This window comes from Pecten maximus, chromosome 10, assembly GCF_902652985.1.
Source record: "Pecten maximus chromosome 10, xPecMax1.1, whole genome shotgun sequence".
In the NCBI taxonomy this organism is placed as follows: domain Eukaryota; kingdom Metazoa; phylum Mollusca; class Bivalvia; order Pectinida; family Pectinidae; genus Pecten; species Pecten maximus.
In genome coordinates this window covers 23823568-23937153 of record NC_047024.1, presented here as the reverse complement: position 1 = coordinate 23937153, position 113586 = coordinate 23823568, and the positions used below count along the sequence as shown (strand labels likewise).

The following is a 113586-nucleotide window of genomic DNA, read 5'->3' as shown; positions in this document are numbered from 1 at the left end:
TTAATTATCTACAAGTTATTATTGATTCCTTGTCACTGTACATCGTGCCAAATCTGATTTCCAATGTCTGTACTTCTAAAAATAATCAGATTTACTTTTCATTGTGCCCTGTGTCAATCACAGGCACTCAAAAAAACACCGTTCCCAGTATCCGCGCGAGAATGAGGTAGTGCGTCAGTAAGTGGGGCCGTCCTGACAAGCCGTGTCAAGTTGTGAGTAAATACCTTCAATAACAGATTACACCTATACTTAGTCAGCATAGTGAACGCCTGCGGCGATAACTTGGCAGGCGAACAAAGGCCGCGTCCCTGACAGGCCGAGTTACTTGGCAGTCAGCCAACAGTATTGGCAGCTGGTGTTTATCTTAATACGTTACTAAAAATAGATAAGCTCGCCAGTTGTAACTAGGCTAGGTTGTGGAAATTTTCATAGGCGTTTTCTGGGGATTTTCCACTGATTAACAAATACCACGTGATATCCGCGTCGTATAACAAGTCCGTGCAGAAATAAAGGGACATTATATGGAACATCCTCAGGCATGCGGCTGAGAAGAGGCAAGGCGAAGAAGAATGATTAGATTAGTAAACCATCCAGTATAAGATACGTTGTAAGTTGGAAACGATGAAAGATATTGAGATATTCTAATTTTATCACGGGAATACTATACTAGTCTAGAAGTTAAAATGATAAGTAAAACAAAGTTTGTGAATCAAGTTGAATGTCAATATCAGCCGAATCCGGATAAAGGATCAAGAGAATATAATTTGCCAATATACGAGTGATATAACAGCAATGACGTCATTGAAATTATTGATCACAAATGTATACGACTGTGCCTGTGTACATATAGTGTGATGACGTCATGTTTTACTAATGACGTCATATTTCAAGTGTTACAAATGACGTCAGACAAGTTTTGAAATAATTGGGAATTGTGTGTATGTAATGCCTGATGACGTAATAATTCCACTGATTACGTCATATATATTAGTTTACGAATGACGACATCAGACTAAATGGCGTGGGGATATACAAGTGTGTAATGACGTCATGTTTCAACTATAATGGTGTCATATTTCGAGTTTTACAATTGAAGTCATCTGTTTTAAAACTATATGGGAATCAGTGATAGCAACGTGGTGACGTCATGTCTTACTTATATGACGTCATATTTCAAGTTTTACAAATGACGTCATTGGGATTTTAATTGATTATTTCTTTGAGTGTATTAAATATTACTGAGCACAAAGAATACGACTGAACTTTCAGTGACCAGACAATATGCTGACGTCATATTTGATTAATGACGTCATATTTTAAGTTATTATCAGGATTTTATAATATGACATCTTTATTTACTTTACGCAATGATTGGCGTCATTTTTAAGACATATCAAAAATTCTTAAGTATATTTTCGAAGAAATAATTATGCAATAAAGCAGGAGAGATTAGCTATAGAACAAGTGGAGATCATTTCTCTCATTTATAATAACCATGGATCATAAAATCATGTCATCAAGACACAGCTTATGTGACGCTGTCAATATATTTCACTCAGGATGACAGCATGATGTGAGTTAATGTATGTGCTCGAGCATATGCCGCCTCCAGCTCCTTTGTGTTGACACGGACCTTTGTTTACACAAATACCCCGTGGCGGTCCTCAGCTTAACTAACCGGAAGTAACACTGTGAAGCCCAACTCCTCAAAGCGAGACTGCGGTAATGGCGGCATGTTTGTATCGAGCTAAGCTGTTTCGATAATAATGCGATTGCTTCCTATTTTCAGGTATAAAAATGGCAGAAGAGATAGAGTTTACCGAGGATGAAAACCCTTTTAAATTGTGCGTGCTCTGTGCAACTGACTTGAAGGATAAATCTCCAAAATTACTTCCATGTCTACACACATTGTGCAACCCTTGTTATAAGACGCTCTTTCAGGTTCTGAAACCTGAAGACCCTACGCTCGATGGCTCGAAAAATGAAACTGAACCAGAAAAGGACAATTCTGATAAAACAGACACATCTGGAGGGGGAGGCGGTGACCCCACACCGTTAGACGCGGATGCGTGCCTTGTTGTGGATCTTGAAAAGCCGGCAAACGGTGATACCACTAGTAAGTGTTGAAACTTGGACCCGGAGTTGACAGGGGTGTTTGTCAGTCACGACACGTGCTTTGTTATGATAGTTTTTTTTACTGGTTTATGAATAATTGCACATCTATAGAAGATGTCGATTTGCATGTTATACCAGAGCATAGGCGAAACTCGGGCAGTATTTGAGAGACTACAAGTACAATAGGCCTAAATCATCTGAAAAAATAAGGGAATAAGTTATATAAAAAAGTATAGAGTCTACCCTTATTTTGATATTATATATAAAAAAGTATAGAGTCTACCCTTATTTTGATATTATATTGTATCAATTTACTGTCAGAATTTCATATGTCTGTGACCCAAATTGGATTTACAATCCATTGTTTTCATACTGATAATTAAACTGCAGCACAGTATCTTGTGCTTTGATAAAATCGTTGGTCTCCAGTAGTATGTATATAGCTCAAACAGATTTCAAGATTTAAATCTAAAACAGCTTTCAGCGTGATTGAAAAAACAATATACAAAGTATGACATTTAAATATTTCCAAGTATTTTTACTGCTGTTTAGGTCCCCCAGTTACATCTGGCTTATTTGCTGTACTTTTGAACTTTTTCATCTTCACCAAATTGAAAGCAATTAATGCACGAGTGTATTAAACATTAATATGACACACATACAGGCACATGTATGCACAAAGGGTACTGGGGGAAATTTATTGACTTTAGATAGGTATGGATTTGACCCCGATTTGTAATGATATTGATAACAGTAATAAGAGTCAAGATCAATATAAACGTTACATATTTTTGATCCTAACTCAATTTTTTATTATCATTATCATTACAAACCCATGTCTAAGTGTCCTCTGGTTCTCACACCTCAGGCAAATTTTCAAATAGATAAAGGTCAAATTGTTCTGTCCAAAATGTCGGTTTGACTGGTCAACTGCTATACCCCCCCCGATTCATATTTGCATATCAAAATTTTATGGTTAATTTGATTAACAAGTAATCATTATTTATGTGGTTTTGATATTCAAATGAAGAGTGGCGATGCATGTTGACATTGTAGTGATATAGTTGCAAAATACATTTTTTAAATTTATGAAGGTTTAGTTAATCAAGCTGACTATTTCAAGGGGAGTAACTCAAGTTCAGTTTTGATGCAAAATACTGGAAAGACACCGTCCAGTTTTGAGTTATCATTGTGAGATTCTAAATTATTCAAAACAAAAATCAGAATTTTATTTGAACTGATCATGAGTCACAATATCTTTCCTTATTCAGCAATGTATAATTTACTGAGAACAAAAATGCTATTTTTCCTGATTTCAGCAGACACAAACTGTTATGATTATGAATAATCTAATATTATGATTATGAATAATCTAATATTGAAAGCAGAAATAACACTATACAAAATATGCAAACTTGTATACATTATATGAAATTTAGTTGGTGAAAAAATGAGCTTTATTGAAGTATTTCATCTTTGCTGTTTTACAGAAAAAGATGGTGAGAAAAGTATTGACAGTTTTGCTGTGTCCTGTCCTGCATGTAGTGCTGCAGTTGATAAAACCCTGGTCATTGACAATCTGTTCGTGAATCTTGATGCAGACACACCAATAGTTATTGACGAAGATGAGGAAGAGAAGGAAGAAGTTCACAAATGTACAGCATGTGATGAGAATGAGGAAGCGTCATCCTTCTGTCTTGATTGTAGGGAATGGTTGTGTGATCAGTGTGTTTTTGCACACAAGCGTGTACGAATCACTAAAGATCATTCAATCTCTCCGAAAAGTGAACTTAAAAAAGATGATGAACCTCCAGTCACAAAGGGACAGAAAAGTATGTTCTGTCGTACACATAAGCATGAGCCGTTAAAATTATTTTGTGAAACATGTGATAAATTAACTTGTCGAGACTGCCAACTTTTAGAACATAAAGATCATAGGTACCAGTTCATGAATGAGGCTATCTCAAAACAACGTGAAATTCTACAGCATGTGGTTGTCAAAGTTAAACAAAAATTACAAAATTACAATCAAGCGGACAAAATACTCCAAGCTAAAAACCAGGAATTAAAGACAAAGTTGGAAGATGTATGTGACAATATCAGAAATGTGACTGATACACTTGTTAATGAAATAAAATCACATTCAGAAAAGTTAGTGTCTCATTTGGAGAAGTACATTAGTGGTAAGACCTGTGTCATCTCTGATAAACAGAGGTTAGTGAACGACGCTGTGTTCCGAATGAAACATTCTGTACTATTTGTGGAAAACGCCCTGACGTTGGGCGATGACCTATCCATTCTATACACAAAAGGTTCGATGATGAAAGTCCTCGACCAACTATCCCGCACTGGCATTCCATTTCATCCTAGCATTCTCAACTATGCCATCACATTTGAACATGAAAAAGACTTCCTTCTGAAAAACATCATCAAAGTGGGCCATTTGGTAATTGATGGTACTAATTATCCAAATTCGTGGCCAGCAGGTCATGTGACATCACAACCCACCTCTATGCCCCTTCCTAGTGCTGCTTATGCGACCAGCACTCCTCACTCTCATGCTCCAAACATGACTGTACCGCACCGACCAGCAATTCCAGGCTTTGAAAGCGTTGCAGCTCGAGTCCCACCAAATATATACAACCACATTAAAAACCAAGTGAAGAATTATCCACCCGAGAAACAACGAGAAATGTTTCAGAAAATGGTTGAACAGTACCAACTTCGACAACAGCAGAAGGCAATGCAGCAGTTTCGGCAGCAACAGCAGCTACAGCAGCAACACCAGGGGCCACAGGGCATCTACGGTGGGATTCTAGGCGGCTCAAACTACACCCAGGTAGCAGGGCAGGTTCCGGTTATAGAGGCCACGCGTAACCTCAGCAACATCACTAATGGCGGTATGCCAGTGCGTCCTCCTATGTCAAGTGCATCTAACAGATTCCCCGCCAGTGGCGCCATACACAATTTGGCCAGTATGAATGCAACGTTCTATAACCCTGCAGCACCAAGTCGGCCCTCTGCTCCTTCAGTGAATCGCAATCAACCACCACCACCAGCTTACAGCAGACCCATGGTACCCCAAGGTATGAATGCATATGCCATGCAGCAACAAAACTTGCCAAAGCGTAGCACGGCCCCTGACCTGTCTGGATCGGGTGGTTACAGTGCGCCACGATCGGGCATGTGTCAGGAGGCGTCTGGGCCGACGCAGGGTGGGTACCGCCAGAGGCAGCAAGTGTCAACTGAGGGGCAGCACCAGCCATGTAGCCCCACCGGCTCTTGGCATGCAACTATCTGTGATCTTACCAATAAATATCTGCCCTCCACGCAATCAGGCCCCAAATCATTTGAGCAAACCAGATCCCCAGGTAAGGCCTGCCATCTCTTTGTGTTGTGAGTATATATCCCCAGTCAGTTGAAGTAGCTAGCTCGCTTCCCACTCATTAGTTTAACCAAATCACCTGGTTTAGCATGTACAATTAATATTTACTAATTATAATTAAAATGTCTGCACGTTATCTATCCCACTCCTAGTATTGAATTCAGTAGTATTCTGTTGCAAGGGAGACAACTCTTGAGTGACTTTCACTTGAAAACAAAATTGAAAAACAGACAGCATGCTTCATGACACTTGTTATCATCAGATTGACAAGACAAATGACTGAAGTAAATGCACTGATTTGAAGACTATTAATTACGAAGATGAACATTGACTATTAATTTTGAAGATCAACATCTTTGTGACTTTGTGTTGCATGCTTGTAGTAAATTAAAGAGATTAATTACTAACAGCTGATCCAGAACAGACTTACTAATATGGAAATTATTTGGTAATAAATGAAGTTATGATGTGTTATAACAAACAACAATTGTTGTATAATTTATGATGTGCATTAAATCACTTTGATAATTTTTCCATGAAACAGTTCCAAAGTTCCAAATTTCCTTCAGAATTTTTATTCATGAATATATCCTAGCTGTAACACTACAGAATAGATCTGGAGTTACTTGTTATTTTAAAATAAGAAAAAAAGGTTTTACAAAAAAATATTTAAAGGTAATAACATCATGAATGACAGACCGAAATAGATGCAAAATTGCCTTTTAGATAATTATATAAAAACTCGGGATCTTCTCCACTTCCGCAGACCTGTGGGATAGAGGGACATTTTGATATACCTGGCACAATTCACACTTCCGTACTGGTTACACATCATACTGCTTCAATATATGTATTCAATAACAGCAAGATGCACATCGCCCAGTAGGCCAGAAAAATCTACTGACTGCTTTGCATGGAAATTTGCTTTGTCCGTCAATTTATGTTGATTTTACTTGGTTAAACTTATTTGAGGTCTGATTGCGTGAAATTGTGCAGTATTAAATATCCATGGAATGCATACAAAGGTTGCAACAAAAATGTTGTATAAATTTTAAAAAATAAGTTGTGCATGAGTTAAAATTTTTTGTTTTTGGTGTGTGCCAATACCAGAATGCCATGGCACTTTGTCTATTTGGACATATGTGGAAAAATAAACAGAAAGAAAGCAATGCTTTGCTTCAAATTCATTCATACACATAATGACAATAATGTTGCTGGCCTTCCTAATGATAATATGTTGAGTAATTATAGATATGTACATCTAGACAAAGTTCATTATTATTAATATGTCCGTGTTCTTATTAAAGAGGTTTATTTTAGTAAAACCAAAATTGCCAGTTGAATTTTCATGTTGTGGTACTGAAAAAACTCAACAAAACAGCCAGTTCAAATGTAATAACCTAATACATGTATAGCTATATAATTGCAGACTGTTTTTATCTGCATCTTAGCTTTTAATGAGAACACTTTATACCTGTATGAACATGATGTAAACTATATGATATCTTTACTTCAAATTTGGTTAAACTATTTATTGATTACATTTCATTGACACACATCTTATATAGACGATTTTCCTTTTCCCCATGACCACCACAAAGTGGTCTTAGGCCATGGATACCACAAAGTGGTCTTAGGCCATTTCTGTCCTTTGTCCAGTCGTCTACAAAACATCATCAGAAGTCATTCATTTATTTGAAGGTTTTAGGATTCTTTTAGGATAAAACATCACTGCCTGTCAGATTGGAAAGTTTTTACCATATTAGCCTCTGAACTTATTGATTTTGCATACATCATATATGTATATAACTCTAATTAGAATGCAGACTATCAACAATAGATGCACATGTATTCCCATGTAATTAATATAATTAAAGGTGCACAGGCTGCCTCTCATGCCAACCAGACCCCAAGTCCAGCTGGGGCAGGATTTGACCAATCTGGGGGCGCCAGCCAAGGCGGGACCAGAGTCACCCCTGACCTGCCGCCGGCCACCAGTAGTAGTGCTGAATCAGGACAGGCAGTAGGATCGGTCACCAACAGGTAAATTCTCCCAACAATACACAAATACTATTTTAGTTATTTCACTAATAAGATTATAAGCACTATTTAAAATTTGTTATATTTTCATATCCCTCATTAACTGAAGGGGAACATATAGTAGTAATAGTAATCATCTTGTTGTGTGTCTGTCCATGATAAGCTAGAGCACAAGATATCTCATGAAAGTACCCCTGGACATATTGAGCTCAAATATATATTCGCAATAATATCATACCAAGATCTAAACCTGATGAGATTTTAGTTGTTATTGGCTGTGACCACTTATCTCCTGAATCTTTGAAGTTTTATAATGGGACGTGGACGTGGTAACCAGTATTTCCAGTATATTTATTGTGGGAGCCACCCCCCCCCCCTTGCTTTTAGGTTTAATTTATAACTTGTAACTTTTAAGATTATATTGTGTTGACATTTGACTTAAGATGTACACTCATTTCCACTTTTTTTTTTCCAATTTCAGCCATGTAAAACAGGAGTTTACAGAATTTCCCCCTTGTTCCTTTTCACAGCAACAGTCACAGGTAATTTAAAACTGCAAGAACCTTGCACTTACACTTTACAGTTGAACAATCAAAATGGAATATGAAATTTCATTTAATGATTATTGATAATGTTGATTGCAAATCATGCTAGATTTGTGGTTGTATGTTGCATTCAGATCATGCTTAAATGAAATTAATTTAAGAAAAAAATTGGTATTTCAGTCTTCAGGGACAGTACTTCTGCCATCGCAGCCACCTCCGCCCCTTGTACACATGAAACCTCCCGTGGCACCAGTGGGGGGAGGCAAGACGATGCCGGTCCCTAACAATAATGACCCTAATGAGGACTACTGTGCAGTGTGTCAGAACGGGGGCGACCTTTTATGTTGTGACAAGTGCCCTAAGGTGTTTCACTTAAAATGTCATGTCCCCGAGCTGAACACTTACCCAAGGTACGTCCAGTAAGTCCCACGCATAATCATGCATGTTTTTATACTTCCTAATCATTATCATCACATACCATTGATCTTTATCTTTCCTGAAAAATTCTTGCTTCTATTGTTTACATAGCCTTTCATGATTCACTGTTATATATATATATCAAAGTTTTTTATGACCCCACTGACTTCGAGATATGAGGTTTGAAGTATATGGTTAAAATTGAATCTTAATGTAATACTTCATTGACTCATGTCATCCTGAGACATCTTCATTTTCTCTGAAAACTGCTTTTAAATCTAGTTTGATCATCATTTTATAGATGTGTTGGACAGTAGAAATAATAGATTTTGACAGTAGTTGATTTATTTACAGTGGAGAGTGGAGTTGTATCCTGTGTGCTACGGAAGACGACCTGTGTCTGACACAAAAGGAGAACAAGGACTTCACTATTGTACCAGGCACTGGGAAGAGAAAAGCTCCCACTGGGCTCACAGACAATGAAATCAAGGTAGGAAGCTTGTATTATGATGCCTGATTGTTAGAACTGCAAATGATCTGAGAGGCTACTCCGGTAACTATGTATCTACCCAAAGGAGGATTTAGGGAGCTATTGCTGTAAAATAATTACCCAACACAAGGACTTAAGAGCTATTCTGGTGCTTCGGAGCTCTTCTGGTAAAATATCTACAAAATGAGAGGGCTTAGGATCTATTCTGGTAAAATGTCTACACAATTGAAGGACTTTGTGCTATTACTGTAAAATACCCAGCAGAAGGACTTTGTGCTATTACTGTAAAATACCCAGCAGAAGGACTTTGTGCTATTACTGTAAAATACCCAGCAGAGGGACTTAGGAGCTATTCTTGTAAAATACTAACACAGCGGAAGGACTTACAAGCTATTCTGGTAAAATATTTACCCAATAGGAGGATTTTGGCTATTCCTGTAAAATATCTACTAAACAAAAGGACTTGTGGGCTGTTCCTGTAAAATATCTACCAAAAAGAAGCACTTGGTGACTAATCCTGTTAAGATATTTGTCTAATGGGAGAACTTAGGGTCTGCTTCTATAAAAACTTAGGGGCTATTCTGGTAAAATATTTACCCTATGGGAGGATTTAAGGTTTGTCTGACATGAACCACTGAAAGGAGTGATTTCATTCTAACAGTACCATATAACAAGCTGCATTTTCTCCCGCACCGACCATGCATGGAATTCCTTTATTTCTGGAGTACTCCCGTAGAATATTTATTTTCACGGAATATCTCGAAATTATTAAGATATGAATTGATACTTGTGATATATTTCAAACCTCGTACTTTTCCGTGAGAAATTCTAAGGTTATTTTTGTTTCCTCCAATTGTTTTCAGATTGTAGAGAAATTGATATTATTATCAAAAAATTATTCAAGTATGGCATCTTTCTAGCGACATTTAGTCTCTAGAACAATATTTCAAGAATGGTATAAATTCTCCTATGGTACATAACACTGTAATTGCTTTGTGGTGACAATGTTTACTTTATATATGTTTACTAGGCCTGTGAACGTATACTGCTAGAGCTTTACTGTCACCAGAAAAGTACTGTGTTCCATGAACCTGTCAGCAAAGCGGTGAGTTTGAAGGAAAATTTTCATGAAAACATGAAAAGATTTTCAATATTTTTCGTTCTGTATGTATTGATTATTGAGTGTTAAAGTACTTTTCTACCACAATACCCTGTGTTATTCAACTCTCAGACCATCAGTTAATCATTACAGCTGTTGATTAACAATCTGTTTATACCACACGTGGTATAAACTCTGTACGCATTTTGATTGGCTAACACGGTGAACTTTGACCCAAGCTGCAATTGTTATTGACGTCATCAATAATCCAATGACGTCACATCACCGGGTCCCGGACGTCACCGGTACACTTTATTTGCATATGCGAAATTACACTTGGCCACGTTTCCCTTTGATTCAAGCCGATATTATTGTGGTAGAAACAGGTCACACGACTCGAAATTGTTGGATATGGAATTTATTTCACACTCGTAAGTTATTTTTTAAAAGTTGCAAAAAACACTCGTTAAAGCTGGTGTCTTTTGTAACTTTTAAAAAATAACTTACTCGTGTGAAATAAATTCCATATCCAACAACCACTCGTTGTGTAACCTCTATGTATTCAACTTTATATCTAATGAACTATACTCAGTACATAATTCCTCTATTACATTGATTATTTTTCATTGTTTGTATCAGTTATATATATTAATTAGTCACTTTTATCAATGGTTAAAAGATCTGTGACTGGTCAGGGTTTTCAATTGGATTCCATGTTGTGTTGGGGTCATTATCTATTATAATTGATTTACTTAAGGATTGAATCTTGATTTGGTTGATTTCATGGGGTCATGAATTGAGTTGCTCTTGAGACAAATTTGATGAACTGCGAAGCAGTTCATGTTGAATTTGTCTCAAGAGCAACTCAATTCATGACCCCATGAAATTGACCAAATCTAGATTCAATCCTTATATTTCAATTGTTTTTTTTTTCGAATAAAAAAGTCGGTCTAGAAATTAATATCTTTAAATGCGGAAAAGCCCGAGGAGTTCTGGATTGTGCATGTCTAGTCGGTCGAGTAAAATAGTCCGCTATTTTAGGATTGAAAAACAGTATTACTTTGTCAAAATAAAAGTATTTAGCATATCTGGTCTTTCATAAAATACAAGAATACATTATACATTTGATAACTTTAATAATTATTCGATGCTTATAACAGCAATGTAGAAAAAGTGAAATCGTTCCGTGGAAGGATTTTAACCATGAATTCATGATCAAATGAAACAGATTAAGTTTGGTAGTGTCATTGAGTCCAACTTGAGTAGAAATTGAAATATTGATTGGTTTGGCACCCGTAAATGATTATAAATTCCGACATTGATTGTAATTTGTTACTCTCATTAGTGTATACATCAATTGTTTGTATGTTTTAGGAACTTTTGCTATCTTTGTCAAGATCAGGTCAAATTTCCTTTGCAAAAAACGATAACAACATGGAATATATTAATTTGTAAATTCTATAGCTTTTGATATGTATTTGCAGACCATCAAGAAACATTTGCCATGACATAAACTCTATATACATGCAATAAAAATGTAAAATATTTTTTATAATAATGTGTCAAATGTAGCAAAATAAGGAAATATATTGCTATTTTTATATATAAAAAAAAAAAAATGATTTCAATTATGATAGATACTTGCCAACTGGTACTCAACCAATTTAATACTCATTATGAAAATAAATGTATGGTTGGTAATTGGTTCATGATTGCTGATTTTGCATATTGTCTGTATTGTGTTTATAGGTGCCCAACTACTACAAGATCATCACCAACCCAATAGACTTTGGTAAAATCAAATGTAAACTGCAGCGACAGAACTTCAACCACTACAACGCCGTGGATGAATTCATCTCGGATATGCTGCTAGTGTTCAGAAACTGCAGAACTTACAATGATGTAAGTTCCACGGCCCAAGTACATAACATCAAAGTAGGAACTGATTCAAATTCTGGCATGCTTAGCTGGGTAGATTTGCCAACCTCCAGCTTGCACCGATTTTTGTATTTTTCGGAAGATAATTGCGAATATTCAACCAGTGGTTTAGGGACTTTGTTGAATGATTTTCATTTGAATCACTATTTGGACAGAATAAAGCAACATTAATAAGTGTGCTGAGTCACGATATAACAAGAGTTAGGTCCCTTTGCAATTTAAAACAATAACAATAATTAAAAAAAACTACATCTGTAAGTGTTTGGGTAGCTGATATGAAATCAGAATCTTTCGACTTTCTCTGACTTTTGGAATTTGAAACTTTTCCAATTTCTGAAAAATTCTGTATACTCCTGTTTTACATGGCTGAAATTTGGATAAAAAAGTGGAAATGAGTGTACATCTTAAGTCAAATGTCAACACAATATAGTTTTACAGGTCAACACGATTTAGTTACAAGTTACCAAGCGTTTTTAAATCTGGTTAAATTCGTACAGCGTAATCAGTCCGGCGTGGTCATATTGGGAACATCTGAATTTCTTTCACCTTCATTACATAATATTCTTATTCAGGAATTTGGTATGTAACAAGCCTTCTGGTAATATCAGATTGTAAAATAAGTTAAAGGCATTTCAAATTTAATTTTGACACATAAGCGCATTCGTCACTAAAGTGTAAAAATAACGCTAGCCATAAACCTTCCAATGTTCCTCCCTTTCAGATATACAAGTTAGACATCAAACTTTTCACTGCAGAAACTTTAATTCATGCCGTTACAGATAGCTAATTTACATATACATGTACATTGTAATTACTAGTTTACATATACATGTACATTGTAATTACTAGTTTACATGTACATGTACATTGTAAGAATGAGCTGGCAGGCTAATGTTAAAATGTTATTTTTAAGGTGTTCTGTTTTTGGCTATATTATGACAGAATAAAATTACACAACATAAATTTCCCTTAACTTATCTGTGAATTCAGAAATGATTTATGAACTGATGTGATGATATAGATTAAGTTGGAAAACTGGGATGCAATTTGTCTTCCGAAAAATACAGTTTATTTCATAAGCCTTGCAGGACTCAATGTTGTGTTTTTATTTTCATCTGTACCCCACATTGATACTCTGAATGTTGGTGCTCTATGGTTATCACCTAATTTTATATTATTTACATAACTTTTTATTTTTGTTGGGTGTTTGTTTCTTGCGTGTTAGAGTTGATTGTTCCTTGTGAATTACGTTTTCATATTATTAACATGTTTGTTTGATTTGTTTGATTTTAACCGTCCTGCTTTCTGATTTCATTTGAATTTAGATATGTGTTTTGATACAGAAATGGATTTTGTTTACTGAATGATTATTACCATGCTGGTACATTTTGTAAATGTCTCTAACTTACAATTATATTGCTTATTTTAATTATTCATGTTATTGAAATCATTTCTCGGCTTTAATCCAATAAAGTTTAGAAACTTATTGTTTAGTAGGAGGAATTGTTAAAAAAAAAAAAAGTCTGATAAAAATGTGATAAAAATTCAGTTAAAAAAATTTAAACAGGCTCTATGGAAACGATTAGGTTTCATACTTCTTGCTATTGCCGTCTAAAAGAAATGGAAAAAAAATCACCTGATATTTCTTATCAGATTTTGATTCCTTCGTGTCTGTTCATGCAGAAATTTGATGCTTAATGGATTTTTGCCCCTGTCCCCACATTTTCATTGGTTAAAATACTGTTGGGAGTTTCCTTGTTCATTGACCATTGCATGTTTTGAGAAACTAACACTTTAAATGATTGATCAAATTTGATGATAAATGTTGGTGTTGTTGGTGCTATCACTTGTTATAATTACACCCAAGACAATTTGATGTACAAATCATTTCAGCAATTGTAGAAACAATGTGATAAAGCTTGAAAATAACTAACTTCTCATCCATCTTATAAGTCACAAGACACAATTAAAGTCTATTGGCATAAAAACATGTCAGATTTATTGAATTCAAGGGTGTGAACTCGTGTACCAGTGAATTAAGTGTTTTCTTTTTTTTTAATCAACATGCTGTGGAGTTAGTTCAAATTACAAAAATTATTTCATATTAGAGACAAACAGTAGCAAAACAAAATTGTGTTTATTGGCCAAAGAAAGAGTTAGTGACAATTGGAAATGAAAGATTTCTGCAAATTCAGGTGAAAATGCCCTGCTTTTGATTTGTTACTGTACAACTTCTTGGTCAGTGGATATGCAAGTGAAAGCATGGTTGAGTTCGTAGTTTTAAGAGTACTTTGTAGTTTAACCTGTTTGTTTTTATTTTACAATTCCAGTAGGGAAAATGGTTCAAAATAGATTTGTTCAACTTGGCAATAATCTTATTCTGTTTGCCTCGAGATACCTCCTGTTTGTTAATATCAAAAACCCTGAAATGGATGTTTTTAGGTAGAGTGCAGTTCTTGTTAGTAACTTGATAAGATTACTTTGAAAATAATAGCATCTTATATGAGTGTCTGTGTAATATGAAATTCATAAAATGAGTCCATAGGCAAGCTATATTTCATAATTTTCTTTTACAAGTTTAATTCATTATTGCATTGACACAAATGTATGATTATATTGATCACAAAACTCAAATAAATGAGAAAGAAGCGAAAACTCAAAACATTTGACTTGACCTGTATGTTTTTCACTGCCAAAGCAATCATCTGACATTATCACAATCTCGTATACTTATGACGTCCCAATGGTATTATTACATGTGTGTCATACAATGTTTATAACATGGCCATATTCCATGACCGAATACGCCAGTCATGTGAAAAAAAATGTTTGAAAATGAACAAGATAACTGACAAAGTTTTTTAAGACAATACCTTTTTTCTTGCAGGCAACTTCCGAGATTTGGAAGCATGGTAAGATGGTTGAAGAGGAATTTGAGACCTTTGTACATCGCTTCCTACCATGTTATGTGGAAGTTCTTGATGAGGAACGGGAACGACCAGCAATATCAACCTCCCCACAGGATCCTGCATCCAAGAAGAAGCGGTCAGAGGATTCTGCTATTCATTTCTTCTAAAGTTTTCTAGCCAAGATTATCTTCACAGGGATGTATCTGAGGACTTACTAGTGAATGTCTTCATCCAGTCATCACATATTTAAGTTCCTCAGCAAGCTTGTGTCACATCAATGGTTGGCCGATTCTTCGTTGAACATGTTTAGTGCTAACAGTGAAAACTAGTTGTAATTAAAAACTTTTAAAGGCCAGTAGGTGCATGTATAGAATGAAAACCAAAAAATTGCAAGCCAAAATTTGCAGTGTTAAATGTCACTATTTAACAAGTAAGAATACATTTGACATTGTTGTGTTACGCTGTGTTCTACCTTGACTACAGGGGAAAATTATCATATCAAAACGTGTAGAATGTGTTTCTACAAGCAAATCACTTCTTGATGGCTAAGATTAGAACTACAGCAGTAGAGTTATAACTCTGTAAGGAAGTTGAGACTTTTCCGTTTGCCCATTTCTTTCTGTCTGTCTCGGAACTTACTGCATTTTGCCACCTGTCTGTCTATCTGTCTGTCTCGGAACTTACTGTATTTTGCCACTCTTCTGTCTGTCTGTCTAGGAACTTACTGTATTTTCCCTCTCTTCTGTCTGTCTGTCTGTCTCTGAAGTGAATGTTTTTGTCCACTCTTCTGTCTATCTGTCTCTAAACTGAATGGATTTGTCCACTAGTACTTCTCTTTCTGTCCATCTCTGGATGTATTTAATTCCCTCTGTTATCACGGAAGTCCCTTCATTTATATAAATGAGGCAGTTCAAAGTTACATCCAGTTCTTGATAAATGAGGCAGTTCAAAGTTACATCCAGTTCTTGATAAATAAGACAGTTCAAAGTGATATCCAGTTCTCTGAGAATACTATTATAGTGTGTCATATATCTCTTAGAACATGTGTATTACCTACTATACTGGAGCATGTGATACCAGTTATGTGGATGACCTTTGACCTTTTATATATTTATATTTTTCCATCCTCAAAATGGTCATTCAGTCGTCACTGTTGAATTTAAAAGTTGATTACTGTGCTGTTATGCTCCGAATCTCATCATTAATAATTCTTTTGGCAATGGAATCGGTTAGAAGATTGCAATAAACACCGGTTAGGGATGAGGGTTGACTTGAGAACAGTATTAACATAATTTGTAATAAATATTTCTTTGGTATAGATTTCACTTTCTTGCATGCTACTCTATTGGAACACCTTGGTATGTATGAATTAGTTATTTATTTTGTAGGTTGGACAAAAGTGTTTTGACAGAGACATCAGGATTCAGACCTGATACGTGTAATATTTGAGGAAATGGCATGAGTGAATGAGAGTTATTGAGAAATATGCAGTACTTTGAGTATATATACAAAACTAATCTGTATTGTGTTAAATGTTGTGTAGACTAGTACACAATTCACCAACTTACAATTAAACCATGGTGTTTGGTGAAAGAAAATGGCACATTTTCATTCCTACTATTTTATATTGTCAGGCAGTAGCATAAATGAAATTGTTTAAAATTTGAGGTTGTTTTTCACTACAAAGTGGTATTACTGGAAATAATGAGAGCGAAAAAGGCTGTATTTCATTATATTTTGATATTCATCTGATCCAGGGTATGTTGGGCTGCGTTGGCCAAGTGGTTAAGGTGTCCCAACATTTTATCACTAGCCTTCAAAACACACTGGGGCTGTTGCCTGGTACTGACCATAGGTCAGTGGTTTTACTTTGGGTACTCTGGTTTTTCTCCACCTCCAAAACCTGGCACATCCTTAAATGACCCTGGCTGTTAATAGGACGTTTAAAAATACTTACCAAATCATGGGTATACCAGGTATATTATCAGGATGTTTTTTTCTTGAATTTTAATTGGACAAGATGTAAAAAAAAATAAGAATTAAGGAGAAGCATAACACTTGGTATAATGAAATATTTTTTCAGTTTTCATGTACGTGTAACAATTTTGAGGTCACGTTGAAAAATGTACATAAATATTGTAGTTTATGAAACACACCTACAAACTATATAGATCAGTCTTAGTATTAAATGTTTGTTAGTGCTAATTCTGATGTCATAGATATAGACACAGAATATTTTGATACAAAATGAATGTAAAAACCAATTTAAGTTATAGAGTGAGTGTGAATTCCAAACAAGTAACTTGCAAAATGTATAATTTGATATGTATTTTGAATGAATGTTATGTAAATGGAATTATCTGAACACAAATTGCATACACACCTGGCAGGCTATTGGTGTGATCTAGGATCCTTGTTGAAATAATCTTGGAAAACTTCATAAACAAACTAAGGTAGAGAATATAAATTCTATCCATAATACTCCATAGAAAAAGAAAGAAATGATTGATTTATTATTTAAGTTGTGTCGTATGCTATTGTTTGGTACAATTATTCATTGAACAAGTCTTGACTAGAATAATGTAATTTGAGAGAGAAAAAAATTAGCATTCATGCATTTTATACTGTTTGATAAAATGAATTTGTGATATACAACCTGAGAATTGATTGTGGAAAACAATGTCGGTAATGCTGCTTAGTAAATGCATTTGATGATAAAGTTCTTGATTCTACTGCTATTGTATAATGAAAATTTTATTTTTACAAAAAATTAAAATATTGAATGAACTTAAGCAATAAAATTCATAATTTGCAAATGATGTTTATACTGTTCACTGTTGCGTATCATAAAATTACCCTCATTGCAGAGGAAAACAAAGAGTGAAAACTGAGCTATTGGAAATTTTGTTCCCATACAGTATATATCAATTGAATTAAATGTGTATGATTATTTCTAATTCTAAGTGTGATCATCGTTGGAAACCCATTAGTCTGTGTCCTGTCGTTTGCTTTTGTATCACAAACGACAAAGCAGAATCTTGTTTGTTTCTGATGATGAAGTGTGATACGTCTTTCTGTTGATCAAAATCTTGAAATATGTTCTGAATCTGTCACTGTGATGTTAGAAATCTAGTAATCTGTCCTGTATAAGATGATGAAGTGGTCTTACATTGACCCTGTCATTTTGGGCAGATTTGTCCTCTATTACTAGCGATGTACACTTTGTTGATGTACGACATTCTGTGGTAATTTACACAATATTTTGTGTATTATTAGGTATTATTAACAACAAAAAGAGTTTTGTAAATATTGCAATTGTGAAAGGAAATTGTTGTGATTAATTCAATTTTTTCCTTACATTATTTTGATACTTTCATGCAATTACTGTTTGCATGTTCCAAAAACATGATTGATAAAAAAGTACAAGAAGATTTTGTGTGGCGTTATTTTTCATTATACAACTTTCACAGTACCTATATCGATTGAAGGTAATAATTTGGATTATTTAATTCCGGAAAAAATCCGGACAATGGGGAAATATGATGGAATTATATTCTGTGGTGTTTGAAAGAACAGGTTTATCGTGCATTCTTGAATGGAGAACTTTGACACATCGAGTGGAACATGTATTCCATTCGAGAGAAACATTTTGGAACAACTTATTGTCGTGCTATTTTAAAACCCTAAGAAGCTCCGGCTATGCCTTTTATGTACCTGATGACTCCCGACGGTAACTGATATTGTGGAGGTTATTTAGCAGACTAGGCCTATAACACCAATACCTATGGATATTAATGACTTGCAATCTCGCAGAATGTTGATGAACATACTGTATACCGGGAAACTTTCGCAGCCGTTTCGTTGTTGCCATTTAGTGAAAGTCTCTACTCCCTGCTGTAGACATTCAACATCTGGTGCCATCGGTACTTGTAGTGGAAATTAAATACAAAATGTATTGGTGCTTTATCTTTTTAGCACGTAACTGATTTTAGACAGATTATCACAATGCTATATTGGTGCACCCATTACTTGTCATGGAAACCAAAGAATCTGCAATTAGCGTTATCATAATTTAGCAAAATGCCTACAGCACAGAAATCGCTGAAATAAGATTACCGCCAAAACAAAATTACCTTTGAAATAAGATAACCACCATAAAAATATTACCGCTAAAATAAAATTGGCGCCAAAATAGAATACGATTACCGCTAAAATAAGATTGCCACTGAACTATGATTACCGCCAAATCAATATCACCGCTGAAATATGTATTATTACAGTATAGGTAGCACACCACAGTAAGACAGCCTGGCCATGGGCAATTTTTTTGTTAAGCAAATAACTCCTGTATTATGATATGTATAAAAAATGAAAAAATAAATGTACACTATAATTGGTATATCCAGTATGAAGTAGTACATACAGGCTTCACATTTATTAAAACAAAAATCAATAAATTGGTTCCGGATTTTAAATATCCGGATTTTCCGAACGTGTGTTTACACAGGAAATTTAGTTTCGCCTACAGCGCAAAATGGAAGCCCACAGAAAAGGTAAGATAGCGGAAAAACTTAATTTACAACATATGTCCAAACAAGATTAATTCTGTCTTTGGGATAGAGATATCTAATTTTAAATAGGTTTCAGAAAAAAAATTGTGTAGAGAATTGTGCCATTTTGGGTCAAATATCATAATATTTTGCAATTTTTGAGAATTTTTTAAGCTGTTACCATGGTATTCACAGCTCTAAAAATCACAGAAAATATCAGTTTACTTATCCTTCAGAGCTCTATTAAAATTGCAAATGTTGTACAGATTTCAAATATATATACTTTATTAGAGGTTATATGTAAGGTTAACTGGCAATGTTTACATATCTAAAGCATGTGCCATATTTTTCAGAATTTGGCATTTTTACTGTACACTGCTACCTTATAAGGGCTGAAAAATGTTATTTTTTGGAAATTGTGCTTAATTATGCTTGATTAAGCTTCATTTTAGTTCATTATTGCTCAAAAATGCATAAAAACAATTTAAAACTTGTTTATTATCAGGCTTGTCATATTAGAGGAATCAAGGGAGGTAACTCGCATATTTACCCATTTTAAGGGTGGATTAATTAAGCATAATGTTAATGAGTCAGTGTAAATTGAAAAGATATTCTATGTTTTATAACAAACCCAAAATAACTTATTGGGTATCTAACAAACCATATAGACTGAATTCTGGTTTGTTTTACCTGATTTATTACCCCGTATCCATGGAAACTATTACAGTAAGTGTTATTTTTTGAAATATTTGGTGAAACCATTATTTTCAATTTATTTATACATTGGTAAGCATGTAATTTCAATTGATGGAGTGTACGGTTGATACAATATTGTCAATTATTGTCACTTCCTTCGGTAAAGCAGAAAAAATAGCATTTTCCGCATAAAATGGGATCAGCGGACACTTTCATATGATCATTGGTACATATCTGAATTACCGGGGTGGAAACAGATGACTGTGATGTCATAGGCATGACATTTTGAAATCTTGGATGTCATGTCATGATTTATCAGTTAGAATATTGCATGTGTTGCTAAGCTGAGGTTTGGAAAGGAATTTGGTTATTTATTATGACACCATTGAGTATTTATGACGTCATAGATACCATCTGATGATGTCATAGTTACTGATGACGTCATGGTAACTATGACGTCATATTACAAGGCTAAATTTGATAGTTGTATAGTATTTTTTGCTTGATTACATGCACAGAGACTCAAAGTACCACATTCAACTCAAAACACAACTTTATTCAAGAGATATACAGAATTATGGGAGTTTTCATCTTTAAAATTACCTCCCCTTATTACTGGATTGGGAGAAAAAGTTGTCAAAATACACCTCTCAGGGAAATCAGCAATACTCGGTGACTATTAAAGATACACAGTAACCCGATATGTCGTTTTGTTCGTCGGAACATATTCTAGACATTCATGGGGTTTTTAGTAAAATTAGAGTTAACAAAAGTGATGTATAAGGTAGCACACCACAGTAAGACAGCCTGGCCATGGGCAATTTTTTTGTTAAGCAAATAACTCCTGTATTATGATATGTATAAAAAATGAAAAAATAAATGTACACTATAATTGGTATATCCAGTATGAAGTAGTACATACAGGCTTCACATTTATTAAAACAAAAATCAATAAATTGGTTCCGGATTTTAAATATCCGGATTTTCCGAACGTGTGTTTACACAGGAAATTTAGTTTCGCCTACAGCGCAAAATGGAAGCCCACAGAAAAGGTAAGATAGCGGAAAAACTTAATTTACAACATATGTCCAAACAAGATTAATTCTGTCTTTGGGATAGAGATATCTAATTTTAAATAGGTTTCAGAAAAAAAATTGTGTAGAGAATTGTGCCATTTTGGGTCAAATATCATAATATTTTGCAATTTTTGAGAATTTTTTAAGCTGTTACCATGGTATTCACAGCTCTAAAAATCACAGAAAATATCAGTTTACTTATCCTTCAGAGCTCTATTAAAATTGCAAATGTTGTACAGATTTCAAATATATATACTTTATTAGAGGTTATATGTAAGGTTAACTGGCAATGTTTACATATCTAAAGCATGTGCCATATTTTTCAGAATTTGGCATTTTTACTGTACACTGCTACCATATGAAGGATATTACAGAAGAAAAGTGAAAATCGCCTTAAAACTGCACCATGCAGCTGATGCTACTAGGGACCAAGGACCGCTACGGTAGACGATGTCATGATCCCCAACCCTCAAAAACAGACCAACGTTTTGCACACACGTTATTTAGCTTCCCATTTCTGAGTGCCTGGTTATATTAATAAATCTGATCCGACGTACCGGGGCTTCATTATCGAGAGGAAAATGGGATATTTGGTTAACAGAAATGTGAATCGTCTGTTGAATCACGTGAATTGCTGAAAATGATGGATACTGTCACAATACTTTTGAGGTTGATCAATGATTAAAATATGGTTGGTCATATCGAAGACTAGGCCAAAATATGGGTTCTATACTCGAACAAAATATTGGTTTGATGTAGAGGACGAGGCCAAAATATTGGTGTGATTTAGAGGACGAGGCCAAAATATTGGTGTGATAAAGAGGACTAGGCCAAAATATTGGTGTGATTAAGAGGACTAGGCCAAAATATTGGTGTGATTTAGAGGACGAGGCAAAAATATTGGTGTGAGGACGAGGACTAGGCCAAAATATTGGTGTGATAAAGAGGACTAGGCCAAAATATTGGTGTGATAAAGAGGACTAGGCCAAAATATTGGTGTGAGGACGAGGACTAGGCCAAAATATTGGTGTGATAAAGAGGACTAGGCCAAAATATTGGTGTGAGGACGAGGCGAGGTTTTGACTTTTCCATGAACACTATATACCATCATCTGTTACTCCATTGTTGGAACAAACCAGACAGCTCTCCAAACAACAAGAGAGCAGAGTATCGTAGAGTGACACAAAGGGAAGTAACTCGGAGAGACCAGAACGCACTCGATGACATTACATCTTAACTCCAATGTAAGCTTCTATAGGTGTATTTTGATCAAACTTAATATGTTAACGGTAGACTATTAAGAAGCACTACAGTCAGCACACTGGCATACGAAGATGCAAGTATCTTAATAATAAACATGCGCTGCATGCTAACCTATCTCTGTTCAATGAAAGAATGTTAAGCGGGCAATATCATGACGAAGTTGACAGGATAATATTTCTACCGACTTTAATCCTCTCCCCGTGCCAGCAATACATCCAGCCAAACTGTTTGTAATGCCTACAGCGCTTGATTTAAATGCTCATGAAAAAGAAAGATAAAATTCATACCAGACTATTTCAATTCGCAGAGGGATACTTAGGAAACGAGCTAGTCATTCGATAACTTATTGTATATTATGGCTGTGTTATGACTCTCCACAGACCGAAATTTGTAATGTGTAGGAGGGGAATTATGTCTGAGCGATACAATCTCTTCTGCTATGTTTGTTGATGTACAGCTATTCTTGGGATAATGGTACTAAAAGTCCACGACCAGACAATTCATCTCCTGACCAATAGACAATAACTGGCCGTTTTTTTTGTGGTCAGAACGGTTTCAAGATTGCTCGTTTCAGAAATTATGACGGAACTATTTGTTTTTTCTTTTTAATCTGGCGAGACTTTTAGTAGATCCTGTAGGTCCGTCAAGATTGTCTCAAATTTTACATTTAAATAAACAACAAACGCAGCTGTTCCGCAAAGTTCAGTACTTGGTCTTTTTTTAATCAACGATATTACTGACTTGAATATCTCAAAATTATTAATTATATTGTTATCGCTCTGTCCATCCGTTCGTCCGTCCGACTCAACATCCCTGTGGGGTGCATTCACCGATTCATTGAGTCAAAATATCTTCGTCGCCGTAACTTTCTTTTTTATCCATATAATTCGACATTAAATCTCACTGCGCATGTGCTTTTTGAGGAACGGAATGAATGGAAACAAAAACAGATTTTGAAATTCTGATCGACTTGCGGCGTGCACCCCACAAGTTGACAGACAAAACACTACACCCTACTAGTCGTCCTTGGCCGTTCGTCCGTCCATCCGAAACACTTTCGTGTTCGTTTCATAATTTTGTCGCTTATAAATGTAGTCTCTGGAACTTCATACTTGGGTATGGGTTCACCTTGGTGAGCTGGTTTGTCATGTAACGAAAGTAGGTCATTGTGACCTTTGACTAACACCAAAAGGAAAACAAGTCCGGTGTCTATTTCCTACACTAGTCACTGGGACTTCATACTTGGGATGGGGGCACCTTGATGAGGGCGTGTGTTTATGGCAAGCCGTTTGGGTTTTTACCTATTGAAATGAAGATATCTCTATTTAATTAAAGATATCTCTATTTAAAATGAAGATATCTCTATTTAATTAGATATATCTGTAATTTAAATAAAGATATCTCTATTTAAATAAAGATATGTCTAATTTAAATACAGATATCTCTATTTCTACTGAAAATAGAGATATCTTCTTTTAAATTACAGATATCTCTATTTCAAATTCAGATATCTCTATTTGAATTACAGATATCTTTAATTCAAATAGAGATATCTGTATTTAAAATAAAGATATCTGTATTTCTACAACAATTAAAGATATCTTTATTTAAAATAGAGATATCTCTATTTGAATTAAAGATATCCCTATTTTAAATAGAGATATCTTTAATTTTGCTTAAATAGAGATGTCTTCATTTTAAATACAGATAGCTCTAATTCAAATACAGATATCTCTAATTCAATTAAAGATATCTCTATTTTAAATAGAGATGTCTTTAATTGAATTAGAGATATCTGCAATTACTTTGCAATACAGATATCTCTATTTCAAATACAGATATCTCTATTTGAATTAAAGATATCTGTATTTACACGTGTTTGCTCAGTGCGAAGATTAATACTGAAACACAAAGAAAATAATGATTACTCCCTAATCCTGATCAGTGTTAACGAAACGCTTGTATTTAATACGCAGTACCATTGAAAGCAGCACACGGTCTGCATTTCCCGCCATTTTGCGTCACTAGTGCTTTACTTCCGTCATGCGCAAAAGGGAGAATCAAGGGAGCAGTCGTTTTTCCTATTTGATGGTTAAATACAGATATCTCTATTTCATGTCAAATAAAGATATCTTTAATTCAAATAGAGATATCTGTATTTAAAATAAAGATATCTGTATTTCTACAACAATTAGAGATATCTGTATTTGAAATAGATATATCTTTAATTGAATTATTGATATCTGTATTTGAATTAGAGATATCTGTATTTGAATTAAAGATATCCTTATTTTAAATACAGATATCTTTATTTACAATGAAATGCAGATATCTCTAATTAAAATAAAGATATCTTAAATTGAATTAGAGATATCTGTATTTGAATTAGAGATATCTCTATTTCGTGTTTAATTAGAGATATCTGTATTTTAAATAGAGATATCTCTAATTCAAATACAGATATCTCTAATTCAATTAAAGATATCTCTATTTAAATTAAAGATATCTCTATTTGAATTAAAGATATCTTTAATTTTTATATTAATAATGATATCTTTATTTTGAATACAGATATCTGTATTTAATAGGTAAAAACCCAAACGGCTTGCCATATGTGTTATGTATCTAAATAGGCCACTCTTCCAGCATCTTATCACTTCAATTTGATTAACACACAGTAATTAAAATCAGGACCTTTGCTTGTGAAGAAACCTATCACCACTTGTTCAGCTAAGATATGTTCGCAGAACATCGAACACACTATTCTGAAAGCTAAACGACAACATCCCACTCAGTCTACAACTTCTACTAGTTGGAGATCTAGTCTGTCTGACAAAGATAATGAAATCCTTTTTTCATAAACCCAGCAATATATTCACGATGGAAATAAAATTCTGATTTCCACCATTGTCTTTATTCTGCAACGCTTCATTTCAGGTTTGAATCTGAGGCGGTGTTGCTACAATTCAATGAACTATTGATAGTTTATGATAGATTTCAATTCATCCAGCGAATATTTCCATGAGATCGAGAAAGTAAATAAATTCCTTTGTTCCGTGCGTGTGTTTGCATGCAATGGCCCCTTTCAAAGATCGCAAGTTATTAAGAATTTTTGTTACACAACTAACAACATTAGTGTATTGAAGCAGCAACACTGTTAAATAGTTTTTAGTTATTTTATTTTTTCATCAACACAATGTACAATACAAGACATTTTTTACATGTATGCAAATAATGTATTGGAAATGGACTCTTCGTATTGATAAAATACAAATAAAGATACATGCCAAAAATGAAAAGAAGAAAAGAAGTAAAAGAAGTTTATATTATCAAAAGGAATATTTGCTGAAAAATTGTACAGCAGTACGGTTTTTCTGATTTAATTTCTCCACTTGATTGTCATACAAGGTATTTTGTATTCCCTAAGTGCTGTTTTTAATTTTCAATAAAATCTTGTTTGAAAATAATTTATTTTTGAAGGCACGTTATACAGTTTATGACGCATAAACGGCTATAACTACTGACTCAACTTCCGGTCTAACTTATCACACGGTTGAATTAATTGCTTGTTTACTAACAACTTAACCTGGCCCCGGTTTCATCTATGTTACTTAGCTTAGAAAGTTCCACCTTTAAGGATCTTTCCTAAAACTCTGTTATGCTTTCCAATGAAAGATTTGAAGTTATGGAATTTCTTTATAAAGAACTTCGACGAATCTTGGGCTAGAATTCTTATATATTTTAAACATGAATATTATTTAAATATATTTTCTATTTCATTTTCTCTCATATAACAAATAATTAATTTTCCATTGTTTGTACGCAGAATGTGGCTTTCTGATTGGTTCAGATTTTTTTCATACCTCTATGAAAAAAAATCAAAACAATCCGAAAATGCCGCGAAAAATGTGACGTCACAATACGGCCATTGACGTTCCGTATTGATTTGTGAAAAAGAATCATACAGTTTGCGAACAAAATTTGTTTCATACCGAATGAAACTAAAAAAAAAGATTGACATCAATGATGAAGTATTAACTTTCTTTTTGTATGTACACGGATCTATTGATCTAATTAGTTAATGGATTTTAAGGAGTAATACAGTATAAATAAATATGTAAACATTTATTAGTTGTTGTCATTAATAATGTGCATCCGGGTATTTCTTTAAACTGTAACTGCCGGATAAAAATGGCGTCCAATGTAATTCATTATAGATTTAATCACAATTGCGAGCCGAGGTGTATGTACGTTGTTAGGTATTTACGGCAGAAATATACTTTTTTTTTTAATATTTTTTTCTAATACTTACCGAAATTAAAAAAAAAAATTAAAGTTGTTTCCGTTAAAACTGAAAGAAGCCTTCAAGCATGCACAAGTATTTCATGAATGCATAAATTTTACCACTTTTACACCGATACAGACACAGATTAAAATCATCATTTAAAACACAATTTACCAGAAATGTCTACGCTGTTGATTTCCCGATGAGTACTATCACTGACAATTATCACCAGTTTTAACGTCAACAACTTGCTTTTTAACTTTGTCGCTTTGTACACTTATATACATTCAGAAATTAACACAACAGCGTCAACTAAGAAGGCAAACATATTAATTGAAATTTGATATTATGTACAATTACCATGATTAGAACACGTACGTAACACTGGACATAAATCTATCATACCACGTGCGAATCCTTGGATACTGAGGTGGCTTATTATGGTCGTCATAGAAACACGTTTCGGTAGTAACGGTTCTTTTATATCCATCTCAACAATTTATCATAACTTGATTCTTAATTATCTAAGATGCACAATAGATTTATATTGGATATATTTATATTTGGTCAATAAGTTTTTATTAAATACATGGTTATTATCACAGTTGCACTAAACAAAAGAACACTGCATAGCAATTACAAAACTCAAACGGGTGATTTCGATATAATACTATATTTAAAGATAAATGTAATGTGTCGGCAACGAATTTTGACTGTGCCGTGATACTTCATTGTAATTTGAGGCAAGATAAGTACGTTTAAGAGGAAAGTGATATCCTCGTTGTAGTAAAATTAAGATATTGTTATAAACAAGTTAACGAAAATTTGATAGGAAGTTGTGGTTAATTTTAAAGAGCCGTTTCCACCTATGTATTTTCATTAATATTACAATATTTATAAGATATGGGGCTATGATATCATGCTCATGCTCATGTTCATTGCTTTTCTCTAATTGGCATTTTCGAATGAAGCATGTCTGACTCTAATAAGATTATCTGTCATATATCTTGAAATTTCCTCATGAAGGTTTTTCATTTGATACGTAGTCTATGATATTTATTCTAGTTAAAATACATATAAATTAAACAAACTATGAACTGCATTATGGTACATCTTTTTATCTTTTTAGAACGTATATTAGAAGTTGTTATTTATAGTGGGTTCTTATTTTCAAACGTTTGGGAAAGTCGCCAAAATCTAAACCATCGAAAAAAAGTCTTTACATCAGTTTCTTCCCTTACCATGGGACCCTCAACTGCTTACAGCCATTTTAGACAGGCTGCGAAAATGCATAGAATATTCTTACTTGATTGTCTTAATAGTCGTTTTATTATATATTCAACATTATGACATGAAGGTAACGATTGAAGTTACAAAAATCAGTTTTCTAATCTTTAATTGGAGAGAATATAATTATTTTCCCGTGTTTCTATGTCAATATTATGAATAAAATTGTTAATCCTCGTATGTATTGAACAGTTACTAAGGAGTCGGGTCTATTGTCATGTTAGTTAATATGTCACCATGGATTAGACAGTGGTATTAGCTTTGTATATTTTGTATTAATGCATTTCATATTTTGGCTGATGAAAGACAATGAAGCTGCTGACAGAAGAACCCAGAGTTTAGCATTTCCTAAAGAAAGCACATCAACTACAAAAGGCACATGCAAAATAGATGTTTTGCTTACATTTAAATAAAGTAAACGAGTTCGATTTTTGTACACATCCTCACCAAACGAAGACTTATATCTTTAACAAATATTAATATGTCCATTCATGATTATGTGGTACACAATCATTTCGGACGCAATCGTCTAGAACATATATATATGTCGTTGTTTTACATAAAATCAATATATTGTTCTCCAAACTTCATTTTTACGTTTTGACCTTTCTCGCTGTTGTTTGTACACTTTCCTTTTTGTCATGACAACATGTCTCTGAGCTGATGCCACTTTCTTTGCTGTTTTGACTAGTCTGACTCATAACACTGTGTTTCTCGTCCATATTAGTTTCTCTGACGTCACCAGACTGCCGATCGTCCGCGTGAGCGTTACTGGCGTAGGGCATTGAGCTGAGCTGTCGGCATTGTTTTCCAGATTGAGCAATACTTTCTTGGTATTCTAGCATCTCGTCTTCGTCTTCGTAAGCTGAATCTCTGTTGCTATTTTTAAGCAGTATGTAACCCTCATGACGCGATGACAAACTCCGACGTTTGCACGGGGATAATCTGAAGTCTTTTGGTGAACACGGCAGTTCGATTAAGCTGTTCGATTTGTAGGAAGGCATATTTCCTTCTAGATCTAACGAGTTTCGCCAGAGAAATGATAAGTGGGATGACTTTCTCCATTCATTGATGTGCGATGTTTTGTCTTCAGAATCACTCTGTACGGGAAGCCGCAAAGTTGGTTTGGTTTCAAAACTTTGAACATTAGGTGCCGAATTACCATGCTGAAGTTTTCCTGTATCAAAATCCGTAACGGCGTTCTTGAGTTTTTCTTTATTTAGGCGATATCTCGCAAACAGTTCTTGAGCAGTTATGTCTTTTTTTGCTTTATCTTCCTTTTGAAAGGAATGTTCCAGGTCACATTCTCCAGCACTTTCTAGAACTGTCTCTATGTCGAGACCTTCCCCTCCTGTAGCAGACGTCCCACGAGTAGCACTGGCACGACGTCTCGTATACCGCTTTTTATATGTAGCCCTAGGCTCATCACCTAGCGTGGAATCATCTGAACCACTTTTCATATCTTTCCTGTCAAAATGAATGACGATTTGTGATTCTGATCCCGCTAACCCGACTGAAAGCCGCCTTTTCTGATCTCCGTCCACGTTTTCCATCGCATCTTTGCAAGGCGACGAATCACGACGAACGAAGAGCCTTGCTGTTGACGTGACCTTTTCCTCGCTTGATACAGACATGCCACCTAGAAGACTATCACCAGATTGTTTCCGGAAGTATTTCCCATCAATACCATGTGGGCTGAGAAGTCCATCCGGGCTACTAACACCACTGTAAGAATTACTGCAGCTGCTTCTCTTCTCCGTACTCATAGGGCTATGTACCTGTAAATGGCGCCACGATGATCCACAGCCGAGTGACACTCGACGACTATTAAGACTTGAAAGACTTCTTGATATGGATGATTCTTCAATCCGTTTGCATAACTTGACACAATCTCGTTTGAATTGTTTAGTGAATATTGCATACAAGAATGGATTAGCACAACTGTTGAGCGGCAAGACGAATATGGTCAAGACTTTGGCTTCATTCAGGCTAATGAGTTCAGACCCGAAAGCAGCAGTCGCTGAAAACAGTATGATTGGCGACCAGCAAAGGAAGTCTGTGAAGATAAGAATAGCCATTCTCTTGGCGACTCGAAAGTCTTTTGTGTTCCACGCTTGTGATCCCAAAATAGAGATATAGATTTTGATGTAGCAGGCTATGATAGCGACGAAGGACACAGCGTTAAAAATCATTATGAAACAGACGTAAGCTGAAAAAAAAAAAAAAAAATGATGTAGGCAAGCTTGTAGAAAACAAACGGTTCGGATATGTCATAAAGACTTTTTTACTATTCTTGACAGTTTGCTCTAAACTTTCGGCTCAACAGAAAATTAAATTGAAAATGAAATGACAAAATCCATTTAGTTGTTAAATGGAAATTATTTGAACCAAAAGTATCATTGTTCTCATTTTAAGTTTAAAATTATTAGATAGTGAGAAAATCACTTACCCAACGAGACCCTTTCACTTGTTTCAAAAGGAAGACATATAGCAAATTTTCGATAGTCGCTGATCTCAAAGAGCGGAAGACTAGCAACGGCTATACAGAAGATCCATCCTCCAGTCATTACGACCCCTGATAAACATCAAACAATAAAATCATGAAGGATTCCAGGGTATTTAAAAATCGTCAGTCGTGCTTGCGCATTAGGTCTGTCAGTTTAGGGATATAAAGATGGTACAGTATTTTAGATACCCATATATCCACCAAAATCGTGATAGCTATTACTACATGTATAATATTCAAGTGCCCAGAAGGAATGATTTATACAATATGCTGTAAATAAACACATTTTAGCGGTAACATTATCTTCTCGCTTCTTGATTTTGCTCTCGTTTTTAGCATTGCGCTAATTTCACCACTTTCTATCTATAAACTGTTAAAATTTAAGATACTTAAAATGTTTACAGTACCACGTTATCACTGTTTTTTTTCTTTGTTTTTTTCCCCAGATTCTAATAATTGCATTATTGTTAGATATATTAGATTCAATTAAATTGTATTTACCTGCAGATTTAAGTGTAAGTCGCTTGTTGAACTGTAGAGCGTGTGATATGGCGTAGTATCGTTCCACCGTGATTACTGTTAATGTAAATACACTGAGCTCACTAGAGAACACGCCAAGAAAGCCTGCAACCAGACAACCAGGACTCGTCTGCCAGCGGATAGCGTACTGTTGGAACTCTCCTGGAAATATACAGATCAGTTCTTACATGTATTTCAGCTAGAAACTTGAAAGTGATACTCTAGGGTAAGTTTGGAGTCGCCGTTACTGTTTTCTCACAATTTCATAAAGCACGTCTCCTGGAATCTATTATAAGAGTTATCTCCCTTTACTTATAAACCATAGCTAACATATCCTATTTTTTAAACTAATCAGTATTTTACAGTTTTAGACTTTTTTTTACGTTGCATTATCTATCATATAGTATACACTGTATTTCATGTACATTGTAGATTTCATAGGCATTAAAGTGTTGTGTCTGTCGTTCAGCCCCTTAAAAGAAGATCATTAAAACAGCCTGTTCCTTTCAGCTGTCAAGAACTGAGCCGGCTGCAAAACGATGAAAATGTATTTGAAATTGTCACAACATAAGAAATTTGTCTAAAATAATTGAAATTGAAAAATGTAGAGAAATGTTTTCTGTAATCCTTGTTATACCTACGTACATACCACAACATAGATCTACTGACGAGGAGAATAACTGCAATATTACCTATGGTTGAGGCGTCTACAATTGCTAACATTCCAAGGTACACGCCCATGCAGAAATCAGCACACGCCAAGTTGCATATGAGGAATCTTGGAACCTCCATTTTGGATCTGCCGCTGATCGACACGAAGAGAACGATACCATTCCCCGCAACAGCTAGAAGGAAAACCATCCACACCCCACACCGAAGTGACCACCAGCCAAACAGATCATCACAAGGTAGGAAAGGACCTGTAGAATGAAAAGAAAACAACAGATGAATGTTTCTTTTGATTTTGCTGATGTTGCAGAAATGGCCATTTTTAAGAATTTGAAAATGCGACTCAATATTGACATGTTTTGGAATCCGTTAACAGGATGATGTTATTCCCGTCTTTTGTAGGAATTGTCATGCATGATACATACACAAAAATATAAGCATTGAACCGTATTGAACCGTTACACATATTATTTTAGGCAATAAAATGAGAAACACACAAATATAAAAATGAACACTTCAATTTCCATTCCATAAGCCTGTCAAGCTGAGAACGCGGCTGCTATGATTATTTTGATTTCTATCATTACGTTCATCAGAAATATGGTTTGAAAAAATTGCGATTTTATTGGCTTGCTTTGATATTTTCTCAGTTCCTGAATATTGTTTTTATCCCATCGATTCTGTCTTCACTCTTTTTCTTAAGGTTATCTACTGGTAGAGACTTACATCTACATGGAAGAAATGTGATGATCCCACAGCTAAATAGATCATGTAATTTTTCTCTCTCTCTTTAGAAAGGACAAGTCCTTGGGGGTTTTGAGTATATGAGTAGAACGTGCCTTATCAGAAAAATGTAACTTTATCTACCTGTTTTGAAAGAATGTACTCCCAATAGATGCTATCTATTTCACTAGATTCCACGCAGAAATGAAATCTTAGATACCAACCTGGCAAAGGTGTACAGTTCACGGGTTTTCTGACGTGAATGATGGCTTCCATACTGTCAAACGCATCAATATCCGAGGGATTACCAGTAATGTCATCCATATCATTGGGTCCGATAAAAATCGTGTAATGATCATGCGGTCGGTAATCATCTGTGTTTTCAACGAAGGTTGCATTATCTAAATAAGCATACAAAAAACATTCGTTAGCCCATTTCATCGTTTCATATCAGTGATGAAGACTGCTCAATCATCTCATATTTTTGTATCAGTGACGAAGACATCTGAAATTTTTGAAACTGTAATGAAGACTCATTCATCTCAGTTTTTTTTGTATCAGTGATGTAACGATGTTGTTCTATTAATTACAAAGCCCAATCTTATTTTTATGTGTCGAATCATAATTAACGGTTATTTCAGCATCAGTTAAGAGATACGTGATTTCAGCTCGGGCCAAAAGTGGTTTGAAAATGTTTGAACTTTATCTTGATATCTTAACGCACACATTTGAATTTTTAAGAATAGAATTGATCAATAAGATAGCATCTGTATAGCAATGCGTATCATTTGATGCACAATAACTTTTTTCTGATCCCAATACAGTGTATTAGAAAAAAAGTATTTTGTCAACAATGAAAGACTTTGAAAACCAAACCCATCACCACACTGTCGAACACGTACCTAAGGGATCATTTAACCACGTGACATCCTCCCTCAGTCTAGTATCTTGTTCGTCCTGTAAATACATTTTATTTTCCAGATTAGGTGTAACCTGATCAACGATGCAGAGGAAAAAACTTCTAACTCAAGGACGTAGAATCAAATCGCCGGAGTTGGTTTCTTAGTGTCACTAACATTTTGGGAAGTACACCGTTTGTATGTTACCTAAATGTAAGAGCTATCAGAAGGACAAACTATATAGAAAGGACTATTTTTAAATTTCCAACACGATAGAAAAAATATTACAACTGCGCCAGAATTTAAACTGTTCCTAATTACTAATTTATAAGGTCAGCCTTTTCTTTACAATTGAGAATCTGAATCTAGGACCACCAGCGGGTTTACATCATAGAACTTGTTTCTGCTAGCAGGACATAATAGATGAACCTGCTGCCCCCAACCAGGTGTGTGATCGTAAAGCAAGCTTGATTTGAAGTCTTTAATGTATCCATTAATTCTTTCTAACATTTTGTTTATGTTCCACATTGCACGTTTAGTGATTGAGTTTATTACTCTCCCCTGCAGGGAAGGTTATAAGTACTTTTTCAAGGCTGTGAAAGCACTGAATTTGGATTTAAGAGAGCGCAATCAGGTAGGTTTTGCTAAAATGACTTTCATTTATTGTTACGACAATAAACATTATTGTAAGCAATGTCGGCTTCGTATAAAATCACAACCACATTGATAAGAACAGAGTTGTAATTGTCACCGGTAAAAACTATAATTTAAATATTTCGCATCGCAGTTGGAGGTTAATCTATGATTCCACTCACACATCGAAAACAATAAATAATAAAATAGAAAATTATCATTAATAATGGATCTCTTATCTTTTTGAGTATTTTTTTCTAATACAATTGTATCAGGGTACATATTTTTATGTATATATTAGGTATGGCTACTTGTAACAGTTAACATAAAGAGCGAGAAAAGAATGATATGAGTAGAAATAATACCTTTCTACCAGCATATATAAAGTCGCAACAATGATAGGCATATGACAGAACAAGAATTTCGATATTTGGTAGTCTGTCAGAGGGAACAGCCTCCTGCAGATTGGTATTGTGGAATGTCTTTAGAACTTCCAGTTTATTTAAGCCCTCGATAGGCAGGCGTGGAAACTCATTCTCACTTAGGTTTCTGGAAATAAAAAATGACATTTCATATTAGTTATTGCTAACTAAAGGAGTATCTGTGTGGGTTCAAGTTCTCGTTTGGTAGTGAAATGTATATGTATACGTCCGGCCATGCGGGTTTTATTCTTGGTACCCGAGTTTCCTCTCATATTAAGAGTCCTTGTTCGCGGTTCCTCCCGGACTAACAAGATTAATTCTATAGTATAATTTGTAATTCAAATTAATATAATCTGTTTGATAACATATATGAACTATATAAAGTATATAAATTATATATCATAAAATATTTCATATCAACAATTTTGCACTGTTCATTACGGCTTTTTATAGTGAAGTGGAAAGAAATCCGTTCAAAAAATAAGAATTACAACTCTGTATCTCAAAAGTTCAACGAAAACATAACGTGAACATTACCTTTTGATGAGGCTTTCCTTAAAGATAGCTTATTGGACAATCAAATTGTTCAAAATCGAGGCAAATTGAATACCGCATAAATAGTACTTACAATTCTGTCAAGGAGACTAAGTCTATAAAAGCATTGTCATGTATTTCTTCTATGTTGTTTTTGGAGAGATCTCTGCAACAACAAATATGTAAAATAAATACATTATATATAAAACTCAAGTAATGCTACAACTATAAAGAAAGCAACTTTTGACCTTCAGACTATGGAACGAAGGTCATGTGTGATAGCTATGGCGTTCCATATAAGACTTTCTTACAAAAAATCTTTAGGCGTAAAGGAAAATTCTTATCAACTTATGGTTATTTGTAAACATGACATTCAATCTAACACACAGAAGATCATAAAAACAAACATTTCTGATACTATTGGTGTTTTATAATTATCTAAGGTTCATCTATCATATTAATTATATTAAATATTTAGAAATTTTATTTTACCTTGTTGTTTTGGAAAATATATCATTTACATCGCTAATTTATAGAATTTAGATTGTAATTATTGAGCTTGAGGTATCACGGGACTTTTCCCTGCCAAATCTCACAGACCTCGAGTTTAAAAAAATAGTATTCTTACACTTGATGCTGTAATATGACAACCATCATGTATCAATGATTTAGTGAAATATGTACTCATGTGTTATATCATCTTAGTTTCCTTCTATTTTCAGCACCCCACCCTCCCAACACCACCCCTCCGACCCCCTCCCCAACTCCCAACACCTGAATATGAAATAGAAAAAGCTAAACGTATACAGAGAGATTATCGCTCATTAAATTAAAGTGGCCTTGAAGAATGAATGCCCTTGTTCGTGAGGACACTAGAATGTTAGGTGGATGATCCCAGGGCTCCTCCACCCTTGCAGCCCTTCCATTCCTTTTTGCTTAGCGAAATATGATTTTGTTCCCCTATAACATATTACGAATACAGTGGAACTTCGTTAACTCGAACTCGGATAACTCGAATACCCCGCTTAACTCGAAGTACCTCGCCGGTCCCGGCCGAATTCTCTCTTTATCTTAGTAAAAAAAACTCGGATAATTCGAATTCGGATAACTCGAAAAACTCGGATAATACGAAGTAAAAATTTGGTCCCAACAATAAAAATCCTACTTGAAATGTTCGAATAACTCGAAGTATAAATTTCGTCGATCGGTGGCAAACGCCGACATTTTTTAAGAGCTAAATTCCGTTTGTAATACTGAACATATCGGCACTACTAATTACCTACATGCTATTATAAGTGTTTCATAAATTCATAAAAGAAATTGTCGGTTGAATCTTATAACAACAAGTCTTGGTGATAAAAAGTACTGCTTTACTTACATCAGGTAATTTCCCAAGGCGGTCGCCGATATCAGTACACACGATAGTCAACAACTCATCTACCCGTTCGCTCAAGCGGAACTAATCTCTGACACACCGGTAGATCTACCCGGCTAATGTTTTTACAGGTGTAGAAATGACACAGTCACCGGCGCCTATTAAATCTTTAAACTGCTGAAACAATGGCGTAATTACTGCCGAGGTGTTCAGAGTACAACTGTAACGGTCAGTGCTGTCTATTATATCGGATAAAACGCCAACTCAGTTACAGTAACATTTTATACGCACATGCGCAGCCCAACTTCCGGTGCTAATACACATGGAAATGGCGTGGTTATCAATAAAAAGTAAGTAGGCCGATCAAACAGTATTTTATATATGTCCAATAAAAGGTAATGGTTCTGTTACGTTTTGTATGCAGTCTGTGTTAAACTTAAACGGTTATTTGTTTTGACATTAATAACTTGTTATTTTGTCGAATTCCGTTTTATCGTGTACATTTTGCAAACATGACTTGCACATCAGATCGTTCTTGAAGTGACTAAGTGAAAGAAACTTTATCGTGACTGTATATCGGCAAAACTACACCAAATTACAAGTGACATAACGAAACATTACATATATATTTACATGTATTGACCAGTCTTCACACTAAACTGATGAGCGACAGAGCGAAGTTATTATGATTATATAATGTTGACAAATATTGACCAAACGTTTCACCAAAAATGATAACTCGCTTAATTCGAACACTCGGATAACTCGTGGTCCCGTCGACTTCGAGTTAACGAAGTTCCACTGTATAATAAAATGTTCGGAACATTGTACACTAATGCTAATTAAATTTCTTACTTATATGTTTGTTCGAACAAACAAACAAAATAAATACACAAAAATTCAGTACAGTCAAGTAAACAGAGGAAACGCATAACTATATTTTCTTAACCACGTCATCATGAACTAATTGTTAAACATTTGATCATCGACATAGACTAGACGTGTTACTAAATTATTGGTACTTTACTCACAGATACTCGAGGTTAGTTAGACCAGAAAATGCGTTCTCGGGGATGAAGGTGATACCGTTACGTGTGAGGGTGAGGTCCTTCAGATGGGTCAGATTGGCAAAGACATTTCCTTCTAATGATGATATATCATTATTTCCTAAATTTCTGAAAAGTCAAGACATTTCTTGTCAATAAAAAAAAAGCCATTTATGCTGGTATGAATGTAAATTGGATACATCCATTTAGCTTACATCTCCTATTGTGATAAATTTTACATTAAAGCATAAAATCTGTTTTGATAATTCCATGTCTCCTAAATATATTACCTATATATATTTCTATATTACTCAATAATAGACAATATATATCATCCCAACACTGAACAATTCCTGCACGTCATTGGAGTTACATGTTTAGTATTTACCATCGACATGAAATTGGGACATACCCAGCTTTGTTTCATACAGGTTCTGTATAAATGGCTACTGGCTCTGTATATCACAGAATAACAATTAGATTTTATTACCATTACGAGTTTTATTAATTTGTTTTCAAGCTGTGCATCACGTGATCGAGATAGGGAAAACACTTTTTGATGACGTACAGCTTTTTTAATGAACGGACCAAAGTAATGTTCTGTAACAATCTAACAACACAAATAGTTTAACATCCTACATACCCGATCATAGAGATCGAAAACGCTTTGCTCAAATTGCTTCAAAGTCAACGATTTTTACAAAATTAATTACATTCTTCTGTATTGGAATACTAAAAAGGCTTTATCCATTTTTATTACTGTGAGCGTGGAAATTCACGTGAGGGGGGCATGTACGTATACTACGCAACGGTCTTTCGGTCGATAAAAATCACCAAACGTATTGTTTTGCGATGTGTGCAAAAGTGAAAAAGATACATCGATCGCGGAAATAACTCCAACACGTACAGTTTAACTATCGAAACCGCGAAATTAAAACCCAGCGGAAATAAACACGTTTACAGTATAGAAAATTCTTAATATTTTTTAAATCCTCAAAAATGCATATCATCTTCATCCGACGAGGATAATTGATGTTCTTTCTTTTACATAAATAATACTGAGTATGTCTAAGCACAGTAAAGTCGCTTGATTTGTGAGCCAACTTTTTGATTACCAATTTGTTATAGGCTCAGAATATTGATTTTTTCTCTCTCGATCTCCAACATTGAACATAAATCTCTCATTCGTATGTAACCGTCTGACGCTAGCTATATGTACTAATACCCACGAGAATGCCTTTGGGAGCGTACTGGCGCCAACACTATCGCGCTATCGTACTGCATTATCAAGCAACCTTATTGTATGGAGTGATCATTCACACTGATACATATTCTTTTTTCTTACTAAAAATAAAACTCTTTTATTAATTACAAAATATGGTGCTTTTGCAATTATGATCAAATCGTTTTCAAACCTAATTTGACAGGGTGGATATATAAAAATGTATTAAATTACATTCGTGATATCATATCCATCAAATTTACAAAAAGATCAATAAAAACTAAATGGATCACCAAAGTATTGTATCTGAAACTTTAAGTGGCACCCTAATACGATTGCATGTTGGTTAATGTATGGAACCAAACGAATAGTACAATTAGCATATATGGCCGAATCAGCACTTTTCCTTAAACTTACAATAAAGCATCATCTCTGTTCATTTACTCCTCAAACGGTAAATAGATCACAATTTTATGTTTCAGTGATGTCATTATACCAGTTACTCAGACTTTGAGAGAGGATTGTCATTTACGCATTTGTTTAAAACATTTAGATGAACTACCTCATGCAACAAAATGGGGGATGCAATGAACATAGGGGTGCTGGATTAATCTATCCTTCTGAATGATTCTTATGATTAAGTATATATTTATCAAAGCTCAGATGGATTCAAATCTAATTTGCATGTTATAAAATCGATATTGACTCTCGTAAAAAGGATATCGACATTTTGTCAGCGGGAAATATGCATATGGAAATTTCAATGTGAACGCTCTTAAATGCGACGCCATAGCCCCAGTTAAGATTCTCTATCGACATTCCCATTGTTTTGCTTGTATAAAAACAAGCTTATATAAAACCTATTGAATGTCAGAGAATTAGGATATCGTATTGGAAGAGAAAATACTAATATTGTTAGTCCTTTAATTCAACAAATAAAAAAAAAAAAAAAAAAAATAGGGTTCCAGTCAGAGCCTATATATAACGTATGTGATAGTACAGTAAACGATACACATAGTGTGTCTCCATGTTCCCGCTTGACTAGATATACAAAAGTTGTTTTTAATCAATTCGTTTAGTGTTAATAATGTGGGCTGATATTACTCTTACGCTAACCATTTTCAGGTTTTCTTTTAAAGTTTGTTTACGATTACCATGTTGTTTGTGAAGTGATAACCTATGCAGGCACAGTTAGTACGCACTACTTGTGAAACGTAAAATTATTAACGTTGCTATCAGGATAACAGTGGTAAACCGGTTGGCTATTTGAAATCCCTTAAGCAGTGAAATTCGGCTTCCTGTGCATTTCAAATAATACAATGCAAAAAAACTTTCACAGTATGGCGTATCGTGTTAACACTGGTAAAATTAGTAAATATTCAGGGCTATATCAGAAATCCACACGACTGAATGAGTTTTTGTAATTGAGCAAGACGCTACTGGCTAACAGCAGCTGCAATCTAATCTGTTCTTGTAAATGATTTGAGTGCGATCAGAAATATCGACCTAAAATTATTTGAAATGTATTCTAAATGTATGGTGCAGTTCATTTCACAATATATCCAGACTTTCTACCGTCTCATAAACCGGAAGCTAATTTCCGGACGAAGGATGATTTGGTAGGGTCTGAAGTGTTCTCTAGTCTATGTGCAAAAGGCCACCTCTGATAAATTAATGCAAAAATTGTCTGGCTGTGAAAAAAGTCCATTTCCTGAAAGTAATTTAACAAAACCAGACAGACTGTGAACACAAAATATTGATTGTGAAGCTATAGCATACAATACGCTAAAAAGCATAGATGCATATCTTTGGTTTTATCTTTTAAAACTTAATTAACTTTGTACTCACACACTAAATATTAAAGCTAGCACTATTTTTTGAAAATTTGTTGTAACCTTGCATTCTCCGATAAATGACACCAATTCCTTAACATTACTGTACATTGTAACTACTTACACTAATTTCAGCATACGACACTCTTTCAAATCCGGAATCTTTTTGATGTCGTTGGAATGCACATTTCTGTGAAATAACAAACATTCAAATATCGCTGTAAGTAAAACCCTTTCATCGATATTAGTAGATATTAGATATCCAATTTTTTCAACGCTTGTTACCCATTTCAAAGCGACATAATTCTGTTTTGATATACACTGTATGTCAAACACGACCGTCAATGAATATAGTATTTCTAGGACCATGCAGGTTGAAATAAGTTCTTCCCCTCGTTCTAAAGGTATAAAGTAGAATTGGCCTGCTGTATCTCTCTTTACCACCTGGCTGAGTATGTCGTAGTCTCACATAAATCATGGAATCACGTAAAAAATATCAAGATTTCTCAATTTGCAATATGAAAAGCATGGTGAAGCAACCAGAACTCATTTCATAATTTGATTTTTAAAGAATAATCGTACATTTTGAATGAAAAGCTTTCGTAGCATCTATTACACATATTAATAGTATTTAATTCGTTTAACGATAAGATAAACAAAATAATTCTGTAGAGTCAGAAAGTCCCACATATTATCTATGGAACTAGCAACACAAACAAGATTTTAATTCATAAAGAAGTGAATGTTATCAGTAAGTTCACAGAGTTTCATAATAACCGAATAAAATGTTCTCGGCTGAACAATGACTTTGCAAGTTTTAACTATATATTTACAATTACCACTGTTTCTGAATCGAAAATCAGTGTTAGCATGTCTTTTTATTTCTCAATAACTTGAGCGTAGAACGCGACCCAGTCAGCCGCACATGAATATATGTAAATATTGGCGGACTTCTTTCCACTAACCACGTGTCAGTATTAACTAACAAACATCATACCTAATTTTCAATATCAGTCAAAAACAGTTTTTCGCGTATATCTCACAAGGTAAATTTTTTGTATCTGATTTTTGAACGCTGTTATTGTCATATGAAAATATTGTAAATCTAAGTAGTATTTGTTTTTATTTTGTTTTGTTTAAGATATAAATCAAACATAGCAGGCTGTTAATTGCTTGAAAACGCTCCTCGTTTACGCAGTTAACCTCGTGCTCCATCGGATTTATGGTCTCATAAATTAAACAAAATCTAAGGTTTATCCTTAAATAAATAACCAGGAGTCCAAAAATTGATTGAAAGCAAAATATGGAGCTGGTAGCTGGAATACCTTATTGGACTACAGACATTGGACTACATACATCCTTCTCACCGCACAGGTTCGAGACGCAAACACGTGTTTGAAGTGATGACTGTGTTAAATAATCATTAGATAGAAATTATTTCGGCAGAAGCGCCCAGTCAATGCAAGTATGAACGTTCTTACGTACAAACAGAACCATATATTCCCTTGACGTCATTTTGACGTTTAACATCTCATATCTAATGAAGTGTCTAGGAAGATATTCGCCAATTGTTATTCCAGGAACAATGAGCTACATTAAGGTTTTCATTACTTACAATTCCTGTATATTGGGATGGGAGCAACAAAAGTTAGCAGGTATCTCGGTAATAGCAGATCTGTCCAGTTTCAACGTCTGTAGATCAGATGCACCAGACAGGTCGGGGAATTCTCTCATATCCCGTGCCTCCGATATTTGTCTGTAACATTTGTGAAAAGCGAAAGGAATGTGTATGGCATCTTAAGTTTAAAGTAAAAAATTATATATATTGCTTACATGAATACGATTAATACCACCAGACAGCCATTCAATCCCTCCAAGGCTCTCCAAGAACATTCAGAGCCAAAAGCTAATATCAAAATTGACCCAACATACCATAATGATTTAAAACTGCTGTTCTATTTTTATATAAAGCATTGATGTATTGTTATTCCTTATTAGATTAACCATGGTTGTAATCTCAAATCACTTTATGCTAGCGTAAGTCACGAATTTCCAAAAATAATACTTTCCCATATAATGTGATGAAATAAATAAAATTGTGTTCATCGCGAATGAATACTTTATAAAAAAAATCAATAAATAAATTTGTTAATATATGTAAATAATACTTCCATTGTTACAAAAAACATGACAGCGAACAAATATTCCTACGTTTATGTAATGTACCCGATGTCGCGCATATAAACCCAACGAATATATTAACTTCAATACATAATTGGCATTAGTTTATTTGTTGTGACAAATAACCAATCCGCCATTTAGGAAATTATTCGATACCTGATACTTTCTATATCCATTAATTCTATAATGATAACAACCAGCGGAAATAAATCTGATACATACGGAATTAAACTGTTATATCTTTAATTAATCACATTAATTGTTACACAGGGTTTAAATTCATCACAATAGGAAGGATTAATTGAGGAGTAATTATAAGTATGTCCTATACAAATGGAATCCCCTCTTTTCTTGTAATTATGTAGCATACTTTATCTTGTACAAAATTTCCACAGAATAAAATGAATAGTGAAAAATAACGCTGGGCCAAATTATCCGAAATTATCTGAAAATATCTGTAATCAGTGTCGATTACGTACAGGTTTTTCAAAGGTAGGTTACTGAAAGCCAGTTTTCCGTAAGACACAATAGGATTATCCTTGAGAACAAGCATGTGAACCCGGTCATTTCCGGCAAAGGCGTGGTCAGGAATGTACTCTATCTGGTTGTCCTCAATCTGTCTGTTAACGAAAACAAAAAATACGGATACATGAATAATTCAAAATGTCTACACAAGTTTTTTTATCGGCTTGCTATAGAAAACGTTGTTGTTTGTGACGTCACATTTTGATTAGCTAAACTTTTTCCAAGAAACGAGAACGCCAATTAAAAAAATAGCATGGACTGTGGTAGTTTTCATAATAGGGATCAAATGGAATATATGCTTTTATATTCTGGAAGTATGAAACAAAACAAATCTGGAGTTGTCTCACCTTCAACCGCTGCGTTTATTAGTTTTATTTTGTGTTATGACTCCGTAACATGGAAATATTTTCAAGTTAACCCTTAAGTAATGAGTGACGCTATTATTCCATCATAAGTGTTGTTATGGTAACATATACAATATATTTCATCCGAGGACATATCTGAGAAGAAAATGTTTGGCCAACGATAAAACCAAGTGAAGGCGATGGATCGCAAGGTATTTTCATTTTGTTTAAATACGTACAGTTGGTCTCATTTTTATAAGCAAGTGCACATTTTTAGATAACCCAAACAGCATAGATACTCGTCAAACTTGATTTGTCTATATTTACTTGTAACAAATATGATTAACACACCAAAATAGTCTACACTAAAAATGTGATCTAATTCTTTGCATTATTTAACGTAGTAATATGGAATAGTTTCAGATCGTTTAGCGTAGAAAACGTCAGTAACGGATATGTGATAGAAAGGGTTGTAAAAGATAATTTTGTAGTGTGTGAAATCTAATTTGGATAATAACCTTCAATATACTCACATTATTGCCAGGTCAGGCAAAGCTGAAAAAGCTGGTGGAACATGTTTCAGGTGATTCCCGTTGAGTAGTCTGGCAAGATAAGATTTATCAAACAAGAGTTGAACATACAATTGAAATGCATTTCAAATACACGTGTATTTGCACTAGTCATATGTATTTTTTATGAATGTGATGGAATGTAGTCACGCGGGGGTCCAGTAATTTAGTGGTAATGTGGTAATGCGAGCGCCATAGGCGGGAGCCGAATTTTTTTTTGGCGAGGGGTCTGGGGGCCAAAATTTCGCGGGTACTCCCCCTGAAAAAAATAGCAGGTAAATGCAAAATCCTGCATTCTAGTGTATTATGAAACTGAATTAAAATTAGAAAGAAAAGAGAATACTTGAGGGGGGAGTAGTGGTTATTTTGTGTCAACGCCAGAATTTTATAGTATTTTAGGGCTAACGCCAGAATACCCAGAACAACCTCTTATTCTTATCGGTATTGTGTGTGGTATATACATTTTTAACTAGTCATGTAGGGGTCCATTTTTTAAAAATTGAAGATTGGCATAGCCCTAAATAGATGGCAAGTACAATAAAAAATCAAAATATCAAACAACTATCAGCTATTACCCCATCCAAATTTTAACTTCGAAAAATTCCAGCTGATACTGCTTGTTCATGGTATACGTATAATGTCTCGGCCCTGTCTTGAACAAGTTATTGAGCACCGTTATATGCAATGTTTTTGATGGAAAACGAAGTTCAACAACTACCGAAATGATGCAGTTGAAGAAAAGGACGATCTCATCACTGCATGGCATTAAAACATGCTATCTTATTAGTCCGTGATATCGCAAACGACGTCCTGTGCATGCACCTGTAAAATAAAGTATGCCGAGATGACCCCAAAAAGTGCACCTGGTGACAGTCGATTATATAATCGCATGACCTTTGAACCCCGTATGTAAATGAAGAATCTGGACAGGCTCAGGGAGCCGTTTGAGAAATGGCGTTCTGAGCGAGGAATTCGGCGATGTTTTCACGGATTATTGTGTTATGGATGTAACAATTCGTATTGAGTGGCACGGTAGGTTAAAGATGAATGTTTTCTGATGACGGTCGCATATAGTGTGCGCCGTGTCAGTTTAAATAAATGTGTTTTTTAGTCGATTGAAGTGAGATGGGGTGCCGTTTCGCTCGTGGCGTTGTTGCCAACCTTGTACTTAACAGATTACACATACCACTGTCATATCAAACAAAAATTGAAAGTCATATTTTCTATGCAAGCGCCTGTGAGCAAGACCCCCATAGGAATATTCATGCAAAAATTAACACTGTAGCGCTGTTTTCTAATGCACGGTAAGATGTCTTTGAAGGAATATATAAACAAAACCTTTACCTAATGGTTGACGGACGGACGGACGGAGTCAATATCTCAAAATACATCCGTCGAGTTGGGCGTATACTAGTACTCATATACCACATCATAATAGTTCCTTTACTCGCTGATAATTCACTGAATAATGTTTACATGGCAGTGCTCTGTAAATTTTAAGACCAGGAGAGAGTAAGAGCGAAATATAATCACGTGATATTAAACAAACCTTTCAGTATTTTTAGTTTACCAGGAAGAACTGATTGTTTCGGAGACTTCAATAGATTTCATTTCCATGCTACCATATTTGTCCCAAATGCAAATCACAAAAACGGATATGATAATTTCCAAGGTTTTAGCTCTTTGCCCAACGGAAATCTATTGCAATGAAATAGAGAAATGACTACGCTTGTTTTCAACCTAATTAAACCACGGCAACGGAATAAACACGCTCGGAAATAGTGTTAACTACGTCAATCTGGTGACAACTACGTCAATCTGGTGACAGGAATGGTATTACTGTTACAAAAATAACGCTATTTATAGAACTGAAAAAAACAACAAAAACACTTCAGGAATATTGATCGCTCTTTTTATATTGTCGCAAATCACTTGCTTTCGTGAACAAATCCGTGTTTTCTACGTCTAAGAATACATTTGACAACTTCCCATGCAAAATATATTTACAGCAATATTTCCCCGATTTACATGTATGTATAAAAGTAGATTATTGGCTTTCTGTTTCTCTTTGTCTCCAGTTCGTTCATGGAACCGGTGGTTACAGTGTCCGCCGACTGAACCTTCTCCCAGTTTCAGTGACATTAGTATACTTATGGTAATATTAATATCTTATGTTGACATAAGTCTCTTTTAAACAATAAACTAGTTGCGGTGATATTGGATATATGTGTTCCATCGATCCTGTTATGTTGACACACTTGTTACTCTTTCTAGTGGCATTTGATTTATGTATGTTTGTGGTATATTTTTGTTATTGGAGTGTTTTGTGCTACTATTTTTATTTTAGTTATGTTATCAGTCTGTGCGGTTTTATATTCGTAATTACGCTATCTTTATTTAAGTGTTTTAGTAGCGTGCGAATGGTATTGCGGTTTTGAAGTGATACTATATCTTTACAGTGATTTACAAATTGCTATAATGTTATTTTTGATACGCGGTGTTAAAGTGAATTAGCTCATGTGCATTGCCATGGTAATTTGGCTTGTTGTTTGTCTCGTTATATCAATAGCTTGCCCGAGGCGCTATTACGGAGAACAAACAGCCAAGGACATATTTCTATAACATGCATCAGTATAATATTTGATTTAATCACTTGCTGAAATTCGAGAATAATGTAAACTTGGTTTTCGTCTAATACAGATACTAAGTGTCGTTAATATTATACAGCTAGACAAGAGACAATATAATGTATTGATTTTTGATGCTATTAGGAGACTTTTTGATTTGACGCTTCCTGTTAATTTACACAAGCCAAAAAGTTATACCTTCCGCTAAGACGTGAATCCTTCTAACAGTTCATTTAAGAGTAATAAGGTTGACATATACGTAGGACGTTACAGCTACTCGGTAACGAAGGATTAGACTTAATCTTATTGGTGGTACGTCTACATTTTTAATTCGTTTTTTTATTGATACCATTTCACTGATGTTGCTAACTGCAATTCATATTGATACTCTACAACTGAAATAATCCTACTGAGCTAGATAAATAACCATTGGTAAACTTAGTGAAACCTACAGTGAAACCTGTTGTAAGTGACACCTCTATATACCGGACACTTGTCTATAAAGGACAGGCGCATCAGACCCACTCCTTCAAATTTATTACATAATTAACCTCTGTGTAAAGGACACTTTTGGTCTGTCCCTTTGGTGTCCTTTATAGACAGGGTTGACCTATTTCTTTTGATCTATTTTGAGTTGAGTCGATCGCATCCTCTCCTATAGTCACTTTACACACTAAATACCACTGACGGGTCGTAAAAGGACGAAACAGCTGTATGCTTCATTTTGATTCATTTTAGCTCTACGTTTCCTACTCTCAATTGTCTTTGAAAGGATTTAATATCTTGTATGTGTTTTACACAATCCTTTAATACATAGTACTGCATTAAGATTTTACGTGCTGTCTATTTTCGTAATTTCGGTTATGTGTGGGTAACAACTATGCTAACCTAAGACATGCACAAGTAAGATAGCGTTTGACCATAATTGTTTACACTTAATTATGACAGTGACTTAATAAATAGAAAAGCAAAACGAAAAACTAATATAAATACAAATTCAAAATCAACGCTAAAATTCGGATATGTTTCCGACGCAAAAGTGGATATTTCTTTAAGCATTTATTAATGCTATTCAATTCTCTTAACGACACCCCCCCCCCCCCCCTTCCGTGAAAGAGCTGCTTCATGGTGACTTTTACGTTAAATCCGAATTAATGTAATTATTTTTAAGTTGGGGTTAATTGAGGGTAGATGTCCTGCTGGTAATCAACAGTGGGAAGGAAAGAAATGGGCAATTCGATATTGTCAGTTGAGCGTTCGCCCCTGTGAGGAAGGCTTTGGGTTCTGTCCCCTGGCCGAGACATACCAGAGTCTTTAAAAATGGTAGTTGCTACTCCTGCTTAGCGCTCAGCATATTTGGAGTGGGACGACTGGTTCGCCCGTTGTCAGTATAATGGGACCGGGTGGGGTGTGCTGCTGGGTGTGTTCGGCAGTATGCTTCAGTGAGGTAGCACTATAAATCGGCAAAAGTTCCGGCCTATCACAAGGAGACTTAACATGAACATACCGCAGCCTCCCAACACACAAATGCGCACTCACCACACGCATGCATGTCGCACACACGGGAGGCCGTCCTTAAATGACCTTAGGACGTTAAACAAAATAAACCTAACCAAACCAAACATTACTTTTAATAAATACGTCTATTGGAATAAACCCTGTAGCTCTGAAGCAGGATGCTGTTATCGAATCTACTTGGTGAACAAAAAACTTGATTACTTTTCAGCAACGGCGGCATTTCATTCGCGATGAACAAACCGTCACCGCAGGTAAACTGATGATATTTGAGATGCTACAGCTAGATAACATTGTCAAACAAATAAAATAAATGAAAATTTGTTTCTCGGGGAAAATGCTGTTTCTTTAGATGTTGAACCTAAAACCGCAACTGCCTGCTCGTCTCCAGCATCATATGATGGCTATGACAGACAGTATTGTTAACCTTTGCACCAAACTTATCTCAGAAAATCATGATGATTGCTATTTCAAGATGAATATATTTTTTGTTTGTTTCGTCTTCTTCATAAGATATATATCTCGATGATGATATTCTCATAACGTTCTGTCTCCAGCCTAAACTTATTTTTGGCCATCGCTGCTAATCTTTTTCGGATAAAGTGACAACTTAAGATAGCAGAGGATGGGACAAATGACAACTAGTAATGAGATCCGTGATCAACGTAATTATCTCATTGGGAAATACAATTTTTCTTCCTGACGTGAATATATCGACAAACTCTACTCATTAGTAAGTCGAGAAGTTTCTTTGGGACTACATCTTATCAAGTCTCGAAGTATCTTGTCACTTGGTGTGCGACATCCTCATTACAGGGGATTTGACCTAGATTGACGTGAGAACAGTTACCAAGAACACTGTTGTCCTTCCGTCATGTTTATTTTCCTACTAATTGTCCTTTTACGGGTTTTTGCGTCTTTTTTTTGTATAATCATGGTTTCACTGTGTCCACCTTCGCGCTATCTCTAATTTCCCCTAATTAAGCCCCAGTTTCATCCTTAATTTAAATTTTCCATAAGAAATCAAGTTAAGCTATGTGCCTTATCTGACAGTTTTTTTCTTTCTTAAATCCATTATTTTTTTCCTATGAAACTGTCAAAGATGATATTCTTGGTATTCTACCAAAGATGACCCTTGTTTATAACCCATGTGATAAGGCAAGCTACTTACAATTCGGTGAGTACATTTAATCCTTGAAATGCATAGTCCTCGATCTCATTCAGCAGATTATCAGCTATTCGTCTGCAAAATGTTTGAAGATTTTTTTTATTGTTTTAGTATATAGCTATTTGACATATATATAATATCTGTTTGTAGATTTGAGAGCCACACAAAAATAGTTGCACCACATTGGAATATCCTGTCACATACGTCTTACTTCCTTAAAATATAGTTGTAAGAAATATTTGTATCTAATTGGCATATTGTAACAAATAGACACGAAACTTTGTGAAAATTCTACTGTAGTTTCTTCCTGACTTTTTGTGCTTCAACAGCAACAAAAGGAGTATTCAGTATCAAGCAATGAAATATATAAACTTCCAAAGGAAAACTTACTATAAATTACAATGACTTAGCTTATATTTAAGTTCACTGTTAAAAGAAACTGTTTTCATTAATTCTTTGTGTGAATTTGACTTTACACTAGACGTTTTACACTAAGTAATTCGATGTAGTACACGTATATCGTATTTCGTAAGTTAGTAATATGAAGACATATGTTGCTACTCACAAGTAGATCAAATTTGTCATGTTGCTGAAAGCATAATTTTGGAGTCGTTCGATTTTGTTCACAGACAAATCTCTACAAAAAAGGGAAAACCTTTTAGAAGAGATAGAATCATTAAATACGGTTATGGCAGCAGTTCAATCCTGACTTGTAACTACATCACATGCTCTTATTTTCTATGAAATGATCTCAAGACCAGGCAGAATCAAACACGGTATATAATAGAGAGTGAAAGAAACCTTGCTAGCAAATTACATACAAGTTCATTTGTTATAATATGTTTGTATTTCATAAGAAGCCATGTATACGTCTCAGTCTTCAAAACATTTAGAACATTTCAATTTATCTGATTAAGGTTATTTCAAATTAAATTTACAATGAGAATGAATTGAAATTCTTCATCTAAAATCAAAACGTATTGCATTTCACTGTTCACAAATCAGTTCAGACAAGACATGACCTAGTGATCTGATGTTTTAAAATGTATCTGAATAGGTCACTGTATGAGGATATTTTCCTAATTAAGCGGTCGTTCCGATACTAATTTGATTTTGGCCGCTCATAAAAAAACTCATTAGATTCAATAAGGCCATAGGAATCTTCTTACAAAGCTTCCAGAGCCGACAAATATTGAAACGCATCCACAGGAAATGACGTAAGAGCGTTGGCTTCTATATGCAGGGACTTCAGTCGTCTAAAGTTCCTAAAGCTGCCTGCAGGCACTTGGTTGATGTGATTGGCATCCAGATGGCTGAAACAGTTAATTACTGAAGTTATTGAATTATTTTTACAGCATTTACGTTACACTCTAATGGTTCAAGAGTTAATATATAAAACAAATCTCACAACAAAGGTAAATCTAATATCATATTAACCAAACAAAATATTTTTTTATCTTTAACATTGAACAGCCAATGACCTTATGTAGTAAAATTATAAAAGTAATATGATGTATGATAATTCGATCGGATGTGTATAGGTGAATGACTCCGATCAAACAAGTAGGACACGTATGGTTCTACAGTAAGGTTAGTCAAATTAATCATCGTTATATATTGTTTTTTGTTTTTTGTTTTGTTTTTACTAATTTTCTATTGCCAGTTAATATTCATGGGATACCGTGTGTTAATGACTGAAGCAGCCGATAGGATATTAGCCATTACAACCCAAAACCTAATTCACCAATCTTCTTCATAAAATGAAGAATATTGACGTCCGTTTTTTTGCCGTGACATTTTTATATCCAGAACGACATTCAATATTATGCTGTCAAAAGACAATAAAAAGAGTTATTGTATTGGTATAAAAACTACTCATCGATTTGGCATCAAGGATCGCAGTTTCTTCGTCTTATGTGAACTTGCGTTAAATTATACTGATGTATGCTTACATTAGAATTCTCCAGGGAAATCTCAATTATTGTTTGTCAAATGTAACTTAAAATTCCATTTTTTTTTCAAAAATAAACTCACAGGACGTTTCTCATGTGTGCTTTCACACTCGATTAACTCACATTAGTGTTGCCTTAGATAACCATAACTTATCTTTGCCTTACATTAAATCACATTACATTTGAATTATTTTCCTAAGATAATATCAAATAAGATTTTGTACGGACATTTCAAATTAGATTTATCTAAGGTACTTTATGATTTAAGTAACTAAGGTAACATCAAATTCGATGCTCGCAATGACTCTGAAGGACATCTCACAGTAGCCTTATTGTCTTAAAGGCACTCACAGCAACTGGAGGTTTTCTAGCGTGTGAAAGGCCAGTGGTACAATCTCCAGCTTGTTCCCATCCAAGTACCTATTCAACACAAGATGCAAAACAATAACAACACATACTACAAATGATATGCCTTATCATGTCAAGTAATTATTTTATGATATGCCTTATCATGTCAAGTAATTATTTTATGAGAAAGTATCTGAGCTAGCATCTAAACTAGCCTAGCTCAAACGTAGCTAGAAGTGTCAGAAGTCATTGTGGCTAATATGGTTAACAAACAACATCTAATGCAGCCTTGATCTCAATTAAAAAATTCTCTCGAATCGTTGCAGCATCAATATGACTAGTGTTCATTTCAAATAAATCTTCATTCATTAGGATGGTCGGTTGGCACGGGCATAACACACTGATTGGACGTGGAAAGGTGTTGGGTCACCTCCACGACCATGTTGGTTTTAGATGTATAATCTTTATGGCTCTCACAGTATGACCCATAACGCGCTTCCAACCGGGCTAACAGGAGTAATTAATAATACGTTATATATTAATATATAAAACTTGTTTCGGAATCGGTTTGAGATTGATATTTTACGATATCATTTAAAATAACAAAATAAATTTATAGATTGAAATGGTAACCATATTCTTCACATGATAACGTGATGTAATACGTACCAAATTTGCTAACACATTTATATATATGTTTATAATAACAAAAACAAAAACAAAACAAGACTTTGCCGCTCGGGCCTTTATGCCCTCTCAGGCTTCTTCATGCGGTCTGAACATTTGTTTATTTGAACGTTGCTTAGAGATGTATGACGTCAACAATTGTGACGACGTCATAAGTTTACAATAACGTGACGTAAAAAACACAGTCGGGACATAGGCAATACTGTACATTCAATGATTTTATTTTGTACTTGTGTACACCACTGACAACATTCGAGGTGTTCATATCAAATTTTGATTTACATAACAAACGTTTCAAATTGTTAGCCCGTCTTTCACAATTCATGATTTTGTTGTTTTATATATCCCCTTTTCATTCTTTTAGTGTCACTATTTATGGGAATAGTGAAATATATATCATAACGGTACATTGTCCGTTGTATGTACGTTACAAAATGTGTCAGGTTGTAACAAGAAATTTACCTGGCACTGCCTGTCTTAGATTAGTCAAACAGCGATTGGAGGATCCCGCTCAGTCAACCACTTCGACAGAATTAATATATAGTGAAACCTGACCTTGACCTTGGAAGACTATTATTCTTGATTTTCATGACAAATATCCTTGTTAGACCAAATGGTTGACTGTATCTTGATGTCGGAAATAATATCATGTAATAATATATATTCTGAAAACAGTATTTATTTGATCCTTCTCTGAATTCATTAATTAAAACAGAATAAAACAACAATTTTATAAATTTATTTGGCAAAGCAATTCATTCTCATGAAGAAGCGGACTAACTGCATGGAATCCGAATTCAGGAAATTGAGACGAAAAGGCTTACGTTTGAAGCAAGGGAATCAAATTTTAAGCTGTATTTGAATCATGTAAAATCTAATAATTTCGATTTATATCGATTAACTGAGGGGCTTTCTTTTTTTTCATTTTTTTTCCAAGTGTACATGTAAAACAAACCCAAAAGAACTGAACATCCTAGCTTTGATCGGAGATAAACTACTGGTTTGGGAGAAAATTTGGAACACATAAAGTCTAATAACGCCACCAAGAACGAGACCAATATTGGATCTCAAATGCATTAGGAAGTGCAACATCTCCAACAGATGAGACACCGTGATATCTGAGGAAATCATAATTTCCTAACAATGATTTTTATCATTGTACAGATATATGTCAGTAGAGCCCGGCACCAACTCCATGACCTTCACAATACCAAAATGATACAGTCAATATTGGGGTTTTGTGCAAAATGTATTAATCGAAATGCAATATGTTATGTGTGATCCCGTGCAAATTCATCAATCGTATTAGATACTAATCCTCTTCTGTGACAAATCCGACGTGAAGTTAATCAGGTGTGATGACTTATTGCATATTGACATTACAGGCAGTCGTAAATATACAATAATAATTCGATATTGCGGATGAAACACGACAACACGGCGATTTAATGATCGCACCATATCAAGGAAGTATATTTATGGAAATGTATACTAGTAACAATCATTTAGTAAAATATTTTCTTGGTTTCTCAAAAATATCGCATATAAGTGACCTAATTCATCCCTTATCTAATCCGACATCCTCAACAACAACAACAACAACAACAACAACAACAACAACAACAACAACAACAACAACTATACTTACAGTTCTCTGAGTCGTCCAAGACCAAATAAAGCGTTGTCGGACATTTCCACAAGAACATTACTGGTAAGACGCCTACAAAGAGAGAGACACCTTTAAAACCCAGTACCCTATTGTAAAAGTAAAATGTTCATGAGTGAATGTCCATGTGATCTTTGATGTATTAAGAGTTATTTATTTACAATAAAGCAATCATTTGTTTCGAAATTCTAACCTTCAGTTCACCTTCATTAGTATATTCGCTGTATTGTGTTTGATATGCATTATTATTGTATATCGAAGTTCAAAACCTTATGCTAACACCATATCAACAACATGAACCAGATATGTTTTAAACCATGCTGAAACCCCACTGGGATTCTCATCGGAAGCTTAGCTTAAGGGATAACATGTTTCCTGTTCCGTAAGAGGATACAATCAATGTAACAGTGAGAGAACTGGTACAGGAAGAGATAGGACTTGTTGATCAAAGGGAATTCGCTACACAGGAATAAGGATGGATTAGATAACCTAAATGATTATGAAAAAAGCCAATGTAAAATGGCTTGTCATGACATTTCTTCTTAGCGACAGGATGGAGATACTCCCAGTCAGATGTGATCATCCCATGACATGCAACGCACGTCTTGGCAGGGGATGTGTACTACAAATGTCATATTTCCTCGTTAAAACATAAATGGCTCGTTCGTTTGCTCTTTGCTAAACGCGGAATTATTATTATTTGAAAGAACACAGTACTTTATGTTTCTAATTTCACTTTTTGTTATTTTACAAAGAACATCATGTACTACATTTTTATGTGTGTTTTGATCGGTCAGTTTATTAAAATCCTAACATACAACTTTTAAAGTTTCTGAATGAATTTGGAAAACTAAGAACAATTCTTTAGCGCTATTTCACAGATGTTATATTGTCCTAACCACACTGACAACACTTCAGGTCTATCATACTGATAGTGAAATGGTGCTAGATATGTTTCCCAGCGTATAATTTGCAGTTGTGAGCGCCAGCAGGGAAAATCAGAACTATTTTGTGATTTATAGAACATTTCAAGAAAAATAAAGAGAAAACTAATGCAAAATTAGCCATATCTTTTATTTTAGCGCCACGCCAAGGGGACAGCAAGTACAAAGATGTTCATCTGACACAATACGTTTGAAATATTCCATGAAGCAACGAAATGTTTTTGAAATAAATTGATATTGCTGCTAAATAATGTTAAATGCAAGCTATACACAAGCCGTTTTGATTTGGTTATCACATTGACACCTTCTTGAAAATCCTGTTATTTTCCTTAAATCAAATTAATTGGATAATTAATCATAAAGGTTTCATTTAAATTGCCAAAAAAGCTTATTCAATATAATACATCACCATTTGGAATAGTGATATTTAAATCAAGATATCAAAAATATCATGCTACAAATTATTAAATTAACATTATCGTTAATTTGAATTTGTAATAGACTATATTGATATAGCTTTGTTATGTTTTAATATTCTAGTAAAATGTTGCATGCCATTTTTCCTAACATCATGGATTTTACTTCATAACGCAAATGCTACTTACACATTATCTATATACTTACAGGTTTTCAAGGTTCTGGTATCTTTTGAAGACATAGTCAGGAAGAGTAGATATGTTGTTCATTCTCAAATCCCTTGTAAAATAAAAAAAAATTAGACACTTGAAAAATAGCAATGATTTTACATTTAATATCAATGATAAAATTCAAATAATAAGTTTTGATCACTAAAAATTTTAAACGCAGTTCAACAATCATTACCCTTATATTGCCGGAAACACTTAAATAATTTCTGATTTGGAAAATATGAGTAAGGAATTGAAAAATACCAAACACAGGTCTATATTTATGTACCCCCTGCAACCCCCCCCCCCCCCCCCCCCCCCCCCCCCGAAAAAAACTGTTCATGAAAAATTATTGTGGATAAACAAAAAACATAAAAACGCATTAAGAAGCTCTAGAAATAAGAGATCAATACACATTGAGAAGTATATCGCACTAGCGTTTAAGCATAAAAAATCTTTCTCGAAATGGCACCATTCTGCCGAAGGTTTTCATTATAAGAACAGTTTGAATGAACAACAAACATATACATGAAGCCTTATACTGTTCTGTTGAATGGTGGAATTGGAATTTGACGTAAACAACTCGAACGCTATTGAGTTATGTCCTCTGGGCGGTGTGTGGTTGTAATAGAAAAGGAGATAAAGTTCTTTACGCTTGACCAACGTTATGGAAAGTAAAGGTCAATGAAAAAAACCCACTTAGATGACGTCATAATTAAATATTCCAATATCTTGTAGAGAGGCTTTACAAAAATATATGGTGTTGAAAGAAATTACAGTAATTGGACTTTTAGAGATTTAGAAAATATTAATTGATTTATTGAGTAACAAGCGACAGAATGTAAAAAAAAATACAGAACAAAATTTAGCATTTGATGACGTCATCCACAATATCATCAATAATGTGTGGCTAAACTTGCTATACTGATGACGAAAACGTATACTGTTATTGATTAACATTAGATGACTAGATTGTCTGCCAATCTATCACTTCGCATATGCACATCAATAAGCGACATTATGTGTGTCGCACTGCTAGCTCGTGTTGCAATTGCGACTTTCAGATTGTCAGTGTAAAATCTCGTATTGCATAATTAGAATTAATTGAATGGTTACCAGTTGAATGTTGGAAAAGAAAGTCTCAAAAGTATGGACAAAAAACGGTATTACTACTTAAATATTTACACGCAAACATACAAATTAAACATGAGAAAAAATAGTAAAGTGTAATAGGCTTCTGTGATTAATCGACGACGCCCTGCATTAAGATCGAGATCCAAACAAAGTATTCTAATAAAAAGTTCCAAAAATGAGAGCCGGGTAAGTGGGAACGAAATCACGAGTCAAACTAGAGAGCAAACTATGAACTTAATGTAAAGTAAATAGACAACATGTCTGTATCTTGTCCATGTTCCAAGTCATGGCCAATACACCCTTTTAATTCCTTAGATGAATGCACACAAAGCCTTTCGACACATTAACTATCTAGAACATATTAAGTTATGATCCAACATTATCAAATATACTTCTAATAACTTTTCGGAAAGTATGAAAATGAGATTTACACACATGATGGGCGTTGATGTAGCATTTATTGCTTTTAAGCTCTGAAAAGATTTGAATCCAGTGCTTCGGAGTTCTACCGATTGATTTAAAACGAAATTAAGCAAATTAAGTCAGGATTAACAGTGAAACGGTTCAGAATATACACATCTGCGTTCTTTATAAATCAAACGTAGAATTTATGAAATATATTTAATTAATGGATACTGCATCTCCTCATCCAGATTTGGCAACCATTCAATATTTCATTTTAACATTTCGCCAAGATATTAGTATTTTAGGCCCTCAGTGTAATTGACACGTCCCAGATGGACCAGATGACTGCAATGCATCATACAGTTACATTGATTGGCCGTACTTTTCTCATTCTAAATTTGTAATCTAAATGTGCTTTTGAACAATCATTTGACAGAATACGTTTCAACATTTTTTTTCTGTTTCCGCTGCTAATGGTAATTAGTTATTGTTTTCCATGATGACTAATTGTCATTTATTGTAATAGCGGTATTATCAAGAGATCAATAATTAAACGACCCCATAATGCTTAAATGTCAATGCTATTAGCATGTTCGTTACTGTATTTTAAAGATGTTACGAGTTAATATGTTTACACACGCAAAGGCACCAAAACTTGCAATGAAATAATCTGAACTGGCATAAACACGTGCAATAACAGAATACACATATAATATACACGTGCATTAACAAAAACGCTATGTACTTAGCAACATGAGTGAACTAATTAAGCATATGTGTGAATGTATAAACACAAGTACAAAAACGTGTAGCCACAAAATCTAATGCACAGTTTATTTCCAATAGATACATTTGAACACTATCATTGAGGTTTTGAAAACTTTGAATATACCTGTTTAAGTGTCGTGACTTATCTAATAAACGATTCCTGAATCCAGCGTTCAGTTATATCGCTTCTTTTTTCACTTCTGCGATTGCTTTATACATTAAGCTACCAGATGTGACACGCGCAAAGCAAAGTATGTTAACTGATATTTCAACGTGTTGCCTTTACGGGGTTATTTATCAAACATGTTTCGACTCATTTATACATTTCCCTGCAACATATTCTAGTTATGGGGATAAGCTCACTGCTCCAACGGCAGACACTAAAGAGTTCCAAATCAATATGACGTTTAGCTATGCTTATACCTGATTAACTGTCGCCGATACTCCAGAAAAAGAGGGCTACATACTTGCTTAGTTGCTATATATAGATAACTGAAGCGACACAGAGGATAAACGTTGTCTTATTTCAGCTTAGCCTGAAGACATCCGGAAACCGAATTAGGGCAATAAAGTTCGTAAATTGCGAAAATGGCTCAGGGAAAAGCTTATCTGGACGGAATCACGAGAATGGTAAGTATTGATAGCCAATAACATGCAATTTTATCACGATGTCCTTTTATGTTAGATTTATAGTGTCCAATTAAAGACAACGCTGAAGTATTATTGACCACTAATATTCTTCTAATGTGAACATAAAAAATCTGATGACATTAATACTAACGAACAATGAAACGATAATTTCAACTCTATATCGAAATGAAAAGAAATGTATTAAAATATTATCAAAATATACCGTTTTTAAATACTATGTCTAAACAGTCACATTTTCAAAAGAGGAGGGCCTGTATCGCTCACTTGCATATTTCAGTGATTATGACAAAACACCCCCAGTTAAGTAATATTGCAAATAATGTCCAAGTTTTGGATCTTCCACTCAGTTTCATTCTTTGAAATCAACAATTTCCTGTATCTAATATCTAGCTTTCTGTTTCAAACGTTTGACATTGATATTTCGACTGCAAGAACAATCACAATTATACATACAGAGTGTATACTATGATTTGACTCTTGCTGGTCTAACGGAAATATACGTTCCAGTAAAAAAAATCACATGTTAGCTTTGATATGCTTTATTTATACCTTACATACCTCCCCCAGTAACAGACATGGTCGTTGTCAGAGATTACATTGTCCTTGACCTTTGGTCCCAAATGACCTTGACCTTTGTCCCAGTGACCGTTGGCTCTGGTAAGTTACTTCTTGCTAAATTCAGACCAACTTTGCTTCACAATATCATAACAAAATATATATCAGGATAAAGATACAAATTTTTTGACTTCAGTGTATATTTTGCTGAACTAAACATCTTGACCAATTTTCAGATAAATCGGTCAATGAATACTAAAGTTAACAGTCATCAGCTCATTTTGTGGATGGACAGACAACGGAAGGGCGGAGGGGCGTGCAGAGGGATTACTACAGGGCATTCTTATCTCCGATGAAGAAACAATCCAGTTATGTCTACAAAAGAAAGATTTCCCTCTTTGGTCCCCCTCTCTTAAGCCCCAGGGGTCCCAGAATATAATTTTCCTGAACCCAAGGAATTGGGTCAGAATGCTGCCATTCAAACAGAATACGTATTTTGAAGAATTTTGAAATGTTTCCCCTAGCCAATGGGGGTCAGCTTAATAGTTTATACAAAATCCCTTCATTCCTACACTACAAAAGAAGACGGATTTTAAAGAAATTGCAATTTTTCCCTATTGGAATCGTCCTCATCAGGCTCTAGAGATACCTTCAGTCAAATCTGAATTGTATCCGTCACTTAGTTCCAGGGAAGATGTTGTTTATAGCAATATTGCCATGTTGCCCATTTTTTGTCCCACCCATCATCCTCCTGGCGGGCCAGCTCCACTATTTGTACAATTTGGAATTACCACCACCTAGGGATGCTTCCAGTCAAATTTAGTCAAATTCGGAACATTGCTTAAGAAGAAATTGTTGACGGGCGTACAGACGCCATGGATGACATAAGCTGATATTGCTCCTTCAACTTATATTAATCACGCTTGTTGGCCCAAATGGAAGCGCGCGAGAGGTCTTACCGTAGAAGGAAACTCGACTACCCAGGGAAAACCCACGTGGTCAGGCAGTTGATCCAATACCTTTTCACGTCCGATCGGGGAATTGAACCCCGATCGCGTAGGTGAAAGGCAAGTATGTTACCGCTTAGCACTCGACCACCCATTGATTCTTCGGAACAGATGAGCTGAGTTGTCACAAAGAAGTGACTCATAGAGAATATACGGAAAATATAATTATACGACTCAGATAATCTTCCCCAAATTAAAACAAGAACATTGCCGCAGACAAATATTTCGAAAAGAAATTTTACTTATCTTCAAATCCCCGAAAATAACAGGTTTTGTTACGTCGGTGCAGAGGCATAAAAAACAAATGCTTGCGAGGCATTCCAATATAATAATTTATTGGAAATTACGTAACATGAAACTCCATGACGATCAATGAGAATAAGTGTTCAATTTAACAATCGCTGTGATGAAGAAATTAAAGATTGCCATTCGGTATAATGAGCCGCTAGGGAGAAAGATCGCTTCTATTCAGGAGGCATTAGTTTACTCAACAAATTTACACGACGAAAACATTATCACGTGACATCGGAAATACAAGAAGTAATACGTTTGGGATTCCTGTCTCCAATCTAGATGTAACTAAAAGGATTCTTATTCAAGGACATGTTCATTCTTTGATAATTAACAAAAATTGTATTCTGATATTATGAAAATAGCACACTAACGTGGTATTTAGAAATCAATCTATATGATGATGAATATATATGTTGTTGTGTCATGAAATGTACGGATAGGGTACATAGAAAGTAATGATTATCCAAGGTGAATTCGTGAAAATCTATGATCGACAATACCATTGTTTGGTTTAGTGACCAGATATGTCAGCAGATCAAAGGCATGCCCATCAGAACAAATTGTATTCCTGTGTTGGCCGAAATCTAGGACACAACAGTCTAAACATCAGAAGCGTACCCTATATTTACTCAGAACGTTATTATCATGGATAGCTTACAACTAAGCTGTATTTAAAGCGTGATGATGTTATTTTTTTCCCAATTGTTAATGTTCAATGATTAGACAGTAACCGTCCTGCTGCTCCTGCCTACAGTTTTTACATGTCCCAGCTGATTCCATATTCAAGGACTTGTTCCCATTATCTTGGTTCCCGTATATATATGTCGACTAATGAAGAAATAATTAACAACAGAGGCTGGAGGTTTCGAGAGATGCAGGTGGATGAAGACCTTGTTAATTTTTATGGTCGAAATCATGATCTCGTTTCGAAATATTCTATTTCCCTGTTGGATATATGAAATCAGACATGTTTGATGTTGTTGATATGCCAGGTGGTTGAACAACCTTAGTTCTCATTTTGAGAGGGTGACTTAACCCGCATTTGACCTAGATTTATATGGAGTGTGCCGTCGATGAAGCAGAGGACGCTCAACCTTCTGTGTCTCCTTGTCTTATTCTCCTTGTACAAGAGTCACATGCAGATCCATACTTTTTGTTCATATTCTGACCTTGTTTTGTAATTGTTTTGGGTAGAATTACAGTTTCGTTATTATATTGACTATATAAAAACCAGTAACATGTTCCGTATAATTAATCTCATTGCTTTACCTTGCCTTAAAAAACCCTGTTTTGTTAGAAACTGCAACAATTTCTTTTCAAAATATACTTCTTTCGCTAATTTTGTTTTCAAGAAAAATGGAAAGTTACATGTTTGTTTAAAACAGAACCAAATGAATACATCACGGAGTAATGTTGACCCCGGGTGTATGTACATGCAGTGTTTGTTTGTTTGCAAGGTTTAACGACCCTTGAACAGCCAGGGTCATATTTAGGCAGGGTTTTCTTGTAGTAGAAAAATCACCCCCCCCCCCCCCCCCAAAAAAAAAATCCAGGCGCATTTTAATTTTTATCTATTTTTTTCAGTGTTCTATCGAAACCTCTTCTTGATATCAAGTGTGAGATGGTTTCAATATTTTGTAATAATATTTGAATAATACGTATATATGTCGGCCCTAATACGATTCCGTAGTCGGCGGAACAACACTTTTTATCATGTGTGAGATGGTATGGAGAGTGAACGTTTTATCATACCTTTACATGTTTGAATAATGATGCTTGTATATTGAGTATACACGAAATAACTAAAAAAAAAATAAAAAAAAATAAAATAAAATAAAATCAATGTAATGGAAATCTTGTGCAATGGATCTTTATAGGACATGGCACAATACCTATACATTGTATAGTGTTAAAATAAGACTAATTTGTTTTGTAAAAATCTTGATATATTATAGATTTATTCGAATACAGCTATACCCACGGTCCATGCTTAGGCCTAATGGGGTGGAGAGATACTCATAGTGATACACAATGATAGAGGAGGGACATGTTTACACACTATTGTTGTTCTTGCCTCATTGTTTGTACGACAAACACCTTAAGAGTGTACAGGTGTGATAAGCCTTGTTTACTCGTCTTGGCTCTGTTTGTTTACAGACATGGAGTAGTACTGATATATACACTAGGCCAAGGCTCCTGACAAATGCCCGACCTTTGCTTGACACAACCTTACGAACGTATACTATCAGTACCCAAAATGTAGATGTTTCTGTGTGAATGGAAAATACAAATCAAGGATTTGCCTTGTTTACTAAAAGAAGTAAATCATGAACATTTACTTCCAATAAAGAAACTTTCATTTTTGGCATGAGAAACAAGAAAAATACATATTATAAAACAGATAATCTTATATTACTCATTATGAAGCAGTACATCTATAGAACAAGATGTTTACAACGAACTCTATCAGTACAAGCACTGAAACTTACTATTAGAGATAATTACAATATTCAAAAATATGTTTTTATTGGTAAAGATAAGGGAAATATTGAAACATTTCATAATAGATGGACAAAATGGGATAAACTTTAACAGACAACACCCAACTCTTGACAATACTTCTCAACTATTCTTTGTTGTATGTTATTAAGCACATTGCGATAATCTGTAATTATACGAAATGGCACAAATAAAATTGTGAGTTTTATTGATGGTGAATCATGATGATTGATGTTTGATGATGATGATGATGATGATGATGATGATGGCACAATGGGTCGTATCAATATTGAAGCCAAATTCAGTAAATTCGCGTTCTCAAAATGAGAACCGGGGTCGTGACAGTGAAATAAAAATGGCACGGAATAACGGACTTGTCACAGTTGTGATTAAATAGCACAGGGGGTCGTATAAATATGGAAGTCAAATCCACGTAAATGCAAGTTCTCAAAATGAGAGTCGGGGTCGAGACAAAGGCTTCAGGGGCTTATAACAAGGATATATTTAAACAATTTCTTACGAATTGTTCTGAAACGAAAACATAGTAATTATTGAAATGAATGATAAAGTATCAGCGCATAAACGCTATGCTAATTATCATTTAAATGTATTGCATTTTGCTATTATTTAATGATGTACTATGCATTGTGTCCTTTTGCAGAAAGCATATTGAGACAGTTGTGACTTGTAAACAGGTTAATGAAGCAGAAATGCTTCAAAAATAGTATAGCCGTACTTTAGAGTGGTCGAATGGCACATTGGTAACATGCTTTGGTTTTCACCTAGGCGGCCGGGGTTCGATTCCCAGACCAAACGTGAAAAGGTATGATCACCTACCCGCCACGTGGGTTTTCTCCGGGCACTCCAGTTTCCTTTCGCAGTAAGACCCTTCGTGCACTTCCATCCGTCCAATAATAGTGATTATAGACGCAACTTTTAATAAATCTACGTTCTGACGTCATGATAATTTTAATGATGTTTTAGCATTTTCCCCCTTCATTCGCTGTCTAAGTATGACTATCTTTTACTTATGTAGGTCGATTTGCCATTTTGCCAGACATCTTTTGTGGACAACAAAGTGAAAGGGCGAGATGTCATATATAACAGCTTTCATATCTAATCGAATTTGGGCTGGCGATCAGAGATAGACGTGTGGGTGTGATCACTTTAGGTATTACCAAACCTGATTACTATTTTTAACGAGACTGGTAATGAAAGGCAGACCTGAGGTATCATAACAAAGGCAAGCGTGATATATTGCCATAGCAACAGCATGTTTATTGTCATGTATTGATGATTAATAATACAATGTAACTTGCTTTATTTATGTCTGCTTTGTACAAATTCAGAAACAAGGTATACATATTGATATATTTTCTTTCCCATATCGCCATTATGATGTCTTCATTCTTCTAACAGACAATGCCATATATACACCAACGCTAAAAAAGAGTGTTAACATTTCAAAACGAATATAAGAAATATTTTCTCCAACATAAACGAGATTAATGAAATATACCAAGAAATCCCAATGTAGGTATCAACTCAGGACTGTCGAAACAGTAATTCATTCTTGAAATTTGCAGTATGATTTGTTTCTATTTGATCTCTTGATATAACTAAACAGCGCATTTACCCACGATTTTACCTGGGAGTGGCGTTGGAGAGAGAGCACGTTTAGATGTCATACAGTGGTAATACGGTCGTAGAAACCGTCACGAAAAGTAGTCCCGTATGCAGCATTTAGTTTGAAATATTTACCTGCAGTCATTTTACTTCTGTCTTTATCATGATTCAAACTGTCAATTGTGATGGTGACATTTATTCCATTGTTAAATCTGTCTCTGATCAGAATCTTTACGTGTGGTCTACGTAACCATCCTTTCACAAAATACAACAACAAAAAACTAATCCCTGTAATCAGACGAGAAGCAAATATAGTGTAAGTATCTCTTTTAAAATCTTCAAGATTCAAATACATTCAATGTCAAGATTTGATGCCTTATTGCGATTGATCCAGAGATCGTGATGGCAGTTCCAGTTTAAAAGCGACGACAAGTTTAACAGGTTGAACATGACAGGATATCTTCGGCAGTCGTATGACTGTTCGTTTCTACTGAGTTTATCGCCCAGTGAACATGACAGGATATCTTCGGCAGTCGTATGACTGTTTGTTTCTACTGAGTTTATCGCCCAGTGAACATGACAGGATATCTTCGGCAGTCGTATGACTGTTTGTTTCTACTGAGTTTATCGCCCAGTGAACATGACAGGATATCTTCGGCAGTCGTGTGACTGTTTGTTTCTACTGAGTTTATCGCCCAGTGATCAACAAGTGTTATTTGAGGTGGGGTTTCTTTGAAGTAGTTGGTGACTACCTAACTGAACAACACAAGGAAGGCCCCCAGAAGCCCAAGAGACATCTAGAGCAATTAGCGTAAAGTTTTATGCCCAATGACACAACCACGGCAGCACAGACCAGTCCGTTCTCAGATTCCCGAGAAACAAAAAACCTACAAAAATAGGGAGCGTCGAATAAACGCTCTAGCCGACTGACCTGTATAACAGGAATTTTTACCCCCCCCCCCCCCCCCCCCCCCCCCGAGATGCAAACTTGTTATCATGGCTGTTATGAGACATTTTATTTTTCTTTATATACGAAGCCAAAGATGAGTCCTGAATTGAAAAATGGTATTTTTACAGACAAAATCACGATAAACAAATGAAATTTAATGTTTTATCTAAGTAAAAATATAACGCTTACTATACGCTTACTGAATATAGAAAATAAGGCGAAATGGTCACGACGTCTGAAAAAAAAAGTATAACTGAACCATTTTAGTTCGAACATGCAGTTTCCTTGGCCTAGGGCAATGGCATGGAAGTATACGTGCTGTGGTATTTTATCATCAAACATAAAAAACCGCTCCAAAAACAATACTTCTATTGGAACCATTCCCGAGTTACCCAGTGGGAGCTACTGTATGTGTACTGAACCATTCAAAATATCGTTGAAAACACAACCCCTCCTCTAAACAGACAAATATTACGCTTCAACCAGACATGATGGTACTCACATATGAGGATTTGTTTTGTTAACAAAACAGCATAAGAATAGTTCCGACGTATGAATAGATTCTGAAGGTCTTATTAGACAATTCTATAGAAACCCTCTATAATCATGTATCTTTATTGTAACTGGTACATTTTTATGGTTACACGGCTGGTGGGGGCCGCGCTGGCCGAGTGGTTAAGGTGTCCCGGCACTGTACACTAGCCCTCCACCTCTGGGTTGCGAGTTCGAAACCTATGTGGGGCAGTTGCCATGTTCCGACCGTAGGCCGGTGGTGTTTCTCCGGGTACTCCGGCTTTTCTCCACCTCCAAAACCTGGCACGTCCTTAAATGACCCTGGCTGTTAATAGGACGTTAAACAGCAACAAACAAACAAACAAACAAACAAACCAAACCATAGGCTACACGGAGCTATACCATCTGCCATACACTACTACTAATGATACAATTCTCGCAACAGAATTAATTTAATCGGCAATTATGTAAACAAGCTTGACCTGGATACACGAGACTTTGTCTAACCAGGTTAGATAAACACTTCAACGATTAACAACGTGCATAGTTCATTCATATAATATAAAACAATATCCGTTATCTTTAAGCCGAGCTATTATACTGATAGGTTATGTTGACACGATTAGATAGCACGATACAAAGCACGATACAATAAATTATTCAACTTTGTATGAATGAACTAATTTTTCTTAGGAAAATAAAAGCTAATGTTCAATTACTTTAGCAAATATTAAGAATCATAAAAATTTAATGCAATAAGTTTAAGACAATGATTATAAGTCAATATGAACATCTATTTAGAAATCCAACTATGATTTGAAATAGCAACATCTCGGCAAATTTCATTTGAATGTTGCGAGTGCCATGATATGTACACTTCCGCTTGAAACTCCGCAAATATGACTTCCGTCCCATGACTTCGGACGTGATGAGGAAGCTTCCAAATTGTAACTAGGGAACTTTTTTCTCAAAACAACTTTACGTTTTCTGCAGTAAGTGTGTTGACTGTGTTTTGCCTCTTCCCCGAGAATATCGTTCTCAAGCGAACACAATGTTACAATTCTTTATATTGGCATACACCAATAACGTCCGAGAGTTCCGATTGGTACACTTCACGGACTATATATAGCAATGAAAACTTTGGGTATCCGCGACTAACATACATCCCCTATCAAAATGGCCACCATTAACCATTTTCGATTTGGACACAGACAATTTTTTACTGCTTATCCTCATAAATTACAAAAGGGATCGTCTTGAAACTTTGTAGCGAGTTTAATATGGGTCCTTGTAATGCAGGTATCACTTTGAATTTATTTTTATATCCATGATTCACCATTTCACCATATAAAGTTTGTAATCGCCATTTTTCATAAACAATTGATGTTCTTTTCTTTCAACTAAAAACAAATGTTCAAAGAAATGCACAAAAGATACACATGCTATTATCACTTTTCTATACAAATTGCGAGTTAAAAATAGAAGAGGTAATGTCGAATTAGACTGCATCATACGGTATGTCTGTTTTTTCTAGGGCTCGCCATTGATCTCCGGAGGAGGTGATGCTACATCATGTATATCCCAATAATTCAACAATTATCATAATTCTTAATATCGAATTACAAAATCCGAGAAATCCGAGCACATGTTTATATTTGTTACGATGCCACTTTTGAAGTAATTCAAAACATGGTTTGAATGTTTCCACCAGTAATATCTACCACGTGCATGCAAAATGTAGTTTATGTCACGCTTTGATCGATATCAGGTATTCAAGATGGCCACTACCCCGTTTGGGTTTTTTTTGGCATTTGAAGTTTGTTACTGCTATTTCTGAAAAAGTACTGAAGTTACAATCTTAAGGACATGTTTGTAATGGATCAGAAATCCAGCATATTGAACAGTCACTACTGAAGTTGACCACCGGTGACTGATTGTAGTCACTACTGAAGTTGACCACCGGTGACTGATTGTAGTCACTACTGAAGTTGACCACCGGTGACTGATTGTAGTCACTACTGAAGTTGACCAACGGTGACTGATTGTAGTCACTACTGAAGTTGACCACCGGTGACTGATTGTAGTCACTACTGAAGTTGACCACCGGTGACTGATTGTAGTCACTACTGAAGTTGACCACCGGTGACTGATTGTAGTCACTACTGAAGTTGACCACCGGTGACTGATTGTAGTCACTACTGAAGTTGACCACCGGTGACTGATTGTAGTCACTACTGAAGTTGACCACCGGTGACTAATTGTAGTCACAGTCTTGTTACACGTCAACACTAGTCAATACATTGATAAATGCTCTCATTTTAAGGAGCAATTTCATGAACAACCTGATAAATTTTGAACCTTATTTGCAATTAATCAATCATGAGCGCCAATGGCAGTCCAGGTGGATCTCTCCAAAATAATACTTATGTAGCAGTTAGTGGATAAAATGAAGCTAATATACAGTTATAGGTGACTGCCTAACCCTATTCTTAGATGTTATTGCGTATCAAAAGGGATTTTTTATAAGCAATTAGGCGCTAGAGGCATTGATAATAAATCATATTCTGGCCGCTTTTTAAGAACTGCAATAATCTTTCTTTTAGAGTGGTAATCAGACGCAATGTACGCCGAGTCTACAAAGGTAAACAGTGATAAATGTCAACAATATAATAGTCTACAGACTTTAAAGTCATTAATCTAAAAATAAAATCAACCTTTTCAGAGGAGAAGGAAAAGTGTCATTATTCCGTCTGAAATTATCAATCACGTGAAGTACGTTCATCCCGGAAGGCGTCACCATGTCACATCCCGGAAGGCGTCACCATGTCACATTTTTTTTGTATCAGTTTAGATTTTGGTAGTGGATTATTAACTAAAATGTCGGTTTTATTAGTATTAATCAGCAAGGTTGTTTTACGTTACATAAAATAGACTTCTGACGAATAAATTGCTAACCCAGGGTTTCCAGAGATGAAGGTTGATGAAAACTACGGGACAGTACCGTGATCTCATTTGGAAACATTCCTTTTCCTTATGAGATATAAGGTCAGACCTGTCCATGCTTGTTGATACGCCTAGGGGTTCCATTGTAGCCACCCAAGTTCTCATTTTGCAGGATGCGACATGGCCCGGTTTTGACCTAGATTAATAGGGCGTGTGTCGTCGATAAATCAGAAGCACATGGCTTTATTTAGTCCACCAAACGAAGATGGGGACTTATTGTTTTTGTTTAGTTTCTTCTTAGGAGAGCTGCAAGAGCTCTTTTTTTCGAAATCGAGTAAACAAAATGGCCACCACAGCGAGGCTTCTGTTTGGCTGAAATGTATATATTGTCCGATTTTGGCGAAAATTGGTATATAGGGGTTTTGAGGGAAGGCGAACACAATGGTACCTCTTTCGAAAACCTGTATTGCCATGGAAACGAAATGGAGCCTTCTGATTGGTCGAAATTTAAATATTGTTTGATTGCTGTGAAAATTGGTACATAGTGGTATTGAGGTATACCGAACACAATGGTACAACTTTCAAAAACATCGGTTGCAGTGGTACCGAAATGGAGGCTTCTGATTGGTCAAAAATTAGATGTTGTTCAATTTCAATGAAATTTGGTATATAAGGATATTGATTATTGAGGGATGCCGAACATAACGGTACGACTGCGGGGGCGTTTCTTCTTCTTCCGCCTTGGAATTTTGTCCAGACTTTTTCTCAAAAAATTATTTGTCGGATTCTAATGAAACTTTGCCCCAGTATAGGGGTGGGTTAGGAGGGGTGCAAGGGCCCCTTTTTTCGAAATCGAGTAAACAAAATGGCCGCCATAGCGATGCTTCTGAATGGCTAAAATTTAGATATGTCCGATTTTGGCGAAAATTGGTATATACCGATTTTGAGGGAAGGCGAACATAATGGTACCACTTTCGAAAATATGTGTTGCCATGGAAACGAAATGAGGGCTTCTGATTGATCGAAATTTAGATATTGTCCGATTTTGATGAAATTTGGTATGTAGGTACATGTACGTCATGGGATACTGGTCACTTTCGAAACCTCACTTTTACATTTAATAAAAATGGCCGCCATTTCATGGCCTCTGATTTGTCCAAATTTAGATATTGTCCGATTTTGATGAAATTAGTATGTATGTACATTATGGGACACCGGTCAATCTCGTAACCTCACTTTCAAATTTTAACAAAATGGCTGACATTTCCTTGCCTCTGATTGCTTTAAATATAAATATTTGCGGGGGGTATTTGGGGGTACTTCTGTAATGGTGCCCCATTACATTTAGCACTTGTTCTTATTGTACTTTTCTTAGGTCTTCATCGGAATCTATATTCTATTTAAGTTTTGCTGAAATTTCATCGGTTTAGATTTGGACTAACGGTTTCATTATTATTGAAGTGTTTTTTGTGTTTTCTACGTAGCATATATTTTGTTTAAATCATGTGGCTCATATACCTCGCAGCCGTAAGTAATTCTTTAGTGCAATTTAATCTCATTTTAATGACATATTGGAACCAGGATGGTTCTTGTGCAAAAAGGAACCGAAGAAAATATAAAAGGTGATTTGAGAAGAATTTTGTGTTTAACACAAAAATTGAATGAAAACTGCTTGTTTTCGACAATGTGTTTTTTTTTGTCCGAGCAAAATAATGCATAAAAGAATACATAACTGATCTGATATATTTTTCATAATAATATTGATTTGGTACAAATTTTCACCAAAATATACTTACTATTGAATTTCTTCCTCTACGTTTGACTTTCTTTGACCTTAATTCGCGATCCCAAAAACAAGAACAAAACAAAACACGAAAACAGGCGTAATCAGATCATTAAAGTCAGAACATCCTCCGACGAGCGAATATCGTGTCCGACAGCTATATGCATGTATGTATAAAAATGGGATTCAGATTCACATTTTCCTCGCTGCGGAAGTTCGGGGAGGGAGGCATATTTACTGGATTCCAGGTTTCTACAGCATTCGAACTTAAGAAGACCTTTGCTTGAAGCATAGGAATCCAATTGTCCTGGTTGCTTTTGTTCGCTTACTAATTATTTCTAAAAATAACAAATCATATCGCAGTAGACCAATATAAACGAGCAAGTAATCATTATAGACTGAGACCTTATCTGTTATGTATTCATGTCATTATTATTTCATATTTGTATTCAATGATATACAAATAAGCTTTGTTGTAGTTTATTTCTCATATTTAAAGACATTTTCTCTTGGCCAACGTCAATGAAGAATTATTTTTTGATTTACTTTTACTTCATAATAATTCTAAATATAAACACACACCATGTGGCGCAGAACAACCTAACACAATTGAAGAAAATAATGTTTTTGTTAAAAAGAAATAAAAAAATAGATAAATAAACAAATAAATTAACAACTGTTTATCAACCGACGTTGAAACTTACGTCTAATAGACGTCATATTTCATTGTTCTAGTATTAGCAGTGTGTGATACAAAAATCGTTAAATTGTTATTCTAGAGTTCGGCTGTGTCGTTATCATTTCAGCTTTCACGACTTTTACGGAAATGGCCAGTAGTTGAACACATGAGAATTTTAATCTGTCTCATCAGAAATTCAAAGACGACAATTTTCCGTCTATTTGAAGATCATAAACACTGCATATATCTTTACAGTATCCGAATGAAGCATTAAACTATTTTCGGTTGGCACATATATGATTTTATATGTCCATCAATGTCGCCTGAAAGCAGTTTAATACTCATATTTTGCCCAAAATATTACGATTATTAAAGAGCCAACACAAATAACCTAGACTACTTTTATAACAATTGCCATTATGATAGAGGGAATGGTTTAGGTCTTGTGAGAAGCTTCTGCAAAGCTCATATTTAATCGAAAACGATTTTACTTATCTTTAGGGCAAGCTACACGTAAATTGCTTTCACGAATATACCGGAAATGGCTTAAATTAAGACATGATACCAGTAGTGTTCTGGGGTTGTGGGCGGGATATCATCTCTTATTTAGCTTCTTCTTATTTCTTCTTCCACCCACGGATCTGACCTGATGACCCAATAGTACAGGATTTCCTATTGTATGCGTCACATCAACTCATCATTCTATGTTCCTTGTCGAAACATACGCCTTTTTAGGAATTCTTGTCACTCTGGCTAAATTAATCAATGATCATGTTTTCCAATTGATTCATAGAAAGCCTTAATGTAACCGTAGCTTCTGACAGGGACTGGTTCACCAACTCTGTATTTAATAGCTCTGTTCCTAACGCACAGACGTGCTCTCACGATGATGATGTTGCTACAGACAGGGTTTGTTCCTGTTTTTTTACCATCCAACTAACGCATTCAGGTCATGTCATTGACATGTCTAGTTTAATAGGGCCAAAATAATGACCGCTTTATAGTGCCATTCCATTAAAATGTTACAGGCACATTCTCATGTCAGTCATTTTACTGTCACCAAAATGGACTAGTTATGTTTCCATGTACACCAAATAAGTGTTAAGCTTCGAGATGGAAGCACCAAGTACCATATAAATGACTTTGGTATGTCCTGGCTTAGGGACAGAACTAGTAACCGTCTTCATAATGGCGGGCGCTTAACTTTAACGACTTGAAGGTAAAACGTGAAGCAGAGTCCAGGGAGACGTTAAGTTGTTTAAATAGTTTAGAAAGCCGAGAAAAGAAAAATATCAGTGTGATATGTTCTGGAGGTACAATTCTTATGCCTGACCCAGACACGGACTAAATTAAGCAGATGTATACAGCTTTAAGCGGCGGATATAAAGCGAGCGTTTCTTTTATCAATTCAAGTATTGTTTTTGAATAAATTGAATAAGCTCAAATGCTACAACGACTGAAATATTTATGTGTGATATATCAAATGTTACAGTATGACCCCGTCACCTCACACATAAAAATTTTGATTGTTGCCTTTTATTAACCTCTGTGTGTGTATACCAACCCGAAGAACGATTTCAGGAAGGCAAATGCTTATGTTCTTGTTTTAGTCAACAAGTGGACGGTTAGTAGCATAGTGAATTATTGGTTTAAGGGATAAAGCCTTTCTTGACACCTACGACCAATAAGCCGTGGAATAGCAAATCAGCGAACTAGTCATACTTTAAATAGTTCATCATACAGATAAAAAAAAAAACTAGCATGCAGAATATTTGTCAGTTGAGACAAGCAGTCTAAAAAGAGATACTGCATTTGACAAATGCTAGAACATGCAGAAACTGTAGTTCAAGCCATATCGATCTTAATGATCCCTTGTTAATTATTTCTAGACTTACCCTGTTAATGCGATAATTAGTAACAATAGAGCTTGTACTTATTGCAATACTGATACTACAATTTATCAATTAATTATACTACTTAAAGTGCAGTAAAACCACCACCAACCACCATTAGCCAACATACAACCCGTTGTTTACAAATATTTTGCAACTATCGTTAACATTATAAGGAATATTTGAAATAAATTTACGAGATTGTAATCACATATTTTTGTGCCATTCTTTATTTCCCCTCTGTATTGCAACAATTTTGGTTCATTGAATCATTGACGAGTCCCAGAAATACTTTTGGTCGTAGTATAACTAATGAGTCTTATATGAAGTTTTGGTCCCTTGCATCACAAACAAGTCCTAGAAGGACTTTTTGGTCCTAGCAGCACTAACGAGTCCTTGAATTGGTTCCTAACAGTATTGAAAATTCCTAGAGGACGGAACATGATTCGGAATATTATCGACATTTATAATTGAGATAATATTTTCCTTCGTGTGACCTTTTAGATCGTTGATTCTCAATCGTTGTCTAAAATAAGTGTCAGATTTCTTCATACGGTGTGAAGTCGTTCCTTATGTATCTCATTCTTCGTTCTGCTGTTCTTGGCAGATAGATTGATGACATTTCGTTTCGTTTTATATAAAACCGTAGTACAATGGTATATCTTATCTGGCGTGACAGGCAAAATCAATTTATTGGTATAGGGAACCAATACTGTCTGTGACGTCAGAAAAAGGCGTGATAATTGCTTGAATAAATCACAAACAATCAATTGTTTTTGATATATACGCCATTTTCAAGAAATACAAGTCATCTCGCAGGAGTTGAGGAAGAAACTATATTTTTCTTTTTTGATTTCCACCGTCAAACAAGCATACAAGCCGTCCGGGCTCGAATCCCTGGGGGGTCCTTCAGCATATGACGTCTTTATCACTTGCGCGCTGATGTAGAAGTGTGAAATCACTGAAAAAATAACCAGTTCTGTTCTTACCATTGCATTACTGCTTTTCCTGGTAAATTCAATACAATAGTACTCTTGTATTGGGAGTTTTTTAACATGACAAATCTGTTGTCTTATGCTTCCCACTGACTCGATCAAGGAGAATGTCTAGCTCAAAGTATAATGCCTCGGATTAGTAGACTGAAAATCTGGTTCCTAGTGTAGGCGTTGATAAAATGACATCAGATATCATCATTTTGCATATTCATGAATCCAAAAATCTCAGGGGTTATACCAGCTTAGAGTTAAAATTGCTTCCTCATAACTGAAGCAAACAGTCAGATTGAATGACGTCGATCCAAGGTATCATATTGTAAAACGTCGCGATTTATTCTGACCTTTATATCATTAATTGATTGAAAATACACAGCAAATAAGTCGTGGTTAAAAGTTATACCGGAATATGGTCGATAAAAATATCATAGAATAATTGTAATGATAATATGAATGAAATATTGATTTAGAAAATAATGGGTTACGTTTTTAACTATAAAGATAACATCACTTTGAACACGTTGCACGATATGCGTCATAATGATTTCAGAATTGTCACATCTAATGATTTATATCGGATGTTGGGTTCTGAAATGCAATTAAGCATTTAGCCATTGAAGACAATAAGCATCAATATGAAATGATTAAAACTGTTTGCCCTATTACACAGAAATTCATTGATAATATAAAAATTCATCAAACCTTGTTAGATTAAAATTAATATCCTGTACAATTCTAGCACTTGCTTGACATTGTGATCCCTGTGGGTGAATTTGATCTGCAAATGTTTTGCGACATCTGACATTTCCCATGGCGCCTGAACTGTGTGCTAACGCATCTCGATAAATTGTCATAATGACTGCCATCGACTAGACTCCATGTAACACCGATAAGGCAAGTCATTGGCTGATATTGCTTCAATTTGTCATCAAAGGCACAATTTGTCACCACGACGACAATTTATCTGCCAAGGAAATAATAACCATGCTGGCACCATTAGAAACTTCATCGTAGTTGATATAGATATGAATGGTAATTTTATATAATATAAATAACTGTCTTGGCATTTATTGTCGTAATAAATGACATAACTTTGGAAGCAAACATCACACAGTGCAGACAAGCATATAACGACTATAACTATTAGAACAGTTATGTTCGACGCTTATATTTACAATCCCTTCCTAAAACTTATTTGATTAAAAATGTTATCCATGTCTGACTGTGTACTGTGATCTGTCACCGTCCCCATGACGACAACTATGATGTCATATTCAATGTTAGTCTTGAATCATTCGGAACCCCACGAATATGAGTCCCGCCACATGACCTCGGATGTGATCTGGAAGCTTCCATTCTGTAACTACGGAACTATTTTTCAAAACAACATTACTTTTTCTGTAATGATTAGTAAAATTGACTGGAAATCATTCCTCTCGTAAACAAATCCTAATGTTGGAAATGGTTTTTGTTTTAAATGCATTATTACGATTCAGTAAAATATACCATCAATGTTTTTTTGCAAGTAAATGGTTTTCCAGCAAACAAAATCCATGATTTTTTGTCATGTTCCTACACCCATCACATCCGTGGTTATGTGTGAAGCATGTCCGAGTCGTACCGATTGCGTCTTGTATATCATTCACAGTGCAGACATTCATCGGGACTCCGCTCCTACTGTGACGTCGTTCTTGATTACCAGAGCTCTTTCATTTTCCACTGACCTATTTGAAAATGCGATCATGTTTTCTGGAGCGACATTATTTTGAAGACTTGCTTTATTTGGTGTTTTTGTCTTGCCCAAGGATTTGCTCACCTCAATCATCATAATGTCAATTTTGGTGTGTAAAGTCAGAGCAGTGGGCAGGCTCAATTAAAATATATACCTCTTAAAGAAGAGATTGATTCTATATCATCGATATTTTCATTTGCTCACGAGCCTTTCGTTTAATCCTCACTCCGCCATATTGATCAACAGATTCGATAACAGTGCAAATTTAAGCCATCCTAAGCCCATAATGAGGGAAATGATCGTCTGCTAGCTGACTACGTGAACACAGCATGTGCTAGATATGTTTGGCGCATTGCAGGGTCACAATTCTACATTAATGTGAGGTAATTTTGATCTATCATAGGCATAACCTAAAATTGATATCGTGACAAAAAATATATCAATGAAATAAAGAAAGAAGACAAAAAAAAAAAAAAAAAAAATCTAGACTTTTCATCTCTATCATTGATCAATTACAATATCTTTTATATGCATTTCCAATATAAGCTGTATTTAAATAACGGGTTCCATCCTCTGTGGGATTGATACTAGGAAAAGAAATATGCCGTCCTTATATTTAAGTTCAACACACTTGTTTTGAACCAAAGTGAGATTAGCAGGTCTACCATTGATGACTTTAGGCTAGAACTTGTGCAAGTCTATGCAAAAAATATAGTCCGTCATGGAAAAGTCATTTTCAGGAAAAAATACAAATACATATATCTACATACAACATGGTAATCACGCAAAAATAATTCGTCCTACTTATTCTTATCAAGAGAAAAAAAACAAGACATGTTAGCTACCCTTGCAAATTGATAATGGTTACGACATCTGAAATAAGGCACATATTCATACGCATAGGCGATATTCATCTGTTCAAATAACAATACTGGCATAATAACAAAACTGTAGTTCTAACTCAAAATCGATAATAACAAGATTTGCATGGAGACTCCGGAAAAAGTACCGGGAGAATAAGATCAGGTGTTCCGGTTAGTGGTGACAGCAAGAGCACTTGGCATATCGACATGCATCATGTCGGACTTCATATCGCATATGGAAATAGAATATTTCCAAATACGATCATGGTGCCGACCATAACACTTTACTGTGGTTTTCATCAACTGCATCTCTCGAAACCTTGTGTTGTTTATTTCTCCGCCAGTAGTCGACATGTATCACGGAAATTATCATAATGGGAACAAGCCATTGAATACTGAATCAACTTGGACTTGTACACACCAAAGGTAGGATATTCAGGGATACTACTATCCAGAAATGGAAAAATAACAATTGAGAAATTGAAATCCCTATGCTTATCATACAGCTTCGTCCTTGATGGTTACGGTTTAAGTAAAGATCGGTGTAAGCAGCTGATGTAGAGTATGTAGTGTCACTGATTTCAATTTCTACATGTATGGAATATCCTTTAGACATGATCAATTAAGTTTTTGCTATCTAAAATGACATATTGTTAATATACCAATAGCTGGATTTGAAGGATTTTGTAAGGTCTCTGGCATCTGTTTTGACAAGACAAGCTCTTCAATATAAGTATTATACCTCGTATAAAAGCAAAAAAACAAGCCAGTCAACAGCTGGGCAAAGTTTGTTACCATGGCGATGCCAATGAAACATGATTGGAAATTGAAATATTAAGCTAAAGTTAAGGGCATATGTCGTGTGATCTGACCGTTTCCCCAGCTATACAGAGTAACACCGCACGAGTCTGTAAACACTGTAGACACTGCTGTAATGAAATAAAATCAAATCGATTTTTTGTTGCTGATTCGATCAAGCAGAAAAGGAAACAAATCATTTGCCCATTTCTCAAAAATGATATTAAATATAATTAAGTTCTATTTTAGACCGCGTCTTTAACGACCTAGTCTGACCTTTTACATAGACGTTAAGCCCCAAATAAACACTCTAGTTCCGATTTGTAAAATAAGAATCGACAAAGTTGTGTATTGATCAACAACACTATGGTGGGTTTCGTCTATTATGTATGCATTTCAACGGAAACCAGGTGAAGCACAGGAAATGAATGGATCAAGGTATGAATACAAAACATGCCGGGCGCCAGATTCCGGAATTGTCCCATACCATAGGGCAATAGTAATTGTGTGTACAGTGTGCGGTTTTATGCATATCCAGGTAGCACTATAAAATAACCTTTACTAGATGGATGACACTTGCAGGGGGTGGACGGTTCAAAAATAGTCTGCGATAAGCTGATTTTCCAAACCTAAATACATGTAGTAAATTCCTAATGCAGCAACAGACATTGGAGCAGCGCAAGGTTATTCACTTTCGAAATCTCAATACTCAATATTTTCATTTGCGTCATACACTCTCATTGCAATGCATGGAGTGTAATGTATTTGCATTTTCCAATAGCACTACTTAACGATCAGCAGAACGTCTGGCGTATGAATACAAAATGTACATGTTGGAACACCGATTTACTCACTTGCTAAAGTAGTCTACCAACGCGACGTGCACGTTCCGTCTTATTTGCAATAAAACGACTGCCTCTACATGGACGCATGAACGAAAATAGGTTTTAATCTATATTGTGTTTAGCCTGTTAGATGTAACAGTCATGCCCGTATGAACGTAAGTCGGTTATAAAATATCCAGCATTAGCCCGGGCCCGTTTAAACTTTCTTGATTTCGAGGACCTGAGATCTCGGAAAAAAATGACGAGAGTCAACGATAACGTGGAAGACGCTTACGCTTCCGGAACACAGGGTCCCATTCTCCTTATATTTTTCAAAGGTGTCCATGTAAATGATATTTTTTCCTCATATTGACCTCGTTTTACGTAAATGATTACAGCAGTTGATAGGACATAAAGGCAAACCCGTTATTGATTGATGTATAAATAGAATTACTACTTCATTTTCATGCTTTATTCATTTGTTGCCTTTAAGCGTTAACTCGCAATGAGAAACGAACATTTTTTTGTTGTTATTTTATTCATTTATATAAACTGTGGCTAACCTGAATGGCGCGCAGTAATATATAAGGGTACTTAGAGGATATTTCTTTTAAGATTGGTCGTTTTTACGCTCTTTTCGCGAATACGGTTATACTCTACTTGCATGAACTGTAGATACAATCCTTCAATAAGAAATTGAATAACCAACGGTACCTTTGTACTTCAAAATGTCCCGTTATATATCTGTCGGTTAAGTTCTGGTTAATGAGAAGATGCAAGAGTTTTGCACCAAATTGACAGACATTTTATTCAGATTTCGAAGAATAACAAGGTAAAACACGCTGTATCCATTAACTTTAAATAGTCTGATCGGCGTATCAATTTACCATGTCGTGAACTTCCAGTTCTTTATGGCTGTCATTTTTATGACATTTCTTTCTTGATCAATCATTCCCTATAACACGGTTTAAAGAAAAGACAAAAATGTACCAAAATTTAAAAAAAGTCTGTCGCAATGAAACGTAAATACAAAAAGCGAAAATTTCATCTTTCCATTTCTTTTTCGTTGTAAATGTCTTTTACTTCTTGTCATATTTTCCTCTTTCGTTTTCGCGTTCGCTGTTATTTTTCGCTTGCGAATACCGGCCACCTTACACATAAGCAGAAGTATTAGCCGTAGAGCCAAGCTTACTTCCATGAATGACAGGCTGAAAACGATCCCATATTATCTGTGATTCTTACTAATGGAAGCAACAGGAGTGTTCAGCTTATGCATTAGAGGAGTGGTTATCAGCAACGCGCACTGGGATTTCATAACTCAAAAACGTGTGGCGTTTGAAAGACTATTATATCAGCAATGCTGTAAAGCCGATAACACTCTGCGCTAGACGACACAAGATGTTTCACGATAGCTGAATCCTAAGTGCCGTATGGTTCGCAGACTGCTGTGAATTCTACGGTTAACGTTTAGAATAAAAGGTGTGTTGACGTCTGATAATTGATAATTTTCGAAGCTTCTCCCATCAAAGTCGCTTCTATTTTACACATTGTACGAACATATTCATAGAATGACGACGATGAAGAGATGCGTTATACATATAAGTAGTGTCACAGGAAAGACGTGTTTGTATTTTTAAGAAGGTCTGCGCTGTCGTGGTTTTGTCCTTGGGCAAGACACTTTATCTCCGCCACAAAATGACCTTGTCTGCTAACGGTGCGATAAACCCAGCATAAAAGAAAAAGAGGAAAAAAAATATACTCACGTGTCATTAATGAAATGGACATATTAAAATTGATTTCAGCCTCGAGTCTTTTCGCTAACTACAGGTGAGCCGGATTCACAACAATGTATGTTTTAAAGACATATAGCGGCTTTAGGGAAACGACAAACAAGTTGAATAAATGAATTAAACAGTTTTGTTTTCACTCTAATAATCCTATCTAAAAATGTGTTGTCGATTGTTTTGCCCAATAATTACCCACTGGTTTTCAACAAAAAAAAAAGAAAAAGAAAAGATCATACAATTATTTAAATGTACATTGTATAGTTGCATCAATAAATGTTTTTTTTCTTTTTTTTTTGTGTGGATATATATCTCAGATTAGATGAACGCGAAAAGCTCATCACAAATGTAGTTTTAATGACTACGGACAATTAAGTTGGATCCTTTGTATTTCCACCTGAATACAATTTAGTTTCGTTATAGTCGCTTGTTTACCGATTGATCAATGTCTATGTGATGTATTACGTCACGATAAATGTGTGAGGATATCGATTAAAAAAAGAGACCCATAACTTGCATTCACAGCAGCCATTTTTTTTCAGAAGCGTAAGCAAAAAGTGCTAGAAATGAGGCCAGTGTGACAAGGCCTGACATATAATTATCGAATATGTCGATGATTTCAGCAAATACATCCTGTTGTAATGTATTTTAATAACAGCATAATAGTAATTCACAATCGTTCTTAACAAGGCTCTAAAAACCTCAATAATCCCGAGTTTTGCTTTACGTTAAAGTTTTTAGTTGATTTTATCACTATACCGTCCATGGGAAAATCAAGGATGCTCCAGTGTTAATGGGAAATACGGAACACCACGGAATTTCCCCCAAACAATTTTTTAAACATTATCTTGGAATTTATTGACAAGCATGTAAGTTCACTACAGCTTTTATGACACAGATAATAACGGTGCCCGTAATTTAAAAATTCGGTCCCTTTTTGTTGATATTTATAGAACTTGCTGTAGGCGTTTTCTGTAAAAAATGAAAACACGCTTTTTCTGCACTACAGTCGATAATACGCATGATACGGATAGCTGGTTGAAAATGTGTGTTAAATGCCTTTGTTAATTATCAACGGTAGCGAGTTCATAAAACTCATTTACAATTCTATCCAATTTGCATATGCGGCCATGTAAATCAATAAATTACTATCCGTTTTTTTTTTTAAAAGCTTTCCACCACTATTTAATTAGAAATTTTCAATTATTTCCTCTTCATCTAAAACGAAAAATGGTAACACGCGATTTTACGACGGCATATCAGGGCGACTATATAATTCACTTTATGTTGTACGTTTAAGTTCCGTTGGGATTTTTCGGGTATTTTCGGATCGACGTTGTCAGCTAATGAGTTATCTCCCTTGATACGCCCCGCTAGATTACCATATAACTTATATTTCCTGACTGGAATCGGAATACAGAAAGCCACAGCTGTGTTATCACCGAAGATGTAAATTACAGAAGTGTTTGAAGTGTGACAAATGCATATTGTGGCCTTTAAAGCGACGATCGATTCGAGGATTTATGTTGGTTTCTGCACTCAGATAAAATTAGCCTCTACTGCGGCCCACTTCTTGTAAATGAGAGAAATACTTGTCAGTAAAAAGGATATATATGCCCATTTCAACAAGGAAGCCATCCTCCAAATGAATGTTTTCTTTTTTGTCTGCCACATTTTTTATCCATTAATTGGTATACAATAATTGTGAAACGGTTTGTTTTTTAGATGATTTTTTTTATTGTTTTTGTATTTAGCTGGAGGTTGTTTATCAATGTTTATATAAAGCTATTGTGATTGAGTGCCACGCTTGTTATACAAAGATAAATAAAGTAATCTATTTTGGTAATAAATTTTAACTCGAAATACTTTCCTATTTGACTATAATTCCTCATGATAATGAATGGCAATGTAGTGGAGCATTCATTTCGATAAAAGAATGAAATTTGGATAAATTTGATTACGTCGTAGTTATAGGTATGGAGGCATCGCGTCAAAAAATCTACTTCCGATTTGTTTTTCAATTCAAGATGGTGGCCAACTTGATGAGAAAAATGTAACGAAAATGCTGTTGACATTTTTTCTGTCTCACGTTTCCTGAGAAATTCATTTTAGATAAGATATATAATGGACATGGACATTTCATGTGATAACAGTTTTGTTCAAGTCTTCCTTTTTGTCAATACTGCTGAGCCTTAAACTTTCCTCCCTTGCTGTGTTCGGCAAAATTGCAAATGCAATTCCCTTTAAATCACTTTTTGTCTTTCATTTTTGGTTATGTCAATACATATTCTAAACTGTTATGTTCTGGTTATAATATGTTATCCTCCAATAGAGTATACAACGCAGTATAATAAAGATATAAGCACTTCCATACACTTCCGTATACATACGTATACTTCCGTATACTTCCGTAAACCCCCGTAAACTCCCGTACGTTTCTGTATACTCCCGCACAATCTCGTCAACACTATCGCACTACTGGAAAAAATCTACTGAAGTGGTTAGGAGTAAAAAGCTACTTTCTTTAATTTAGTTCATACATTCCGACACTAAATTGCTGAAGATATTGCTAAGATTGTATATACGGGAGTCAGAAATTAAGATACAAATGTACGTCCGTCCGAATATGTTAATGACTTAAGTGTCAGAGTCATTTACTTAATTAAAATGAATCATCAAAGTATTGGGACATTGGAATAAGTTGTTATAAAAGATTGAAAATATTATAAATATTTGCCTTTCATGTTTCTCGAAAATCAGATAATAAATGCGTACAGTTAATCAATATATGTTATGACAATATTACATGATAAATGAATCTCAATTCAGCTGAATCGCAATATGGCGAGCAGATGAGACTACATAATTCATCCAACATTGCACATTTTGTTTAAATGTCTATCACATCCACTATCTTACAATCAGTGGTAAAATATTACGCAGTCGTTACACATTTGAATGCCTATTGGCCAACTTCCTTGTACCTTAACTTTCCCTTCACGATTTTTGTCCTCACTGATCGTGACGGTAGATTTTGTAACAATACACCACATAATCCCCAGACTTTGTCCGCCTATTCGTAGTACATAACCACTTATTAAAAAAGAATAATATTTGACTATGGTTTATGTTTAATTTTTTAATTTTTTAGATGATAAGTTGCTTTCTGGCCAACTAAACCCACCCTAGGTAATATTTGCCGTTGTTTTCCCAAAATAATTGAATAACGTCTTTGTTAAAGTTCCCCTGGGAATGGAGCAGCAGACTAACCTAGTAGGGTAACAATGACTCTCATGCTATTTGTACCGTTACCAAATAATCCAGGTACAATATGACAGTCGGTGATACCATTGGAGGGATCGTGCCGTTTCTCCTCTCCACACTGGTTGAAACATTGTCTCTTGATTCGTCAGTAGAAGAGAAAAAGGAGACCAATAATATCTAACCCAGGCTTGAGGAAAGATGAAAACATACTCCACGCTACCAAGAGGATAGTCTTGGCCTTGCAAAAGGTTATGTTTCTCCCTGGAGATTGGAGATGTATCTGTCCTACCTTCACACGTATTTAGCAATGAAATTGTATTCCTTTTTTTCCTCAACAGATTAACAAAATTACAAAACAATAGATACGTATGGCTGATGCATTTGGTTTGTTTGGTTTGTTTTTGTTTAATGTCCTATTAACAACCATAGTCATTTAAGGACGTGCCAGGTTTTGGAGGTGGAGGAAAGCCGGAGTACCCGGGTAAAAAAAAACACCGGCCTACAGTCAGTACCTGGTAACTGCCCCACGTAGGTTTCGAACTCGCAACCCAGAGGTGGAGGGCTAGTGATAAAGTGTCGGTACACCTTAACCACTCAGCCACCGCGGCCCCCAAAGATGCAAGCTATTTGCACAATCTGCAAAAGCAGACATCGTAATAGTGTATTGGATCTGGTACACGCGTGGATTACTCAAATGAATATGTTGCGCTGTCTAGTATAGTTTTCATCAATGGTATCTGCTACATTCATGCAAAACAACTTCATAAGGTATATGTATTATCCCCTCAACTTTTAAAGATATGTGATGAAACGATCATCAGGACCCATTTGCATGATATCATAACAAACTGCAAGAATACGTTATTGTCATCAAACACGACTGGTAGTTATTAATGCATGCATGAATGTCATACCTTTAATTAACGTGATAAATACAAGCCTGGTTGTGATATCGTACGCCTGAATGTCATAACACATTCTGGGATGTCATAACGCGTGCCTAAATGTCATAACACACGCCTGAATGACATAACACATTCTGGAATGTTATAACGCGTGCATGAATGTCATAACACACGCCTGAATGTCATAACACATTCTGGAATGCCATAACGCGTGCCTGAATATCATAACACACGCCTGAATGACATAACACATTCTGGAATGTCATAACGCGTGCCTGAATGTCATAACACACGCCTGAATGTCATAAAACATTCTGGAATTAATGTCATAACGCGTGCCTGAATATCATAACACACGCCTGAATGACATAACACATTCTGGAATGTCATAACGCGTGCCTGAATGTCATAACACACGCCTGAATGTCATAAAACATTCTGGAATTAATGTCATAACGCGTGCCTGAATATCATAACACACGCCTGAATGTCATAACACATTCTGGAATGTCATAACGCGTGCCTGAATGTCATAACACAGTCTGGAATGTCATAACGCGTGCCTGAATGTCATAACGCGTGCCTGAATGTCATTACATATTCTGGAATGTCAAAACGCGTGCCTGAATGTCATAACACACGCCTGAATGTCATAACACACGCCTGAATGTCATAACACATTCTGGAATGTCATAACGCGTGCCTGAATGTCAAATCAATGTCGAATGTCGCCTGAATGTGATAAAACTGATTTCGGACCGTTGGTTTGTCCAGTGATCTTCTGACATACTCTGTATGTGGCTTACGATACGTGAATATATAAAGTCAAAGCAGAGTAATAAAAACAGGTTTATTGTGATCAACTTGATTGTTTTTGGTCAGAAAGTATAAAACCTACATTCACTTGTTTATGTTAACATAGGATCTGAATTAATGGCGACATTTATGTATTTGATGCATAATATAGGCACCGTAATGGATACCAAATGGTGATTAGAGAACGTCGATATGATTAACTTAAAAAATCAATTACAATTTCTGTATTGTAATGAAATTTGATAGTATCTATCTCAAAATCTATTCACCTGTATGACCTACGCAAGCGCCTACAGGCAGGAACAAATACTATAAAGTCAAAAAAAAAATAGGAAAATATGAGACAGCACCAACACTAAATCAACCTCATTAATTTGAAACGATATATGTATAGAAATACTAGATGTACTACACTTTTAACATTAAAAGACAAATCATCTCCAATATAAAATAACAAAACATACGACAGTTTGATAATAATAAAAAAAATCCCCCACATTTTCAATAAAAAGACAAACATATACAACACCACCAACATACAGGGACACAATATACCACACCATCAACATACAGGGACACAATATACCACACCATCAACATACAGGGACACAATATAACACACTATCAACATACAGGGACACAATATACCACACCATCAACATACAGGGACACAATATAACACACTATCTACATACATGAATACAATATACCACACCATCTACATACAGGGACACAATATACCACACCATCAACATACAGGAATACAATATATCACACCATCTACATACAGGGCCACAATATACAACACCATCTACATACAGGGACACAATATACCACACCATCTACATACAGGGACACAATATACCAAACCATCAACATACAGGGACACAATATACCACACCATCAACATACAGGGCCACAATATACCACAGCGTCTACATACAGGGACACAATATACCAAACCATCAACATACAGGGACACAATATACCACACCATCAACATACAGGGACACAATATACCAAACCATCAACATACAGGGACACAATATATCACACCATCTACATACAGGGCCACAATATACCACACCATCAACATACAGGGACACAATTTACCACACCATCAACATACAGGGACACAATATACCACACCATCTACATACAGGGACACAATATACCACACTATCTACATACAGGGCCACAATATACCACACCATCTACATACAGGAATACAATATACCACACTATCTACATACAGGGACACACTATACCACAGCGTCTACATACAGGGACACAATATACCACACCATCTACATACAGGGACACAATATACCACACCATCAACATACAGGGACACAATATACCACACTATCTACATACCGGACACAATATACCACACCATCAACATACAGGGATACAATATACCACACCATCAACACACAGGGATACAATATACCACAGCGTCTACATACCGGACACAATATACCACACCATCTACATACAGGGACACAATATACCACACCATCAACATACAGGGACACAATATACCACACCATCAACATACAGGGATACAATATACCACACCATCATCACACAGGGACACAATTTACCACACCATCTACATACAGGGCCACAATATACCACACCATCAACATACAGGGCTACAATATACCACACCATCTACATACAGGGACACAATATACCACACCATCTACATACAGGAATACAATATACCACACCATCTACATACAGGAACACAATATACCACACCATCTACATACAGGGATACAATATACCACACCATCTACATATATTCAGAATCTGTTTTCAAACTCAATCTTTTCATACTAATAAAGTTTAATTCTTTTTAGTGCAAAACTGGTTTTAGTGTACTAAGCTTTATATATGGATGTTTGAATGCAAATGTCATTATCCTGAAGGGCAGCATCCACTTAAAATTGGAGTGGAATTAATTGTATGAATAATGGTTTTTACACGACTTCGATTGGATATCTAGGTGAGAGAAGTTTCCAAAGTTTTATGTGTGGGTTGGACAATACATGTAGATGTAAAATATGTAGAAAAAAGTTATTTTTTTTCTAAACTGTTTTGTCAGGGGGAGTTAATTAAAGCTATAGTCACACCAGATCGTACGATTTCTGAATCGTGCGATTGGGGGCGATTTGGCCGAGTTACGACCGATCGGCAATGTTTGTTGCGATGTCTATTCGCGATCGCATACTGCGATTGGTCCTACGACTGGTGGTAGGTCATCGTGCGATTGGTGGTGCGCTTGGTTGTAAATTTAGATGATTTTTTGGTGCTGAATTCAATACAAGATGGTGGCCCCCATATAAAAAAATCAAATTGGTAGAATATTTTATCATTCTATTTAGAGGTTTCCGAGATGACATGCTTCAAAATTATGGCTACTGGACCTGTGCTGAAAACTCCATTTAAGCAGGACAGTGGCAAACGTTAACAACCGTCTATGGGAAATCATTTGGTTCCGTGGTCCCTATACTACACATATTAATAATGACCAACAAACGTTCGAGTGACCGGGGGAGCGATCACTTAGATACAACGTTTATGCATATCTACGTTAGGGTTCTAAATGTTAAGCGCCTAATGATATAATCATATTTAAAATGAATGTCCCGTAATAATCGTTTGTGTAATTATAGGAGGAGACGTTCTTAATTAACAAATCACGTGATACTTTTAAGGGTATTCATTGGTTGGTTTTTAGATGTCTTCTGACGCGACCCTTAACTCCTTTGACTTGTCTAGACGGTAACTTAATTACTAATACCAGGTCTATAGTCTAAACAGACATGTTGATGATATAATTGACAACACATTGCTTGTTTGTCTGTTGCAGTAATCAATGTTATTGTTTAATAATGGCGTTGCCTTCTTTATTGAGAGAAGTAAGTACTTATGTGAAGACAAATCTTGTGGATGGTTTCAGCTGATACTGACATCTTAAGCCTCAGTTTTTTCGTCCAAGGACATAATGTTCTCCCGAAGGAGGAAAAGTGCCCGCAGTAAAGGATAGTTACCCGCATACACGAACCGATCGAATATATACTTAGCACCAATCATTTCACTGTGATCGTCTGCCATGGCGTCAACAGACACATTAGGAACGAAAAATGATTGACAAAAACACAATGAGAAATTAACAACACGTTTACATATGTGATATATAAAGTCTTTGTAGCAGTTACTTGATGTAATTACGCCATACATATGATTCTACATGTATCTTCTAGAACTCTTGAATGACGCTAGGGAACATAAAGAGTAGACGATTCAGATGGGATGGAATGACATCCGGAAACGGTTTAAAATGTTGAATTAAAAATTAGCGGAAGTTCAATGCAATCCTTATTACACTCTCTTGATCAAACCCGTTGACAATTCTATGGAAAGATGGCAAACGTGGCTTTGTCTTTGAAACGTAATTGTTGAACAAAATTGCAGTTCAATAAACCAAGTATCATGCTGATTTTAACAAGGACCGCGTTTCATCCTGAAACTAAACGTCTACTGTTAATGAGATACGTTGACTACGGAAGTCTAGTTCACAGTGACATTCATCACGATGCCAAGGGAATGGCGTCTCTGTATTTTTTATGAGTCATTATACAGAAAATGGCATACAGAACGAACATAAGTGGCTTGTTGTCCCTAATGGCGTTAGAATATAGCCGTCATTTTGGTAAAGTACTTCTGTCAAATGTAATCAACTTTCAAAAATAAACATGGATGCCACATCAAGCTAAATTGGTCGACATTTACCTGTTTATATATATTTATGTAAATGTGACTTACTGACGCAATGACCCAATGTCTGAAGTACGCTAGTATTGGATCGAAAACTATTTATCGGGCTCGTTACGAACTACTGCGATTTATGCGATCTGTATAAGTAGATAAAGCATAGTTTAATAGTTCATGATGCACTAAACATAATTTAAAAACAACATTATTTTGTCTAAAACGTGATACAAGGCTAAACGAGCTTTATCAATGCAACTCGTTTTTTTATTTGGTTTTTGGTTTTTCCCTTTTCATCAGTTTCATTATTTATGGTGTGTTTTTTCAAATGTTAGAAAACAGTACATAATCAAATTTGATTATCCAATTTGCAACTATTGGATTTGAATTTGTCTATCCGGTTGGCCGGGCCGGCGGGCGTGCGGTCGGGCGTGCGGGCGGGCGACGACGGCACGTCTGGAAGCCAGGACGGACGGAAGTCAAAGTTTCGAGATCACTTCGGAAAGCTAAGAATCCTACAGTGGTTTCTTTTCTTGGTTTGAAATATAAAGCCCATATGTCATATTGGCTCAAAAAATACATGGCTTGCATTAATAAGTGGTAATTGATATATCACGCCATTGGGTATACAATGTCAATATACAATGAGTGCCCATTTTATTGAAAACAGAATTTGGTAATTACCTACCCTCTATTTCTTCAAGTAAACAAAAACATAGAAAACAACCGATGATAAAGACAAACCAGCTTAAATTCCAACTCCAACTTATCAAGTAAACGAGAAATACATGTTAACAAATATACTTTAACAGTTGAAAACACATAACCAGGACAAGACCATGCGTTCCGGACGAGTAAGCTATCAATAACTCATACAATGACAAACAATGTTCTGTGAGCTTTAAAAAAAATGTAAAAAAAATGATGAAATGTGTTGTTCATTAAATAATTTGATTATTGATAGATGCCATATAGGAAGCTATCAATAATTCAGACATTGACAAACAATGTTTTGTATGCTTTAAAAAGTTGTAAAAATTGATGTAATGTGTTATTCATTCAATGATTTGATCATTGAGAGATAGCATATAGGTTATCTCTAATACAGGGTTTCTCTTCACAAACAAAACAAAAATGGTTTCATGACACTGATACCTCTTAAAAGCATTTGAATGAGCAGACCTGCATCCGATTTTTAATAGAATACATTGATAACGTTTTTAGGTGAATGAAATACTAGCTCTACTATCAGCAATCTCTGTTTGCAAAAAGCATTCAAATTTCAATTTCATAACGGTAAAACTTGAAATTGATTGGTTCCTGTTCCTGCGAATAAAATGATAAAAAAAACCAGGCAAATCACACAATTTTCTTTTGAAATATACTGAGATGCCTATAAAGACACTTTTACGTTTCACTTATTGCAGTTGATTCGATACCCAATGTTTTGTTCAAAGTATCACGTTTTCTGAAATCGAAGTGGACTGCTATTGAACACACTCGCAATGGACTATTTCCAGAAACGTAGGATGATAAAGAGAACTAATTAAGGTATTGCTGTAACGCGAATGGAAAGTATTTGGTTTCTTTATATGCAATATGAAGTGGGTTTTGCTTGATTATCCTATTTCTTGTGGTTTCTTTGTCAATATCCCAGTTCCTATTTTAAGAAAAAAATATAAATTTACAAAAGGGGAGTTGTTGATAAATCAGGAGACCTTTATCCTTTTGAAACATTGATACTAGTTTCTTTATGTATTCAAGAATATCTGTATATATATGTCTGGGGGCTAATATTACAATTTCCTTTAATCGAACGTCGCTCTACTCCTTGGGATTAAAGATAGGTGTTGAGATATATGTAGGAGTAATAACTATAGAAGGACGAAGTACCAACATATGTTGAGATTTAATAAAAAAAAAAAGCACATATACTAAGTGTAGCAGGCCGGGTTTTAAGTGTAACTACTGTACATAATTGTATGGTCGTCTTCTAGCTTCCGGCTAGGGGGAATTTCCCTTTAGCTCAGTCGGTAGAGCGGCGGACCAGTGAGCCGAGGGTCGCGGGTTCGATCCCGGCTGGCTGCACACTACTACTCCTTCAACTTTTACACTAAGAATACTAGTAAACAATGCACATAAACAATTCGCTATAACATTATGGTTCAGGCAATTTAAAAACAACAGATGTCTACTTCGAAGCATAGCCTAAGCAACGCACTAAAAGCCTGATTATTTCAAGAGAGAGAAAAACAAACATAAGTTATATCAGTGACACCATCGTTCGCTCATTGGATGCACGCGGTGATGACGTATTCCATGACACGGGTGATTAAAGTAAAGAAATACGCCATTTGTTAGTTCAATCGATAGAAAGTGATGAATTTAAATACCCTTTAATGTAACTGCGAACAACATCCATAGCGCGGTTACTAACATGTTTCCTGCCAGTCGATTACAATTGTATAGATTTAATCATGTATTGTGTTCTCTAAACAAAAGGCGGAGGTGACAACAGAAGCCATTAAGATCAGATGTGTATGGCATTGTCAGCTTGTCAGTCGCAATACTTTTGTTCTCGTCAGCTTTTACTAGCCATGCTTTGTTCAAACGCTACTGTAGACCAGTTTTGGACTTTGAAACACTAGTTCATTTATAAGTTTCGATTTCTCTTAAGCTCTAAGAGTATCTGGCAATTCGACCTAGGAATCGATTTTCTTTTTATCTGTTTCATCATTATTTGCAACAGGTGCATTTTGTCGTAGTAATCTAAATTCAGATTTTTTTAAATCCGGATCTCTTGGGAAACTAGCGAAGTAATAGAAATTTGGATTTTTCAAAAAAGTGTCCTTGGGAAAATTGATTCGATAATCTAAATTTGATTTTTTTTTTGTCAGAATACTGTACATGGGAAAACTGTTGCAGGTATCGAAATGTGGTATTCAATCAAACAGCATCTTGGAAAATTTTGTAATCATCTTAATTTGGAGTTTTTTTTTCGAAACATCGTTTAAAGGAAAACTGCTGCAGTAAATTTGAAAGTGTTGCAAATGACGTCTATTGAAAAATGTACCAGCGTATCTGGGAAAGCTGTCATGAGTATCTCATTTTTTTCAGAATAACGTCGGTCTGAAAATTGTCTAAGTTAAAGAAGTTTTAATTTTCAATTAACATCGAAAATATTTTTACCAAAACAACCGTATTGCTATTGGTACACTATTTCATTCAGATATCAGAGTTTGTACTGACATATAATAAAACAGCTTGTTGATTTAAACGGGGTTTTAGAATTAAGTGGTATCACTGACTTCCATTGAGAACGGGGCCCAAACTCGGTCAAAATGGTCACCGAAAAGACTTTGTCCTTGTGCTGTATTACAAACGTGCTAGCATTGTTATGTCGAGTCAGGGGATGCGCCAGGTGTCTAAATATTGCTCGTTGCTGTTCATAATACCTAATCCAACACAAAGTATTCCGCACGCACAAGAATGGAATTGATGGAGTGCTATGAATATAATTGATTCTATGATCAATCACCCGTCGAAATGAAAAAAATATCTATATATAAAAATAAGATAAAATAAAAAATATTAAATTAAATAAGGAAATAAATAAAAATAAGATAAAATAAAAATATTAAATTAAATAATGAAATAAATAAAAATAAGAAAAAAGTCTTTTGTACCTAGCTCCTTTGAATTTCAAATGCTTCTTTTTTTTGAATATTTATCATACTAATCACAATTAGCACTTACACTTAAATTCTTCTTTCCATTAGTAGCGTGTGTAAGCAGGCTACTGTTTTTGTGTTTGTTGAGTTGATTCCACTCTGGTAGTTCAGTAAATCATCTAGCTGAGTTAAGTTTAGTATGGTCTCCTGGATAACGATTGAACGAGCCAGTTAACATCTCTAAGTGAAGAGAAACGAAAGGGATATTTCAGGACACTTTAAGATAAAACAATAGCGCAAGATCAGAGGCAATGATAAGGATAGCTTGCCTTATATGGAACTATTGGTTGTTTTTAAAGCTTTATGTAGTGACAAAAAAATCCGTGACGCACTCGGTCCGTGATGAAGATGAAAGAGCTTATTTTATCATTGTGTCGGCAATTCAATTTATGATTAATTAATTGAAAATTGCAGTGCAACCTTAAAAATGCCAATGTTTCAGTTAATTGTTTTTCTGAAAGTGTTATTGTCACCTTATATGGAGTATATTGATAATTCCTGTACATTTTGTCATACTTAAATTACTGCTTGCAATTACATTTGTCTGCCAGTGGCAAAAATGGCTGAGAACTCATTTCATGAAAGGGCTATTGCTGTTTATGTCCGATGACTTGTTGCTAGATGCAGCATGTCTGTATGCCTAATAGCTGAGTCCGTGTTAAGCCATCATAGTTTAGGTTTCCGCTTTCGCGTCGACATGAAATGTCTGATGTATTACGCATACACATTATGTCATCAAAGAAAAGGCCGTACATCTTATATTTAGTTTGAAGTAGGTAAATGGCAACCGTATTATGCAAGGCTTTAAGCTTCCCATTTGCGTTTTATCATAGTGCGTGTAAAGTGAAATAACTTATCTTAGTAACTTACAATACAGTTTTACTGATTTCGTTTTTTCATTTCAAAAGGCTTCGATATATATAAGTATTGGCGAAGCCGTTGTTTATAATTTTCAATATATTATGCAATATCTTTGAAAGCCTCTTCAAACTGTTAAGTTTCTCCGAAGCCTAACATGAACAGCAAAAGTATAAAGATAATGAAATCACGCTAGTAGGAAGACCACTTGACTTTCAGGAAACTTTATTTCGAATACGTCACCAATCTAAAAAAAGTCGCGTCACCAATTACTGTATCTTTAACATGTCAAACTTCAATGTAACGTCATCTTTAGTACAAATTTTCATCGGAAACATTTTCAAACGCACATATTTAATAGACATGATTTAAAAGTTTCTTCATGTTTAGTTTACACGGTTCAGAAAAAAAGCTTTCAACAGCCGCACAGAACAGTATTAACTCCATTCTACGCGTGGTAAGTGTACCCTAGGGGTTGTGATAATCAAGGCAGAGGAGCTATGGTTCGGAACGATTCCGATTTGTACCGAAATACCAACGACGAGAATCAATAATGGGTGTTTAAACAGTCTACCACAGGAAACAGTTCTACAATAATTTTCTTTTTTTTAAGTACAGGCGCATTTTTCTAACAGATAATCTATGCTATCTTTGTAAATTTAATTTAAGTCATCAGAAAGAGGTAAATAGAGATCTATATATAATGTTATATATTACATCAATTTAAACAACTTACCCCCCCCCCCCCCCCCCCCCCCCACACACACACAAAAATGAATTTAATTTGAAGATTCAATAAAAAAAAATAAATATGCATTGATCTTTAATTGAATAATCGGACAGAAGTATCATATATCCCACAAAAATTGATGTAATTGTAGGAATAGTGTACCATTCCAACATTTTCAGTCCAATCAGATTTAACTTGGATTCCGTATTCCCAGTTCTCCTCTCCGACATCATCATAGATTCCTAGAAACAATAGTGTATAGTTCTGTTTTATCATCATCCATCATTAGCTAAACCCGTTTCTAAATCCACAAATGAATGTGGTTTTCATTTGCTTTCTATTGATACAATTACATATAAGACAATGAAACATTGTGTAATGTTTTTTTTATTGTTGTTGATACTGAAAATAGGGTTGGCATTTGATGGGTGTTATGACACTGATAACAGAGTTGGTATTTTATGGGTGTTTTGACACTGATAACAGATTTGGAATGTTATTTGTGTTTTGACACTGATAACAGAGTTGGTATTTCAATGGGTGTTTTGACACTGATAACAGGTTTGGCATTTTTTTGATGTTATGAAACTGATGACAGTTTTTTTTGTGTTATGACACTGATAACAGAGTTGATATTTTATGGATGTTTTGACACTGATAACAGGTTTGGAATGTTATTGGTGTTATGACACTGATAACAGAGTTAGTATTTTATGGATGTTATGACACCGAAAACAGGTTTGGTATTTTATTGGTGTTATGACACCGAAAACAGGTTTGGTATTCTATTGGTGTTATGACACCGAAAACAGGTTTGGTATTTTATTGGTGTTATGACACCGAAAACAGGTTTGGTATTTTATTGGTGTTATGACACTGATAACAGGATTGGTATGTCATTGGTGTTATGACCCTGAGAATAGGATGGTAACTTAATGAAGCGTATTATTATAATGTTGCAAATTTAAAGATAAAAAAAAAAGGACTGACGATCAAAATAAAATTAGTGTATTGCTCGAAAATTCAATGTTGTTTCTCGAAAATCTTATAGCATTTGAAAATCATCTTAATATCATATTATTCAAGAATGTTAAATTTGTATATATTGTAAAAATGAATTTTGGACCATAATTCTGTGTTGATAATGTGTTCTCGCTGTAATAAAACGTCTGTCTGTTGTGTTAGGATTAACTGTCGTAATTTAATAATGTTACAGCACAACAGTATTTAATTCTCTGTACGTGTACTAATTGCCTGTTTGAAATATTGCGCTCCAGTTTAACTGTCTAATTGATGCATTTTGAATTATTCCCACACACTAATATTACGTTTCAAAACAAAAACAAAAACAAAACAAACAACCAACAAACAAAAAAAACACCCCCCCCCCCCCAAAAAAAAGAAAAACAAAACCGAAAAAAACCCCGAAAAAAACAACATCTTTCCACTGCGGCGATCGCTGTCATTGTACCTTGCATATCAGAATTATTTTTATTAGGTAAACTTGAGCAGAATTTGGATGAAATATAACCTCAATGCCCCCTCCCTATTATATCAAACAACAATTAAAAGTATAACAAATGACGCACGCGATTCAGGAGACGTTTACACGCCCCTTTCTTGCCTTAGCTAATCTTCAAAAGGCAATCCCTCACACGAAACACAAATATTCATATTGCAATACTCGAGAAAACTGTTATATTTGATTGCGAAGAAAGATAATATGATTTCTAAGATTTGTAAGGATTCAAGGATTGGCACCTAGAGTTATTGATTAATCCAATTGCTGGATTGTTCCGTTATTGAAGACATGAATCCTCTTTGTTTCCTGATTTTGAAAATAACTGATGTTAGAAGAACTCTTTTGAATGTCATAAAAAATAATACTGATTCTTTACGTGACTGAATTGTTTTATTTTTGTCATATAGCGTTGGCGCATGCGCAGTAGTAAGCTTTATCTCTTGCTGCTGAATATAACCATAAATAACAAGCGTTGCGTTGACATTGATGTTAAACAGAAATATTAGACCGATCCCACGGACCAATTTATGGGAGTCGGGTTAAGGCATTTAATGAAAACAACAGACAAACAAACATAAATAAAACAGATAAACACAACCATAGACATTCATTAACCCCAATTAGGATAGTTTAGTTCATATACAGAGGACATGAGGCAAGTTACAGCTACACTTACAGGCAGAGTACACTTAACACGTCATGACACATACAAAACAAATAGATAATAGATGTGGAGAGCTAATACATATTTGCATTTAAAACTAATCAATAACCAATTCCAATCCACTGAAGAAAAGCTGTATTATACGAATGGATCTGTATGTGTGTCAGAGAGATGTTGCTGTATATAGATATAAATAGTACACGCGTTTGGAAGCAAGACAGAATAATAAGTTAATGAGGAACTGAAGCATGCTTCATGATAATAAACACATTCCCGGATTTAAGATGCCGTGCTATTCATGTCAGCGTGTAATCAAATAGAGAGCTATTTAAATAAAACGTTTGATGTACTTCTTAGAACTGCGTCCACTTAAACAGCTACACGTTGTCTGTTTTACTCTTTCCTAACGTGGAAAGAGTATAATTTATATTCGTCAATCACACAAACACTTCTAATTTGATGTTTATCGAAGGTTACATTAATCTGGTCCCCTGTCTCGTATCCAAGCAGACTTCATCTTAAATGTCTGCCACTTCCTTGGAAACGGTGACCGGAAGTTATATACACAGGGGAAATCGCCAAACCATTTCGAATATTAATCATTTTTGTTTATATTTTTAAAACCAAAGGTTTTTAATTTGCGTTGTCAGCTTTAAGTTTAAATAATAGACTGTGTCTACAAAACGTTGTACTACAAAACTGAAATTTAAAAAGCTTGAAACCACGAAGTAAAGTACCCACGAATATTGCATATTATACAGTATTATACTCTATTGTTCTTAAATATTCGTAGTTATTGTATATATTTTTTTAAATTAGAGAAATCTTTATTTTATGCAACATTTGTTTTCCAAGTGTCAAACAAAGAAAGCACACTGATATGTTAACTTTTCTTTTGATCAAATGGATTGTTTATACACTATTAGACTGGTATGAATGCTTTGTTTTAGGGGCTAGTTAATTAATAAGCTTCAGACAATTACTACCACTAAGAAATTACGGTTTGAATAGTTGAATCTAAAAGTCAAATCAACTGATGATTTTAGACATACTTTTCAAATGAACAGACTGAACTCAATGAGGTGCAAGTCATTTTCATGGTAATTTCTGGAACTGCTTACGACAAGCAAACCCAGTGTCCGAGATGGAAAGGGGTCACCTGTATGTAATCTTACAGCAATCCACTTCATTTATATATTCTTTATAAATTGTCCGTATTCCCATCATTCCAAAACCTCCTTTCATATTTCAATTAAAAGAAACAGTAGTGTCTGCATGTAAAATTAGGTTCAAATTAAGAACCATTCTGATTGGTTGATTTGAAAGTATCAAGTTATGAAACCATTCTGATTTGTTGATTTGGTAATAACTAATTATGAAACCATTCTTATTGGTTGCTTTGGTACGATCAACTTGTGAAACCATTCTAATTGGTTGATTTAGTAGGAACAAGTTATGAAATCATTCTGATAAGTTGATTTGATAGTATCAAATTATGAAACCATTCTGATTGGTTAGTTTTGTAGTATCAAATTAATAAACCATTCTGATTGGTTAGTTTTGTAGTATCAAGTTAATAAACCATTCTGATTGGTTGCTATGGTAGTATCAAATTAAAGATAATTCTTATTGGTTGATTCAGTAGTAACAAATTCAGAAACGATTCTGATTGATTAATTTATATTAACTTATAGCATACATTATATTGAACTCTTATCAAGCAGTAAAATATACATGCTTTCAACGACGTAAAACTACTCTCGAGTGATTTTACATATTCTCCCGTATTCTGCGAAAAACAACACCAGAGTTGTTTAGTTAAAACCTATGACCTGCTCTTTAGTGAATGACATTATATAAAACACAGAAGTGTCGAACCTTTAAATCGTTTAAAGAACTGATGAACTTTCCGTTTGAAATGGAATAGTTGCTGAAAATTGGATATAATATTTCAAAGTGAGTGCAGTTTTCGAGGAAGTCAAACCAATCATTTGTAGTATCACATCAAATGTATGTACCGGCAAATGACATTTATCAATAAGTCTGCATGCTAGATCATGAACAGACGAGAGTATTCGATTATTTTAGTTTCGTACGAGAGGAAGTCATTATCGGTGACTGTATCAACTCTGTTTGTGAAATGGATGTGTAACCGATGCTATAGTGTATTAATTTGGTGTTGGTTTGTTGACATCATCGGAGGAAAGGTTTCCCTTAGGGCTAAAAACTAGCACCAGACTTTAATTAGATAGTGATGCATCAACAGAATAAAGTATTATCTTGGCAATCAAACTATGTATTGAAATAACACATATTTAAACAATGAATACGGGCTGGATAGGTAAACAAGCTCCGCATGTCCGGTTGAAACAGACAAGATAGCAGATTCTATATTCGGCGATAAACGAACTCTCCTGTCTCGGATGTTCTGGTGATTTAGATAAAGGAATACTGTTGTAGTTTTCTATCAAATAGATTAAATCAAATAAAATGTGGGATCACTGCTGCCAGGAGCTACAATATATTTGTTGTAATATTTTCGAATCTCTATGCGTGCAATAACATTATTTCATTAGGGAATAAGCCTTCAAGTCATAGCTGACAATTTAGTTTCGAACAATTACGGCCTGACTATCGGATTTGCACATGCTGGCCTCGGTCCCGATCGGCGTCTATTTTTGTATACAAGGGATACATGATAGCCTATATAATCTTAACCTTGTCCGGATAAATTCATTACATTTATGTAGTGGCTTGCTAGGTTGATTTAACAACGTTTTATTTTTAAAGTATTGGCTGATGGCATGCAGGGAAATGAAAATGAAAATGCCGGTTAATAAGGGAAACGAAAAAGTTTTCCCGCGTTTTTACTCAATGGACACCTATGCGAAAATGTAGGTGAAATTAAAAGAGTTAAAGAGGCTTACCCGCAGACGGACCGGTAAACGGCACATCTGCGATCACTAAATAAACTTCAGTACACGTTTCTATGTGACAAAATTATAGGCTTTCCGACTTTATTTCTTGAAAACAATTACAGAATATGTATTTAAAAGACGTTTTAAAACTCAACCTGAGAGGGAAATGTATGGAATATAACGGCAAATCTTCTTTGTAAATCGCCGCTGCCTTTGAAGTTATCACTGTGCGGCACTGTGCACGTGCTTGTTTCTTTGATGTGTCAATCAAATTAGACTTATTGCGGGTTGCGATTAAATAAATAATATGTAAAAATGAGGTTTTAATATCACTTTTCAGCGTTTTATAAGGAAAATAAATTGAAAACTCAACAATTCCAACAATCTGTCATGTGTAAAAAATCTTTTTCTATTAGCCAATTTTTCTGATCTCTCTGCGGGCAAGCCTCTTTAAACTACTTGAAAAAAATGTTGATTGAATGATAGTTCTATATTTTGTTTGATGAACTAAAGTATCTTATATGTGTAAACTACATCAACACACCAAGTATCATTTCTTCATGGGTAAAAGTTTATAACTGGAAAAGATTCATAAATCTTGATATCAATTGGGCAACGTTAATGGTAAAATGTCTTTGGAGTATTAATATCTAAATCTATCTCTATCATCAACAAACACGCAAAATATGTCTTTTAATAAATACAGACAATGGAAATTTCAGCATTGTTCGGACTGACTACTACAATTACGGAGGAATTCCATATTCTTCAATTACCACGTATCAACAAATAACATCACTTTAGGATTACAAATCCAATAAAACAATATTTTTATGACCTTTACAAATACTATTCATTTATACCTATAAATACCATATTCAGCTAACATCATGTGTTTTAAAGTTTTGCTATTATATCGTATGTCATCAACTATAAAACCAAAGTAGCATATTAATACTTACAGTTCCCGGATGTCGACCGGTAAATCCTGAGGTACGCTTGTAAGATTTTTCATCCTACAATTACAGCTTGGAATCTGCTTTCTTTCACATTCACAAAGCTTTTCTGGTGTCCTTTCAGTTGTTTCCGCTGTGATTGACACAATTACACACGCCATCATGATGTACAAAATTACCGCCATGACGGAGACGATGTTTGGACTTCCTGTTAGGGACGCCATTAGAAATCACGTGGAAATTTCATGGACATGTAAGATTTGCGTTACTTCCAAAAGGTAAACGGGGCCGGAGCTAGGCAAGAGGTATCTCCGAACGCCTGATTGTCACCAAACAGAATGGCGATCGGCTGATTGTCCCTGCCTCGAAATGACATCATTATCGGCTATCACCATTTGAAGTATCGGTAATCCTCAACGTAATCTACGGAGACGTTAAAACACTGATAAAGGGATGGTTCAGCCACTTCAGAGCGCCACATTTAGAACTAAACCAACTCATCACAAAGCGATGCTTGCTCTCTTATCCAGGCCACCCGATAGGGGTTATGCGCCCCTCCGTACGGAAGTGCTATCCGACGAGTACACATTTTCTGAAGTTTGCTGGTGCGGATGAGTCTATCACTGTAACTATATAACCCCGTCCGATGGCTCAAGTGGAGGAAACATGCCTATCGATTTGTTTGCTTGTAAGCCTGTGTATGCTGTGTATAGCGACTAGCAAGTGTCACATCAGTTTAATATTTAGCATTGTATCTCAACAAAATCAAAGGGAGGGACATTCCAGAGAATATATATCCACGATGTTTTGTAAGATGTAGGTACAGATGACTGGTCACGTGGAGGTGAAGAATGGGGGCGCGTGCGACCGGCGTGAAGATGTTTACTAACGACGGCTTCACCGTGGGAAGGCGGGTGTTAGGCGGTCATAACATGAACTCGTAGGAATCGATTAAATAATGTAGATCTTAGCCGGCGGCTCTACTGGACTGCACCAACGTATTGCCTAACATTATTCTAACGTAGACAATGCTGTATTAGAATATGTTGGAGAGATTGGCATTGTGAAAAGTCTATACATAACCGAATCAGACAGAAGAAACACAAACAACATTCATATAGCACGCGCTACCTACACCACCATGGGCTCTGGGAATAGGGGTTAGTGTAGATACTGATGCTGACGGTATTTTGTCACACTCGTCTCGTTATGATTTCACTTATTCTTTAATAATCTGAAATATTTAATATTTTTTACTTGTTTACTTATAGACACTTTTTATATCATATTTGTTAATGCTATATAATATTCGAGAATATGTACACTAAAATGCCTGAAGTAGGAACACGGTTTGACACGGACCTCTGTAATTATCAAAAGATGTACCGAAAGCGTCTTGCTTTCTTATAACAGTCAGCACTTCAACTTGCTAATGAACAAAGCCATCATGACATTTATTTGTTTGCACGTTATTAAGAAATATTGATTTCTTTGAGTATACTCTGTTTGTCAGTTTCTAAAGAGGAACTAGGATGTGCTACTACGTTGTAAAGCGTATTGACGACGCAACATTTTGCGTTATTTTGAGAATAACCCCATGGAAAAAGAACAAAGAATACCGACATGAAAACAAAACCATAATCCCAACTTAAAATAAACAATGGCAAGATAGGAACATAAATATAGACTTCCATGGAGACCCCTGGAAAATTACAACGGGAATGGGAAAATACGGTGCTCAGAAAGGAGAAAGTATTATTGCTTCCTCGCTTACAGCCGCCGTACAAATCTAGGTCAAATACGAGTTTAAAAAATAATTAAGTTGATTACAATGGAACCACTAGGCTTATCATTTACCGGAACCCCTCTGTTTTTATAGCCAACCCGAGGATGATCCGAATGGACTTATCTCAACAAACATCGAACACGCTTGCCTTCATATTGTATAATGAAGTAGAATATTCTCAAAATAATATCACGATGCTGATCATAATACCGTCTCACGGTCTCCATCAATCTGCATTTCTCGAATCCTTGTTTTTTTTCATTTCTCCGACAATCGACGACATATGTCACGAAAATCTTGAAAATAGGAATGAAGGAATAAACCCGAGAATATCGAATCAACTGGGACACTGTAGGAAGCGGACGCAGTGCTCCAGAAGGGAAAGCGTCTCGTGCTTGGTTTAGAACACATGCAGTGTTTTAACACGACAATCTATTACGTTTTCTACCGGTGAAATATCGATAATTATTCATTCTATAAACATGACATTTTTCACTGGGAAAAAATATCACTTTATCTGATATTTTTTAAATATCTTTTTTTTTCTGATTTGACCAACCAAACCATTGCTTACGAAAGACATGGGAGAGAATTGGTAGCTGACACGATATGTTTTGCTGTACAACTTTAATAAACAGAATATCTGACAGTATCTCCAGTAATACCACATTTATTTCACGAGTGGGGCTAACGTTTTGATATATTTCACGAATGCACAGTACAAGTGAAAACTATCAAAATATTTGTCACAGGAGTGAAATTTATTTGGATACAGAATACACTCTTAGATATCCTCTATATCTTACCTGTGAGTTGATCCTGACTTGATTTTGAATGTATACGTGTATGACTACAGAATATATGTTTAAGGAAACCATCGAGTTTCGCCTATCTATGATATTATAAAAAAATATCAGATCAAAATTTACATAAACGCTTCATAAATCAATCAAAAGTCCTTTTCGAAAATGAAAATTTGAGTATAGTTATTTCGTACATTTTCCCATTTGAGCTCCCTCCTTGAGTCAAGAAAACGTCGAGGCATGTTCCATCAATCTGAAGTAAAACGAGGTTTGGGTAGAATTCTTTTAGTATGGGAGATTCTGTAAGACAATTGCACAACTGTGTTTTGAAAATCAACATTTTAATGGAGAAAGTAGCAGAAATTTATAGTTCATCTACCAGTTGGTTGAATACTGTAAATCATTTAGGTTTCGCGAAAACCTTATTTCCTGGAATAACATATTCGCGAACGTATGATTTCGCGAACACTGGTCTAGGAACAACTTTGAAAACACGAATGATGAGCTATCAGAGACATGAACATTGTAAGACTCCTATATCTGTAACCGATAGTTTGGTCGCCAGTCAAAGTTGTTATTTTCGTACGAATAATCGCGACGGATTTGAAGTTTAATTCTCGATTGACCTCGCATATAAACGCGAAAATAAATCTCACGCAAAATTTAGATGTTTTACAGTGGTGAACAGTTGGAAAGTACCTTGAACTATATATAACCTGTGAAATTCAATTATAAATGCTTTCTAAATATCAAGAACTGTGTGTTAGGCGCGACACTACATGCAACGTATATTCTTCCGAATTGTTGATCCGTTTCAGATTTTAGACATGTATTCAATATTTCTTCTAAATTATTCAATAAGAAATAACATCACTTAATTACTTTTAATTTAAAGGTTTCCTGTAACTCTCCTTCTTAATTTATATCTCCCTAAATGCTTCATATTTTACCTTTAATTGGGCGTTCCCCCTGTGAGGAAGTGTTTGGGCTCTGTCACCTGGCCTAGACTGTTAGAGTCTTTAAAATGATGGTTGCTACTCCTGTTTAGCGCTCAGCATTTCGGGAGTTGGGCGACTACCTGTTTACCTGTTGTCAGTATAATGTGACCGGGTGGGGTGTCCTGTTTGTTTGGTGTCTTTGGCAGCTTACTTCAGTGAGGTAGCATTTAAAGTCGGAATAAGTTCCGCGCTATCACATGGAGAAGCACACAATCACACCTCAGCCTCCCACAATACACACACATACATTTCATACATCTCGCACACGAGGGAGACTGTTCTATGACCATAGCTGTTGATGGGACCAGTAGACTGCCTGATACTATTTTTTATCCCATAACTACGCTTGTTTCACAACTGATATGGCATGTGATAAAATTCATAGCAGTGTGTTATTGTTTTTGTTTACACAAAGCAGTGTGTAACCACTTTCTAAGCCTTCGATTGGTCATTTGTGACCTTCAACAAATCTGATTGGCTAACCTCTGGCCTTTGACCTAGGACTAATTTTACAACTCTCAATTATCTTTTCTTTTTTGTCGTCTGTCTAAAGCTCGTGTCTTTCAAAAATTAGAAAATTAACTAACGAGAGTTGGATAAAAATGATAAACAATCTCCACTCGTTGGGGAACCTCTATATAGTCGGCATGCACTGTATCTACACATTTAAAAGTACCGTTCTTTGTTTCTTTTGTATAATACTTTCATTACCAAAAAACTGTTCGTTTCCTTAACACTGGTTTCTACATGTTATAAAAAGTACGCTGTCGAAAGTATGGCTTTCAAATCAAAATCAATTCATTATTTATCTTTCCACAGGAAGTGCCGACGACCTCTTACTTCGCGTGCGGTAAAGTGCGCCTCTCATGACGTCGTTGAAGGAAGGCAATCAGAGCTATACCTTGACGCTGTATTGTGTACGTATCAATTGATTTCGTTTGTCAAATCCTTCTTCAACCTTAGTCTAAAATTGTGCGCTCGAGATTTTCTTTTCTTTTTTTCTTCTTCAAATTTGCACATCAGTAACGCAATTAAGCAACCGTATTCTATTTATGTCGTTTGCATACTGGAGTTGTTAAATTTCATCAATCCATTCAGGAAGTTCTTAAAAGTTCACACGCAATGTGTGATACTAGAGAACTTCCACCCGCTGCTACTGCAAAATGTCCCCGTAGGATTGCACAAAAGACAGACATTCTGTTCCAGGCATGGTTCAGCTAATAATAAGACCAAACAACGTATAGAGATTCAGGTTTTACGTAAAGTATAGCTATATATAAATATATATGTGGTGAGTCATATTCTCTGTGGTGTAATGAGTCCATTTTCAGAAGTCTCAAATCATACATTTCAGAAAATGTTTTTCAAAAGCATTTCCTATACTCAGTCTGCCCTTTCTGCATCAAACAGAGAGAAATGTGAACTTTGGAAGCCATCTCAAAATAGATGAGATGTGTCGATTTTTGTAGAGCTGCCACTTTCAGATAATGACACACCTGTTAATTGATCCTTCAGATATCAATTAAAAAAGATACAGATGCTGCAAATACCGAAAAAAAAGGATAAAACCGCACAATTCATGGTGGCACTAAGGCCATAATAAAATGTCTTCGATCTGTAAAAGCTGGATATTTGATACTTATGCTTCATGTACGTTCATTTGTGTATAAAGTTAGTTTTTAATTTTTGTTTTGTTTTGTTTTTGTTTTTCTGTTTTTGTGGGTTTTTTTGTTTTTTTGTTTAATGTAAAAATAATATACAATTTTGTATGTACAAATATTACTATTGTCCTGATTCTATTTTTGTTTTGCTTCAGAAGCCGTGAAGGGAAACTGAATAGGGCACCGTTTAAAGCATACTTGTAACATTTACAACAGTGCATTATCAATCGTTTTACTATATAGTAGATAATTTTACATCTTAAAGCATTTAAGATCACCACAATGTTTCTTCATAAAATATATAATTTCTGATCGCCAATTCAAAAAAGTGACATCAGTCGGCATAGCTGAAGTAAAAACAAAAACAAAAAAAGGAAATTCCGTGTTATGTTGTATTTGTATTTTTGTTGTATTTGTATCGGTCAAAGCATCTGGAAACCACAAACGACAGTTTCATTTAACTACCTATCAACACGGCACGGGCAATGAGGTATGATAGGTATGAATAGAGCAGGGACGAGGAGTTGTCAGATTCAATTAAGATGTCAAACATTTTCCGGCCACAACTACCAAGACCATGGGAGACGGTTGTTGGAAGCAAGCGTGCTATCTCAGAAAAACCAATACCGATCGTCCAAAGATTTGTCAGCTTAAAAACAAATCAGAAATAATTGATTTTAAATACTAAAAGAAAATTTACGTCACTTTTCAGGCAGTCAGCATACCGTTAATTGTTCAGCAATTGTGTTGTTTGATCTAAAAATAGAATTAATTTAAATATTTTGATCAAATTTGCTAATACTCTGTTGATCGTCAAAGTCTTGTCATGTTTTGAAGCGGCATGATGATAGACAGATTTTCCACATGGTTAGAATGCTGTTAAAACGAACAAAACATTATACGATCAGGATAATGCTCTATAACTGTTCTATTACCTTGATAGAAATAAAGTGATAAACATATAGATATATTTATAACAATCTAAGTACGGTTTTGTTTATGGAAGTTATATATATATATACATACATAAATATTGAATCTCTTGAACTGTTTATCAAATTATAAAGTATTATTACGTACGAACATATCCTCGGTTCCAATTGCACTAAATGCTTTCATTCTGCAACTATGACAGCTTTAAACATCCTATATGGATTTAGATATATGTTGTGACAAAAATCGAGATACTGGTTAAGGTAAATCATAGAAGAGACCAATGATACGTAGGTTAAATATGGGCTCTTCACAGGTGACGTAAATAATTAGGGCTCTGAACTCAAGTCTACCTTATTTTGTTGAAATATGCAGCAATTGAGATAATCTATTTAGCGGATGTTGTTCGAGACAAGCAAATTAACGTTGTTATGAGCTTGAAGAATGAGAGTTATTACTTTATGTATCCGGTATCAAATGATGTATACTGCTATATAATGGTTATTCAAGCAATATCATAATCAAGTTCACAGTAACATCTGATAATTTGCGGCTATTGATTTTTGCAGATGAAATGCTGTATGAAATGCTGTCTGAAACAAAACAATGCGAAAATTGTTAGTGGCGAATATTGTTAGATTTACAATTTGAATGTCTATGGATGTTTCTCATATCACTTAAGACATGACTCCTTTCAACTTATAAATGTGCCCTTAACGACTAAACAGTAGACACAGTTTTATTTAGTCTTTGTAGCCGTGATTGGTGTACTGAACAGGGGATGTACAGTCGAAATATCGTTCCTTTGTTAAAAACGGTAGTTGCTATGTGAGCCATATAAGTGGAACTGGTTAGCCTTTTGTCAATATGTGCTGATCTATCTTTTGCAACACTATGTTTCGAGAAATTTAGGTTGATGAAGACTATGGAAAAGCATTTGGTGGCATCTAATTTGGAAATATCTTATATCGAGTCTGACGTGACTGGGGCTTGTTGTTATGCCTGGTGGTTCCGTTGTCACCGACGTAGTTCACATTATAATGCTATGACTTAATCCCGATGATCTAACCCCGATTTGTATTGCGCATGTCCTTGATGAAGAGGAAGACGCTGACTCTTCTGGAACACCTGGCCTCATTTCATTCCAACAAATGTTATTGACATTCGATGGTATACGTCAAAAGGATCGAATAACATGCCAAGCCTATATGAATTACAACCTAAGGTAGCAAGTGGATCGTATAAATATAAATATTACATATATAAATTGACTACGAAATGAAGAAATACATATATAACTTACATTTAAGTGAGGTAACTCATACATAAACATTTATAAATCATATATATTTTTTGTTTATATATACATGTATACATAGTATTTGAGTATTATTTAATATAAAATATATCTACAACGATCAGTTATTGACAGGCATTGACCAAAAGTTCATGTGCATTTATGCACAGGTCGTGCCTGTCAAAACTCTAAGCGAAAATAATATCATATATAAATGTAAGATTATATTATAAATTGTCAGAAATATTACTACCAATCAATTTTTTAACATACTCTATCATATATACAACAGACTTACTCAACTGCATGATGACATATGTGACCAATGAGGATGGAGGGATCTTTCAGGACATTTATATGTATACTTATGCATTTTAGAGTTAGAAAATGTAACAAAAATGAATGTATGAAATACAAGGTATATATAATATAATGTAATATAATATGATATAATGCAATATCAATATAATATAATATAATATCATGGCTTATATATTTAAAGCATGTAGAGATTAAAGCGTCTCGATTTACCAATGAACAATTGACCATCATTTAATATTTGTATATTTTCAAGTTTATCACAGTTAGGGCAACCTTGCAAGAAAGTGTTAATATTAGAATGATTATTATGATTTGCATAACTATCTACTGAAGTATACAGAGAATGACTAATATTATTAAACCTAAGACATTCAAAGAAATAATGTGAAGCAGTTTCGTTTTCAATAGCACAGGCACAGGAGGGAGAGTTTAATAAATGATCATTAAATAAATCACAATTTCAATTGCTACATGAATTTCTAAGCTGACAAATAATGATATTGGCCTTTCTATTTCCTTCAAATTTGAAAATTTGCAGTGACTCGCATTCAGCATTAATACTATTATTAAGTTTGCATTTAAAAGCTACTAGAGAAGAAGAGTTGAAGAGGTCAGGGTTAGCATTGTTAGTTGTGCGGCACATTTGGGGGAAGGAAAAGTAATACATTGTTAGTTTTGCATAGAGGAGGATTGAATAGTTATGATTGTCTTAGGTAATACAGGTTATCATTTTGGTTGTTAATAAAAGGAATAAGGATATCTTGCAAGTATTTGGCTGATAGTCCATATTTTGTACATCATTATATGTTTGTGCTTATTTCTTCTGACAGAGATTCCCAGCCAATTTCTTCATATAAGTTAACGTGTGATGTTCCTGATCTGAGTCCTGTAATGATTCTAGCTGCTTCTAATTGAACAGATTCTAATAATTATTTTGATTGGTGTGTGCAGTTATCCCCCATATTCTAAAATTGGTCTTATAAATGCTGTGTACATTTTAATTAAAGACTTCACTTTAAATTTTATGTATCGAAGAATACATGTATTTAATCTTCTGTAGACTTTTCTATATATATTAAGTATGTGTCCTTTCCATGTTGCGTCATCTTGTAGTGCAAGTCCAAGATGTTTGTGAACTGCTGTGTCTGTAATTTGTCTATTTTGAAAAGTTATTGGAGGGTGATTTTTGTTGTGTTTCCTTGAAAAGATTACTGATTTAGTTTTGTTAGGGTTAAATTTAATGTCCCAAATACCTGCCCATTCACCAATATTAGAGAGATCATCTGCTAGAGCTTGTGCTGGATTACCATCTATTATTACATACAAAGAAGTATCATCTGCAAAAAGTTTAATATTAGTTGAAACATTATCAGTGATGTCATTTATATAAGCGGAGAAAAAGAAGAGGTCCAAGAACTGGTCCTTGAGGTACCCCTGCATTTACAACTTTGAATTGTGGGTAATAGCCTTCGGTCGAGACTCTTTGTAATCTGTCTGAGAGATCATTTTGAAACCATAAAAGTAAATTTCCATTACTTCGATACATTTTAAGCTTCTGAATAAGACCTTCATGCCAGACTCTGACAAATGCTTGACTTACATCACAGAAAATAAACTTGAGCTCTTTTCCCTTGTCCATATTACTAGTTATCTCATTATAAATAAACAATAATTGATTAACTGTGGAATCACCTGGTATAAAACCAGACTGATGCTTTGTTAAGATAGAATTTTCAATTATATAGTTAAAAAGATATTTACCTGGCATCATTCTCCTTAAACGTATTCAAGTGTATTTATGCAAATATAATATAGATCTATATATACATTTATTGTCCTCGCTCCATCGATTTTGAGTTGAGTTACACTAGTTTCATATTACGTATCCGACGGGATATTGACTTGTTCCTGACACCCATATTGTAAGATTCTGTCATTATTTCTTGAGAGTCCATGTTCTAAAATATAAACATGTCATTTAATGTGTTTTCACATCTGCTTCGGTACAGCCAAAGAAGCACACTTTAACGTTTTATCAATTCATCGAAGTCATTCATTGTAAACTACAGCAATATACGTCATCTTGTACCTGATTTTCATTAATTTTACAAAAGAATAAGCGCTGGCAGCTCTGAACATACTAGTTGTTGATTTCTTCCTTTTATTGAATTTTTGATAATGTTGAAAGCCGATATGCTAGTAATCTTGTTATTTATGTACAAACCCAAACTACTTGATTTATCATTTATAGTTTGTCGCCAAAACACATTAAAATAGTTTGAATGCGAACATTATTCAGTCTGTCGTGTTCCACGTAGACAAGTCTTTAAATGACCGATGTGCACCGATAACATTAACTGTTCTAGACGATTAATGCAGAGTGCAACTGGGGTATCTGTCCCCCATCGATAGACCAGAGCATTATATGGTATTATCTCTATAAAATTCATTACATTTTAGACTTAGGCAAAAATGATTATCTGTTCACATCATTATTTAAAAAACACCCAACAACATCGTAAAACTAAAAAATACATCAATATTTGCATATACATGTATTGTACATTTGTAAAGCCCGTCCAGGAACAGGGAACGACTATGCCTGCTGTTTTTTCACTGCAATTCGTTAAGAGGCAAATAATTGTAATGTTGCCATTGGGTTAGTGATGGTTTGTTGTATGTCTCCTGTCCAGGGAACATCGGGGAGTCTAAAGATAAGTTCGCTTTATCCCACTTCATGTTGATGGTAGGGACAACTAAGGGCTTCGGAGAGACCTATATGTAGTTGTGCTGCCCCCGTTGCAACACCTACATTCATTCCCAATCTAATTTAGTTTAGACTTGTAATTTCCGCTTCTCTACGATACACTGCAATACAAGGTTGGCTGATGACGTCATTGACCAGTTTTCATTGTCTAATATTTAAAGTTAAAAGGTCATGCTGAGATGACCTCCTACAGGGTGTTGTTAGATCTTGTATTGCAGTGTATCGTAGACAGACGGAAATTACCAGTGTAATTTTAATCAGATTGATTCATTCCTTTCAAATATCTGTTTCTGTGTTGGCTTTGATTATCCTCTCATGTGGTCTCCTGGCTACCAGTCCTTAATGACCTTAACAGCAGTGAGGAAGATAAACTTTGTATAATTTATAAACACTTAATGCACTATGACTTACAAACGTTTATATGAAGCATTCAATAATGCAGCTGCTACTGGTGCTAAATTCCATTGCATTTATACTAATTAAGGATGGCGGGTTTTAATTATGTTCCCTAAAAAGCACGTTCGTGATATTTCCTCAAAGCAAACTCCATTTTCCAGAATCTTCAGTAATCTTGAATTAGGAAAATTCAATAAACGTAGTCAATCCTGTCTCTATAGGGAAATCAAAGCGAAGGTAATAATGTCTTACTTAAGATGTAATGCTAAAACAAGGCCATTGCCAGAATGGCGTAGAATACACTCAGACTTCTTTATATCTTTATATATAATCCTTCCGGGCATTATTGAAAAGGTTACAGCTTCGTAGGATTGATGTGGGATCCCATGATAAATTAAGGAACCGTCTCCTTGTGTAGTATGTGCTTTGGCTATTGGAGATTCTAAAACTGACGGGTTTCTTCGCAAAATATGTTCTAAATTGTGAACGTTTTCACTACCATGTAAGTCAGATCGCTTTTTGTTTCTACGTTATAACAAAGGTTGTGGATGCCTTGCAGTTATGATGTAAGAATTGTACCTACTTCCCCCATTGCATGATGATACGAGCCAGCTAAATTTAGGATCTTTATTTTACAACGTTCGTCTTCATAATGTCCCCCTTGACACCGCGTCATGGCTTCAGGTCAGCGTTCGCCCATGTCAGGAAGGCTTTGGGCTCCGTCCCCAGGCAGATACATACCAGTCTATAAAACGGTAGTTGCTACTCCAGCTTAACGGTCAGCATTTGCGAGGGGGACGACTGGATCGTCCATTGTCGGTAAAATGTGAGTGTGTCGGGTTTCCTGCTGGGTGTCTTCGGCAGTATGCTACAGTGAGGTAACACTTTAAGGTCAATGTCAGTTTCGCGCCATCGCTAGGAGACCAACATGCATATACCACAGCCTCCAAAAACACGTTACCACACATTACAAGCAGGCATCTCGAAAACATAGGAGACCGTCATTAAATGACCATAACTGTTCAGATGTCGTTAAACAATACAAAATAACCAACCAACTATCACTATTTAAAGACAGTCACACCTGTGTGAGATGCGAGTGATGAGGAGACTGCGGTTTGTTTGTGTGTCTCCTGGCGATAGAGCGAACTAATGCCGACGTTATAATGCTACCTAACTGAAGCCTACAGCCGCAAACATCCTGCATGACACCAAACCCGGTGATTTTTGTAATGGAAACCAGTCGCCTCACTCCAAAATACCTGTTACTACGTGTTCACAATGCATGATATGTGACGCTTATTGCCAGTTTATGGTAGCACGTGTCTCCCTATTTCAGCTATTGTGCTTGTTGTTTACGATTTTTAGACATTGTATATTAGTCATTGTATTGAGTGTTACACTATAATATTACCATGTGACCGTCATTTTTTTGTTTTTTTTTTGTTTAGCGTCCTATTAACAGCCAGGGTCATTTAAGGACGTGCCAGGTTTTGGAGGTGGAGGAAAGCCGGAGTACCCGGAGAAAAACCACCGGCCTACGGTCAGCACCTGGCAACTGCCCCACGTAGGTTTCGAACTCACAACCCAGTGGTGCAGGGCTAGTGTTAAAGTGACCTTAACCACTCGGCCACTGCGGCCCCCATATCGATCATTGCATTGATTGACCGTTAATGCTACCGTGTGACCCTATATATCAGTAATTATACTGATGGACAGTTAATACTACCGTGTGACCCTGTATATCAGTAATTATACTGATAGACCGTTAATACTACCGTGTGACCCTGTATATCAGTAATTATACTGATGGACCGTTAATACTACCGTGTGACCCTGTATATCAGTAATTATACTGATGAACCGTTAATACTACCGTGTGACCCTGTATATCAGTAATTATACTGATGGACCGTTAATACTACCGTGTGACCCTGTATATCAGTAATTATACTGATGGACCGTTAATACTACCGTGTGACCCCGTATATCAGTAATTATACTGATGAACCGTTAATACTACCGTGTGACCCCGTATATCAGTAATTATACTGATGGACCGTTAATATTACCGTGTGACTCTATATATCAGTTATGATACTGATGAACCGTTAATACTACCGTGTGACCCTGTATATCAGTAATTATACTGATGGACC

The 113586-nt window shown here is 35.2% G+C and overlaps 2 protein-coding genes across 5 annotated transcripts; one reads left to right on the top strand and one right to left on the bottom strand.

The window, feature by feature from the left end:
• The first annotated feature begins 481 nt into the window (after window positions 1-481).
• LOC117335751 (E3 ubiquitin-protein ligase TRIM33-like) lies at window positions 482-18369 on the top strand. 4 transcript variants are annotated; one of them, XM_033895928.1, is made up of 10 exons: window positions 482-607; window positions 1790-2116; window positions 3606-5486; window positions 7378-7543; window positions 8022-8082; window positions 8266-8504; window positions 8857-8992; window positions 10023-10097; window positions 11841-12026; window positions 14917-18369. In XM_033895928.1, exons 2-10 carry the CDS (start codon window positions 1798-1800, stop codon window positions 15103-15105), a joined length of 3252 nt encoding a protein of 1083 aa, XP_033751819.1. In that variant the 5' UTR covers window positions 482-607; window positions 1790-1797; the 3' UTR covers window positions 15106-18369. The 4 variants fall into 4 exon arrangements, with proteins under 4 accessions (XP_033751819.1, XP_033751823.1, XP_033751820.1 ...); XM_033895932.1 differs by lacking the exon at window positions 482-607 and having other exon boundaries at window positions 1697-2116; window positions 3606-5201; XM_033895929.1 differs by lacking the exon at window positions 482-607 and having other exon boundaries at window positions 1697-2116; window positions 8266-8495.
• Window positions 18370-27922: 9553 nt separating this feature from the next.
• Window positions 27923-101183, bottom strand: LOC117335750 (leucine-rich repeat-containing G-protein coupled receptor 5-like). Its single transcript, XM_033895927.1, has 20 exons — window positions 100472-101183; window positions 55626-55697; window positions 54040-54111; window positions 51708-51776; window positions 50574-50717; window positions 49970-50041; window positions 49408-49479; window positions 44059-44127; window positions 43136-43276; window positions 42091-42231; window positions 40600-40665; window positions 37407-37550; window positions 35095-35166; window positions 34410-34593; window positions 33415-33469; window positions 32737-32913; window positions 31813-32040; window positions 31103-31282; window positions 30545-30670; window positions 27923-30304 (listed from the first exon to the last, which is right to left on the bottom strand). The coding sequence occupies exons 1-20, from the start codon at window positions 100687-100689 to the stop codon at window positions 28689-28691; spliced, it is 3918 nt and encodes a 1305-aa protein (XP_033751818.1). The 5' UTR covers window positions 100690-101183; the 3' UTR covers window positions 27923-28688.
• Between the last annotated feature and the right edge of the window lie 12403 nt (window positions 101184-113586).

Coding starts and splice junctions, on each gene's coding strand:
- LOC117335751 (XM_033895928.1), top strand. CDS start 1,798: ATGGCAGAAGAGATAGAGTTTACCGAGGATGAAAACCCTTTTAAATTG. Junction 5,487..7,377: donor TGAGCAAACCAGATCCCCAG/GTAAGGCCTGCC, acceptor ATATAATTAAAG/GTGCACAGGCTGCCTCTCAT. Junction 8,505..8,856: donor ACTTACCCAAGGTACGTCCA/GTAAGTCCCACG, acceptor ATTTATTTACAG/TGGAGAGTGGAGTTGTATCC.
- LOC117335750 (XM_033895927.1), bottom strand. CDS start 100,689: ATGGCGTCCCTAACAGGAAGTCCAAACATCGTCTCCGTCATGGCGGTA. Junction 42,232..43,135: donor AACCTACCTTTGAAAAACCT/GTACGTAATCGA, acceptor CAAATGTTACAG/ACAAATATCGGAGGCACGGG. Junction 32,914..33,414: donor GTGGTTAAATGATCCCTTAG/GTACGTGTTCGA, acceptor ATGCTTATTTAG/ATAATGCAACCTTCGTTGAA.